The sequence below is a fragment of the Lutra lutra genome, chromosome 7, assembly GCF_902655055.1.
Source record: "Lutra lutra chromosome 7, mLutLut1.2, whole genome shotgun sequence".
In the NCBI taxonomy this organism is placed as follows: Eukaryota; Metazoa; Chordata; class Mammalia; order Carnivora; family Mustelidae; genus Lutra; species Lutra lutra.
This window is the reverse complement of record NC_062284.1, coordinates 1,257,017-1,398,463: the sequence shown is the minus strand read 5'-3', so window position 1 is coordinate 1,398,463 and position 141,447 is coordinate 1,257,017. Positions and strand designations below refer to the sequence as shown.

The window sequence follows — 141,447 nt, the reverse complement described above, 5'->3', positions numbered from 1 at the left end:
GGCTTGGGGACAGGACCCTGCCCAGAGTTGGGTTCTCATGAGAGAGGAGTGGCTCCAAACCCTGACGTTCTGGGAGCCGGGTCAGTCCCGGTCCGGTCATCCCAGAGGCCGGCTCCTGCCCCGGGGCATGGTCCACCTGTTTGAGGGGGGCGGTCCTAGGAACTCCTGGCAGAGCACTGGGGAATGCAGGGAAAGTCCCCTGAATGACACCAAGGGGAACGGTTGCCACGGACACTGGAGTAGACTCTCTGTGTCCACCGGCTGCCCCCTTGGTCATAAATAAGCACCTTGGGGACTTCGGAATCACAGGAAACACATGCCAAGGAGAGGGTCCTGGAGCTGGAGCTGGAGAAGTGTCCACAGGACATGTGTCGTTTGGTGGCCCCTGCCTACGTGGCGAGGAGGAATGCGTACAAGGGAAGGAGGAGTGTGATGGTGGCCGCCGGGCTGCCCCCGGCTCTCTGGCCAGGAGCAGGTCCTCCCATCCAGGGGACCTCCAGGGCTCGCCATGACGGTCGCACTGGACCCCGCTCAGCTGCTGGACACCAGCCCAGCTCACGCCAAGTCGACGCTCTCCACAAACCTTCCCGGATGCCGTGTTCAGGCTTCCGGTCACATTCTGGGTCCGATGTGACCGTTCACATTCTAGAAAACATATCATTGAATTTTGTATTTACTTTCTTAGCTTTGGGTTTTTAAAATGTATCGGTGGAATTCCACGGAGCCCCGCCTGGCGTCTTCAATCGATTTCCTTCCTCCCTGTGGCCGCGTCCCCTTTCTCGCTCCTGAAGATGAGTGCGTGCCCTTTTCTCTCTCTTCCTGGAATGAACGCACCAGGCGTTTGTCCAAGCTCAGACTATTCCAGAGAACTTTTTTTAGTGGTTTATTTTTAACTCTGCTGGTTTTCCGTTCTTAGGCGTTATCCATTTTTGCTCTTAATTTTACGGATCGCGTCTTCTGGATTTTCTCGCTGCTGCGAGTGACTCCGTGGGTCCACGTCACTGTATTTAGTTGTGCTCAGTCGTGAAAGGCACGCGTTTGCCCTGGAGGACAGGGGACAGCTGCCGCGCACCTCACCCCAGAACTCTCAGGAGACAGCATTCTCGTTAGAATGATTTTGTAAATATGCCGTAATGGCAGCTTAATTTTTTAATGAACTCAATTATTTTTTCTTCATGCGTTTTTTTAAAAACTCAAGTGGCTTGTGGCTGGTTCGTTTGCTTAATTTCTTGTGGTCAGAGAATCCAGCCCATAAAATTTCCACCTTTAAAAGCGCGCAGATGGTTTTCCTTGTAAATTTATATTAAGTCAATTTTCGTCAATGCCCGTGAGCGTGTGAAAATCATGTGCGTTCCCTGAAGGCAGTGAAAAGGTCTAACTCGGCTTCTCGGTCACACTCTTCAGATGTTCCGCGTCGTTCTACCGGCGCGGCTTTCAGTGATCGGACACATGTCCGTTCCTTCCCCACCAACAGTAAAGAATATTTACGGACGTTGCCCAAACGGTGTAAAAAATACATCGTGTTCTGATGTCCTTCCACCGCTACCCTACTCCTTTTCACTGAAATACTGTGGAATTTTAGCTACAAGTTATATTTTTAAAGCCTTTGTGTTTTCATAACTTCTCTTTCAGATTTTTTTTTAACGTTTGTGTTGTTTTATATCTGTCACGATTGTGCTGTAGATGATTGCCTTATTGGTCTTCTCCTCCTCCTGTCTCCCTCCCCTGAATCCCTCACTCTGATTCACTTCACGGTGGCTGAGATGACTTTCCAAGCAATCGTATTTTGCTTGAAGGGCTTGTGGTTGACCCGCATTCATCTCGGAGTTTCTGTACTTGTGGGATACACAAGTTTCCCTTCAATATTTCCAGGAAGCCTGGAAATGTGGGGGCATCTGAGTGGCACGGGATATGGACAGGCCCGGACCTCCTCCTCCTCCCAGGGGTCTGGGATGTCGTGGGCTGGCGTGGCGGGGTGGGGGACTCACAGTGTAAGGCACAGACCGGGCCACCGAGGGGCGGCTACCAGAGTCTGTTGTCACCCATGGGGACAAGCAGCGAGACCCCAGGCCCGGCTGGGACAGGGAATAAGGGGCATAGGAAGCCGAGGGGCCTCACCCTGGCCCAGCACACGTCAGGTGGCCTGGAGTCCACGTCCACGTTTGCACACGGGAACCACAGACAGAGCACGTGACGGGGAACACAGTGGTGGACCCGCAGAGGGTGCTCCACAAGCAACCTCAGTCCGGGCAGCCTCAGGTCCACACCTGGGGAGATCGGAGAAGAGAAGAGGAGAAGAGGCAGGCTCTGAGCCGGCCAGGCATCGGCGGAAGCCTCCAAGTGTGCTGTGTCGAAGGGAAGGACGGGGCCCGGGGAGGATCGCTCTTTCAGGGGCCCCGAGGACGCCCCCAAGGACCCACGTCCGTGGCTGCGTCTCACAGGCCCGGGTGTCGGGCTGGATGGGAGAGGGTCGTCAGGCTGCTCTGCCAGCAAACGGCACACCCAGGGCCAGAACCCACGTCCATGATCTCCAGAGTCGGGCTTGCTCCTGACGCTGCCGTGCCTTCCGGTACGGAGGGCGGTGTAGACGCTCCCTCCTCTTGTTGGAGCCCGTTCCTCCAGCACCCTTCCTGGCACCGTCCAGTGGGTGCCCTGCCTCCCGGAAGTGAAGGTGCTTGTTCAAGGTGTTTCCTCCCAGAGAGGGATTTTACGAGGACCAGAAGTTCACCAAGGTCACCTCCAAGAACAGATCCTCTTGCGTAAGGACAGGAAGCAGCCTTGCCGGGTCCCCCTTGCCGTGCCTCCTGGGGTCTCCACCGATGCTGCTGCTCCGACCTCAGGCTGCTGGTGCGCGGCGGTCCGCAGGCTGGGGGGAGCCGGGCTGTGGAGCACCAGGGCCCTGGCCTCGGCCTGACCTGTGGAGCACCTCCCCGCGTCTTTGCACCGTGTCCCCGCCCCCGTCCCCGGCTCTGCTGCCGCCTCGCCCCCGAGTCAGCGCCCCATTCGGGCTGTTGGATCCCTTTTAAGGAAACTTCTTTTCCTGCCGGTCTGCCACTGAGTCACTCCCCGTCTGCCGGCCAGACGGCGTGTTCTTGGCGTGCCCTTGGTTGGTTTGTCTCCGTTTCTCCGATCCTGGGGAAAGAAAGCAAACAGCCTGATGCCTTTCAGAGATGGGACGTGAGCGTCAACACTGGCTTCTCCTTGCCCGTGGACCCGGCGGCCGCAGACCGAGGTGGTTTGGAACCCAGAGGCGTGGGCTCCTCCGGTCCCGGAGGTTGGAAGTGGGGAGCAGTGCGGTGTTGGCAAGGCCCTTCCTTCTGGTGGCTGCAGGAGAGAGCTCGCTCTGGCCTCCGGGCCTCCGGACACCGTCGCTGCTCCCGTGGTCCCCTTCCCCCCCACCGAGCTGCGCCCCTGCCTGGCGCTCACAGCACCGCTGCTGCGGTTCCACACGGCCCTCGGCCCAAAAACCCAGGCACGCGGCCCCATCGCAAGATCTGTAACTCCGTCACCTTGAGAAGCTCCTTTTGCTCTGCACGATACCATCCTCAGGTTCCAAAGCTTCCCTGTGGGTTTCTTGCCCGGGGGGGGGGTCATTCTTCCCCTCCCCCAACCCCCTCTCTGGCCTCCAAAGTTCCTGTCTCTCCTCTGTACCACCAGCCCGGAGGCCAAAGTCCCATCTGAGTTGTCTAAATTAGGCACTGGTGACCTCTACATGTGTTCCATCCTGGGCAAAATCCCTCTCTGCCTGTGGAGACCGGGAAAAAGATGTTACCTGCTCGAAAAATACAGCAGAGGGACAGGCATAGCGTAACAGTTACGCACTTGCCCCTTCGAAGGAGGAAAACATGAAAGAAAGGGGTCGTCAGTCCCAAGCAATTCCAAAATTCCACCAGGAAAACTCCATCAGTTTCCAGGCCTGGGAACGGCCTGTGGCTCAAGGCTTCGCCCGCTGCGTCCACATCCACCCACCGCCCAGGCTGAGGCTGTTTCCTGAGAGTCGTCCGTCTGTGTTCCTGAAGGACGGGACATGTTCATGGTGACTATCCCCACCAGCCTGTTTTCTGTGTGCGGAGACACGGCGCAGAGACATGGTGGCGACGAGCCCCTCTCTTGGTGGACGGGTCGCCTCCACTGTTACCCGGACGGTGCTGCTCCCCCGCCGCTCTGCTCCGGGAAGCTCAGAGACACTTCCGCATCGCAAGACATCGCGTCCCAGCTGCGACAGTCCGTGAATGCCATCCCCTCCCTGCCTCTCCCCGGCCCTGGAAGGCGTCACGGTCTCAATCACCTCTGCTCACTGGCCAGCTGCTAATTGCGCTGATGAAGAGTGAGGCCACCAAGAGCGGTCCCACAGGACAGTGTGACGGGCATGAGTCTGAGACACTGCCCATCGTCTCCGTCCCGAGCAAACGCTGTCCACTTAACCCACGCGCCCTCTGGGGCAGGCATCGGGCGGTTTCACAACGGCTGTGCTGCTATTTATAGCTGCAGCCGACAAGGGTTCGGGACCCGCTCTGGCCTTTGTCCTGTGAGTGACTTCACCGTGTCCTCACAACCTGTTGTCCAGCCCCACAGTAACAAGCGGCACGCTTTTTCGGTCACCTCGTCTTCTTACTCGTGGTATCTGGAGGGCCACGGCCAAGCTCTGGTCCTCGTCTCAATATTCGCTGTGCGCCCATGAGGGATGGGCCAGCCCTAGCCCCAGAGTGGCCGTGCCCCCTGGTCAGACTTGGACCCTTCCCCCGGGGAGTCCCCACCGAGTTCATTGGTTGAAGCCCCGAGAGCCGGGGTGATCGTATTCAGAGAGAGGGCTGTTAGGAGGTCAGATGAGGTCATAGGGTCTTACTCTGCTGAGATTGGTGACCTTATACGAAGAAGAGGAGGGCGCGATCTCTCCCTCCTGGCGTGCTCGCACGCTGAGGCAAGGTCACGGTGAGAAGGGGACCGTGTGCACACCAGGAAGAGACCCTGTGCTGGGTGTTAACCCGGGACTTGTAGCCTCCAGAACTACGGGAGGCGGGCGGACATCCTGATGCCTCAGCCACCCCTCACAGCCTGGGACACACATAGGGACAGAAAAAAAGAAACCCGTCAGGTCGGAAAGCGGGGACCTGAGCACCGCCCCCAGCCCTGGGGTAGGACACACACCGACACCCAGGTCCTGCATCTGCGCACCCTTCTGGCCGGTTCTCCCCAAAGTCTGGTTCCCGGGCCCTGTGTGTGGACTCTGGCTTTGGGCGGGACTTCTCTCCGCAGGGATCGGATCGGCTACCCCTCAGCCCTAAAACTGCGCTCCAGGGAGTGTGCCGGGTTCCCTGAGGGTTGTTCACCAGCCAGCATCCCTGACTCGGAGGCAAGGTAGCCTCCAGCCTCCCCAGGAAGTGGCCGATGGGGCCCCCAGCTTGAGCAGACTCGTTGCCGCAGCAGGAGAGCTCTGAGATGCTGGGACACCCCCAGCCCCCACCGAGCAGGCCTCGGGAAGCCCGCCCCTCCCCAGGGACGGCAGCTAAGTCTGTGTCGCAGTCTCTCCTGGGTGTCGTGTCCTTGCTCTGCAGCAGAGCTGGACGGCCCTGTGCCTGCCGCTAATTAAGGTTAATGATAGCTCTCCATCTGGAGGGCGGAAAGGCGAATCTGTTTTTTTTGAGTCCACATCCTTGGCATTCCTCCCAGCCGGAAGGATCCAGAAAACACTGGCGGTCTTCTTCTGGGGCCCGTTCCAAGGTTCTAGAGCCCAATCCTGGCCCCAGACCAGACGGGGCAGTCAGGTGATAATTTCGCTGAGGTCTGACCTCCACCGGCTCTGCAGGAATCAGTAATAACTTAGGGCAGCCCCTGTGCCTGGGATTTCTGAGTCTGTGCCCATGAGGCCAGACTGAGTCCCACTGTGACAGTCTGGCACATTCGTCCTTCCCCGAGAGCCACCGACAACCAGGACACACCAGCGCCACGAGGCCCGTGTGGCCCAGGCTCGGCTCTGCCGTTGCTCTGAGATCCGGAGCAAACTCCTTCTCCCTCCTTCCAGTCTCTTTGTCTGCGAGGGGAATGTGTTTCCAAAGTATGGCTCACGGGACCCTTGGATCTGCATGGACGCCAGGAAGGAAACTACACGCCACACTCAGAATCACCTGCAGGAGTGGGTCTCCACTAGCAGGGCGCAGGGCGCTAACCCCTCACCCCAACACGTGCGTGTGTACGTACGGATATTTCAAAGTTCTTTTTATTTTATTTTAAGATGTATTTACTTATTTTAGAGAGTGGCCGTGAGCGGGAGGAGAGCGGGAGACAAGTTCTCGAGCAGACTGTGCTGAGCGGGGAGCCTGACTCACGGCTCCATCCCGGGACCCTGAGAAACCGCTCTGAGCCGAAACCACGAGTCAGATGCTTAACTGACTGAGCCCCCCAGGCGCCCCAGAGCTGGAACTTTTTTAAAGGATCCAATGGAAATTATGCAACTGGGAAGTATGATTTAAGTGGAAATTTGAATCGACAGATGAGCAGCTAATTGCACAGAGCGGAAGAGGAGATCACTGGGCGGGCAGCCGCTTCAGAGGAAAGCACTCAGATCACAGCATGGAAAGGAAAAAAATACAGAAATAAAGATTAACAGACGAATCAACTCAACCAGAAGGTCTGCGTGCATTTGGAGAGCCAGAAAGGGGAAAGGGAGAGAACGGGACAGGAGCGTGTTTGAAGAGGGGAAGAACCAAACATCTGCCAAACCTGATGGGACGGGAACGAGACCCAAGGAGGAAGACGCAGAGAACCGCACCCCACACCCAGGCTCCTCAGCGGGAGCGAAGACGATGAGGAAGTCTTCAGGGCAGTCCGAGAAAAAGGCCCATTTCCTTCAAAGAAGCCCACAGGTGAGGCCTCAGGGAATATTACTCCCACGAGCCCTTCCTTCCCAAAAGTCATGCTGGAGAACCTGTGAGCTCGCAGGAAACCCCAGTGGCTGGACCAGTGGGGACTGAATGTGTCCAACGGGAAAACCGAGGATAAAACAACAGACAGAGGCAATGGGCTCTCACCGCGGGAAAATGACGGAAGCGACGGAAATGAAGACTGGGGGGAAAGGCGGAAATTAGAGTGAGCTCCCTCGTTTCTTCACCTGGAATGGCTGGGGGCCAAAAGGTATCGAACGCTGACGATTCGAATTACAGAAACGTAAACGCATCTAAAAGAACGAAGAAACCCTCAGAGAGCTAATTCTAGTGACTAAAACTTGGTGGGGGAAGAGAGAGAACTAGAAGGAATCAGGGATAAAGAAATAATTACAAACAAAAGAAAATAAAAATCAGATGAACAAGTAAAATTAACAGATTTATCTCAACCCTCTGCTTCCAAGGCCAGAAAGGAGACCCCAAATCCAATAGAAAAATAGATAAAAGATGTAAACGGACCTTCTTCCTTCACGAAAAGGAAACACAAATGGATCTTGAGATGTTTAACTTCCTTCGCGAACAGAAATGAAACATGAACGTGCTCAGGCACACGCCCTTGCCAGGTCCCAGCAATGCCACTTGAGATCCGAGTGTCTCGCCGTCGGTGAGTTTCACTTTTCAGAAAGCTTTAAGCAGGTATTGCATCCTAACTACTGACATGTACCCCGAGAGGTCTCCAGTGACGCGTGCTAACACCTGCCTCTTTCTCTGACCGGCGTCCGAGACGTGAGGACGGAGAGACCAACCTGGTGAAATGAAATAAACACAGCAGAGCGTCAACAATGGTAGAGCTGGGGAGCGACTCTAGGTCTGTTCACTCTGTCGTTTTCTCAGATTCAGGAAAAAATATCTCTGGATCACCTTTTCCCCCGAAATTGGCAGAAACTGAAAAACTTGTGTTTTCAAGGTGGTAGGACAGTAGGCGATGCTGACGTAGGCACAGACTTGTGGAGAGAGTAATTCCGGTTGGAATTCAAACGGCGGTCCCTCAGGGAGGGCGGTTGTGCCCGACAGAATTTAGGTTGCGGTGTCATCAGACGTGTGCGGAGCGACACGAATTCCACCACCGCCTGATAAACGACAGAGGAGAAATCGCCTAAACGTCCAACCGACACGAGGACGGCAAAGTGTGCTGTGACACACCCAGGCAAGAGACGTGACATGGGTGCGAACAAGAAACAGGCAACCCTCGTCGTGTGGAGGGGCAGTCATCTCCAAAGTCAGGTATGTGCAAAGTAAGATGGGGGGTGCAGTTTCTGTGACAGACTCACAGTTGTGCAAATAACAGATAAAGATCTCTGTGCGCACGGAACAGACCTTCAGATCGGAAGGCGCTTGGACCCGGGGCTGTCTCCCCCCAGAGGAGCGGGGCTGGAGGAAGCTTCCACTGTTTCTCCTCGTGCTTTTTGAATTTTGAACTGTGTACAAGTATTATTTGTACAAAAATGTTAAATTTAGGCCTTGGGGCACCTGGGTGGCTCAGTGGGTTAAGCCTCTTCGGCTCAGGTCATGATCTCAGGGTCCTGGGATCGAGTCCTGCATCGGGCTCTCTGCTCAGCAAGGAGCCTGCTTCTCCCTCTCCTTCTGCCCTGCCCCTTGCTCCTGTTCTGTCTCTCAAAGAGATAAAAATCTTTAAAAAAAATTTTAGTCCTCAAAAAACTAAAAATAGAATAACAGGGACCCAGCCATTGGGCGGTGGATTGAAGCAGCTCTCACAGACGTATTTACACAGTCACAGTCACGGTGGCACCATCTACAACAGCCAGGGGTGGAGACCACCCACGTGTCCAGCCGAGGACGGACGGAGAGACCAAACGTGGCGCACACGTGCCCGGGAACACTACTCAGCCCGAACAGGAAGAGCTCCTGACATCGGCTACAACCTGGTCGGACCCAGGGGACACCACGCCCAGCAAAGTAAGCCGGTCACCGAGGGACAGATACACAGGATTCCACTTGTATGACGTCCCCAGAGGAGTCCAGTTCATAGAAGCGGGAAGGAGGTGGTGGGCCAGGACTCAACTATTGAATGGGGACCGAGTTTCAGTTTTGCAGGACCAAGAGCTCGGGGATGGATGCTGGGGACGGCTGCCCGGCAGTGTGGATGTCCTTAGGGCGGCTGACGCGGGCAGCAACAGGGACGGCGGCAAAGTTTATGTCATGCATATTTACAAAAATAAGACGCTATGGTTTGTAAAGGAAAGAAGGAAAGAATAAAGTGCCCGGGCCCTACCGCCATGCCTGGGGAGGAGCCCCGTTCTTCCTGCGCCCGGTCAAGGCTGGGGCTGCGTGTCTTGGGAAGTAACCGCCTCGGTCTTTCGTCTCGTTTCAGCGGCCTCCTGCACAGGTGCCTGCGCTCTGACTGGGAGGCTCTTAGCGACGGTGACATCCGGCCTCTCCCCTACCCTCCTGGAGCAGCCCGACCCAGAGTGGGAGCCCCCCCCCGGTGGCCCTTATGATGTGCTGACCACTCCCACCGGCAGGTCAGTGCCCCCTGGGGAGGGGTGGGAGAGATCTGAGTGAGGAGTATGCCAGGACCGGCCCACCCAAGGCTTGCCTCGATGTCCTCCTGAGGGCCCAGGCGGGGTGGGGGGCACGGAGCCCACCGGCCTCCCACCCGCGGAGGGAGAGGCCTGCGGAGCTGGTGATGCCTCACGCCCGTCTGGGCCTCAGTTGTCCCATTGATAAGATGGGCCCATGGTTACCCGGGGACTGGCCCCCGGGGCTGCCGTGAGGAGGAAAGGACAAACCAGATGCGAAGGGACAGATACAGCTCCAGTGCTGGGAAGATCCGGGGGCGGTGAGGACGGTCACGGGCGGGGGAGGGCGGCAGCGGCCCTCGTCCTGCTGCAGGAGGCTTCCCGCTCCGCGCAGAGCCCTTCCCCACCTGCCGGCCAGTGGCCACGCGGGCCACATTGCTGCCACCTCCCCACCCCCTCGGACGGGCCCCTGCCTCTGTCACCGCCCTCCGCGGGGAGGCGCAGGGGCGTCTGTGGGGTCACCACGTGGTCTTACGCCCGGGGCTGTGGGGCAAGGCCTTGCCAGACGGAGATGGGGTCCCCGCGGCTGCCCAAACCCGTCTTCCCCTCACACCTGTGCTTTCCAAACCCTCTGGACGGGGCTTAGCAGACGCCCCCGGGGAGGCCCCGAGGTCCCTGCGGTGGGGAGGGGATGCAGACCGTCCTTCCCTAACCGCAGTGTCTCCACAGCCCGTCCCTACCCGCCGCCCCCAGTCCGGCTTCTGCTGTCTCCCGGATCTACTCCTGACGGAATCTCGTTAGCGCTCTGCCGTCACCCGGGGGGCGGCTTGGCAGAGCTGAAAGCATCCTGATACCGTCCTTCCTGAGGCTCTGGGGCAGGTGGAGGCCAAGTGTGGGAGCTCCATCCCTAGGAGGCCCCCACCTGCACCCAGCCCCACCCCCGCTGGCACCCCTCCCTCACCTCCCCACCCCCCGTCCCCCCGAGGCACTGGCTGGGGGTCCCACCCGACTCAGGGCAGGGTCCCTCAGGAGGGCCTGGGCCCCACGCTGTCCCCCAGCGGCCTGTGTCCCCACCCCAGGCGGGGGTGTGGCCCTGCCTCCCCACGGCCTGGCTCTCTGCAGGGGTGGAAAATGGTACCAGTCAACCCCGAGCCGGAGGAGCCCGCCGCCACAGCCCCGACATGGAGGAGCCCACGCCCGAGCCCGTCTACGTGGATGTGGACAAGGGGCTGACCCTGGCCTGCTTCGTCTTCCTCTGCCTCTTCCTCGTGGTGATGATCATTCGCTGTGCCAAGGTCATCATGGACCCCTACAGCGCCATCCCCACCTCCACCTGGGAGGAGCAGCACCTGGACGACTGAGGTGCGGGCGGGGCGGGCGGGCGGGGCGGGGCCTCCGTTTCCCCGGGCCACGGGCCAGCCAGCCCGCGGAGATGCTCCCCCAACTCCGGGCATCACAGTCAGGGACCACGGGGTCTCCGCTGTGGGCTGGCCTGGAGATGAGAGCCCTGGGCCCGGAGTCAGGAGGCCAGTCCGCGCTGGGGAGTCTCTGTAGGATGATGGGGGGGTCCCCTTCCCCGGCTCCTGTGCACCTTCGGGGACTGGGTCCAGAGCAGACCCCCTCAATCACACAACAGTGCTCTCGCGCTGAGGACACCGTCTGCCCTTAAAATGCAAAGCAGCACAAGCACAGCCGCAGCTCCCAGCACAGACGTCCCGTCGACGGCGGACCGAAGGGGCCTCACCCAACCCTCGCAAAAGGCACAGGCCTGCTTCCCAGCTGCGTGTTTTAAGCTAAGACATAGAGAGGTCTGTCTTCCCCGTCATAAATGAAATGTGCATTTTGGGAATTTGGGAACATACAGAAAAGGAAGGAAAGGGAGAAAAGGACACAACCCCACCTCCTGGAAGCGGCCGTTTTGATACATCTCACCCAGGCTTTTCTTATGCGTCTCTTTTTAAAGGTCACCTTTGTACCATAGCGCGATGTGGCACCACTTGGTCGTAGGGCGAGGACGCTCTCCGGTCCCGTCACGTCCCGTCATCTCAGCGGGCAGGGAGGCTCCATCGGTGCCGCCCTTGGCCACAGGCTTCGGTCGGGTCTGTGACGTCCCCGCACACGACCTTCTTCCACGTGGTGCGGTCTCGGACGCACACGCTGCGGGGGGAGCCCTGGACCAGGGGCCCTGGGTCTCGTCCTCAGTCACCCAAAGTCGGTGTGACCATGAGCGAGTCCCACCCCCTGTGTCGGTCTCTGTCCCCTCACGTCACCACGGGGTGGGGGGGGGGAGGAGGAGAAGCCTTGCCCTCTTTGTTTTGTGCGAGGCTCCTGTGGCTGAAAGGACGAAAGGACAGGAGGGGGCTGGTGGGGGCAAGGGACAGGTTGCTGATAGTGACTGTTCTCCCTCCTCCCCCATCACCTCTGTCTGTGACCTTGAGCAAGAATACAGGTGCCCAGTGCAGGTCCCACGTCCCAGCTCCCCTGCATGCCGCTGTACTGCCCCAAATAACTCACTTGGCCTCTCTGAGCCCCAGCTCCCTCCTCCATAGCTCGAGGGAACCACGTCTACCTCACAAGGTTGTTAGGTTGTTGTGGGATGGAAGGAAGGAGACATCGGTGTCCTTCCTTGACTCCACCCCTTGGGAGAAGCCAGGGGTCTGAGCCCCTCCCCCTCCCAGCAGAGCCCAGAACCCCAGGACTTTCCTCAACCTCCCAGGACCCCTTCCCAGGCCAGCTCTCCCAGCCAGGACCCCTGGTCAGAGGGATACTCACAGCAACCTCTCCTAGCACCTGACCTCAAGGGATAGGGTGCCTGTCCCTTTACACCACTGTCATCAGTTGAACCACACACCATATGAAGTTACGCCAGAACCCCTCCCTCCGAGGCATGACCTGCCCTCCCCATCAGGAGAGACCTGCACCTGTGAAGAAGGGCCATGCTCCCTTCCTGCCCGGCGTCCCAGCCCTGGGTCCCACCCCAACCCGGGCACCGGGACAACAGGTTTCCAAAGCACTGTCACCACTCAGTGACCCTACAAGTGATCAAGGCCACAGCTGTTTAGGCACATTCCAGGCCCTGTGGGTCCAGCTGTCCCCCCCGCCCGCACATGCAAGCACACACCCACTTTGTGGGAGGCACAAAGGGGCCGCTGGCAAGGGCAGCGGACCGTGATGCACTGGACTCTGGAGGAAGGAAGGATCTAGAGCAAGGACCCTGGGCATCGCCTCAGGCCCAGCAGCAGCCTTGGCTCTGCAGCCTACCTCAGAGACCCCCAGTACTGCTGTGAAAACCCAGCGGTGTGGGTTACCGTGGGAATCAGTAGCAGCTCGAGGTCCGTTAGTGACAGATCCCAAGAACGGGAGGGGAGACCTCTCCTGGAGATACTCTGGGGTTCTCTGGAGGGAAGGACGTGCCCTAGGGTCACATTGGCAGTGGTGAGGAGTTCGCTGCAAATCCAGGATCCTGGGCCCCATCCCGACCTCCAGGGTCCCGGTCTCTGGGGACGGCGCCCAGGGAAGCTGCTGTGGAGAGCCACCAAGCGGTGGGTGAGTTTGAGAACCACGGCTCTGGGGGTCCCAGGCTCCCACTTCATTCTTTTCCACACTTAGATTTGCTGATATTTCTCTGGACTTTTTTTTTCTTTTTGGTGACAAGGGGAAATAACATTTCAGAAAAGATGAAAAATAAAAAAAATCACCCCCCCACCCGAGCCTCTAGCGGAACAGGGATTTCCACTGTGTACGCATGCGCTCCCTTCTAATCCTTGTCCAAATGCAAGAGATATTTTTTATAAACGTCATCGGTGACATCACTGAGCACCACAGTCCCTTCTGGCATCACGTCGTGTGCGTGCTTCTGGCACACCTGGCTGTTGGGCATCTGAGCGGCTACGGGATGTGCAGTTCTGCACACTCCCGTGATTAAGTACTCGGTGGCTTTCGTCCTCCCCATTGCACGTGCACCACGAGACCAAAGAAGGATGGAGACAGATGGGACGGATGCTGGGTGTGGGCTCAGACGGTGGGGAGGAGACACTTACACCCCAGCCCATCGGCCTAAGACACACGTAGCATCTGATCCTATGAAAGGGCGTGGGGAGCTTCTGTGGCAGCTCTCCAGGGCTCGGGATGGAGGGGTGGGCTTCTGCTCTAGTTCCTCGCTGGCCAGGTGTGGTGCGGGGCTGTGGATGGAGGGAGAAACTGTCCAGCAAAAGAAATGAACAGAATTTTTGAAGACTGGAAGCTGGCAGAGAAGAAGTGGAAGGATTCAGCGAGAATGGTCTGCAAGGTTGGCCACAGTCCAAGTCTTCAGGGAAAAGACGACCAGAAAGTCCCTGCTGCAGAGAAAGGACGGAGGACATTCCAGACGGTGGTGTCCGGTGGCCACTCCGGGCTGCCGTCCGCACTGTGCTCGGCTCAGCCCCCCGGCTCCCTCCAGACCCTCAGGAGAGTCAGCTCCCTGTCCCTTCTGCAGCGGTGGCATCTGGGGACAACAGCATCTGGGCGCCGGGCCGTGGGAGAGAATGCAGCCTGGAAAGGGACAGGTGGGCAGCCCACGCAGGCCGGCAGTCGAGGATGGCCCCCGAGAATGCCCCCCAGACAGGCCGATGGGAGAAACAGGACACGCGCCCCACCAGCCTGGAGTATCAATTCCCACCATCTCTTATTTTTTCCAACTAGTTGCTCAAATGTTGACTAAGGTTTTGTCGAACTGAAAAGGCCCAGGTCTCCCTCGCCCATGACACCGTCCCCGAACTCCAGGGGCCAGCTCCCGAGGATGCTTCCAAACGCCAGCCAGAGAGAACTCCATGGCCGCTGTGTCCACAGCTGGGGTTCCGCGTCCCACGGTCTCCTGTTGAAGAGTGGCCCGGCCACCTGGGAAGGCGGACGAGGTGCACGGACTCTGCACGGGCTTCTCCGGTCCTGTCTGCTGAGAGGCGCCCTCCCCGGGTCCCCACCAGCATTTCCAGCCATTCTGTCCAAAGGCAGGTTGTCCGCGTCCAATGGGGACGACGGCCCCCGCTTACCCCGGGCCTGCCCCCAGATCCTCGTGTCCTCAATGGCCCCTAGCCGAGGCCCTCCCTCCCTCCCTCCTGCGGAGCTTCTCTTCAGGACCCGAGTCGGTTAGCCTCCTAGCAGAACAGGGACGGTTCGCCCAAAGCGTTCTGTGCATTGAGGGCGTCCCCAAAGGGTACTGAGGGGCTGGGCAGGCTCAAGGGAAACAACACGACTTGGAAAAGTGGCCCACGGTGGGAGACGGCAGCCTCTCAGGACCCAGCAGGACCGTGGCAGGGGGAGAGGGCTCACCCACGGGGGCTGTGGCCACAGGGAGAGGACAGAACTCCCGCCCAGACCTCAGCCCAGCAGGGACCACGTTGGGTCCCCCATCAGACAAAACAACAGATCCCTGTAGTTGGGGGAGCCTCGGCAGAGTGGTTCAGCTGTCAGCATTCTGGGGCGAACCAGACGTAACCCGGACAAGCCGGCCCTGTTAGCACTCAGTACGCATCCGTGAACTTCGCCTGGATGAGAACAAGTGTATACGCACCCTGCACGGGGCAGACATCAAGGTCTGTCACTCAGCACGTGTCTAGTGGAGGGGGACTGTGCCGGTGCAGTCCCGCTCCCAGCTGGGCTGAGCCAGCTCCAGGTCAGTAAATGAACAATTCCTACACGGCACGGCCGCCAGCGCCCTCCCTTCTGTGGCTGGCCACCAGCCCAGCTCGATGACCACCACGTCGTTCCTCCCCACCCATGCCATATCCCCACCACCCTCCAGCATTCCTGTGGCTGCTGGACTACTTCCCCCTGGTGGAATGTCCCGTTCTTGGTGTTCTGTCTTCACTGGGCTGCCGGTTTCTACCACCCACAAAGAACACGAAGAGGGTTTCAAGGCCTCCCCTGCTCGGAGAGAACAGGAGCCCTGGGACAGTGTCACTCCAGCTATGGTCTCAGGATGGGTAACATCAGCGTCACCGGGGCTTGTGGGATGAGTCACAAGGGGCTCCCCAGGGAACCTCTGGTTTCCAGAACCAGTCCCCCCTGCTCCCCGCCCCCACTGCAAAGCAGCACCCCACTTCCCACTGTCCCTTGGGACAGATCAGTCTGACTGTGCAGTCATCCCCTCCTCTGCCCCCCGGGTCAGGAAGAGGAGACCCAGGGACCACACTGAGATCCCCCCGAGGCACGCCGGTCACAAATGAGCTCTGCAGCGGAAGGTCATGTTGCTGAGACACACGAGACGAATGAAACCCTGCACGTGCTGGGGATATGGGCGCGGCAAGTCCGCAGCCGGAACATGGAGCTCGCCTGCCTCCCTCCCTGACAGAAGGGGTCCCCGGGACATCAGCCCACCCCCAAGCGGCTGGCCGGTTCCCACAGCCCGTTCCTGGGGAATGGGGTCCCATCGGGGCCGTACGTGGGCCTCGCTCGTCGGCAGGTTGCAGGTCTAGAAATGACAGCAACAGAGGAGGCTTAGTGGGGGACAGCCCCGCTGCTGAGCCCCTAAATGGCCCCATCTGTCCGCTGCGGCCGCTGTGTTTACGCCACTGAGCGAGCACCAGGTGGGTGAGGGGAGGGCCCACCTCCGCGGCTGATTACTTAGAGTCTTCCCCAGTGTGGGTGTCTTCTGATGGGCACGCCGTTGGCACATGAGCGTCTCTGTTCAAGACCCGTCCAAAGACGTGCTTCCACATGCATCTCCCAGGACGGCCCTGAAGCCTCTCTTCCAGAACCTTCCACAGCTGGGCTCGTGGGTTCTCCTGCCAGGGTGGTTAGAAGGTCGCACCGTACCCCTGTCGGCCGCAGACCCTCCCTGCAGCACGTGGCCCCTCCTGGCCCGTGGGACCCCATCATCATGTGGCACTGACCTCTGGGAACCTCATCCCTCACCATTGTCCCCGACCCGAGCGAGAGCTGTCCCAGCACCCGCCCCCTCACTCATGGTTTCCTAATGTCTTTGTGATGGCATCGGCCTCAGGGCCCCCCGGAGAGGCTGGTTTTGGGGGTGACTGAACCAGGCAGTCACTCGGAATGGCCTCACTCCAACGTCCCACCTCCCTGAGCCTCAGACCCCTCGCTCGGCGCTGCTCCCGGGAAAGTGCAGACGTCATCCCAGACAGTCCTTTGTGTAGGCAAAGGATACCCGAGGGGGGCTTCGTTTAGGGACCGTTTCCAGAAGCGTAGACAGGCTTAAGAGAGCCAGCAAGGGACGGTGAATAACCCAGGTTCGATGGCGACCAGAAGCCACCACCAGCCCTTGCTTGGGGGTGGGGCAGGGGGCGCGGCCCTGCTGCCAGCAGGAGCTGTGAGCCTCGGCTAGGAGACGGCCTCCCTAAACGGCCTGGAAGGGAGGGGGTGAGGAGGCAAGGAGTCCGAGCTTCTCTCCCTTCCACATTCCACTCTCCGCCTGAGCCTCTGCCGCCGCCCCGTCTCAGCGAGCAGCCCGAGGCCGTGGGCCTGGGTGCTGTCATCCCCAGAGGTCAGCCCCTCGCCCGGGGGGCACAGCAGGGCAAGGAAGGATGGAGAAGAGATCTGGGGAGGCAAACAGAGCGTCACCGGCATCCGGCCCTTGGCGTTCTTCCCTGACAACAGATGTGAGGCTTGGCCCAGCCAAGGCACTGGTTTTCTAACTGAATATTTGGGAAAGAGGAGGGCAGCAGCCGTCCTCATTGCCCCCCTGCACTTCTCTTGTGCGGTTTTGTCCTCTCCCTGTCTCTCTCGCTCTCTCCAGCCGGCTGCCCCAAAGCCAGGGCACCGTGGCTGAGTGCTGCTGTACTGCTTTCTCCTAGAGACAGGGCTCTCCTTGCCTGACACACGTAGCCCAGAGGGACCACGGAACCGGGAACCCTGTAGCCCGACCACACAGGGAAGTGGCTGGTCACTACCCCCCGTTCATCCCGCCCGATCTGAGAAGCCAGCCCCGGCACGCAGCAGTTACCCGAGAAGGGGGCTCCCTCAGCAGGGCTGTGGGGACATCCCGGGACTGGTCAAGCTCTCCTCGGATCTGGGAGACGAGCCTGGCGTGGAGCTCACAGCCACGAAGCAGGGGGCTTGGTGAGACAGTGCCGCCCGCACTGAGGAGCGGGCTTGGCACACAAACTAGCGGTCAAGGGCAAAGTTCCGACCCCGTACCATCATCCGCCGGCCAGAGATTAGGGCACGTTCTGGAGCCCGTCTCAGCCCCCACTCGGATGTGTGGAAAGAACAAGTGTCTCCTTTGCACAAAAACATCAGACCACGTGGGGCTCGGGGGGGGCAGGGCGGCTGCCCTCGATCCGGGTCAGGGCGCCCGTCCCCAGGCGCATGCTCCAGGGGGCCCGGCACACAACAGACAGGTACGCGCACATTCACGTGAGGGTCACAGGGTCCCCTCTGTCCCTCGAGGGTCTGCCTGCACACCACATGCCCCCCCTTGAGTGACACCGGCCAGGCCCCAGGCGCAGCCTGTCCCCATCCCTGCACCCTGTCCAAAGAAATCGGCGTGAGTGCCGCGTGGCTCTGTGGAGGGTCACGGCCACCCTGGGAGGGGGGCCTGTCCCCGGGCGCAGGGAGGCGGGGCAGCCGTAGAGAGAAAGTGGGCAAAGGCGAGACGGTGGTCGGCTGCGTCAACACTCCCAGCACGAACGCAGCCGCGTCAGACCCACACAAGGGGCCTTTCCAGATGCGCCTGCGTCCTTTACCTGCTCTTTGTCCGACTCGTGCTTCCGGAGACACAGACTAGCCTCGTAGTTAGGACAGCGGCACTGGCAATCAGGACACATTTTACAACACTAATGGTACACGAAGAGTGTTACTAAGTATTCCCTGTGGCCACTAGACAAACACCGGACGTTAGGCTGGCAAATTGTGTTATTTTTACGGAAAGTATGTAAAAGGATTTAACGAAGTTTTTTAAAAATAAATTTAAACATTTCAGCTTGATTTAGATAACTTTGATATGCGATGTTAATGTTCTTCAATTATAATTTGTACCTTGCCTTTAATTCTAAGGGAGATTTTTAATCTTATCAAAAAAAAAACTGAAAAGTGCATATAAAATAAATTTAATTTTGCAACTTTTAACACTAGAGTTTTGTGAGACTGCTCACATTTTGTACACTTTGAGTATAATTCACTTTACTTCCTCATCGTGTCATCTGTCAGTAAAACCCGAGTTACGTCAAAAGCTTGGTTATGACAAAATAATTAGCTGTTCTAATGAAATTAAGGCAAGAACAATACATTGTAAATTTTAAAATTTTATTGAAAACTATTTTTAGAACTCACGAATTTGTAGGTCTCTCATGCTCTTTCCAAACTCTCCCCGCAGCTCTGCTCACGCGCAGTGACGGGACTGCTCCGTTTGACAGGAGACCGGACGGATGGTCCGAGGGCCGCGAGGGGTGGGTCGGGGTGGCCCAGAGGCGGGGATCAAGAGGACCCCCATCGTGATGGGCACGGGGGAGGTAGATCAGCGCTGGGTCTCTATGCTCTACACCCGAAACTGACAGAACCCCGTATGTTAATGACGCTTCAATTAAACTAAGAAAACCAAGCAAACTGCTATGCTTGATGTCATGCCAGCTTTCAATCCCACAAACACCACAGATGGTTTTGCAACTACTTCTGTGTCGTTACGAAAACATGGCCATGTCGAGGCAGGAGCACGGGATGACTTTTATTTCACACCTCTTAAATACGGAAGCGGAAGTGGGTCTCCGGTGTCTCCGGGTTGGGGCAGATGTGGGAATCAGACGTAACCTGCCCCTGTGATCTCCCAGATACTCGTCCGTTCGGTAAGCAGACAGATGCTGAGCTGCACAGGCCCTGTGCGAGCTCGTGGGGAAGCTTCCCCGAGCGGCTGCTCACTGTCCTCGGGAGCTCAGCCTCTGCAGAAGGCAGGCGTGGCTCGAATGATCAGACTACACCAGTCACAACACAAGACGCTCCATCCCGATCCCGCTGCAGGGACGGACCCTCTGCTCCAGCTGCTGGCTCAGTTTCGGAATAATCCTGGCCCCAGTCTTGGTCATTGAGAGCACGAGAAACCAAACCCAACAAACGGAACAGCAGACTCTGCCAGGAAGCCCTACCTGCTGCCACCTCCCCCAGGTCAGCGGCCCCTCTGAGCCCTTCCTGCCTCTCCCCCAGGCCTGGGGGTCCTGCCGAGGGGACAGGAAAAGGCAGATACAGGAGATAGAGTCATGCTTTGGAAGGCAACCCTGTCATGGTAATTTTTCCCTACGGCGTTAAAAATATGTGCTTCCAAACTAAAGAAAGAAAAATATAACCACTTTTGAGATCCATTTTGTGTCCGGAATCTTTGAGATAAAATCAATAAGGTACCTGAAATCCTAAAGCTCCCTTGTCCCCAAAAATCTGGTCTTGGCTCGAGGCTAGCCTCATCCTTGGACCAGCCCCCAGATCTGCCAACCCCATCCACAGGTTCAAAAAACCTCTAGTTCATGCCAGACCTTTGTTAAAGAAAGAAAATTTGGCCATCTGAGCGATACTGGATTGCCACTGAAATCAGCCAAGATTGGAGACTCTGGCCCAGGGCTCGGCTCTGTCAGAGTTAGCTGCGTGAGAGCAGGTCCGAGTGTGCGGACTCCCAACCTGCGGACTCCCAGCCTGCGGGCTCTAGAGACGCCAGCAGCCCCTCAGTATCCATTCTTCTCCTCCCCTTTAGCCACGGAGCTCGGGTTTTAACTGAAGAAACAATGCATTCAGCTCAAAGATCGCTTCCCCAGACTTCCTTGCAATGAGGTGTGGTCTCGTGACTAAGTTCTTGCCCAAGAAATCGGATGAGAAGTGTGATGTGGAACTTACCGCAGGGAGAGGGAGGCTGCTTAAACTGACCTAACTCAGCCAGAAGGGGGTGTCCTATCCGCCCCCCACCCCCACCCTCCGCCTCTTGATTTCCTTCCTCTGCCAGCCTGGAATGTGGGCACAGTAGCTGGAGCTCCAGCAGCCTCTGGTACCACGAGGCAGCCTTGAGGATGAAAACCACATGTTGAGGATAGGCGTTATGGGCTCTCCAGGACACTGTGTTGCCATAAAATCCAGACTTCCCGGCCCCAAATGCTTTCAAGGGAGAAACACCAGCCCTTCGATGTTCCTAGAAGCGACACGCACACTCCATCCTCCAGACATTGCTTGACTAGCCCCTCGGCCTGGAGCATTCTCTCTGCAGATAGCCATCCAGCTGGCTCCCTCCCTCCCTCTGGCTGCCTGGCAGGAAAGCACTGAGAACTTGAGACTTAAGCCTCCTCTGACCACCTGCTTATGATAACATCCACACCCCCCAGTGTCCCAGAGACTCACTGCTACCTCACACGCAGTCTGTCTTCCTTGTCCCTCTGCTTACAGTCTGTCTCCCTCCTACTGGAAGGCCCCCTACAAGGGCTGAGGGTGGGTGGTTCTGTGCTCTGCTGCATCTCTTGTGCCTAGAACAGTGCTCGACACAGAGGGGGCTCCCGACAAAGATTTCAGGAACGAATGGATGGCATGATCTGACGGACAGGCTCTGAACGCTCAGCCCCGCTCCCAGGCTCTGCTGTGAGGTCCGTCATCTCAAGAGAAGTCACCATGGACCAGGAACCCAGCTGGGTCTGGGGCTGCCTGTCTGCCATGGGTAGGGCTCACTCTCCAGATTCTCGTGGGCTCACAAGGAAAGCAAAGCGAGCCACCAGCCCCCTTTCTGGTCTCTCCGAGTTCGGGCATGTGTGTCCACAACCTGGGGGCTCTGCCCAAGGCTTATAATGTGCTGAGACAGCCACAGAGCCCGTGGACCAAGTCCTTACCTCATGTACCCTCATGAGTGAGCCCCCAAGGAATACTGGGTTTATGGGGTGCTGTGATGACTTTATGTGTTGACTTGGCTGGGCCATGATACCCACATGTTTGGTCCAATATTGGTCTAGATGTTGCTATGGAGGCGTTTTTCAGGTGAGATTAGCATTTGAGTGAGTGGACTTTTGAGTAAAACTTTCATAATGTGGGCGGGCCTCGTCTAATCAGTTGAAGGCCTTGTGAGAAAAAGGCCCGATCTCCCCAGAGGAGCAGGGAATTCTGCTCCACACCACCTTCCAAGCCTTCACTAGGTCTCCAGCCTCCTGGCCCACCCTGCAAACTGTGGATTTGTCAGCCTCCACAATCACATGAGCCACATCTCTGTACACATGGTATCCTTTCGTTTGTTTCTCCGAGGACCCTAACTAGTGCAGGCGCCGCTCTCTTCCGCGCTCCAGGGGACGTGTGATGGGAAGGACGCGGATGCGCATCATTCAAGAATGAGGAAACAGACGAGTAGTCTCTCAAGAGCCCTCTGGAGCAGATCAAGGGCACGAGTGATGCTCACACACCACGACAGCACAGGCACAGAGTGTGAAGGCCGAGCACACAGGCTTTATTTACCCCTGCACGAAGCACCAGCCCACAGCCCCACAGACGGCCGCGGACGCCCAGACAGGATGGGGAGCTCCTCACATCCAGCAACGCAGAGACGATCATGCAGGCGAGAGGGCGGGCAGCACTCTCCCGGCACACTGGCCAAAGCCGATGCGGTACCCGTTCCCCTGGCAGTGTCCTGGGACGGAGAAGGACAGGGTTAGCCACAAGGCTGCTGGGCTTGGGGGGAGCACAGCCCGAGCCCAGTCCACTGGGCCCAACGCAGGAATGACAAACACATATTTTCAACGGAAGAACCACTGTCCCCAGAAGCCGAGCAGAGTCACGGTGGGACCGAGAGGCACTCCAGGCACGCCCTGCCATCAGGGGCCCTCGGAAGCACAGGCTCCGCGGCTTTCCTGACGGGGGCCACCCCTCCCCCAAGGGGGCTTGGGTTCAAAGCCCAGGTCTGCGAATGCACCAGAGGCCACACTGCCTGAGTCCCACAGACGCCTGATGTTCAACCGACATGGGCTTCAGCCTCCGATCCCACTTCCACAGGATGAGGGAAAGGCGGGGGGAGGGAGGGGCATCTGGAGAGCGGGGAGGCCTGGCTAGATGGGAGTCAGAGGGCACGGTGTGTGCGGTTCCGAGAGGCCAGCGTGGAGGAGCCGGGAGCAGGAAGGAGGGAGCATCTGGGCTGGGATTTGAAGGGTGGGTAAGAGCTCACCACCGCGGGAACAATGTTGTACGGCACGGAGCCCCAGGCCGAGGGGCACGTGTGCTGCCTTGGTCCCACGAAGCCGCCGCGTGAGCCCCAGAGAGGCTGCCTACAGGGAGCCCTGACGAGCCGTGTTAAGGACTGAGCCTGATTCTGAGGCCACTGTGGCTCACGGAGGAATTTCCGGCAAGACAGGACAGCTACAGCTGTGTTTTAAAGAGAGCCCGGGGGCTGCCCCAGAGAGAAGGCGGATGGAAACACCCAGACTTAGGACGGTCAGGCCTCGGCCCAGGCCACTCAGCCTGCATCGTCTCCCCCCAGGCACTGCCTCCTGGAGGCCAGAGCAGGTGAGGGGGTGGCACCAGGGGATCCCTCAGGGGCTGGCTATGACCTTGAGTCACACAAACCCACCGCCAGACACCCCCACCTGCTGGAGAGAGGCTCCGAGTCTAGGGCTGTGCCTTCTGGTGCCTGGTTGGGATACGAGGAGACAAGGGTCCAGCACCCATGAGAAAACAGAAATATCAAAGCGACCAAGTCAGAACGGCAGCCTCTTCCAAGGGCCTTCCTCCTGGCGAGCCACAGGAACTGATGTCCATCCTCCTCCCTGACTCAGTCCATCACATGGCCCCTGCCCTGGTCCCACGAGGGCACCACCCACCTCCTGGACCCACGACTCCATCATCTCCCTTCCCCACCTGCCGTCCCCATGGGCAAGGCTGGCCACACCCTCCCCACCGCACACTGCATAGCAGGTGGCCGAGATGGGTTCTCCCCGCACAGTGCTGCTGACAGCTTGGGCCGGATGTCACCCACTAGTGAGGCTGGCTGTGCATGGCGGGACGCTCAGCGGCATCTCAGATTCCCACTCACGACAACCAAGGTTACTTGCGGACCTGCAGGATATCCCAAGGGCAGAGCTGTCCTGGCTGAGCCCACGGGTCTAGAGGACAAAAGGAGCCATACCCGGCCAGGGAGGGACCCTAGAGTGTCTCCAAGCCCCCAGGATGCTGCTTCCGGGTCTAGAGAGGAGAAGCTAGGACAGGTGTGTCCATGCAGGAGTAGAGGGACCTGAGAGGTCAGAGCCAGCTCCCCTGCCACCACCAACTCTGAGAGTGAAGGTGAAAGCGTACCCACCCCTTCTCTGGAATATGAGCCGAGCATCCCGACTTCCCCACCCCTCCCTGGACACTGAGCTGCGGCCCACTCACCGCTCCATCCCACCAACGGGGGTGCAAATCCATGGTGCAGCCCAATCCCCCAGGTTCCCAGAAGGCCGCTCCTGCCGGCACCTCCAGGCACACACTGTCCCCCCACAGGGGGACATGGGACCCGGGGGCATGGGACCAGCCTCAGGGAGCAGCGCCGGGCCTGAAACCAGGGGTTTCTCTGCCACCGGATCATCAGGAGGGCCCAACCGCATCACGGTACTGAACCAAACCAGAGGAAACGACTTCGGAAAGCAGATGGGGGAGGGTTGCGACCTTTGGTGGGGGGGCGACAGTGGTGGGCTTTGTGTCCCAAGGCCATTGGCTGCACACCGTGTGGCTCTGGTCCAAGTCTTTGACCGCCAGGGACCTCCAAGGGCTTCTCTGTAAACCAGAATAACAGCACCGCGGGAGCCCAGGTGGCGATGCGTGCGGGGAATACGTGGCTCCTGGCACGCGGCCCGCGCCCTGTAAACCACCACGCTGCTGTGTTCCTCGTGCAGCTCTGCGTCTGATGTCAAGATTGCCCCCAAGAGCGTCGGGCTCAGGATGGGGCTGATTCCACACATCACGTTCTCCTTTTCTATGTTCTTGGGGAAACGGTCCAAGGTAATAGATACCAGGGAAGAGTCTGTATCAACACCAGAAGAAAGGAGATCATGCGGAGGATGGGGCTGTGGGGGCCAGGAGACACAGGGGGAAGAACAGCGGGGCATGGTCCGTGGACGGGGGAGGACTCCCCGCCCAAAAATGGGCCACAAGGGAGCACGAGGATGGACACCGTCGGTGGGGCTCACGGGGGTTGGGGGAGCCGTGGAGCAAGAGTGGAGAGAAAACAGACGCACAGCCTGAGCTGCAGGACTGCAAGGGAGTGGTGTGGCTGCACCGAAGGGGGCTGAGACCCTCCCATAGCCACATGGGCCCCTGGCCTGGGCCACTGCCTGATGGCTAGGTGGGGCCCCGGGGCAGGGACAGGGAGCTGAAGCCCTTCCTCTCCCATCCCATCTCCCTCCCCACCCAGAACTCCAGAAAATGCTTCAGGCTTGGTGCTCTAGACACTAAAGGAGGGCCGAGGGCCTGCAATGGGTCCAGAAGCATCAAAGAAACCCTGGAGATAAGACTGGCCACAGACAGGACCATGGCCACAGAGAGGACCACGAGCACAGAGTGTCCATGGCCACAGAGAGGACCACGGCCACGGAGAGGACTGGAGCTGCACCCAGCTTCCCCCAAGCGTGATTCCAGCAAGCAACCCGCCTGCTGTCAACCTGAGCTCTTTGCTCTATAAACTGGGGCAACGAGTCCTGGGCCGGGGTTCCCGTGAGTGTAAGACGGAGTCCGGGTGGTGTGCGCGCTACGACAGGGTTGGCCCCGGCAGGTTCTCAGCAAACTCCGCAGAGCTGGAGTCAGGCCGTAACGGGGCTGTGGGGACAGTGAGGCCCGAGCTCTGCCTGCACCTTCTCTACCAGCTCCGCATCGCTTACTCAAGCAACAATGCACGACTCCCACTGTGCGTCCGCACACAGTCAGCCTGCAGAGACACGTGGGGCTGCCTCCGGCCCTGGCAGCGCCGTGCAATCGGCTGACTGATGACCCCGAAGAACTCGGGCGCTCGGCTCTGGAGCCCTGACCGCGCCCTCACACCACACTTTCTGCAGGCGTGAGTAAGTTAGGGTCCTGGATGCGGGGATGACCCCAGCGGGCCCCAAAGGCCATCGCGAGCGTGCCACTGAGGCAGCCACGGAAGAATCCAGGTGAGGACGGCGGGAGAGGCCGGAGGGATGTGGCCGCGGGGGGACACCAGGAGCCACCAGCAGGCGGTTGAGGGCGGAGCGGGTCCCTCCCCGACAGCCACTGGAAGGAGGGTGCCCTGCCGACCCTTGGGTTTCAGACTTCTGCCCCCCGGAACTGGGAGAGAGTGAATTTCTGTTGTTTTAAGCCAGCGGGTGTGCGGCAGTCTGTGACAGCAGCCCGAGGAAGGAATCCAGGCTGCTAGTCCAGCCGGGAGACACGCGCATACAATTAACCGGAATTCGGTGTCCTAAGGGCACGACCGGGGCTGAGCGAGATGGGAGCCCACAGGCACGCAGGTGTCCGATGGGGCTCCCCCAAGGGTGGGGCAGAATCAGAGGAGCAGCAGGTGCACACCGGAAGCAAGAGGCCCCAGGGAGCCAGGAGGTGGCCTGGAGCAGACGGGGAACGGGAGCACAGACCTGAGGCCGGTCTCCAGCGGCAGGACAGACACAGCGGCCGGACACACGCCGGCAGTCCCGGCATGGAGAGGTGGCTTGGGACGGGCAGCTGCACAGAGGGGGCGTGAGGCTTTGAAAGGCCGCTCAGCACCCTGTACCCACAGAATGGGGTCAAGGGGTGGCCCACAGAAGAGACAGCGGCCGAGGACAGGGCCAAGGAAGTAGGGCGACAATGTGACACTCAGGGTGTGAGCATGAGCACTGGGCGAGCCCACGGACCTACACGCGAGTGTTCTCAAACACGGGTCTGGAGAGACGCACGATGCTGGGAAGGAAAACAAGGGCTTTGGAGTCAGGGTCCCGACGAGAACTGCCCATGTGGGGACCTCAGTCCCAGCGCCTACTGGCAGTGAGGCCCCCGGCAAGCGATTAAACCCTGCCAGGGGCTCCCGAAGACCAGACCCTGCGTCTGTCTTACTCATGACTGGAATCCCAGAACGGGCCTCACAGCAGGTGTGCGAGAACGAAGGAACAGGGGTGCTCGGGGGGCTCAGTCATTCAATGTCTGCCTTTGGCCCAGGTCATGATCTCGGGGTCCTGGGATCCAGCCCCGCATGGGGCTCTCTGCTCAGCGGGGAGCCTGCTTCCCCCTCTGACCCTCCTCCCTCTCGTGATCTCTCTCTCCAACAGACACATGAAATCTTATAAAATGTACATAAATAAAGACGAGGCAGCAGAGTCCAGGAGGGTCAATGACCCAGTGAGGGTCACACCGCCAGTGAGATCCGGGGTGCACTTGGGACAGAGGGCGCTGCTGGCCATCGCGGGGCCTTCCCCTCGAGCGATAACATCCGGTGGACAGAGCGGCCTAGCTCAGCCCAGTCATAGGACACGGGGCCCCGGCACGGCACAGCCCAGAACCCCATGGGGGCCTGCCACTGCTCCCCAGTTCTGCTCAGGAGGAAGGGAGGCAGAGTGGGACTCCTGGGGTCTTTCTGGTCCCGGGATCTGAGGTTTAAAGTCCCCAGTGGCCAAGGCTGGGGGGAAGGTCACAAGAAGCAGACGTGGCCTGGGAAAGCCAGAGCGTGGATGAGATCGGACGGAGGGTTTCTGGGCCCGCCCGGAGTGCAGCGCGGCTCAAACAGGGCCCACAGGCAAGGGGGAGACGCACAGAGCTGTGAGGCTGGGCCGTCCTCACCTGTTATGATGACTTCGTCGCCGTCCAGCAGAAACTTCCTGGTGTGTCCATCCCCCAGCTCAATGGCCTTCGTCCCCCTCCACGACAGCTCCAGCAGGGACCCGAAGCTCTCCGGCTCCTTTGTCGCAGCAAGGAGAGGGGGAAGCCTCACATGTACTTACATCTCAGTGAGCGTGTCGGGGGCAGAGTGGACGCCTGGCAAAGCCAAGGGGCCCCGGGCAGGGACAGGGTGCTGGGCCCCTCAAAGACCCTGCCTCAGTGGGACCTCTGCCCCGTGCCCTGCTGGCATTGTTCGGAACTCAGGCAGTGCTGGAACAGGGTGCCCAGGCCTCTGCCCGCCCCAGGGGCTGCAGCGAGTGAACCCAGATGCTACCATGCCCGACGACCTCCCACAGGGAAGAGATTTCCCATCGACCCGCAGGCTGCGGTCAGGACCCGGCAGGAAGCGACAGGCACAGGCACCATCCCCTAAGGTTCTACGACTCTTCCACGGGTTCACGGTGGCACGGGGGGCCCAGGGCAATCGCAGAGGCGCCATCTCATCCTGGGAGGGTGCGCATGAGCCGGTGATAGCCAGACGCCACGGCCTTCCCCTGACTCCCCCCATGTGTCACTCTGTCCCCCAAGCAGAGGAGACAGTGTCTCTAGGTCTGCACCTGGCAAGGAAACCCCTCATGCAGCCCACCCTGGATGAAGCTGTAGAAGGAGGAGCTGTAAGTTGTGGCCCCGGGGTGGGGGGGAAGCCCCTTCCGCAGGACGTGCTCAGGGCCTCTGGTCTGTGTGCAGAGTAGGCTGTCTACACGGGCAGTGCCCAAGGCTCAGAGACTCACCGGCCCGCTGATGGTTCCAGAAGCCAGCAGGTCCCCGGGGCGCAGGTTGCAGCCGTTGACGGTGTGGTGGGCGAGCTGCTGGAGCATTGTCCAATACATGTGCTGTGGGCAGGGACATGGGGACAGGGAGGTGGGCAGGGACACGGGGACAGGGAGGAGGCTCACCCCAGCCTCCTGGTTGGAAGCTTGCACAGACACCCATGACAGACAGCCTCCCCGGGACTCTCTCCCGGTGCCCCAACCAGCTCGCCCCAGTCACTCACAACCACCACAAGCTGTCCTCCCGGGGTTCCCCCTCCCCTCGATCCTGGCTGTGCTCTGGCCTCAGCTCCCCTTGCTCCCTCAGGCATCCCCAGCCCGCCTTCTCCAAGAAGGCCGACCTTCTTCCTGCTCAGATGTTCAGTCTACAACCTGCCCATCTGCCTGCTGTGCTGTGAATACCCCGGGGTCCCGAGCTGGCATGCTTTCGGACCTCAACAAGCAGAGGCTTCTCTGCTTACCTCTGCCCCTACTGCGTGTCTACCCCGACTCCTGGTTCTGAAGCCCAGAGCCAGCAGGATGTCAGGCGGGCCCAGGAACGAAGGAACAAGAAGGGGGCTCCGCCTGGGGAAGGGGGCCAAGGACTACGGGGCCATCCAGATGCTCAGATGCAGTGCCCGCCCACAGCCACTGAGATCTGCCGCTCCTGGAACCACACGTCCAGATGCAGAAGAACTTAGAACGGGCTCTTGCCCCCTGATTTCTGAGCTGCCTAAGGAGCCCAGAACAATGTCCCGTTAGAAGAGAGACTAGAGGAGGCAGGACTCTGCTGCTCAGAGAATGCTCACGTGTTCGGGAAGCACATGGAAAGGTGTCCAGCTGTGTGACTCCCAGCGAGATGCAAACACCTTGCTCAGAGCTTGGAGCAGCTCGAGGGCCAAGGTGCAGGGCAGCCCCACCGGGCAGCACGAGCAGTGAACGGCCACCCGGAAGGGCAGGCTACGGGGGTCGTGCGGGCTGGCTCGAGCTCCTGGGGACCGCGTCTGAGTGTAGACACCTATGGGCTCTGCGAGCCAGAGGCAGCACTTCTGGACACACCCCACCGGAAAGTGCCCGCGCACACCCATTTCTGTACTGGATTGTTCCCAGGGAGTCTGTCCTCACCCCGGAGGAAAACAACACACGTGTCCACCAAGCATGGAGCGGAAAACTGGTGCTGGACTGTCTCCAGAGACAGAAAGTCTAGTGGACCTACAATAATGGACCACAGCAGATGGCAGCGCCACAAGGACTAGCCGCCCGGCCCAACCGCATGGCCACAACTCAGGAGCAAGGGAAGCCGGAGGGAAGAGAGCGTGCGCTGTACCCTCCGTTTCCATAAAACTGAACAAAAGACCGAGTTCACACACAGCCACACAAGTCTGGAGAAAGGTCCCCTTGCGGGGGGAGGGGGTGACGACGACATGACTGGAGGGGGCTAGCGGGGGGCAGTGGAGGGCCTGCAAATCTCCCATTCCCCAGCCCGGCTGCTGGCCATGCAGGGATGTTGACTCTGAATTTGTAGGTTTTCCTGCGTGTGTGTTCCACTTCGATGAGAAGCTCGGTTAAAGAAGATGTAAGTCTCTCAGATCAATCCGTTCCCCGCCAGAACAGAAGAAGCCCATAGACCCTTACACGAACATCAATCACTCCCCCAAGGAAATCACAGGTCATGTCCACATGGCCTGCATCTGGAGGGGTCTCTGTGGCCTCGTGGTCTCTTTGGAAAGTAATAGGGCCATAGAAGCTCCAGGCCCATGCACTGAGCCGTTACCGTATCCCAGCATAGAGGCAAGCCTCTGGTTCCTTCCCAGAAGGACGACCCCACCTCCCACCCTTCCAAGAAGCGGTCAGCCCAGCTTCAAAGCTCACCTTAAAATTGGACTTGCACACTGTGGCCGCTCGGCTCATTCCTTCTCCTGTTGGAAACACGAGCAGCGTCAAGGGGATATGACTCCTTGGATCGGGGAGGGGGACCACTTGCAAGGTAAGCGGTTCTGTGGCCTGTGAAACAGGCAGCTCACAGCACATCGGAGCAGGGACCTGCCCAGAGGCGAGCGCCGGGACACCGTGTGCAGGTCGGAGCCCGTCTGCCTCTCCACCAGACGGGCAGCGCCAGGCTCATGACGTACATCAGTAGGATTTATGAACCAGGCCGGGACCCCACGCCACTGCAGCTCTGTTCCTCAGCTGTGCTCATGCCTAGAAAACCCTTTTCCCCCTCAGAAACCTTGGCCCTGGCTTCCCCTCCGAGACTGCACAGAACAGGTGTGCTCTTTGGCCGAGGTCAGGTCAGGGTCCCCATGCCTGCCCCGGGCCACACCTGTCACCCAGATCCCAACTGGGGCTGAGAGAACAACACATTCAGGACTGGGGCGGGGACGGGGTCTTGGAAGCCATCCCTGCACTCAGTCCTCCCCCTCTAGATCTTTCTATGTCTCTGGACATTGCGCCTCCTTGATAATTATCCCTTTCCCCACTGGGCATTCCCCTGGATGTTTCTAGGCAGACAGATGAACCTAAAACAGAAATGGGCCCCGGAGAGGGTCGTTGGGTCAGAAGAGACCAGCCTAGATCCAAGGACACCGGGTTTTCCTCTCAGCCTGGCCAGTAGCCCCTGAAGTGACTTGGGGTGAGCCCTTTGTCCTCTCTGAGCCTCATCTTCCCACAGTGTAACATGAAAGGACAGATGGCACCCTGAGGCAGACAGACTCAGCCATGACCTGCAGAGGCAGAGCCCCAGAGCTGAGCAGAGGTGGGGTGGGGTGGGCGGGAGCCACGGCCTGCAGAGCCCCATTCCTGACACTAATGTTCTACGAAGAGCCTCCAGGGCACGCAAGCCCCACCTGCGAAGCTTTGGGAGCCAACCCAGGGTGGGGTATGGGGGAGACAGCAGGGCCAGGCTTTCCAACAGGCCCGGGATGGAGCTTGGTGCATGTGCGGAGGCTGGGCGGGTCCTGGCTGGCGGGTGGCGAGGGAACTCAGGCAGGGGCGGGAGGACCCGGACTCCGTGTGGTCTGGCAGCGACAGGCCGCTGATGCCCTGCGGGCCCCTGTGGTGTCCTCTGAGCACAGGGTATCCCACCCCTCTCCTCCTTTTGCAGGACCCCCGCAGCAGGTGCTGCCCTCTCCCTGCCCCGTCCCCGTCCCCCAGGGGCTCAGGAGCGATTGGGCAACGACACACGGCCACCTGAGCCGACCGAGGCCTCAGACACAACACCCGACTCCACGGCAGTACCTTTCAGGGAGACGGAGAGGCTGATGTCGAACGTGTAGGGCCGGTCGTGGCGCAGATACGGGAGGGGCTTGGGGTCCTATGAGGGCAGAGCACAGCACAGGGGCTGCTGAAAGATGGTGCCGGCCTGGGGGTCCCCACAGTGTACCAGCACCTGCTCCCCCAGCATGGGGCTGCCCAGTCCCCCAGGTTGGAGACCCCCCACAGCAGGGACCAGGGTGGTCTCACAGTCCAGGCTCAGGAAAGAAGCTGGGGGACCACCCACAGCTCAAGGCACAGGGGTCAGACCAGAACTGCCCCAGAAAGCCAGGGAGCAGGCCCTGTGGAGGCAGCCCCACGGCCAGGCCACGAAGTCCACACGGCCGCCCACTGCAGGTCCCCGGACACACAACGCACAAGTAATCTGGGGTGACTGTAACAGTTACGGGTTTCTTTTATGATTAACTTGCTGGCTAGTGACACAGGCAGGGATATAAAGCAAAGACAAACAAAAAACCCTTCCTTTTCCAAATACATTACTTGAGTTTAAAAACGGGACCTGCTTTAAAAGAAAACTTCAAATAAGTAACAGGCCCTGTGGAGACCGTGTTGGGAAGGGCCGGCTCCCAGGAAGGCGGACAGGAGATGCCACTGGGGGGGGGGGGGGGTGTGCTGCTTCATGAGGAACCAGCTCACAGGGGGACTCCAAGCTTTAAACATAACAGATGTGAGTGCGGGAGGGCAGTGTGGGTGCCGGTGCCCCAGGAGGGAGTTGCGGGGACAGCAGAGGGCTGAGAGCATCCAGGCCTCGGGGAGACATGGGAGGCAGGAGGACAGAGCGCCAGGGGGGGGGGCGGGGGGCTGCCAAGTGCCCAGGCGGGAGAGGTCACAAGGCGGGAGGCCTGGAAAGTGGGGCTGAGACCAGGACCCAGGCTGGCTCCAGGCTGCACTCTACAAGTTGGGCTCCAGGGGGCGCCACCACACAAAGAGGAATTTGGTGAAGTTGTGCAAGGTGGTGGCATGGGCAGGACCCCTTCTCTCCCTGCCAGCTGGCCTCCGAGGACTCCGAAGGGTGTTGAATTCTGTGTTTTCCCCCAAGAGCTGTGCGGGGAGCGGGGAAAGCACAGGCAGGTTGCTTGGTGCCAGGCCTGCCTGGGGTCACAGCAAGGGGTCCCCCAGCACGTGGGCACACGGGGGGCACTGAGCTTGGCTGCAGATGCCCACAGTGTGGACAGCTGGTGGGCAAGCAGCTGGCGAGGCAGAGGCCCCGCGGGTGCAGCTTCCCGCAGAGCCTACACCTACCTGCTCCGGGTTGGGCACGACGAACGGCATGAGGGCCTCCATGGGCACCACCCACGGGGAGATGGTGGTTCCAAAACTCTTTCCGAGGAACGGTCCAAGAGGGACATACTCCCACTTCTGAATGTCCCGAGCTGCAGAAGAAGGGCCGAGCAGGGCCTCGCCCCAAGGCTCTATCCTCCCTCCGAGGAGCACCGGACAGAGCCCCGACCCCGGCCAGGCTGCCCAGGACCACGGGAACCACGGGCAACAGCATTCAGGGCCAAGGACAGAGGTCCTTTGAGGTCACTGTGCCAGATTACAGCAAAGAGAAGGGGCAGGCAGGCATCCCTCCAGGAAGGGGCTGGAAGCTCATCCTTCCCCAGGGATGAGGGGGGTGGGAGGGAGGAGACACTTCCCGGGGACTCAGACACTCGACGCAGGGGTCAGGAGCCACTGCGACCACGAGCTGCTTTAGTCTGAAATCTCTGCTCAGCGACTAACTATAGTCTCTGAGCCCCAGCCCCTCCCTGTGAACGGGGGCACACGGGGTCCCAGCACCCAGTGGGGGTTGGGCACAGAGGTGCTAGGAAATGTCAGTTTTGTCCCCAGGTAGCTTCCAGGAACACCAGAGATCAGAGCAGGGCAGTAACTGGCCTGGGACTCAGAGCCGAGATGTCTGTGTGACACTCGAGCCACGCTCCCAACCTCTGGCCCGCACCAGACCCCGAAACCATCCACGGCTGCTGGGACACGGCCAGCACCCAGATTTCAGCCAGAGCAGGGCACGCGCAGGGAGACTGGCCTCAGGACGCGCACTCCCCAGTAATTACCACTCCAGTCGTTCATAAGGACCATTCCAAAAATGTGCTCATGGGCCCTGGAAATGGGGATTGGCTCTCCAAAGTTGTTCCCAGGGCCTACAAAGAAAGCCTGACGTGGGGGAGAAGTTGATCAGAGTGGGGGCACTGGCCTGGAGGGCGGAGTCAGGCATCTCCAACCGGGGCCAGGGACCAGGACTGCAACCGGGGTCCCAGGTAGGCTATGAACCCGTTGCATTTCTAAGTCACGAATGTGCGTGAGCGGACAGCGGGTCACCCTGGGAGAGTGGGGACCACCCACGGCCTTTACCGCCCTGGACCCTGTGACTGCCCCGCTCCCCCACCCCCAGCAAGCCCCAGGCGGCTGTGCCCCTTCCCCTGCACGTCTGCACCCACCCCACACGCTGCATTTCAGCTATGACGTGAAACGACATGCATTTCTGCATGACAGCCACGCCGGGCTTATGGGGGACAGAAATCTCGGGGTATGTCCTCGTGTCACAAAAAATCAGAAGCCTGCCTCCATAACGCAGCCAGGACGGCCAGAGAGGGCATCCCCTGCTGCCCCCAGCCCGCCACCCTCCCCCTCTGCGGAGGCGTCACCAACACGGTGCTGGGGAGCCAGCAGAAGCCCGAGACATCATCACAGGGAGAAATGGGGACAGAACGGCCTGCGACACTGGCAAAACCTGTCAGTTTGATTTGTTCTGTGACAGCGTTTAAACACGGCAAATCTTTCAATCAAGATTTAAAAATTTAAAAAACCAGGGGCACCGATTTCTGCAGAATCTTAGCACCACCAAGCGTGGGTCGTCCGTGCTCACCACCCCGCACCGTCTCCGCACACCGCTCGGCCTGCTGTCCACCCCCCGCAGGACCAAAACAGGCGCAGCAGCAGCCTGCAGGCCCCCTCAGACCCACCCACCCCCACCTCTCTGGCGCCACCAGGCTGGCCCACCTCCTCTCGGGGTCCGCAGGGCACCCTTGCCGCAGGAAGCAGAGGGCTGGCTGGGAAGGCCTTGCTATAGGGAAGTGCCCACGAATTCCTGCCTCTGGGTGGAACCCGTCGAGAATCACAGGGCACAACCTGAGGGACAGGGATCCAGCCTGTCTCCAGCCAGCCCTGGCTTCCCACAGCTCCACCGGGCGGCCCCACAACCCCTTCTCCTCCACCAGCCGTCTCAGACACTCACAGGTCCCCAGGACACCACCTGAAACCACAGGTGCCGACGGTGGGAAGGTGGGAATTCCCTGCCGCCCACCTGCCCGAGCGTGCCCCCACTGGGCTCCGCTCCTGCCCTCTCGCTGCCCACAGAGTCTTCCCGCCTGGTCCAGCTCCTCCCCTGTCACTGTCTTCATCCCCACGCCATGGGGACTTCCCAGAGTTCAGTGCCCCTGGTAGAGTGCACAGCCCTGCAGTGTTGGGGGTGCTCGGGGATGAATGCCAGCGTCCTGGGGCGGAGACAACGGTAGGTGCCGCTGTGCGGGACGCGACCCCCGGGGGGAGAGTGTGTGGAGGGTGCTCGGGGGCTCTCCGTGTTATTTCTTACAATGGAGTGTCATTCTACAAGTGTCTCAAATAGAAAGCTTAATTTAAAACCTGCAGGCCTGAAACAGCCACGGTCCTGACATTACGTGGGCCCGAGCTCCGCAGCCGGGTGGGTGGGGTGGCGGGGAGCTGGGTCAGGCAACCCCGTCGCACAGAGTCTGTCCATACAGAACACACACAGGCGGGACTGGCAGGTGCAGACGCCCGGCTGCTGCGGAAATACAGGGCCTGCCTCGGCCAATCACTCCCTAACCCTGTTCCCGGCGTGACTCTGTCTAAGGGCACCTTGTCCACCGTCCACTGGTGACTCAGGAACAGAACGCCCGAGCACCAGCTCCGCCCCGCCCAGCACTCCGATTCCCTCACTCGGGGCGTGTCCTCCCGAGAGCCCAGTGAGCTCCTGCCCGAGAGCCCTGCGAGCTCCGCGGGGACTGGGGGGACGTTGCCGTTCACCCCTTCGCAAGTTCACAAACACGGAGGCAGGGGAAGGAGCCCGGGCGGCCCTCCCGGGGAGCTGCTGCGGTGGGACACCCACACGGAGACCAAGGCCCGGCTTACCATCTCCAGCTCCAAGTCCAAGAGCCTACAGGCGCCGTAGACGGGCGGCTTAGCTGGAAGGGCGGCAGGAGAGAGAGGCTGTGGAGGGGGCCGGGCCCATGGAACCGGCTGCGTAGGCACACGGAGCGGGCACCAGTGAGGCCTGGGTGCTGGGGCCACTTACAGTCGTCGGAGCTCATCTGGCCCATGGGCCTGCGGATCGGGGTGCCGGACACCACGACGGAGGAGGCGCGGCCATGGTAGCCCACGGGAACGTGCAGCCTGACGGGGCGGGGGGGGACCGTTACACGCCGCAGAAGAGATTTCGACAGTTTCCAGAATCAGAAACAAAAAGGAGTGTACACGCATACACGTGGTTCCAAAACCCAAAGGCCATCCCAAGCGTCCATCCACGGGCCAAGGGATAAACAAAGTGTGGTCTACACACGCCGTGCACAGGGACCACCATGAGTACAAACACGGGAGGAGGGGCTGGCCCCCGCCCTGACTCAGGAGAGCCACGGTGACAGCCAGCTGCCCAGCTCGGAAAGGCTGGCACGAGTCTGCTTCGGACCATCGCGGAGAGTGGTGGTACCCAGAGCCGGGGAGGGGGCCCAGCGAGCTAGTGCTTCACGGGGACTCAGCTGTCCCAGATGAGAAAGTTCTAGAGTCAGCTGCAGCCTCCCAGAGCTGGAGAAGCAAGGGCACAGCCTGTCCCCTGAGGGCTCTGGAGGGAGCATAGCCGGGCCAGAACCTCAGCCTCAGGCCGGCCCCCAGAGCCCCGAGGGCTCCACGTCTGTCGTCAGAAGCCACTGGTTTAGCGCAGTCACGCGGCTGTCTAGGAAGCAGAACCAGGACCACAGGACAGAACCACGCGGACAGGGACATTCCGGGTGGGCTGCACGTGTAAACCTGTGCTAGGTAAGGCTCCAGGAGGTGCACAGAGCAAAGCAGACTATCTCCCAAGTCCTTGGGCTGGATAAAGCCTCGGGATGGCAGGAAAGCGAATGTCATTTAAAAAGATGACGGACATGTTCAACTTTACGAGAGTGTAAAGCTTCTGTGTGGGGAAAGACAGCAAAGTAAGAGGACGCCATGCCAGGAGGAAGTATTTACCCTGCTCCACAGTGAAGGGTCCGTGTCTATGACCTGCAGACGTTCCTCCAGACTAATGAGAGAGCAGTGACTGCACCGAGAAGCGGGCAGGGAGGCCAGAACGTGTGTGGAAGAGTATGGAAAACGGGCAAGAGTTTGGCCCCTGGGGGAAGGGAGTCAGAGGGTGGACGCCCCCACACCCTGTGTGGTAAAGGACACGTGCAGAGAGTGAGAAGGGCATAGCCGTGGACAACCTCACCTCCGACACTGGAGAGAAGCCCGTTCACTCTCACCTGCGGGCGGACACGGCCCAGCTGCCCCACTGGGCCTGGAGCCTGCACCGCAGAGCCCAGTCTGCCCCGGACTCGCCCGCCCTGCTCTGCGGCCTTGGCCTCGTTGCTGCACATCTCTGGGTCATTAACCTGCTGTCTCTGTCCCTCCTCCTCCCTCATCTCGATTCCGATGGACGTCCCCAGGGGACAACACAGCATCTGGCTCCATGTTCCCAGTGGCGCGTGGCCTTGACCTGGGAGTCAGGAGCCGCCCCTGGCCCTGTCTGTCCTCGGGCAAGCGCACCCTCCTCAGCCTGCTTTCGCCCCACGAAACGGGGCTAACGGTGGTCCCAGCCTCGGAGACCCCAGCAGCCCCCGTGCGGATCCCAGAAATGAACTCAGCTCATGCTGTGGGCTGACCACACTTTGGCAAAGAGCATGGGTGCACCTGAGAAAGTTCCAGGCACGGAGAAGGCTGGGGTGCGAGGCGTGCCCACAGAGCCGTAATCCACGGCTTATGAAGGAAGGAGCCGAGAAGGGCCACACATGCTCGGAGATGGACCTCCGGCCCCTGTTCTTTGGACGAAGGGGCCTGGAGGACAGAGGGGCGGTCCCTCTGAGATGGAACATGGTGGGTCCCAGGCATGGGGGTCCCCCACCCCACCCTGGTTTCTTGACCCTGGGAAAACGGGCTGGTGGAAGGGGAAAGGCCGGCTGTGCGCTGGGTGCACCCCGGGCCCCGACACACCAGTTAGGCATCAGCGCGTTCTCCTTGCCGCGGAACATGATCCCCACGTTGGTGGCGTGTTGCCGGGACGAGTAGAAGTCCGTGTAGTCACCTGCAGGGCAGACATGAGGGGTCCCCAGGGTGGCCGGCTGCCCGGCACAGGTAGGGTCGGTCTCAGAGACGGGACCACCAGGCGTCTCGGCCATGCCCGGTCCCGGAAGCACACCCCCAGCCGCGCAGTCCAAAGCCCGGCTCCAGATGCCGCACAAATGGGCCTCACTCATGGTTTGCTCTGAAGCACGAGGAACGAGGAGCTGAGACTGAAAGAGACCACGGACACCCTCCCCGTCCCGGGGCTTCCCGCCTCACCGCTCCCGGCCCAGGGCTCTGCTCCCCACGCCTCTGCTTGAGCTGCACCTGCTCCCTGCTTGTCTGGGCCCAAACCCTAGCAACACTGTGAGGACCTTTCCCCCACTCTTTCTGGCAGGATTGCTCCAGGAGGGAGAGGAGGGGGAGGAGGGAGAGAAGGAGGAGGGAAGGGAGGAGGAGAAGGACACAGGTTCTACGGCCCGGAGGTAGAGAAGGGGGTGCACTGCCTTCACAGTCTGACCCCAGAGGTAACAGCTGAGGGATTCTTGGGAAGAAGAAATCCGTAACCAAAAACAAGAAAGGTCACACCCAGGCCTCATGACTCCCGGGACAGGCGCGCGGTTCCAGAAGCCCCGCTAACAGGTGGGACAGGGTCGTGTGCGCGATGCCACTGAACGGTTCACTCCAACATCGCTCAGTTGGTAACTTATGTGTTACGGGTATTTTACCCCAATTCAAACACATTTCTATAAGACCACCTTAACTCAAAGCTCGTTTCTCCTTAACAAAAAATAAAGGCTACAAGAAACACAGGGAAAGAGTAAGCGTGATGCTGGGATGGACAGGAAGGCTCATGACAGCATGAGGCTGTCCCCGTGAAGCCTCTAGAAGAGGTGGCGCTAGAGAGACGGCGGGCGCCTGGGATGGGCGCAGGGCCGAGGGGCTGGTGTCTCAGGAGCCGGCGGGGGCCGGCTGCAGCTGTCCGGCAGGGACTCACACTCCCAGACTGTGCCCTGCGCACCGCGCCCCACAGAAGCTGTCTGGAGCAGCAACACAGGCGGCCACGGGAGAGCACTTGGAAGGAAGCGGCGGCTGTGGAGTGGGGGGAGGCGGGCGGCTTGACCCGAGCACTGTGCTCTGCTGCTTCAGCTGCTTTAACCCGCACACCCTAGGATGGGGTAAGGCCTGACGCACAGACCCGTCCTTCGGAAGGACATTCCCCACCAGGAAGGCCCCGGAGGCTGTGCGAGGACGCAGGCTGCAGAGACAAATGAGGCAGGCATAGCACAAGGCCTGCTGGGGCCCCGCAGTCCTGGGTTCCCGAAGCCCGGAACAGGGGCACCAGCACCCAGAGGGTGCAGGGCCTCCCTCTGCTTCAGCTAAGGGAGTCTGCACAAGGGCAACTCGCCGACTGAAACTTCCACCAGACCCCCTGCCGGGGGCTCCGACGGGGGTTCTCTAGGACCCTCTTTCCTCAAAGCCCGGACTCGGACTCACAGATGAGCTGGGAGCATATCCTGTGGCTTCGAGGACAGAGCAATTTGCTGTCAAGGGAGCCAGTGCTAACTGCAAAGTCCAGCAGCCGGCAACCCCCTCGAGGGCTCTGGCTTTCAGACCGGCCTGGGTCCGTGAAGGGCCAGGGGTAGAGCCCTGGACCTGGCCCCATTCCCACCCCCGCCAGGCAGCACTCCAGCCATCCTGGCCCACTGAGCGGCTCCCGGTGCAGGGACCCTACGTACCTATGGCGGCCGGCAGGTGCATCACAGCTGAAGCCTGGGCAGTGAACGCCCTGCAACACAGAATCAGGGCCTTCAAGGTCAAGTGCGAGAATCAGGGCCTTCAAGGTCAAGCCCAAAAATGGGGGGGGGGGGTCCCTGCTCTGGCCGTCCACTGCAGGCTCAGACCAAACCAGCCCGGGAATCCTGCTCTTGGTCTCTGGCGAGCTCCCCAGGCTGGCCTGGGTCTGAGCAGGCTGCCACAGGCCTCCCTGGGGAGGGCATGGGCCCGTGAGAGCCACGACGCCTCCTCTCTAGAAAACGAGCCAAATTACTCCTTCTCTGAGAGCCATGCACGGAACCGGAAGGTGCTGATGCAGGAGTGGGCCGGACCCAGCCGGGACCCTCCAGTCCAGGCACGTGGGGCCTCCCAGTGGGCCCAGAGCCCCACCGCCAGCATGCAGCGGTGGCTCACAATGGCCGTGACTGTCCCCTCCTCCCCTCCTCCCCACCTGCCCACATCACGTTCGCGTGCCCCTCACCGTCTCTGAAGCTCCGTGTCGTCTCGGAGCCTGGCGTGGCTGGTGGACAGCAGGTTCTGCAAGAATGCTCTCGCCTCCTTCCAGGCAGCCTGGCCCAGGCCCATGAAGCTGTTGAGGGTGGGCTGCACGGGGACAGAGAGGGCGGACGGCCCATGGGGGAGGCTGGGGAGAGGGGCTGGATGCCTTCGGGGTCCTCACACAGCCAGGACTTTCTATCTGGCCCCAGGGGAAAGTGTCCCCCGCCACCCCCGGTTTGCACACGATCGGCAAAGCCTGGGAGCCACAGTGCTGGGTGCTGCTGGGGCCCGCCGAAGGTGGCTGCCTTCCTGCCCCAGAAGCACACCCTCCACCTGCAGGGGCTCAGTCCCCACGCACCCAGCCCCCTACGCTGGGCAGTTCTCAGCCCTGGCGCCATGACAGCAGCAGCACCATGGTCTCGGGGCTCCGATACTAGTAGCCATGTGACATGGGCGAATCGTGGCTCATTTCCGATGAAAGCCCCACCAGGTACTGAGGATCCGAGTCCTGTGCCAGAAGGGTGGGAGACGTGTGTGGAGCTTTCCGCACATGGGACGTGCTCGATAAACACCGTCCTCCTTCCTGACCCATGGAAGAGATGGACGTCACAGCACCTGACCATTTCCATGGCCGTAAAGTCACGTCCATCCCACAGGGACATGGACTTCAGGCTGACTCCCAGCTGGTGCCATTTGTAACAAACGCAGCAGACATGCCGCGTCAGTGTCCTACCTGATCGAAGACATCCTGGTGTTTGGAGAGGACAGGCCCCGTGAAGAGGTGCTTAATGACACTGAGATCCAGGATCTGGTCACCAATGGCCACGCCGATCCTTGGCCTTGGCTGGAAGGGAGACGGTATGGTCAGCGCTGGGGAAGGCCTTGGCAGGCTTGATTCTTTACCCGAAAAATATGGCTAGTTAGGAGCCCGTGGGTCCCCCCTCTAGATGGCCCTCTAAGGAGAGGGACTGAGGAACTGGGTCCTTAGTGCCTGACCCCAACTCCCTTTGTCTCCCAGGGGACTGAACTGCCCCAGGGATCTCTGCCCGGGCAGAACGGGGGACCCTCTCTGCTTCCAGGACAAGGAAAAAATCTATGTTCACTGAATGGGAAATAAATCCAACATCCCTTGGAGAGGGGAAGGTGCAAGAGGCCTAGGCCAAGCCCCTTACAGAGGCAAGTCCCCAGAGAAGTTCCTCAGGTACTGCTTGAATGCCTCTGGTGATGAGGAGCTCACCAACTCACTGAGCAGCGGGATTATTTCCCGGGATTAAGTGAGGTCCTCCCTCAGGGTAATTTCTTTGCACAGCAGAGCAGAGTGTCCCAGGCACAGGGCTGAGGGCCAGGAGCTTGGATAAATGAGGCCTGCTCTGGCTCAAATGGGATGGAGCTCAGGTCATGAGGGGCCACAAAGCCAAGGTGCTGAGAACATGTGGGCCCCGACATAAAATCCCAGCTGCAGCTCGGACTCCTGGCCCTTGCTCCTGAGCTTTGCTGGTCAACAAGGAACAGAGACCCAACACCACCGAGCCCCCAGCTCTCCCAGGTGGCCAGCGTGGCCAGCTCTGCCATTCCAGCTCCAGAGAGCCTAGAGGTGGGATGACAGGCTGGCCTTCTCCCCACTGGCTGCTCATTTCAGCAGGATTCGGGGAGGTGGCCATCTCCTGGTACTTGTTGGGCCCTGGGACTGGGGCAGATGACAGCCACACCCTGACCCAGCTCTGCCTGGGGGGTCTGGCTACTCCTTCCCGGAGGCACTTCTGACTCCTTGGGCCCCAGCCTCCCCCTTCAGCAAATGGCAACGCACACGATGGATGAGCTCCTGGACCCCAGTGGCCGCCCTCCGTGGGGTGGGCACGGCAGACCCTGAAGCCATGTTCTGACCTTGGCCCCAGGCCCATTGAAGGTAGGAAGGAGTCAACGCCAGAGCAACCTCAGAGACATGGTGACAAGCACGGGGCTAGCTTCCCCAGCTGTAAGCTGAGCCCAGAGTGCCCTTGTGCGCCCAGCTGTGACCTGAGGACAAGGGTTTGTCTACTTTAAATGCCAGGGAAAGGGGCACCTGGCCAGCTTCGTCGGTAGAGCTTGTGACTCTTGATCTCGGGGTTGTGAGTTCGATACCTACGTTGGGTGTGGAGATTGCTTAAAAAGGAAATCTTTTTAAAAAATAAAAACTAAAAACAAAAAATGCAGAGAGTTGAACTCTTCAGTGCTGAATGGGAAGTGGCTCCTGGCCAGGATCCAGGACCCAAGTCCCCACCACTCTGTCACTCACCATCCTGTCCTTTGGGACGAGCCCCTAGTCCTCTCAGGGCCCAGGGTCCCCTGCCTAATGTGAGGGAGATAAATTGGGAAGAGATAGCCCATGGGTCTGACTATGAGAGAAAGCACGTGCATTGCATCCAGGTTCTCTCTGACAGATCGCGTTGAGAGGAAAGCTTTACCCCACACCCAGGCTGACGAAGACAGAAAAGCATGGGGTTATCTCGAGGCCACAGGGCCGACATCCATTCAGACAAAACAGTTATGAAGCTTCATCTCCACACCAGGAGGATACAAAGGTCACTCAAGCACCAAGGACAGGGGAAGGATGGGTGCCAACCATCCAGAAGCAAAGGCATGGGCTATAAGTTTGGCTGGGGGGCGGGCAGCAGGGAGCTCGATCAGGGAGGTGACACTGAGGCTGAGTCCTGAAGAGGGAGAGGGAATTAGACTCGCACAGGGTAGAAGGAAGAGTATTCCAGACAGAAGGGACAATACATGCTAAGGTCCCGAGGCAGCAAGATGCTCTTAGAATGTTCCAGAAACTGAATGGCAGCCAGTGTGCCTGGGGACAGCAGAGGGCCAGCAGGCAGAGGCAGGGCCAGACTACAGGGAGTCTAATCACTCGGCCATAGGCTGCAGACCACCACGGGCAGCGTCCCCATGGCCAAGGCCATCATTCCCACCTTCACAGACAAAGCCTCCTGCGTTCTACCAAAACCCAAGCACCCTGAGATGGCGGGAGGGTGTCTTGTGTCTTTGATTCCTGACCCCCTCCCAGAGTCTGGCCCAGAGTTGGGGTTCTCAGGTGTTCCCTGAATGAGAGAATGAATGAAGGAATGACAGGAGCCTTGGCGAGCAGACCAGTCTGGAGAGGCAGCCGCGACCCTGCAAAGTCCACCAAGGGCAGGACAGCCTCAGGCGGTCTGCCCCAGGAGGACGCCCTAAGCCTTCCAGAATGCCCGAGGGACAGTGTGCTTTTCAGAGGCCATGGGAAGGGGCTCTGTCTCCAGCCTCTTCAGTGGCTGTCCCTGCACATTCTAATTGGCCAACAGCAGGGGCTCAGGTCCAAAGGCCACCAGCCACCCTCCAAGGGGCATTCATTCCGGTCATCCCGGAGTCCTCCGGAGTCACCTGCCCTAGAGCTTGGAAAAAGTGTGGTTGGCTAACGTGGGTCAAGGGTTAACCTGCCTCATTGTATTCCTGTCCCTCCAGGGGACAGAGAGTTAACTTTCTGGGCCTTGCAATGTTTGCTCAGGCCTGGTCATTGTGAAACCACACATGGGCTCTTGTAGGCCAAGGCATTTGCTGCACACAGGCCCACAGAAGGCCCACCACTTGGGGTCAAAGGTCTGCACTGGGGGAAGGGGCAGACCGCCAGGAGCTTCACTTAGCAAATATTTCCTGAACACTGCTGGGAGCCAGCAGATTCTGGGCTTCTATGGCTTACAGAGCAAAACATACCGTGAATAAATTCAAGGGAATCTGCTGTCCCCCCGCAGGGACCTTCTTACAGATTTGGTGATAAACCCCTAGTTTTCAAAGATTTCTTTCTACCAATCAGACCACACTTACTAAGTGAAAGGTCCTTCTTCTGTCCATAGGGCTCCTTCTGATCAGCAAGGGAATGCCCGGGAATCCACCCTCAAGCTCAAAGAATTCTAGCTGGAGGGAGATTAACTTGACATCTTCTAGCTCAAGGCCAGCAAAGGGCTCATCGGTCTAAGCTACTAAAATTGCTGAGGACCTCAACATTTCCCCGATTCTAGTTTAAGGGTCTAACCTGTGAGATGAAGAGCGGCTATAACACAGTGTCTCAGGGGACAGGTAACAAACTGACATGACTCTGGAGGAAGCAGTAAGACCAGGGGCTTCGACTGCTCAGCAGCACTAATCGGACATTGGGGCACCTGGGGGTCCCAATCGGTAAAGCATCTACCTTCAGCTCATTGAGCCCCACACCAGGCTCCCTGATCAGCCGGGCCTCTGCTTCTCCCTCTCTCCCTGCTCCTCCCCCAGCTCCGTCTCCTGCTCATGCTCGCTGCTCGCTCTCTCCCTCTCAAAAAAAAGTTAAAATCTTAAAACAACCCTACAAAACAACAACCGCACTTGCTCTGCTAGCCTGGGAGAGACAGCGGCAGGTTGTCTCATTCCGCATTTAACCCCCGCACAAACACGCACAAACTGAGGCCCAGAGGTTCAACATCCAGAAAGCTACCAGGACCCACGTACGGACGCACAGACGCTGGGCGCCAGAGGCTCCTCCAGAGACCGCCCCAAAGCCTCCACCCGCCCCCTCTCACTCCCTCCTGCCCTCAATGACCTGGGGCAAGGGGCTGCCTCCGCGGGGCGCGTCCAGCAGGGAACCACGGCCCTTCCCCACCCCGTGACCTCGGGGCCCTCCGCGGGGCGCGTCCAGCAGGGAAACCACAGACCCGCGTCCTGCATGGTGGGCACTGGCCACAGGTTTCCGGGACTGGGGCGAGGGTCCCAGCGGAGGGGGCACCCTCCCGTCCCCGCCCGGAGGCCGAGTGCGGCAGCTCACGTTGCCTGGGGTGGAAAAGACGCCGTAGGGCAGGTTGTGGATGGGGAAGTCCGAATCCTCGGCCACCGCGACGAAGGACATGCTGGCCAGTAGTGAGCAGTGTCGCCGGCTGCACTCAGCTGGGTCAGGCGGGATCGCGCCCCAGGGGTTCTGCTAGCGACCCCCAGGCCCCGCCCCCGAGGCGCCTTCCCCCGGGGCTCCGCCCCCGCGGCCCCACAGCTCCACGACTCCCCTCGACCCCATAGCTCCACCCCCACCCCGCCCCCCGTGGCACCAAGGCTCCACCCCTGGCTCTCCTCCCTGGGCTTCACGACTCCACCCCCGGCCCCGCCCCGTACCTCCACCCCCTGGCCCCACCCCCCACCCCGCCCCCGCAGCTCCACGCTCCCCCCCCCCCCCCCCCCCCCCCCCCCCCCGCTCTACCCTCGTGGCTCCACTCTTCGCCCCCGAGGCTCGGCCCCGAGCCTCCTCCCCGAGCCCCCGCCACCCGCCCAGGCCCCGCTCCCGTCCCGAGCCCGGGGGCACCGCAGCTCTCCTCTGCGGAACGCTCCCGGGTCCTCGCGGCCCCGCACAGTCTTTCCCGCAGAGCCCCGGCCCCCGGGGACACGCGTCCAGCTGCGGACCCTAGGCCCCACCGACAGCAGCCCCCAACCTGGCACTGGAGGCTCCGCCCCGGGTGACCCCAGCCGGCACACCCCTCCTCCGCCTGGGCTCCGCGAAGTCCCGAAGTCCCGTGGGCGGCCCGGACTCGGTGAATGCCCCGCCCCGGGCTGGGACAGTCCCGCCGGCGACCCGCGGACCTGGCAGCTGCGACACTCCCGCTCCGGGCCGCAGGGACCGGCGTGCCTCTGGAAGGCTGAACCTAGTGCGAGTTAAGGCTAAAGTGTAACTCACCTGCTATTTCACGTTCTGACGCCAAAATGACGCCGACAGGCTGACCTTGGACAAGCCACTTAAGCGCCTTCTGCCACGCGGGCTTTGTCCTCCATAGGACAGTGTGGATGACCATGGCTCCTGCTCCTTCCAGCGGATCTGAGAAGTGGCGCTGGGGACACAGGACACAGGTGTTGTGTTGGAGAAAGGACGGGAGCGAGGGTCACAGACGACAGCAGAGTCACATCCCCACCCTCCGTCCAGGGCAGGCGGCCACAGCCAAGCGGAGGGGGATGGCAGGCGGGCCTCCGATGGAAATGCGGTGCTTAGCCCTGAGCAAGTTCAACTCTGTCCTCATCAGTTTGCTCTTCTGCACAACAGAGGGTGAGAATCGTGCCCACTCTGGGGCCCTGAGGGTGGTGCAGTAAGGCCTGGCGCGGAGTCCATCCCCAGTCAAGAATTTTGCCCTCCAGGGACGTCCAACCAGATTGTTAGCCACTCCTTTGTTCCTGAGTTTTGCTTTTCATTATGAAGAAGACAAGCAGAAGAGGAAAGAACACTACTATGAAAGCAAGGGGGTCATCATCACTGACTGAAAACACGTTTATAATATAAATGCAAATTTCCTAGAAGATAACAGAAGAAATAATAAAATTATTTTTAAAAGAGTTAAAATTTTTAAAAAATTAGAATTAGAAAAATATCGGTTGTACAATACTTACCAGTGCATAAAGTGGTATTTAAAACACTGGCTTTGGGTTGATTTGCCTTGGAATTTTTACATTAGTCAAAAGCCAATGAATTAATAGAAAAAGAGTCACACACCCCTGCATTCACGGCAGCATTGTTTACACTGGGCAAGACAAGCAACCAAGCCAAGTGCCCATCCACACATGAATGGATAAGGATGTGCTATACACACACACACACACACACACACACACACACACACACACACGGGAATATTACTCAGCCATAAAAAAGTAAAAAAGAACGAGACTGCCATTTATGAGCACGCAGATGGACCTTGAGGGTGTTCTGCTAAGTGAAGTAAGTCAGACAGAGACAGATACTATATGATTTCACGCCTATGGAATCTAAGAAACAAAACAGAACGAGAGCAGACCATGAACACAGAACAAACAGGTGGTGGTCAGAGGAGGGTGGGGGCAGGGAGGCAGAGAACACAGGTGAAGGGGATGAAGGGGTACAAACTTCCAGTTATAAAGGAAAAAAGTCGCAAGGATGAAAAGCGAAGCACAGGGGATATGGTCACTAATACTGCAATCACCATGGTGGCCGGCGGCGACCCCACTTACCTCGGTGAGCACGTGAGAATTATATAGGAATTATATAGAGCATAACGTATATGAATATACATATAGTAGTATGTATTATAGTACAATATATTTAGTAGATCATATATATGGTATATAGCTGTGCAATCACAGGTTTCACACCTGAAACTAACATAACATTGTATGTCAACTACACTGTAATTAAAAATGTTACATTTGAAGGCCTGGTGGTTACAGGTAATAACACTGTATCACATGCTTGAATGTTGCCAAGAGAGTAGAACTTAAATGTTCTCACCCTAACAAGGACCTGTAGCTATGTGCTGAGACGGAGATGGCAGCGAACACCGTGCTGGGAATCATTTCACAATTTATAAATGTATCAGCCAACACTTCCTAGCCCTTCGAGTGACACGGTGTCACGTGTCAATTGTATCTCAGTGGCGTTGGGGGGAGATGTGTGTGAATTAAGCGCTACACAGGCAGAGATGCCTGAAAATAAATTTGAAAACAAATTCAAGCCCAAATCCAAGAAATCGTTTTTGAGGAACATTTAAAGGTTGTAGGACCATCCCGAGGTGTGCAAGCAATTAGCCCTTTTCCTTCAAAAGCATTTTTGATGAGTAATAATGACAATCAGGTAGAAAGACCTATAAGAAAGAAGTTTGCCCATAAAGAAGTCCTCTTGTCCCGTCGCCGTCCCTGGATCAGCGTTGGTGATCTTCCCTGCCCACAGCCAGGCCTGCCTCCTGCCTCCCGCCGGGGCTGACTGGCTCTTTCAAGCATCTCTGCAGCAACTCTGCCTTTCAGCAAGGTCAGCCATGTAACCAGTTAGAAGAGGGTAAAATCCCCTGTGACTGATGTAAGTGAAGGACAGGGGGAGGCGGCAGAGGGAATGGAAGGGAGAGGAGGGGGAAGAGAGGAAGTGTGTTAGGGCAGATTCAAGGTGCCATCTAGAATCACTCAAGAGACACATATGAGAGGAGGCTGTGAGTGCCACAGGTGCTCCTGGCAGGATGACGTCCCATCGCATCCTAGCGCAGTGAGAAGTGACCAGGGACTGGTCCTCGGGGCTCCCAGGGGAATGACACAGTGTGCGTGCAGAGCAGGGGAGGCTGCCCTGTGTGGGCCTGAGGGAGGAGAGGCTGGAAGCCGGCAGGATTCCCCCAAGAGAAGGGCCCAAAGCCAGAAGCCCTGGTGTGACCAGAGCTGACCAGCTCTCACTCCATCAGGGGCTCCCTCTGGTCCAGCCTCCCAGCCCTCACCTGGGACCAGGGTCCGGTCTTCATTTTGGTTGAGTCTGCCCTGGGGAGGGAGAAAGGGCCGATCTGGCAGAGGAGGGGGTCTGACTTGCTCCAGGAGATTCCAGAAGGGGGAGAAGAAGAGCGCTCTAGCTGGGCTCGGAGGCCTGACCGAAGGTGTCCCCCCCCCCCCCCCCCCCCCCGCCGTGGGGCGGCACCTGATATCTGCCTGATTCCAGGTCCGCTGGGGCTGCGGGACCAGGGGCCGTTTGCATGCTCTGTGCTGGCCCTGGCCCTCTGCATATGGGCAGGAACGGTCTTTCTCCATCTGTGCGCGGTGTGGCCAACACCCAGATGGACACCCGGCCCAGAAGGGGAGCTCTGTGAGTGTCCAAGAAAGCACGAACTATGAAAGGGACGACGAAAGGCCGTGAATCCAGGACCCCAGCCGCACGGAGCCGGCAGGGGAAGGGGGCGCTGCTGGCTGTGGTGGGCAAGGCGTGGCCGGTGCACACGTGCGCTAACGAAGGCCTGGAGGATAGAGAAAACCAAAAACCTTTTTGGGGGAAGGGTGTGGGGCAGATGTGTGTGGGTACCGATAGAGCTGAAGTGGGAGGAAGATTTCAGAGCTTTAAAATAGACGCGCCAACCCACTAATTATGTATGGGGCCCGAAAACACCAAAGCTGTTCCCTATTTGGAAAAAAAACATGCAAAGTCACTTTGCAAACACGCTATATTTCTTCTCTTTCTCCCTTTTGGGGAGGGGGATGTGCTGAGCACCTACATGACAATTACAAAAAGAATTTTAAGGAAAAACGACGGCCTGCAACCCCCCCATCCTACGGTCCTCACTCGCTCTCCTCACTCATCCCAATGGCGTGTACGTGATTTTTCTGTCTTCATGAACTCTAAATAGAAGCGATTTCTCAGCCTTTCCCTATGTTTCTCCTGAACATTCTTCCATGTGGCCAAATCCGTTTCATTACTGCCGGTTTCAGCGGCTGAGGAAGGTGCATGCCTGGGACCGGCTTGGCATCAGAGCGGTGACGATCTGGTGCGCACGATGTTTCCCAACATGGCTGTCGGAGGGGGAGTCCCGGGGAGGACGGGGTGGACGCTCCCAGGCCAGGAAGCGGGCTGGGGGGCTCTGCACACAGGTGTGCCACTCCCTCCTTTGCAGGCGAAGTGGGAAGGGGCTTTCTGGAGAGGCCCCTGGAGGAGCAGCAGGTGGCAGTGATGGGCCAGGTGGCCTCTTTGCTGTCACTCACACCCAAGATACTGGAGTCCAGGGCCTGAGGTCCCCTAAACGGTGACCTCCTCTGGGAGAACAGAACGTCCCTCAGGTCTGCCTAGGACATATACCCGTCTGACGACAAAGTGCAGGGCCTCCACGCCCAACACAAGATGTCCACTCTAAGATGCGGGCAAGCAGCTCTCTGGCCCAGCAGGAAGGACAGAAGGCATGCGCCCTGCCCGCGCCGGGCCCTTCTGCAGCCCGGCTCTTCCTGGCCGCGGGCGCGGAGCCCAGTCACCCGCCCTCCCCGTGCCGCGGGGCAAGCCGCAGAGCGAGCCGCAGAGCTTCTCCCTCCTGACCATCAGTCCGTCTTCAGGCCACTCTGTCCCACGCACCAGCGTGTCCCTGTGTTGATGGAATGCCACCCGACAGCCATGTCGGCGCCACAGCTGGATCTGGAAGGGCCGCAGGCACCCTGCGGCGTGGTGCTCTGAGGGCCCGTTGCTGGCAAGCGGCCTGGCGAGGAGACCACGGGGCGGGCGGGGAGTCTGCCTCTCCTTTTACCGTCACCACAAGGAAGTGGGATTGCCCTCTGTGATTTCAGCAAGGTCCTCCGCACTGCTTTGTTTCGCTCTCTCACATGAATGCATAGTGAAGAACGTTCCCCTTCCAGACGTCTCTTTCCCCTCTGAATTTCTTGGGGCCTTTCTGCTGCGGTGACAGCTGCGGGTCCCCCTCCGCGCCCAGACGCAGAGGGATTTCGACACCTACCGGGCACTCCATAGCAACCGGCTTGGTGTGGAGCAGAGAATGCCTGGTGCCTCGCTCCCCAAATGTGGTTTTCCTTGGGTAACAAGAAGTGCTCACTGGAACACATCGCCCGTCAACACCTCTGCTCCTTCTAAGATTCCCCAGGAATGAAGCATCAAGGGGAGGCCTGTTCCTCTCTCATCTAAGGTTTCTGGACCAAAAGCTCTGCTCCCAGTCTGCCATCTGCCTCCCCTGCCTCTAATCCAAGCCCCTCAACCCCACACATCCCTTTGTGCTGGGCAGTCCGGGGACATCGTGAAATTTCCTACTATGTCTGGGCTCCCTTTTGAGGGGCGCGGCCGGCTTCCATGCTCTCCTGCATCCGTTCCTGGGGCTCCCACTTGCGTGTCCACAGAAACCAGGGCAGGCGCCCTGGACGCCATCACGGGGCTAGACCATCACCGTCTGGCGGAATGTCCTGCAAAGATGGTGTTCCAGCTCTGCGTGATCTCTGTCGGATCACACAAGAGCATCTGAAGGGTGATCAGGGACTGAGGAATCCAAGCCCTCATTTTACTGAGTTGCCTTTCCGTGTGAACTTCTGAACCAATTTTATCAGCATCCATAAAACAATGTGCTGAGATTGTGATCGGGGATCGTGCTGAATTTATAGACCAGGGTAGGCAGAACCTAGGAAACGGAGTCATCCTTCCATGAACATGGGATAGCTCTCCATTGATATAGATCTTGATTTCATTAATCTTATGATTTTATTAGATTTTTACCTAAGCATTTTGTGTTTTTGCCAGTGCTCATGTAAAACAGTGTGTTCGTTTCAAATTTGAATCGTTTGCGGTGGTCTTTATCAAGCCAACTGACTTTCTGTGTTAACCTTGTGCCCTACAATCTTGCTCTAAAAGCTTAGTCGTCTGGGGGTTTTTATGTTGGTCCTCTGGAATTCTCCTCAGTTGACAGCCATGTCATCTGTGAACAAAGATGGTTTTATTTTTTCCTTCCCAATCTGTACAATACCTTCTCTTTCTTTCTTCCTTTCTCTCTCTCTTTTTGGGTTTACTACCTTAGCCAGGAATTCCAGCACAGTGTGGAAAAGGAGTGGTAGTAACACAGGGCATCCTTGTCTTGGGGGAAAAACTCTAGTTTCTAATCACAAAATATGTTGTTAACTAGGTTTTTCATAGATGTTCCTCATGTAGTTGAAAAGGTTTCTCCAAATCCCTAGTTTCCTGAGGGGTTTGCTTTTCTAATCATGAGTGGGTGCTGAATGTGGCTAATGCTTCTCCTGCAGCTATCGAAATGAGCCTCCTCTCTTCATTAGTCTGTGGATGTGATCACATTCGTTGGTTTTCAGATGTCGTCAGCCCCTCATGTGAAATAAATCCCACTTGGTAGTGGGGCAGCATTCTTTTTATACATTGTTGGATTCAATTTGCCAATATTTTGTGGATCTTTGCAAATGTGTTCACAGGAGATGTTAGTCTATGGTTTTCTTGTAATGTCTTTGTGTGGTTTTGGTCATTAGGGGAATGCCGGCCTCAGAGAATGAGTCAGGCAACATTCCTTCTTTTCATTTCCTGGAGGAGATCGCAGAGAATTGATAATAATTCGTTCCTTAAGTGTTTGGTAGAACTGACCAGTCTGGGCCTGGTGCTTTCCTTTCTGTGAAGTCATTGTGGATTATGGTTTTTTTTTTTTATTCAGGCACGTTAGATTATCTTTCTCCTTGTGTGCATTTTGGTAGATTGTCTTTCAAGGAATTGGTCCATTTCATTTAAGTTACCATATTTGTGAAGAAAGGGAGTTCAGAATATTCCCTCACTCTTCCAATACCCGTGGGATAAGGAGTGGCTTCTTTTTTCTCCGGGAGCCACTGCTTGAGGCCACAGACATCTGTGGCCTTCTGGGAGGCTACCTCTACGGAGGTTTCCAGATGTTGCTGAGAAATCCATCTCGGGTCTGCATTCCTGACCTTCCGCTCTGCCGGCTCTCTGCACTGCACTTGATGCTGTGTTAACAGAAGAGGAGAAACAAGGACAGGAGGCCCGCCTTTGGAGAGATACAACGAACTACAGAAGTCCTTTCCTAAACTCTCAAGAGTACCTGTTTAGATGTTCTTAGACGACCTAGAAGAAAGGAGCTATGGAGCCTTTCTCACTTCAGCTTAAGCCATCTTCACAGCAGGAGAGCCAGGTCTCCTGAGACTTGAGCGTAAAGCAGAGGACTAATGCCAACATCGCGCTGCACAGCACGGAAGTCAGCATTCCCAGAAAACTAGGGGGAAGGACACTGTGCAAGGTCAGAGTACAGAAATCCCAAAAAAATTAGACATGAAGACCGAACTACAAGACAATCCGTGATGTATGGCTTTACTATCTGGGTGTGCAGTGAAGCTGGAATATCCGGGGTGAATGGATTTTTTGTGACAATTTTGTAAAAAAAAGAATACAAATTGAACACTGGGGCTGATTCAACAGCCCATTTCATACACAACCCTCAATTTCAAAATGTGAACGAATACTTTGGAGCTTGGGTACAGAAAATGGGACTAGTCATAATGTTTGGTTCATGACACTCTGCACTGGTTCACACGCTGTGTGCCTTCAGTGATGTCCCGCGTAAACTTCCCAAACGGACTTACTCTCTCGGGGCGCACCTGGAAGCTCTGTCGGCTAAGCATCCGACTCTTGATTTCGTCTCAGGGTCATGAGTTCAAGCCCCACACTGGGCTCCACACTGGGCACGGAGCCTACTTAAAACAAAGAAAAGGGGACTGACTTACTTTCAAGAGTTGGGGGGCTTGGCCACACGGTGCACCCCGTCTCCACCCTTGTAAGCGTGCCATCCTTAATTTTCTCTTCATCACTTCATCTAAACCACAGGTATAGGACTTGCAAGTCAGTCTGTCTTACTAGAATTTGTACAGGTGAGCGCGTTGTAGGTTTTGACTTTTTTGCTCGCTACACCTCTAAGGCTCTTACACCGTGCCTTCTGTCTTGTCGTGTCACTCGGGATCACGAGCTCTGATTAACTGTACGATAGTCTACTGTAAGATTATACTGCATCTTATTTACCCATATCCCTCGTGGGACTTGGGTGGTTCTGAGTTTTCACGTTCTGTAAACAGTGCCATGAAAATTCTTATTCGTGTCCCTTCTTATCTCTGTGCAAGTTTTCCTGGGGTTACAACATTCAGGACTGGGATTTCTAGATTATAGGATGTGTGAAAGTCCAACTTTAAAGGAATACCAGGGGCGCCTGGTTGGTTCCGTGAGAAGGGCAGTGACTCTTGGGCACAGAGATTACTTAATAAAAACGTCCAAAAAAGTTAAAAACACAAGGTAACGACAAATCTTCTAAAGAATTAACCCCCTGTGACTAATACCAGCAGCCTGCCAGAAGTTCTGCGGGATCCCTCCCACACCACATACCGCCAGATTTTTAAATTTTGCCAACTGAGTGGGTATAAAATGGTATCTCACCGTGGTATTGATTTGCATTGTAATTTCTCCCAATTTGTAACACACCTTTTCTTTCTCTGAAGATGCTTTAAATAATGTGTTAGTGCATAAAACACCTCATTTTTCTTTTAAAAATTGAAATAGCTGGTGCACAATGCTGTGTTAGTTCCAGGCATGCACCGTGTGACCGGACACTTACGCGCATTCAGAGTGCTCCCCACCACGACGAAGCGCCATGGCCGTCTGCCGTCAGAGCGACCACGGTGTGACTGTGCTTCCTGTGCTCTGCTTTTCACTGTACTTACTTGTAAGTGGAAGCTTGTACCTCTTTGTCCCGATCACCGACTTCCCCCATCTCCCCTCTGGAAGCCACCAGCTTGCTGTCTGTAGTTGATGTCTGTTTCTGTTTTATTTGTTCATTTTTTTTGTTCCAATGAGTAAAATCATACGGTATTTACCTTTCGCTTATTCCACTGAGCAAAATAACCTCTAGGTCCACCCGTGTTGTTGCAAACGGCAGCATTTCCTCCTTTTTTCTTATGACTAATATCCCACTGTGCACATATACACACCACATCTTCATCCGTTCATCTACCGATGGCCACTTAGGTTGCTTCTGTGTTACACTGTTACACTGTAGATAATGCTACAATGAACAATGATGCTGCTTTTCCCTTTTGGAATTAGCTTTCATTTTCCTTAAGTGAATACTCCGAAGTGTAACGGTTGAACCATATGGTATTCTCATCTCTAACTGAGGACCCTTCATACTGTTTCCCGCAGCGGCCGCACCAGTCTGTGTTCCCACCAGATGGGCATGAAGGGACCACATCCTCACCAACACCTGTGAGTTCTTGTGTTTATTTCAGCCATTCTGGCAGGTGGGAGGTGGTCTCTCGGGTGGTTTTGACCTGCATTTCCCTGATGAGTGATGCGCAGCATCTTTTACGTGTCTGGGAGCATCTGTAGGTCTTCTTCAGAAAAGTGTCTACTCAGGCCTTCTGCCCACTTTTGAAATCAAATTTTTTTGGTGTTGAATTCCCATTCAGAAGATTGCCTTTTCATTTTGTTGATAGTTTCCCTCACTGTGTGAAAGCTTTTTAGTTTGAAGTCCCAATTGTTTGTGTTTTTCTTGCCCTTGCTTTGTCAGAGTATAGTTTAAGATATTTTGGGACTCTTTGGGGGCTCCAGAGTTTAGGATCACTTACTCTGATTCTGTGAAAAATGCTATTGACATATCAACAGAGGTTGCATTAAATCTGCAGATTGCTTTGGGTAGGATGGACATTTTAGCAATATTATTTCTTCAAGTCCATGAGCTCGGAGTATCTTTCTACTCATTTGCATCACCTTCCATTTCTTCCACCAATGTCTTCTGAGTACAGGGCTTTCACCTGCTTGGTTTAATATTTTCCTAGGTATAGAATACTTCATTTTAATGCCTAATTTATCAGTAACACTTCCAGTTAATGCTTTGTGTCTTAAGTAGGACCCTATCTCAAGGTCAAAGTAGATCTTTACCTTCCCCCCCCCCAAGTTTGAAAATTTTGTGTCACATTTAAGCCACTAACTTCCTTGGGCATGAGAAAAAGAGTTAATTTTCACCCTTTCTCACACAGATAACCAATTGTTCCAGTTCTAATTATCAAATTAACTTTCCCCAATGTGACAAGCCACCTCTTACTCCAAAGTCCAGTCCACGTGTGCCTTTTCCGGGCCATCTGCTCTACCCCATTGGGAAATGCGAACACCCCTTAGCTAATACCAAGCTCTTAATTCACATGGCTTCATGTGATCGAGTCCCAGCATCTGCCCAGACAAGTGCCACCTCCCTGCCCTTTCTTTTCCAAAACACCCTAAGCCTTTGCTACCTTTTACCTTATACTTTGTAATTGCTTAAACGAGTTCCAGGAGAAAACCTGGTGGGATTTTGACTGGAATGCTTTTCATCTGTAGGTCTATCTGGGCACAGATGACATCTTCTATTGTCTTCCTAGCCATTAACATGCCTCTCTCCCCGTTTACTGAGGTATTAGTTATCGTCTCTTGATAACACTCTAGAATTTTTTTCTTAAAGAGCCCTTCAACATATATTGTTAATCTCCCAGGTGCCTGGGGTCAGTAACGCCGTGAAATGTGGCCTTCTGGTTTTCCAGTTATTACCACTGTAAGGAATGCACCTGGTTTCTCCGAGTTAATGGCATATCTAGCTGCGTGACCACACCCTTTATTTTTAGTACTCTGTCCAGCTTTGTTTGGATTTTCTCTAAGAACCAACACCTAACATGCAAATATTGAGTGTTTCCTCCTTTCTCCGTCTTAGGACTTTCTGTTTTGACTTACTCTATTGAACACAGGATCTCCAACTCAATTTCGAATGCAAGCAGGGGACAGCAGGCAACATTTTTTTCCGACTTTAAAGTGGAATGAATTTCCTCTTTTTGGAAGATGCTTGGTTTTCATTTGTTTGTTTGGTTTTGCATAGAAGCTATCAGCTTCCAGAAATTCCTCTGCAGTTCTCATTTATCAGGAGTTCTCATCATGAATCGGTGTTAAATTCTATTAAATACTTAACCTGAAGCTGCTGGGCTAGTGAGAACAGTTTTCTCTTTTTAATCTGTTCATGTAATAAATTAACAGATTACATTTAAATAGATTACATTATAGATTATCATGCTAAGCCATCATTACATACTAAGATAAAACAAGTAAAGTCATGGTATGGAACTTTGTACTGATTTTCACCTGTTTTATGTTTCATGTTAAAAAAAAAAAAAAAAAAAGACTGGCTGCCAGATAAGTTTGAAAACAACAGGACAAATGGTCTTTCTCATCTGCAATCCTCTAGCTGCCGTGTTTGAATTATGCCCTTTCAGTTTCTCTAATTCTACCAGAAAAAGCTCCTAGGTAGATGCTAACTCAGCGTGACAGGGTGTAGAACAGAGCTAGAGGATTCGGTATCTGTGTGACAAAAAGCGGTTCTTGGTGTTAAATGCTGACACCTTCAACTCGATGGAATCTAAGCTTACAATTCATTATCAGAAGACCAGTCACAGATTGATATGCGAACAGCAGCAGGACCTGCACAAAATTAACAGTAGAAAACAAAAGGACCAAAAGTCAAAATGAACTACCGGAAAGAACAGAGAAAAAGTAACACAAGGGAACGTTACGGTTTTCCATTTTATTTAATCAAAGACTGGTGGGTAAACATAAATACAGCACAATTACTTCAAATCATTCTCCACACCGCGTACACACAGACCGGTGAGCGTAATCCGAAAGAAACCCGCAGTCGGCAATGAAATGCACACAGCTTTTCCTTCCCTCGCTCAAAAAAATTAAAAACACACAAACTTAGAATCTCATCAGCACACACTCTCTTGTGACAAATGATTCAGACATAAATAGTGGGTGCAAAGAAACTATATGCTAACGTATGTAGAACTTTTGTTAATGAAAACCCAGAAGCAGCCGTAAGGATGAAGATACATTCCGTGACTGGTAACAGCCGGGCCCCAAGGGGCGCCGTCGGCAGGGATCGTGCTGCAGAGAAAAGCTATGAACACACACAATGGAAAATAAACTGCGAGATCAACGCATGCGTGTTTAATACTGGAAAAATCACGGCCCTCCAAAATTTCTCCACGTTTGTTATAAAAGCCCTCTGCACTCAACGAAAATTAAAATGATCTTAAAAGGATAATACTTGTAAAGTTTACTTAAGTCTTTTCAGCCACAGAAACTGCAATGGAAATAAATGTTCAGAGTCATTTTCAAAACAAAAACAAAAATCTATTCTTCGGGCGACATGCATGATTAAAAGGTCTATGCAAGTACGTTGCTCTACATTCCCAAGGACTAGGAAAAAAAACCTCAAGTCAATTTTTAGTTTGCAGATGGTCAAAGGCTTTTGTATTCCAGCAGGAGTTCAAATCTTCTGGATCTTTTCACCAACAACTACTGGATTTTCTTTTCTGATTTTCTCAGCAGCGTCAGCTTTGTAATTGTAAGAGCAATTGTGTACATCGGAGTAACGGTGTACACCACAGTAAACATTTCCACACCGGCATTCAAACCCTGAAAATGGATCAGTACACACAGGTGAGTTGCATGGAAGGTCTACGTGGTAAGCTCCTTAGCATATTAATGATAAAATCTATCATTTATTTAGGGCAGCCATCTAAAGAACCATTCCAGACAGTTTCAGGACTCACTGGCTGATAGCTTCCTTTCTTACTCCTTATCTACAAACAGAGTCTGTCCCACAGCAGAGCCTCGCCGCTTCTCTAAGCTCGGCCTCCTGACTGCGACGTGGCCACAGTTATACTCCCTGCCAAAATCAGGACTGCTACGTGGGATGGAAGATAGCTCTCAAATCACATTCTAAATGTGAAAATAAGCACACTGTCGGAAGGCAACCTTAAGAAAGGTGTAACGAGACTTCTGGCAGAACTGTTAAGGGAGAGCACAGCATCGACCCCGGCTTCCCCGGGCAGACTCCAGCGCAGAGGCCACCGGGCTGCTGCGGGCTGGGTAAGGGCAGGCTCTGGAGTCTGGCGCCTCCGCGCAAAGCCGCCTCCTAACGCAGGTGACTTGCTTAGCTTCTCTGAACCTCAGCTTCTGCAGCTGTAGTTCTGGAATAATAAGTTACTATACGGATTAAATGACGAATGTGTTAAGTGCTTAACATTTAGTAAACATGCAATAAATGCTATTTATTTTAGGGAAATGCCCAAAGAGTTGAAGCTAAAAGGGGAAAAGGGGAGGGGGGAGGAGAGAGAGAGAGAGAGAGAGAGTAGATAGTCCTTATCAAACCAGTCCTGCTTCCCAGAACTCAGATTGTAGGATAAGATGGAATCGTTGGAAACGGAGCGGAGGAATCAGTATGTCGCACGCTGACACCTGATGGGGGCATCCTCGACCACAGCCCACTCTTGCGTCAGGGATATCTCCTGTCACCTCACGCTAAGGAGTGGAAACTGAAGCCAACCGCGGCAGCAGGTGGACAGGCCAGACAGACGGGACTTACTGCGTCTCAGCCTCCCACCATGAAGTCAGAGCTCCCGAGATGTCCTCGGACCACACTGATACTAAATATGCATACTCTACAGCACTGACTCGCCCCGCTTGTGTTCTTTAAGTGAACGCATCTGCCAAAGTATGGGCCAGTCTTCAACACCATGGATACCAGACCGCTCTCTACAACCTGTTCCTTGGCCGGAGAAACCTTCTTGAGATCCTGAAACTCCCGTCTACTCTTCCCAGCTCCAAGGGCAAATTCCTGGGGAGTACTCAGCGCGACACCGGGCACAAGTAATAAGTGGGGACCCTCTCCGGCTGCACCCGCTCCCCGCGGGGGGCACAGCCCTCGCCAGCAGCCTCCCCTCTTCCCAGGCCGCATGCCACAGCCGCCCTCCCCGGCTCAGGCCCTTCAACGTGCCCCGTCCCCTCCTTTCTCCCACCCTTGGTTCAAGCTAGTCTCTCTGCCTCAAGTGGCCCTGCTTCCGCCTGCTGCAAGTCCTGCTCAGCTCTCAAGACCCGGCTGAACCACGTGGCCTCCACGCCACTCTCCGTGACGGGCCTCTCCTCCCCTTCCGCCACATGACTCGGGATAGTTGTCCCTGAACTGCCGAAGTGACCCACCGGCCGCACCCAACCTGCTTCGGCTGCCGAAGACCCAAACAACACTTCGAATAGGTTTTCTTCCTCTCTCCATGGCGATACCGTCCTCACGGCGGTGTTGCAGCCGCACCACGGTGCGGGGCTGACGCCTCCCAACGGCTGACGCGCAGGGCCCCCACGAGCGCCACCAGCGCCACCTCGAGCCGCTGTGCACTGAGAAAGCACCCCCCGCCACTGCCCTCGCTCCCCAACTCCGGCTCCGCCACGCAGGAGCCACGCAATTCAGGGCCCAGCACCGTGACCCGCCCTAGGGCTCGCAAATCCGGGGCTATGAATTTTTGAAAGAAAATCTATTCATTTTACTTTCAGGTATATAACTAAAAGCTACTTTATTTAAGAAAATTCAGAAGCTAGGGACGCCTGGGTGGCTCAGTTGGTTAAGCGGCTGCCTTCGGCTCAGGTCATGATCCCATCGTCCTGGGATCGAGTCCCACATCGGGCTCCTTGCTCAGCGGGGAGCCTGCTTCTCCCTCTGCCTCTGCCTACCACTCTGTCTGCCTGTGCTCATGCTCGCTCCCTCTCTCTCTCTTTCTAACAAATAAATAAATAAAATCTTAAAAAAAAAAGAAAAGAAAATTCAGAAGCTGAAGTGTATCCAGTATTAACCCTCATGGAACAAAAATGATCTCCACTGAAGCCAGGAACAGTAAGCCATGCGTTATTTTAACATACAACCTTAAGTGTAAACCAATGGATTTAGGCCCTTACCAGTAAGTCCCACTTTCTTCCTGCACATGAAGCAGCGATTCTTTTTTTGTTTTGGTTTTTCAAGAGACTTGCTTTGCTCTTCAGACGGCTGCTGTGCCGCATCTGATACTGAAGCTGACAAAAACAGGAAAGTGGTAAAATTTAATTATTCAGGAAGATTTTAATACTGGTGGCGGCTGTCCCCCTACCCACCCTCAGGGGTCTGTTACTGTGAGGATAGCTGAGGAATCTGTTAGCATGGAAAGATGCTTACACAGTTACAAGGTAGAATACACAATACTACACCCTTTTCATCCAATGTATGTACCTACGTTAGGTACCTGGGCACGCACACGTGCGCACGCGCACACACACACACACACACACACCCAGGAGATCTAGAATACATACTGGTATGTTAACAGGAACTCTAGAGATCTAGCGCTGTATTCCCTCTTTTTTCTAGTAATCATGTATCTGACCCCCACGCAAATACTAGCTGGGTATTCTAAGGGAGCGCATAAGAAAATGGCCACACGCCAACTTTGAAATATTGCTGGGGTCAGAACTATGTCGATTTCTCAGAGAACAAGGACAAAAAGAGCTGAAACCAAGATTAGGCGGAATACTATGTTTAAAATTCTCAGAATGTTTCACATAAAACCTTTAATATGTTAGGAAGATAATTTTATTACAATGTTTTAATTAGGATAATAAATCGACGCATGTTAGTAGCAAAGTCAAGGCCACCTGCACTGAGATCCAGTCAGATCGCCACGCCTGCATCTGAACCAATGTGAACCCTCCTGTCCCTGGATGCTGTCCCCGGAGTCAGAGTCTGTCACATGACCCAGCACACACACATGACACCTCGCTCTAAAGCAGCGACTACCACAGCCAAGCTGTCCCCCTCTCGGGGTTTCTCAGCGTCTGGTCCTGGAGGACTCCTGCTCAACCACTGCAGAGCCGGCCTCTGCCGGCCCCGTCTACAGCCCATCCGAAGCACACCAAGGCGTCTATCGCTGAGCTCCTGCCAACAGCCTTTCTGTGCGGAATGCTCTCCCACGCCCCTCCTGTCCCACTCTTTCCCTGGCTTACTCGCACTGGTCTTTCCTGTTCAAGCTCATAGCACCCACTCTTATTCCATCCTCCACCCACCAACTTAGAACAGGAACCTTCCCATGCGCCCCACTAGTAGTGTCCTCATGACAGTAACGGCCTCCTGGTCTTCACCCGGCTGAGCAGTGAGCTCCTCCAGGGCAGGCCGTGTCCTCTCCACTCCTGCTACAGCGCCTGTCCTAGCACCCCTGACCACAGGGCCGGCGCACCACAGAACCCACTCAGCTGCCCTCCTTCAGCGCTCACCCACTGTGGCTGGGTGTAGTCACGGGCCCCACGGAAGCCGGGTGGGATCTGACCTCCTGTGCAAATCTCCAGCACCCACCACCGTGAACTGTGCACAGCACATGCTCAAGCATTTGGTGGAATGGATTCCAACCTGCTTCTGTTAACTACATTACCTCCCATCATAGCAGAATATGACAGAGAAAACACCACAAACTACCAAGTAAATATGCACGAATGAACAACTCTGTATGACTCGTCACTCCACCTAGAAATTCTGCCAAGTTTTTTTTTTTTTTTAAGATTTTATTTATTTATTTCACAGACAGAGATCACAAGTAGGCAGAGAGAGGGGGAAGCAGGCTCCCTGTCAACAGAGAGCCCAATGCGGGGCTTGATCCCAGGACCCTGGGATCATGACCTGAGCTGAAGGCAGACGCTGTAACCCACTGAGCCACCCAGGCACCCCTCCACCTAGAAATTCTGAAACCAGATGGGAGTCCGCTGTGCTAATACAAACATTTTATAAACACTTTAAACAGATTATGGACACATAAAACCTTTTATTATTAATAAATAAATATCAGAATGTGAACTCCATGATGGTAGGGGCTGAATGTCTAGCTTACTTGGGTTATCCACAGCCCCTAGAACAGAGTCAAATAACATTCTGCTATGTGTAAGGAGTTCACACATAGTGTAACTTGCCATCAGAAAAGATTCTCTTAATTGTCTTCAAAATCTGTAAGCGTAACATCTAACTGTTCTCCCAAGAAACTGTGATGATCATATAAGCTTATATGAACAACAGCACTACTCCAAGAAAACTTTGTCTTAACTAAACCGGGTGAACTACTGAGGCACAAACTTTGGAATCTGGAAAGGGACAAGAGTGAAAATAAGTTTCCCTGCCACACACACACACACACACACACGCATGTGCGCACACTCCCGCGTACACAAGTCTCAGCCCTAATGGTCCACCCACAGCAGATGCGCAGCTGTAAAGTTAAGGACCCACAGGCAGCCCGAGAGCTTGAGAGCGAGGGCTATGAGCGAGGGCTAGCATCTGAGGCTGACCATCGTCCTCTAACGCTCCCATGAAACTAAGTCCGCTAACACTCCCATGAGACTAAGGTGACCTTCGCTTGCCTCAAACTACTGACTGCCAGCCTGAATTTAAACATTCACCAAATCAGTTCATGGGCAAGATGATCTAGAATTGTGTAAAGGCCTAGGATTCCCAGAAATTACCCATTTCCTTATATATGAGATTTAAGATCAAAGCATGCCTTCCAACTCTTAATTATGCAAAAGGAAACAATTCCATCTTTAAAGAGGCCATAAACATACTGAACCTGAAGCCAAAATAAGAAGCGTCCTCAGAACTAGGCAGTTTCTCACAGTGTGACAGGAGCACTGGATACAAGGTCAGCTGCTTGATAATGACTGAGAACAGGCAGCAGCCTACTTTCTATCCGCTGGTCCTCAAGGTCTGTTGGTTTGGAAGGCCTAGGCACGAAGGCTGGGAAGTAAACTTGATTTTCCATGGGAATCCCAAAGAGACAAAGTCTACTGGCCTGTAATTTTAAGATACTTCACAAACCCTTTGCTCTAGGCCCTGCTAAAAAAATACACAAATATAACAGGAAGCACATAAACTACTCAGCATTAACTCTGTCTGGAAGCATATTAATACACACGATGAATACTGACAGGCGACCCAGGAGGCACCGGTAGCAGACACGACCCCCATGTAACGTAGCGCGCATGTCTTTCTCACACAGCAGGACCAGTCCTCCCACAAGCCCCTCGGGGGTCAGACCAAGCTCAGTACTCAGGGCTTCTGCTCACCACTTAGACCCATTGCGGACACCGCCCAGCCCTCCAGCAGATTGGAGGGACACGCCCTCTTCCCACGACACAGGGAGGACACTCCTCCTCCTCTGCACGCCATTTATGCAACATGAGGGGTTGAACCCAATGATCGTTAAGTGATTCCTAGCTCAAAAATTCTTTACCAAATGAGAACACTTTAAATATTCAAGGGAAAGTAAGGCTTATAGTACAGCAGGGTCTAAAAACAGACCAAGCCATAAATTTAAAGTTATATTTTCCAGCCACTGTGTTAAAAAGTATAAAAGGGCAAAGTTAATACATATTACCATTTAAAATGTAATCAGTATTTAAAGTATTAATGAGGTATTTCTCATCTTTTTGACACTCTTGGAAACCTACGTATACGTTGCACGACTAGCGAACAGACACACACTGCACTAATTCCAGCCCAGCCACATGTGAATGCTCAAGGCTACCCCAGACCAGCGGCCAGCTTTCTGGACAAAGCAGCTCTGTGCAGGAGAGCACTGTCTATCAGCAGCTATCTGGGGCAAAGAAGTGTCACATTAAACTTCTTAAAACGCAACACTGTGTTATCTTAAAAAAACAAAAACAAAAACAAAAGCAGCCGGCCTCCACAAGGCTCTTTCCCCTGCCGATTAGAACCCAGTACCTCAGGAATCTTCCAGGACTTCCTTTAAACAACCTTCTCGGCTTCTGCTCCATCACAGCCTTGCTGAACCGGCCCCTCCAGCAAGTGCGGCTGCCCCCGAGAGCACCGTGTTCCCGCTGAGAGCCTGCAGACAGCCCTCTTCGCCGCACCTGCCTCCGGTATAAATGAACCACACGCCCTGTGGCCTCTGTGCCTGGCTTCTTCTCCTCTGCGTGTTTTCCAAGTTCAGCCCTGCTGTGGCAGGTATCAGAGCTTCGACTCCTTTCTGGCTGAGGAATGCTTCAGGGTATGGACAGCCCACATCTATCCAGTCACTGCCGTTGGCCATCCAGGTCGTTTCCATGCCTTGCTAACTATGAACAATGCTGCTGTGAACACTCCTACACACGTTTCTGCGAGGACACGTTTTCAGTCCCGCAGGAATTAGGAATGGAATTTCTGGGCCATAAGGGTACCTCTCGGACTTTCTGAATTCAACGTGTAACTGTCACACTGTTTACCAAAGTGGCCGTACCACTGCACGTCCCCAACAACCATGTATTAGGGTTCTCATTTCTCCATATCCTTCACACTTGACCATGGCATATCTGCATCTATTCAAATCCTCTGCCCTTTAAAAAACTGGCCTATTCTTGGATTATAACATTCTTTATATATTCCTATCAGATGTATGATTCGCAAATATTTTTTCTCATTCTGTGGACCTTTTCATGGTCTTGATGGTGTCCCTTAAAGCAAACAGGTTTCAACATGTCTGTTTTCCTCTGGTTGCTCCAGGTGCTGCACCTAAGGAAGCACTGCCTGAGCCAAGGTCATGAAGACTTACGCCTGTTTCATTTAAATGTTTTACAGTTTTGGCTCCTGTAGTCTAGTATTCTGGGGCAAACTTCCGTCTAAGGTGGGGTAGAGGTCCAGTGTAACTCTTCACCCTCTAGCATCATCTGCTGGAGCCTGCTCCTCCCCTACTGGATGCTGTCGGCGCATGTGTTGAAAACCAACTGCCCGCGGTTGCCGGATATTTCTGGATGCCGGGCCTGCCCTCAGTCGGCAGGCGCGTCCTAACGCCCGCACCCGCAGTCTCAGGTACTGGAGCCTGTGGGCAGCTTTGCAACTAGGAGCTGGTTAGTCTTCCTGCGGCTCCGGTCTGCTTTTCCCAGGACTGTTTGGTTCTTCTCACCCAGCCTTTAGAACCAGAAGAAATCTTTGAGTTTTAATCCAGACAGCTTTCTCAAACTAGTCTAACAGGACTGTTTCTCTTGGACTGTTCTGAGCCTTCAAGCTGCCTGCTCAACTCTGCGGAAAGTCAGCATCCCTGAGAGCTGGAGCTAGGAACACTCCCCGTGTCACCTCCGGCGGCAAGCCCCGCCCACCGCTCCGACCGGAGCTCAGCGCTCCAGGTGCGCGCACGGACCACGGGCCCACAGACCACGGGTGCACCGACCATGGGATCGGCGTCTCACCCCGCGCTACTGCTGGACGCTGCGCAAGCCCCAGGTCCCCGAAGCCTCCTGTAACCGCCACATCCCTGTGGCACTGTACGGACTAGCAGTATCCTTTGTGTGCCTAAAACTCACTTCACCTCCATCACTTCACTCACTTCCAGCACCCTATAAGCTGGATGTGGCTGTTACTTCTTCTCCTTTAAATTAATAAAAATACGGCTCAGAGAAGTAGGGGTGTCAACATATGAAAACAGAACCTCTGGGGCGCCTGGGTGGCTCAGTCAGTGAAGCGTCTGCTTCCCGCTCAGGTCATAACCCCAGGGCCCTGGGGTCGAGTCCTGTGCTGGGCTGCCTGCTCAGCGGGGAGGCTACTTCTCCCTCTCCTCCTCGCGCATGCTATCGCTCTCCCTCAAATAAATAAATAAAATCTTAAAAAAACAAAAGAGAGAGGGAGGGAGGAAGGGAGGGAGGAAGAAAGAAAAGAAAACCTCTGATCCAAATTCCATTTCTTTTTACTAAGATTCAGGATCTCAGGCACTGAGAGGTTAACCAAAGCGAAGTACAATGTGCAGTAAGGCAATCAAGTATGATGGTGTAAAGTGCACCAAACACTTTAAAAAAAAATTTTTTTTTTTAAAGATTGTATTTATTTGACAGACAGAGATCACAAGAGGCAGAGAGGCAGGCGGGGGTGGGGGGGTGGTGGGGGAGGGAACAAGCTCCCTGCTAAGCAGAAAACCTGATATGGGGCTCAATCCCAGGACCCTGGGACCATGACCTGAGCCGAAGGCAGAAGCTTTAAACCACTGAGCCATCCAGGCCCCCCTAAAAAATGTTTTTTTTTTTAAATGTTTATTTATTTGATAGAGATCACAAGGAGGCAGAGAGGCAGGCAGAGAGAGAGAGAGGAGGAAGCAGGCTCCCTGCAGAGAAAAGAGCCCGATGTGGGGCTTGATCCCAGGACCCTGGGATCATGACCCGAGCTGAAGGCAGAGGCTTTAACCCATTGAGCCACCCAGGTGCCCCTAAAAAATGTTTTTAAAACTAGCTTTTGTGAACTGAAAATCTGATATTCCTAAGTGAGACTATGTGAGGTGTTGCTACTTGTTAAATTAAAAAGAATAGTTACAAGAGAAACATGCTGTAATATGCTACATTCTCATTCAAAGAGGAGAAAAATTCTTCAGAGTCATGAGGACAAATGAAAGCAGCTCCAGCCCCCTGGTGGCAGCACAGCTTACTCAGAAGCAGAACACCTACAGAGACAGAAGCTGTTTCAAGGACACTCATCTCAAAGCTCCAAGAGAGACTGTTAGGAAATGCTGGTGGAGACGCATGGCTGCTACTCACGAGCCCTCTCCTTCGGGATGATCTTCCCATCTAAATCAGTTTCCCTGAGGGACGCGAATGGAGTAATACAGAAGAAAGTAGATACCTGACCAGTCACCAAACAGACGACCCTACCCTGGCAACGGCAGGATTGCACGTCCCAGTCTAGTGAGCACGACTGTTCAGGGAAAGAAGATTGGCCCACAGTCAGGTGCCTGGGTTCCAATTCCAGTGCAAAGGACCACAGCACTGGAGTCCAAGACTGCTTCTGTCGGTGTCTGTCCATTCATAAATAGATGGAAAAAATACCCTCTGCATTCATTTCTATCCAACAGGGAAATCACAAGTACATTTACGTTACGAGTGTACACACACACACACACACATTCACTCACCCCCCCCCAACCTCCCAGCTACTGAGAACTGGCTTTATGTCCCTTCACTTTTATGAAAAACCTACATTAGTACCTGTTTTTGCTAACAGAAAGATATCGGTCAAAGAGAATTCTCGCTTTTTTAATTGCTTCGTTACACCATTTTAGTTTAGAAAACGTTTCACCAAAATGCTCTACTTTTGGATAGAAAGGAAACCTGTATTTGTGTATATGTTTATAATAAAAGAAAACATTCTTAATTCAACAGCGTAAGCAAGGCCTTTTTAAAAACAAGGCTATTAAGACATTTTATGCACTGAAAATGAATCCTCTCAAATTCAGATGAAACTTATACTGTATTTTTCAAAGATTCTGCAATGCTAAAATAATGAATGCTAAGTTTTTAAGAGGGTTTTTAATTTTTAAGAGGTACTTGTAAGCTAATACTGGTTTAACTTTAAAAATCATTGAAATCAGGGCTGGGAGGCTCAGTGGGTTAATGCCTCTGACTTCCGCTCAGGTCATGATCTCAGGGTCCTGGGATTGAGCCCCGCATCAGGCTCTCTGCTCAGCAGGGAGCCTGCTTCCCCCCCCCCCCCGCCCCCGCCCGTCTCTCTGCCTACTTGTGATCTCTGTCAAATAAATAAATAAAAATCTTTTTTTAAAAAAAAGTCATTGAAACATACATGAAGAAAGGAGTCTGTAACTTTGAACACCCCTTAACGATTTCTCATAATACACCTTCAAGCCCACCTTCTGCACTCCTATCCTCAGCACTGGGCGCAGAACACTACCCTGCTCGCCATATACCACAAATGGTATAAAAGCACTTCACAGTCATGGGTGAGCAACCTCTCTTCATCTGTCAGACGTGTACAGTAGCTGCTACCATACACTTAAGTGGCACACATTTTGTTTACGACCAACATTCAAAGCTTTGTTCTACTGTGAGACATACCTTCATGATTAGCAGCCTGTTTTCCTTACTTAGCTCTCTTCCCAAACTGCTAAGCAACTCTTGCTTCTAGAAACTCTCCAACACGGGCACCTGTGGGCTGAAATTAACCAGGGCCCAGAAGCCATCCTCCTTGGTTGACTTGTCCTCCGCCCTGCCCCTCCTCACTTTAGCACCTCACTTCTCAACGTATCAAGGACTTCCAAATCGCAGACATAGTACTTGTCACACATCTGAATACACATTATTTACCAACAGCCTCCAGTGGAGCTAATTCTGAAATGTGATCCCGTCCAACTTGCCGTGTGCACATCCTGTCTGGCGACGCCACCTCAAGCCCCTGCCTAAAGCAGCCGGCCACCGCCGCCATCACAAAACCGAAAGCTTTACCGCCCTTCTCCTACTTCCCACACCCGAGGGATAACTAAATCCTAGGGAGTTTTCCATTTCTGCCCTTTCTAAAATTTTTGTTTAATGAAAAAATAAAAAATTCTCACTTATAATATTTACTAATTTACAATAATATGCTGTATGGAAGAGAATACTGATGTTGGCCAGACAGTGTATTTTCTTGCTATAGCAAAATCTACAAACAGGCAAATTATGCTAATCATCTCTTGGGCTTGAACACCGAGCACGGGGAACTAGCCAGCTCGGTCACAATCAAACCTCAGCAACCTTAGCTAAGATTACCAGATACATCTGTCGCTACCATGTGAAAACCATGTTCGAAGGAAGGTCTCCCTGGCCCGGGTATAAGCCACCGTCTGCACACAAGCATGGGTTATCCACTCACCTCCTCAATCTGTCCACCGCCTCTGCCCACAAGAAAGCCCTCCTAGATCGTTCTGACCCACATGATGGGGATGCAGAGCAGGGGCCAGAATAAGAGGTCCCATGCTGTGAGGGCGAGAAACTGAACCTGATGGCTGCCCTCGCAGCCCCACCTGGGGGGAGAGGGACGACGGCCAGCCAAGTCCGTCTCTGACAACCTGAGTCCAAAGACAAGAGAAGCCCCCTATGCTGCAGCCACAGGTGCTCGCAGAGAAGTAAGATTTAGGTTAAACTGGTAAAAGTAACAGTAGAAGAGAACAGTGTAATACCACTATTCAGTCACTCAGTTCTCCAACTAACACATTGACAATTTGCTACATTTACTTTGATGACACAATTACATATCAGCAGGAAGTGGCTCCCAACATTTCTGTCCATTAAATACTTGAAGATATGAAATATTCTGCTCATAAAGAAAATAAATTTAAAATATTTTTGAGGCAGGCAACTTAAAAGAATCTACGCTCCGAGGACAGCGCCTGGCCTGGAACCCCTGACCGCCAGTGAGCAACGGAAGTGAGTCGTGTGCAAACCTTGCAGCTCTTCTGTGTCAGGTACGGCTGTGTCCACAGATGTACTGTCCGCTTGGGAAGATGCTACAGATTCTGATAAAAGTGACTGATTTGATACAGGGCTAGAAAAGCAAAAACATGTAGATTTACAAAGTGGTCTGCACGCAGGAACAGTAACTAGAGGCCGGAACAAGCACAGGGTCAGCACATGTAAGCACGTGGTTACACGCGTGAGCACGGAGGAGCTGGCGACTTCCGCATTAAGCAGAGCGCCAGGAAACCAGAGACCAGTGTGCACCGAAGTTCCCGGCATCAGCAAGAGAAGCCACAGCGAGTGGTCTCTGTGCGCGGTCCACCCCGGGAACATCATCGCGCGGGGCCCGGCTTCCGAGCCCGGCTACCACGCTGGAAGGGATGCGCTGGCGGAGCAGGCCGGGCGTCTCCCGTCACCGACTGGGGAAAGGGCTGGAGCAGAAACGTCATCCTTGTTTCCCAACAGCAGGGACGAGTGAGGCAAGTATTTCTATGTTTTCAGGCTTCTACACGGCAGGACCTCACAGCCAGAGCGGAACGCGAGGGCAGAGCCCTCGCCAGGGAGCGCAGAGCCAGAATGGGCCTGAGCCACAGCACGGCCCCCGCGGGCACCGGCCCCCGCGCACACCGGCCCTGAACCGAGCCGGCGTCTCAAGTCAGGACTTCGGGGCGGGACATGTCAAGAGGAGAAATAAAGGAAAGGCTGTCTCAAAAGAAAGGGGAACTAAAAAGACACCTTCCCGGCTCCTTCCCAAAGTGAACACAGGAAGCCTCTCCGGACTCGTCAGTGGTGAGACAGACACAGAGCTGGGCCGGCTGACCTCCAGAGACTTGAGCCCCTCCTCCATGGCCCCCTCGAGACCCAGCACGCGCCTCCTCCGCCACCCGCCGCCCGCCCGCCGCTCGGAGCCCGCACCTTACCTTGGCTGCACGGACGCACACGCGGAGTCCAGCGGACACTGAGCGTTGGGGCCACCGCCGTCCGCACACTGGACGGGGAGAGGCTCCGAGAGGCTACTGACGGAGGCTGCTGCAACAGAACCACACCACGGTTAGGGACCCCGTGCTGCGGGCTTCCCCACGCCCAGTCTAAACCAAAGAACACCTATACGCGAGACAGAACGGACGAATCTTGTTTACGATACCTGTGATATGCTGCTTCGCTACTTTCATTTACAAATTTCCAGTAATTTTCCAGTGCAAGAAAACGTACTTGAAACCAAGAAAGCAAGCACATACGTACTGTAGGTACTAATAAAGTAAGCTCGTGCTTCCCAGGACGGCGGGCCGCCCACGCCCCGGAAGCCGCACGCATCTGCGCACACGCGGGCACAGAATATTTAAGACAAAATCCGGAGCAGGTAAGGCCAACCCAAGTTCAGAACTGAAATCTGTGCTCAGTACATTAGGTTATTCTTTTCCCTGTTCTTCATAAGGCAGAAAGGTAGATGGTGATTTAAATTAAAAAACAATTTATAGTCATTTTATTTTGGCCTTGAGAAAATTTGGAAAAATTGTGATTGAACGGTTCTAGCGTTTGGCTTGAACACGAAGTGACAATGTGAAAGACCACGTGCAGGATTTTACAGCGACTAAGCAACGGCCTTCACTGCTACGCCTCTGTGAAGCCCACACTCAGAATCCTCCCCATCCTTCCAGTACAACCACGGACACAAAAACCCACTTCCACAACCCCCGAAGAATCCGCGGACACAGAGCGCACCCAGAACTCAAGGGAGCCGGTGCGGAACACCCCTTTCTCTCAGTCGCACCGCGGCACCGCTCCTTCCTCCCAGGGTACAGTCTCTCTCAAGTCCGCTGTGGCCACCTGTAACCCACGCTTTCCTTCTACAACTATCTTGGCTTCAAAAGTCACCCAAGATAAAATAACCAAGGTCCTCGTGAGCACTCCCTCCCTTACCACTGACTCACCCGGTACCTACATACACTCGGAGCAGGCCTGTGTTTTCCTAAGAGAACAGAGTTGTCGGACAGCAAGTAAGGCTGTGGAATGGATTTGTTCTGGTTATTTCCAGTGGGCAAGGATACCACTGATCGTGAGGACACGTAAGGAGGGAGTTTGCGGACACGAATGTGATAGAATGTGATAGAAGCACAATGTGAGGGAAGGAAAAAGTATCCGGTGGATCGAGCCACCCAAATCTAGGTCAGTGATGAGTCCTGCTGGGTTTTGACAGAATTACTTACCAGGTGGGCTTATTCTACCATTACTACTATTCTGTCTTTGAAGATGTTCTTTGTAGCACACTGAACACAGGCCATTTGTGCGAGGGCTTCCATAAAATCCGCAGCCGGTGGAACAAAGCATGGGCGTCTGGCTGTGATTAGCCTCTTGAGCCATGTTCCTCTGTCGCACACCTGAAATTTACACAGAGTTAGTAAAGAACTCAGACACACTGCGGCCACACATTATCCACATTTGCTGTATGTGATTAAAAAGAAAACGTACATATACTCCTGCCCTAAATCATCCTATACACCTGTCTCAAGACCTAGAGCTAAAGTAGAGAGAAAAAATAATGACCAAAAGATAAACACAAGACGGTGTGTACTGGCTTAGACAATGTAACTGACTCTCGGGATAGGTCTGTTCAGAAGACTCCACCCCACCAGAATGTTAAGGAAGACCCTTTAAGGCTCGCTCAGTTTGGACTCCTAATAATAAATACGTTATATGTTTTGCTATGTGTTTTACTATTAATTACTAGGCATTAACACGTTTGCTCCAAGTTCACTGAGCATACTCGTATAATTTATTGTTGAAAGGCATTTTACGGAACACCAATGCTGGTGAAGACCGGAAGAAACGGGCAGAATGTGGGGGAAATGAGGAACTGGCCTAAACTTTCTGGCAAACAATTCAGCAATTCACTGTAAGAACCTTATAGAACTGCCTTCAGCACCAGTCACTCCCCATCAGGTCTTCAACAGAGCAGCCAGGGTAGAAGCAGAAAAAAGATCCACACACACAAAGGACGTGCGTCACAGCACTATTGATAATGTCAGTACATTTCAAATACTTGCTCAACATCAGGAGAGTGCATTTTTTCATTTTAGTAGACCTTTAGGCAGAGGAGAACGCTGGCAACGAATGAAAAGACACAACATGAAGTGGATGTATGATATGCTGTCAATTAGGACAAAACGAGAATCTACAACCCTCAAGAAGGACAGGAAAGAATGTATCCAAGGACGGCAAAGCTAATGGCACTTTCTGACTTGTACATTTTCCTAACTTTTAAAATCCTCTTAAATGAAGGTACAAGTTGTTTAATTGGGAACGAAATATTTACTTAAGATGAAAGAGTGGCCGTGACGCAGAGCGGCTGTCTGGAAACCGCACACGGCGGGCCCCAATCCCAGCAGACAGAAGGGCCCCGTGCGCCGCTTCTCCCGCCGAGTGAGGCATCCTTTGGCGTAACACAACAGAAGGTAACACCAGACTATTAAAAAAAAAAAAAAAACCCAACCCTCCCAGATGAAATGAAGGTCACTCCAATGGGGGTATGCATATTTAAAGACGAGTCCATGCAAAGACCGTAAGGGATAAGAACCACCAGAGGAGGGGCGCCTGGGTGGCTCAGTGGTTAAGCCTCTGCCTTCAGCTCAGGTCATGATCTCAGGGTCCTGGGATTGAGTCCCGCATCGGGCTCTCTGCTCTGCAGGGAACCTGCTTTCTCCTCTCTCTCTCTCTGCCTGCCTCTCCGCCCACTTGTGATCTCTCTCTGTCAAATAAGTAAAATCTTTAAAAAAAAAAAAAAAAAAGAACCACCAGAGGAGGACAAGGTTTTGCCCTGAGTTGCCCTGAGTCCATCAACAACGAGGGAAAGCGCCCGCGGTTATTGGACAGTTTTTCTTCACCTGAACTGACTGTGGGGGGGGGGGGCGGGCGGGGCGGTGTACTTAACACAAATTCCTGAACCAAGAACAAAAATGCATTTGACAGGATTACAAAACAAGGCAGCAGATTTGGCACTTGCCTTTAAAAAGAACTATCCTAAAACTACGGGGAATATTTGAACCTTTAGCCTGGGAATACAATCTGGGATTTGGACAAACCTCTTTCTTACTCCATGCTGGCAAATCGCCCCGGAACCCAATCTTCTCTGCTCTGCTCTCTGCATGGGCTGCCTCCCTAGTTCTATAAATGTACATGCCAAACGAAACAAAGTAGCAAAGATGGGATAGAAAACTAATGGGAAACATCCCGCAGGGATCTGTGGCCTCTGCTCCTGCGGGACAGTGTGTCTGGTGCTGGCTGTCAGGGTAAGTGCTCTGGGTCATGCGTGGAGCCAGTAAGTGATGGAGCTTGACTCAATCAGCCAGTCTGGCTCTAAGCTCCTGTTCTGCATCAGTGTTTCCCAAAGTGTGCTTCTGTGGACCCCCAGGGAGGTCAGAACTGTTTCCACACTAACTCGAATAGCTATTGGCCCCTTCTCACCGTGCTGCCATGTGCAGTAGTGGTTACATGCCAGGAGCCCTATCAAGTACCTGATCGGGAGAATGGCCCCAGTACTAGCTGTCTCCCACCGCATGACAGTCTCACCGCAACACAACCAGCTTTATTAAATCTGGAGCCTGAACACACATCTTGGTAGTGTTTTAGGTGACTCTGGAAGTCTGCAGAGAGCTCCTGCTACATACACAAGTGTGAAGACAGCAGGAGCAGACACTTGCCCAGCTGCTCAAGCTGCAGGCTGCCCCCGTCACTTTTTTCATGGCAGAGGTTTTTTTATTCCAAGGAACTGGAGAAGCCTGGTTATTTAGACTTCTGTACAGAGCAGACATTTTCTCAAAAACGAACAAAGTGAGCCTGTCACTTTAAGAAAAATAACAGTATTTATTGCCAAGGACCACATTCAAGCAAAATAAATAAATACATAAATAAAGCTTGACAAGTATCTCCAATTTTTAGAGTTTCTGGTAAGAACAGTAATGATATTAACGACATGTGAGTGGCTGGTACTGTCAGAAAACAAGTATTTGCCAGTGACCAGTGTATGACGGCACAAAACGATTCATCAACAAAGGATCCATTCAAAGTGAAAGGCCAGTGAATTTTAAAGTAATGGAACAAAAGTTTTACACACAGTTTGAGATTCTAGACTGCAACTAACCCTTAAGAGACAACAAACTGCCAAGTTTATCTGAAAAGGTTGTTACAACATTCCCTCTTCTTCTGCTGACCCATCTGCATGATGCCAGCTTTTCTTCTGTAACAGGGTAAATGCAGAGCCAACTACGAGAATCTCACTGTTTGCAAAATGTCTAACGATGCCACTTTTCTCACTAAACCTTTTCGATGGTAATGGCAGGGGTGAGGGAAGGGATGGTTATTTTTAATAAAATATTTTAAAAAATTGATATTTTGCAAATTTTCCTAGCTTTAATTTGTAATGGGATAAATATTACTAGATATAACACACAAATGAAAGTTCTTCAGGATCCCCAATAATTTCAGAGAATATGAAAGTCCAAAAATTTTGAAAATCCACTGCTGTAAATCATACATTCCCAATGTAGATGGTATCACTTCAAGGGGACAAACACCAATTCTTTGGGGGAAGGAGGCACACAAAATACCTCACTCTTCATGTAGAAACACAGATATATGGAATACATAAATAGAAATATGGTATATCTGCGGAATTAAAATTTCATAGAGGTAGAGACCAATTAGGAAAAAACTATTTTAAAAAGGCTTTTGTCAGGGAAGAAATTAAAAAAAGAGAGATTAAGAAACACTCGTTCTAAACCACCATTATGCTATGCTGCCTATTAAAGACACGACAGCGATACTGAGAAGGTGGGACTTGAAGGGACCTTCTTCAGTGGCACAGGTAAACTTTTCAGCATCTGGCTGGCAATCACAAGCACCCAGAAAAGGGAAATATTCTAGTTCTTTAAAAAAATAATCACAGATTAGAATACGACCACCAAGCTTTTATCCACAATACCTGCTTCTGAGCAATAAAATTAAAAAACATACAGCACTAGCAAGTTCCCCAAGCCACACAGCAGCAAATTAACAATGACTGTCATAAGCTGAGCTTTCTTATAAAAAAACAACCAACCATTATCTTAGCAGGTAAAAGCACAAAGAATTTCATAGGCTATTTAAAAAGAAAGAAAAAAGACAACCTTATTTATTCATCTTTAGGCCACAAAATGCACCTTCTTGTGAAGACACAAAAAAGAACCACCACCATAAAAGGGTACCTTAGTTTATCCCAATGTGCAGGGGCAAAGATGGAGGAGCTGTGGGAAAACCAAGTCCTGCCTGCCCACTGCTGCGCCTTCATGGCCGGGAAGGACTCTGCGGGCCATCAGTCTGGCACTCGGGAGGGAAGGAGGTAAGGACTCTGCGGGCCATCAGTCTGGCACTCGGGAGGGAAGGAGGGGAGGGAATGAGAAGGCAGAACAACTTCACTGCCACACTGTGGCATTATAAAGCTGCAAAGTCAAGGCAGTAAAGAATGAGATTATCAGGGGCGCCTGGGTGGCTCAGTGGGTTAAGCCGCTGCCTTCGGCTCAGGTCATGGTCTCAGGGTCCTGGGATCGAGCCCCGCATCGGGCTCTCTGCTCAGGAGGGAGTCTGCTTCCCTTCCTCTCTCTCTGCCTGCCTCTCTGCCTACTTGTGATCTCTGTCAAATAAAGAAAGAAAATCTTTAAAAAAAAAAAAAAAAAGAATGAGATTATCAGACAAACAGAAAAAAGTTCACTAGCATGGTGTAATTTAAAAAAACCAAATGTCTATGAATTGCAGAAAATTCAGAAAATGTGGTTTCTGACTCTATTTGTAATCAGGACAAGAGCCAATTATGTTCTCTGCCCTAAGATGGTACTGAGCAGTTACTCAGAGCTCACTGTGGGCCAAGAACCATTTCTCCTGGTTTATTTCTCTCTGGAGACCTGTGCTGTTGGTCTTGGTGCTACTGGTGTCCGTGTTTCAAAAATGAGGAACTGATATTCAAGGAGATTTAATAACTTGCCCAAGGTCACTTATCTGAGAAGCAGCTGGGTGTCTCCTTTATCTCCTAAAACACAAAGAGAATGACTTTCAGAGTCCATCCTGCCCCTACTGAAGCTACAGCACTGTGAGCATTCATGAATTCTTATTCTTTTCATTTAAAGAAAATTTAAATTTTCACTCACTTATTCGACCTCAAGATATTATGCAGCTTTAATTAGCTTAACCAAGCTCTTGAGAAAATTTGTTTTTCAAGTCTTTTTACCTAAGAAATTCTCACGGGCATAAGAAACTCAAGATCAAATATTTTAAGACTGCGAAGAAAATTCATGACCAATTATTAAAATTCTCACAAAGGAACAGCAGTGAGTAGATATAACACAGAATCCATTATTTTTTTTTAAAGATTTTATTTATTCATTTGACAGAGATCACAAGTAGGCAGAGAGGCAGGCAGAGAGAGAGGAAGGGAAGCAGGCTCCCCGCTGAGCAGAGAGCCCGATGTGGGACTCGATCCCAGGACCCTGAGATCATGACCCGAGCCCAAGGCAGTGGCTTAATCCACTGAGCCACCAGGGCGCCCCCACAGACTCCATTATTAACTGCAACTATGCCTCAGTTAAACTTCCTTTCCTGTTTTGTGCCCTAGAGTTCGAGTCGCTGGGTTCCCATCATTTGCACTTTGAAACGTCCCGTACTCTCTCCTCCGTTCCGTGTTCTGATGCTCAACACTCCACAGCCAGTCTTTTCTTTCTGTTCTGCTGCCTCTCCTCCCAACACACTTCTTTACATTCTCCTAAAGTGCCCCGTTCTCATACTACTGTTTTCGTTACTGTAGGATTGCTCCAGAAAGGAGCGCTAGACCTAGCCGGTGTGTCTTGGATATAATCTACCGCAAGCAACGCAGTTTCCCTAGAAAGTGAGCTGCGTGGGGTCAGGCTGGCATCCATCTGACCCCCAGCTCTGCCATGTTTCTCTCCTGTCACAGCCTGGACACTCTCCTACACTTGTCCAAGTCTCCACTCCCCAGGAGGGTGCGCGGAGCCCATGTAACCAGATGACGTCAGACAGCGTCTCTAGGAAGTCAGGAAGCACAGAGCCTGGCACATGGCAGAGCTCAGCAGTGCTCTTCCTCTGCGGCTCCTGAAGGCACGGTGCCCTCCGCGCCCGTCTGCTGGAAGCCGGCTCTAGCCCCACCACACTGCTCCTTTCTTGGTGAAGGCCCTCTGCTTCTTCAACGCCTACAACCATCTTGACCTCAGGATCTGTCCCAGTCCTACTTCTTCTGGGTCTGCTTCTGCCTGCCTCCATCCCCCTCCACTCTCTCCCTAAACCAGCACACGTCCTTCTGGGGCACTTCAGCAGGACATCACTCAAGTGCTCTCTAGCAGACGCTTCCTTTCCCCCGAACCCTAAGTTTCTTTTTCAACCCCTTTCCCTGTTACAAGATTTTACTTATTTGAGAGACAGAGCACGAGCAGGGTGAGAGGCAGAGGCAGAAGGAGACTCCCCGCTGAGCAGGGAGCCCGACACAGGGCTTGATCCCAGAACCCCAAGATCATGACCCAAGCTGAAGGCAGATGCTCAACCGACTGAGTCACTCAGGTGCCCCCAAACCCCCTTTATGCCTGATATGCCCTAGGTCCGCTTGTCTTCCCTGCTGTGGCTTGGGCCGGAGCCATCTAGCTCATGTGAGGGTCGTGTCGTTGGGGGGAACTATATATTCATTCTTTCCGAGCCAGTAACTAACTCCTCATTTCTAATAGATGAGGTTGCATGGCTCTCATCGGTTGCTTTCTGCCCAAGAATGTGTAAATCAAGGGTTGTCAAATTTTCCTGTGAATGACCAGACAGTAAATGTTTTGGGCTCCAGAGGCCGTACGGTCACTGTTAAATCCATTCAGCTCTGCTGTCCTGCAAAAGCCACCAAGCAGCACCGACACCAACGAGCAGGGCTGAATTTCAAAAACACTATGGTTACGGCCACAAGAATTTGCATTTCTTAGAATTTTCACATCATAAAATGTTACTCTTCTGATTTTTCCCCCAACCACTTAAAAATATGAAAACTATTCTTAGCTCTTGGGCTGAAAAAAAAAAACTAGGTGACAAGCCCGAAGTCAACTTGTCCATTAAATGAGCAGGTGACTTTAGGGCATCACCACGGACGAGGCAGGGGCCAGGCCGACACGGGACTCCGGCAGGGGCACTCCACCGTGCGGTTCTCGCATCCAAACTGAACGTAAACATTAAGTATTACTTGCTCTTGGTAAAGTCTCATCTCTTAACTAAGTACGAGTTTACCCGCCAGGAAGGGAAAGGACTGGGAAAGGCAGTGTCTCGCCCACACCTGCACCTCGCGCATGGTTTACACAGAGAGGTGCAGCGACGACGTGGAAAGCGGCAGAACCGCTCCTGGTACAAACCCGCCTCTGCCGAGCACGCGGTCTGCCACTCGCCGCGCTGTCTGAACCGTGACGCCACCCAGCTGCCCCGGGGAAGACACCCATACTCCTGAAGTGGGTAGTTCTGGTCTGCCTAGAACGTTCTTCCCTCAGCCCTTCAGGTAACAACCGCCCCCGTGGGGCAAGAACATGCCGTCTGTGTGGGGCACGCCTGGCGGCCCCTCTCCAGGGCCGGTCAGTCCTCTCTGGACTTTACTGGCGCTGCTGGGAAAGAGGCCGACAATGTACACTTTGGGGGCTGGGGCTATGCTCGTCACAAGGGAGAGTCTCCACACGATTAAAATAGGGTAAGCAAAGTCAAAATGGGAAGGGAGGGAGGAGCCGAGATCAAACAGGGACTGAACTCTGGCATCCACCTTGCTGAGGGCAGCTCCGCCTCTGAGACTTCTGGTTACGTAAGACAAATCCTGCTCTTGCCTTAGTTCCATCTGGGCTGCTGTCACTTGCAATTCAAAGTCCTTAGGAACGTTAGAATCCGGTAACCCTATAAAACCCCTCCAACTTCAGGGAGTATCAGAATCAGTGCATATCAAAATGAAGGTACTTCGTTAGTCCAAGTGAGATGTCCTCGACAGGGAAAAAAAAACAAACCCAAGAATTCCTAGTACTTATCATTCTTTTCACAGAGAAAAACATGTAAGTAGGGGAGGATGGGACAAGTGGGGAACGACATTAAGGAAGGCACTTGAAGTAATGAGCACTGGGCCTTATACACTACTGATGCGTCGCTGACCTCTGCCTCTGAAACGGACAATGCACCGTATGTTAGTTAATTGAATTAAAAAACAAACAAACCCTATATGAGTCCCGGATGCAAAGCTTAAACTTCCACTGTAACTGGCACCCGCGTAAGAACCAGACCACCACCAGGACTCTCCAAATGCATCCTCACACACTGTCCCAGGTACCCCCCTTTCTCCCAAGTCACTGTGCCGGCTCTGAAACCCCTCTTCCCGCTCTCCAACTTTTATAAACGGAACTGCACGGTGTATACACATCGTTTCTGAGCTCCCGCCGGGCGACCGTGTCTAACCACAGTCCCTCGTTCTTCCTGCTCGCTAGAGCACTTGTGCGCGTGAACCGCTCTCCGCTCTAATGTCAAGAGGGATCGAGGGCTTTCCGGTTCACGAGCACGACAAATACTGGTGAACACGACTGTGCGTCTTTTGCCTGACATACATACGCATTCCTGCTGACTACATACACACACACCAGGAGTGTCGGGTCACAGGACACACACACATCCCGGGTTTTTGAAGGTTTGTGTCCTGTCATTCCAACTTCTCGGACCTGTATCAGCACCTGTTTTCGTTGAGAAATTTGAAGATGACTTTGGCTTTTCTGAGAAAAGCCACGAAGTGGAAACAGCGCTCAGAGTTTACTCTGCAGCAAGCCGTCTCGGGTAGTGTGCACCCCCGTCGCGGGAGTGGTCCCCCGACCCCCTTCCCGCACCACTGCACGCAGCACCTCGGCATCCAGCCACCACGGCCTAGAACCGCGTCTGTGAGCACCCGTGCTTCGTCTTGGGTTACGGCGCGCACGCGTTAGCAGTGTGTCCTGCCGTACAAGAACCTAAGCGAGATGATTTTCTGGGTCTGGAAACGCTCCAAGAATCCTCCGCATGGATTAATGGAAAGGTGTCTTCAGAGCTGCCCATTCGGCTTCCAGAAGGTTGCGCGGGCTCGCTCTGCGTGTGGACGGTGGGGAGCCCGCATGTGTGTGCGCTGTCGGCCGGCACTGCACCTGTTTCCCGAAGTGGTCACACCCGTCCACACGCTGCTGACCACGGAGACGCAGTCCAGCTACTGCACACCTCACCAGAACGGGGCACAGTCTGCTGCGCTGGGCTGAATGGTGGCTCCGGACACGCCTACGGCCTCACCCCCGGAACCTGTGAACATCACCTAAGGGGGGCGCTTCCTTTGGATTTCCTTGGTGGCCTCAACTGCAAGGGGTGGAAGGAGTTCTGCGACAGACGCATGGAGAGGGGAGCGCAGAGCTGGAGAGAGGAGGCCATGAGCTAGGGAAGGCTGTAGCCGGCAGGATGTGGAAACGAGGACGGCCTCTCCGGGGGTGTGGCACTGCCAACACCCAAGCTTGGCCTCTGGGCCTCCAAAGCCGTGAGAGACTGACCACGCGCAGCTGCTAAGCCTCCCGTCTGAGGAAGCTTGTCCCGGCAGACCTGAGAACCAGCGTGTGCCCTTCCACTTGGGGTGTCCTCTTGGCCGTGCAGCGATGCCGCAGCTGTCTCGTGCTTCCCACTGTCAGGAAGGCGAAGGCCGCCGAGCACATCTGCCCCGCGTACTGGCGAGTGGGGTCCATCCTCCCGCGGAAGTGGCTCCTGCTGGACTGTTAACAGTCCTGAGAAGCTGTCCCGGACGCTCGGTGACTGGGTACGGCTGCGCCTACTCCACGCTCACCAACGTGTCCTCCACCTTCTCCATTTCGGTGCCTCACTTCCCCCGTGAAGCCTGCAATCCAGCTGGAGTAGGGGTTTCTGCCGGGCACGGGCCGAGATTCAGACGCGAGCGTTTCTGCACGTGGCTACCGAATTAGCCCACAACCATTCATTAAAGAGACCGCCCTTCCCAACTGCCCTGCACTGGTCTGCATACGGGGCACCACGCACGTCGGAGCCTCTCCCACACCCTCACCCCTCGTCCCCTCGACTTTTTGTCTAGGCTACTCTGAGCTACTCTAGATTTTGGATATCTGGCATTAGCTCAGGCTCAAATATCAGTTTTTTTCTTCAAGACTGTACTTCTTATTCTTGGCTCTTTGCGTTTCCTTACACATTTTAGATCTGGTTTGTCAATTTCTATAAAATAAAAAAAGAAAAAGACTTGACAGGATGGTGTTCGGTCTCCAGGTGTACAAACACGGCATATGCTTCAATTCATTTCGCTCCTTCAAGGTTCCAGTGCGTTGCAGTGTGCTACAGTGTCCGTGAAGAGGTCTCACGTATTGCGAGACATTCCTTGGTACGTGATTTGTGAAAATCAACTCTAAGTGGTTATCTTCTTAAAAAACCCTCATTTCTCCTTGTTTGCCGGCAGCCTTCAGGGTGGCCCCCCTCAGGCCTCCGCGGCCCCTCCCCACTGTATCCGTGTTGATCTGGCCGGTCCGCTGCAGGCTGCGCAAGTGCTGCCGTACCACTTCTGACCTAGTCATAAAGACACTGCGCCCCCGCCTGGCGCTCTCGCGCTCCAATCACCCACGGGGCAGGGGTGGGGGGCGGGCAGCTACCACGGCACAAGGAGAGGCCCAGCCGAGTCACCGAGGCCTCTGGCCAGGAGCTGCGTGAGTGAACGCGGGAGCCAGTCCTCCAGCCCCGCCGCGTCGTCAGAGGACTGCAACCTCACAGGGGACCCAGCGCCTGAGCGACACAGTTCCGCCTCCCCCTTGTTCCCGACACGAACTGTGTGAGATCTTCCGCCTGTTGTAAAGTCGTTAAAGTTTTGAGGCACTTTGTTCCGTGGCAACTAACAGCGTGAGGTGAACGTCGTCCCCCGCTTCTCTTCTTGCCCTCTGCAGCCGGTTTCCCGCACAGCGGCCTGTGTTCCCGTCGGGGTCGAGGCCCATCACACCGCCGGCCGCCTCAGAACCTGCCAGCTGCTTTCCCATGACCCAGAGCAGACGCCGAACTCCTCGCCATCATCGGCTCCCCCACGGCCTGACCACACACGCCACCAGCGACACCAGGGCTGCTCCCGCCTCGAGGACTTCGTACTTCTGACGTCCACCCCCCAGACATCCTTCCGAGCAGGTTCCCTCGCCTCCCTCAGGACTTTGTTCAAATGCCACCCTCTCCAGGAGGACTTCCCATCACCTATTACTCCCCATTGCTCTATTTAAAAATCGCCCCAGCGTCTCTCATGAGCCCTGCAGTTTATTTTTCTTCAACGCCCTCAATTTCAGTCTTAGCTTACTATTAAATCACACTTACTTCGTCTGTCCCCTACTAAGATGAAAACCTCAGTGACGACACGGAGTTTGTCCACTTCGCTCACTGCTGGAGTCACGTTTGGCACACGGCGGGCCCGCGGGTCTGTGCGACGCACGCACGGGCGAGGCGGCCTGCCGCCGTGCTAGCACAAAACCCAGAGTGCTCAAATATCTACCCCAAGGGAAGAAACGGAAATAAACCCTGTCTGACAAAAACTGAATTTGCTGTCTGGGAAGAGATCTAAGTCTGCCAGCGGGGGACTCTACATACGCGTGCGCCGTGTGTGTACCGAACCACGATCACCGGCATCGAGCTCCACGCCTGTGGATGTCTTCTCCAATTCAGTCGGCTCGGAGAGGGCTGCACTTAGCGATTTGGATACCGAATGGCGTAATTCTGTAATGAAACTTAAGCTGCCCTCGATTCTATGTTCTCAAACTGACTTAGATTCCACACCACATACCTTAAACAATCAAGACACAAGTATTATCTGCACAAAAACCAATCCATCTCTTTGCAAAAGACAGGGAGGGGACCCACTCAGTTTCCCACTGGGCTCCACATTCATGGGCTTTCATTAGCTTTTCTTCTCACAAAAACTAATACAGAATACGGTCTTTGTATATGCAAGAGCCACATGCAAAACCACTTTTCAAAATTCTCTCCCCTTTGACCTTGACGCTTGTAATTCAGTCAGCAGACTGTGCCTCTTGCTCTGGCCCAAAGCCTTTTCAGGACGCTCCTCCCCTAATGCAAATCTCCAACTCGGCTTCCAGTATCTGTAAATGAATCTCTCCCCCAGATTTCTTCTGCGTGATATGGCCAACCTCCACATTTCAATCTCCCCTCTTCCCCCTGAAGCTCTACAACTCCTTTTATGTAACTGGCTTTACTATTTCCTTTTATGAACATGACTCGTACACTACTTTCTGTACCAAACACTGCAGAATTTTACACATATCCACTCCCTGAGTCCTCAGAACTACTCTGTGAAGTGGGGGCTGTCACCATCCTCCTTCCCCAGATGAGAGAAGCGAGGCCTGGAAAGGTCAGGCCCACGGCTGCAGGCCACACAGCAGGTTAAGGGACGGAGCTGAGCCACCCCAGGCTGTCAGGCTGGAGCCCATGCTCTCTGTCAGAGGTTCCCAGGGCTTCTCTTCAGACCCCTGGGGACCCTGGAGGTCCTGTGGCGGTCCAGGTCAGACGTGGACTTGCTACTTGTCTGTGCTACAGTGCGGACAAGCCATGCAAGAGCGGCGGGGGCCACACAGCCGGAGCCTCCGCAGGACAGCAGGCGTCCCGGTGTCCTGCTCACCTCCACAGTCTTCATCCGCAGAGTCTCACAATAAGGAAACGCCACGTTCACTTGCGAGTCTTCTGGATGAAGCCATAAAACTACGGATGTTATTCAGTCTTATTACTGATGACACTTCCTCGTGTTCTCCGTCGCAGACACTCTGCACCGCAGAGCAAGGTCCTCCGCGTGCCTGTTTCCCTGCCACACGCCACCCTCCCAGTCCGCACACGGCCCAGCACTCCAGGTCTCATCTCGGGGCAAAGCCTTGTAAGGAAACACATCCACACCGATTCCAGGAAAAGAATGGACAGTGTCGTACAGGAATCAAGGCCGTTCTTTAATATGAACTGAAATACCAACGATGAGTGGATAACGTGGTCGGTAAGGACGGAGAGTAACGCGGAAAAGAAAAAACATATTAAATACACACGCCAATTGCTTAGCGCCTTCAGGGCTGTATCCCCAGCAGTGCCGATAAGAGGCTGCTAAACATTTTTCCTAAAGGGCCCAAGAGTAAATGACTCAGGCTGTACCCTGTGACAGTCTGTCACGACTACTCAGTCCCACGTCTGTAGTGAGAAGGCAGCTGCTGACATTATAAAAATGGATGGGCCTAGCTGGGTTTTAACAAAACTTTTGTTTACAAAAAGAGGTCGCCAGCAGGGCCTGTCTGGCTTGCGGGCCACGGTGGGCCAGTCCCAGTTCTAGATCAAACGCCAGGCACACAGGGAATTCTCAGATGCTGGATGAACAAGTGGATGATTTCCAGAATGCTTCAGGTGGAACATTATCAGGAAAGAGCAAAATTATCCAACACTGAGTCTGTTTTACTTCCTTTTGCCACAACTCTTCGGACAAGGCTGTCCTGCTTGATATGGTTATGGGGGCGCCTCCTGATCCTCCTGGTCAGCCAGAAGTTAGGAGCCGGCTCTGCTCTCAGGGATCAACAGATGCGTAAGGACAGGAATACTGCTGTGCGGCACCTGCACGGATGTCACAACGACATGCAAGACGACAAGGACAATGAGCCCCATCAGCTGCAAAGACACCACGCTAAGCAGCCGACCAGAAACACGTTGGTGCTCTCCTCTCATGGGGGCTTGGACAACACACAGATGCTCGAAATAACTGCAAGCCATCTCCCACGCTGATTCTCCGTCTCCCACTAGAACGCACTACGCGGGGGCGGGGGGGCGGGGGGGGATAACAAACACGGGGAGACAGGCCTAACGACAAGTCATCGCCAGACAGCAGCACCCGCACAAGGTGCCCGCCCTGGACCACGGCACAGTGGACGCGACGGAACGGACGATCTCAGAGCGGGCTCTGACTCTGCCGCCTTCAGTTCACGTCAGGAGTCCGGTTCCTCGTGTCAACGTTTGGTGATGACCCGTCGTTTTTAACTTGTAGGACTTGGGGACAGCACAAGAGACCATGACTGCAGAACACTTCGTGCCCCATGAAGTGTGACATAAACCTCCGACTCAGCGGCTCTGGCGAGGCCCCTGCGCGGTGCCGTGTGCTGGGGGCAGCGGCCGTCATCACGCCGAGACCCCACACTGGCCGCAGGTAGCGGCGGGCCGGCGCATGAGGGGCGCCCTCCCCACACACCGCGACCACCCACCAGCAGAGCCCCGAACACCCCTCGCCACCACCCGATCTGAGCCCAGGGGGCCGCACGACTTCCGGACGACAAGGGAGAGCACGCGGTTTCGGAGACTCCTCTCAGAGGCTCCTGAAAGGACACACGCTATTCCAGACAACTGCCAGCAAAGAAGTCACCGAGGGCTCGTCCTTAGTGTCCCGAGTGTGCGGTAACGGCAGGCCACGGTCTCACCAGGGCAGCGACTCCCCCGGGCCCAGGACAGAGGGAGGTGAGAGCGGCTCTGCGTGCGGACTTGCAGGCCACAGGGAATCCCGTCCCCTGGGATGGGAAGGAGGGCACCGCCAGCAGGTCATGAATGTCACCGCCATGGCTTGTGGACCTCCCGTTGCTCTGAAAAGGATTTCGGGCGACTTTAAACGTGCGTGCTGTATGACATGGGAAGCAAAATGGTCTGTTCAGGGAAAAATGGCAGGAGAAACAAGGAGCAGTCAGGTATGTTGTCAAGAAGCAAAACCCGTGCCCGTCAGAGCACACTGTGAGCGAGAAGCCGTCCGCCGGACCCCTCTGCTGAGCAGCTACTACAGAGAAGGCAGCCCGCGAACAGGTAAGATACCTGAAAGGAACAAATCCGGGCGATCCGCTCCAAGTCCCCGGGTCAAGCGCACAATGCCAGACGGTGAGCCAGTGGGGCGCGGGGTTGAGGGGCTGTCACCCACACTCTAGGGGCCACCAGGCCAGCTTGGAGGCGGCTCCCCCTCTGGCTTAAGATATGCGGCCTAGGTTTCCAGAGGTGGTCACTCCATCTTAAATTCTCCAAAGTTGTTCCCTAAATTAAAAAATCAGATCAGAAGGCTACACACTTCAGATGTGTACTCGTAAGCCCTCACTGAAGATGCCGGCTCTTGTCGCCACATGTGAGGCCCTGTGCTATGGCCTCACGTAAAGTATCTCCTTCAGTTCCCACTGTATCCATACGAGGGAGGTTATGGGATCACACCCGCAAGCCCTGCTTTTCAATCAGTTAAGGAAAATGAAGTTAGGCCAGTCACCGCCTCCCTGTGGATGCCCCCCTTTCATACACTCTGCACTGCGCACAGCTCCGAACTCCTGCTGTCCTGCTCATGCGACGGGAAACACCTCCGGATGAGCCAACTAGACCTGGCTGATCCCCTGACTCCACGAACCAACCCTACGTCAGCTGTGGGGATGGGGAAGAGGCAGAACACTGCAGCATAAAAAAGACACCAAGGCCATAAACTTCTCGCCATTCCATAAAGTTTTTCATTCTTTTAGACTGTCTTTAGTTAGAACAGGTATCTGTCGAACTGAGTTCTGCTCCCTGAGGAGAAGCTAGTGAACAGTGTGTGTCTGTACCACCCAGAACCGTGTTTCTACTTCCTGGAACATCCCGAGCTCCTGCACTATTTCTAGACATACAGAGTGATCATCAGGCTGAAATCCAGACTACTCTGAGCCGTCGGGAGGATCGTCCCACAGAGAGAAAAGTCCCCGACAAAACTGCCAGCCGGTCCTTCCCGAGACGCTTGAGACTCACGTACCACCACGCCACCGCCCTTCAAGGTGCTCCAAGATCACAAAGCACTGCACGGCCCCTACACATGAGACGGCTCGCTTCACCATGCCGCGGTCACTATGGACAGAACTCAACACTCCGAACACTGCTTGGCCCCCTCACTGCTCCTCTGTTTGTAAAAATGTTGTAAGGACTTTTATAAATTGCCTAAAAATCACTTTACCTAAAACCAGAGGAAATATACCTAACCTTCACCAAGATTTTTCAAGAAACATTTTTGCTTCCTTTCCTCTTCCTTTGTGGACTTAAGTCTGATGCAAGAGCCCATTTTTGTGCTCCAGACAAGTAAGAGTTTTGTGTCATTGAGAAATGTCACATTTAATGTAACTTCAGGACGTACGTTCAAATCCACGACCCAGAAAACACACTAGCACCTGCGGCTGCTGAGACTCGGAAGCGGGGCTGGCGCCACAGCCGGCCGGGACGAGAGCGCAGGCCAGAGGATTCCTATTCTGCCACCAGGGAAACAGCTCCTGCCAGACCGGCCTGAAAATACCGTACTTCATGGTCTCCAAACAGTCCTGAAGCCTTTAAAATGTACTCTCTGAGGATGACTATGCTACTTGGTGCTCCTCTTCTGGAAGAAGAAACCAAAGTTCAGTAGTAACAGTATTTTCCTAGTATTAATGACTCGCGCACTCAAGATCCCACACCAAACGAGAATGTCTGCCTTCCAGATTACAGGCACTAAGGCACAGAAAGGCTTTAAATCACTTGCCCCAAAAAACACGCCGTGACAAGGGCAGAGTTGGGACCCGACCCCACACGGCCTGAGTCCTCGCCGCGTCACATGGCCTTCCACAGCCCAGCAGCTCAAGGTTAAGGTGCACTGCAAAGGACAGCAGCACAAGTCAGGACGCAGTGACCCTGGACGACACTCGGTCACAGACGTGCAAGCAGATCAGTGACAGGGTAACAGGGCGGGGGCAGGGTGAGCAGGGCAGACGCGAGGCTCTAGGGGGCCGCGTGCATGTGCCACCAGCAGGCACTTCCTGGCCAGCAGGTTCACCCATTTCTTAGCACCGTCCTCTACCTGCGCGGCACCAGACGAACACAGCACGCGGAGGGCGGGGCTCAGAGACGTGCAAGGAGCACCAGAGTCCGGGGCCAATGACCACCGCACAACTTCCCTCCTCAACCCTCCACGGCTGCAGAAGCTTCTCTTCCCTGCTGTGTGTCCTTTCTGCCCGATCTCATCTTAAAAATCAACGCTTCATTAATAGGTTCTGCAGGCTCCTGCACCTCGAGTTTCACTTTTGGCACTATCTGGAGAGAGGGGAGGGAAGCGTGCCGGGGGTGCCGTGAACAGAACAGCAGCACCTGGTTCTGCCCGTGAGGCGCCACGTGGCTCCAGCTGGAGAGTTCACGCTCACACTGTAGGCCTTAGTCACCACGACACGAGTAGATTCTAAGAGCTTTTCTTTAGAGCTACTGAAGGCTCAGGAACGAGACAACCCCTGGATAGTCGCACACTGGAACCTTGACTTTTCCGCTGCTTTGAGAGGCGGCCACATACCCCTTATCTCGGCCCTGTGCCCCCTGACCACTTTGACGAGAACAACCACGCTCGGGGCGCACTCCCCACGGGCTTCCTGAATGCCTTCTCATTCACCGATCCTAAAGACTGTCAACCGTGACTTTCCTTCCACTAAAAAAGACATTTGTGATGTGAAAGACAAAGTAAATTCATCTTCATGAAAATGCCATTCATTCCATTCCATGTGTCCCTGAACAGTTAGTAAGATTTTGTCAAGTTTTATCTATATGACCATCACTTTGCTCACATCAATGTCTTGTATTTTAATCACCTCATCTATATGCACCATGTGTTCTAAGGGGAGAAGCCATTCAAGAGTCTTATTCCTAAATCCATGTAGGAAAATACACCCCAATACAAAACAAAAACAAACAAAAAAATAAAACAAAAATAAAAACACAACCAGGGGAGATGGGGGGGGGGGGAAATCAGCTCCCACCCTTGCTGGCCTCAAGTTGATTACTAAAGCAGTAACTTTTACTAAAAGAAAAAGAAAAGAATTTTTTTCTTCAACAGGTACTTAAGATTATCAAAGCAGTTTTAAAACACAAAAAGCTGGGAAGTTTCAAAGACGTCTTAACTGCATCTAGGGAACAGGAGTTTATTTATTTGTAAGTATATGCTTTCTCTGGTTCAAAAGAACTATTTAAAAATTATGAAATTTAACTGTAATTTAAATTATGAAATTATTCCCAAGAGCAATTTCCTACAGTATTATGTAACATCTTATTCCCAAAATACATTTTTATGGTTATCTGGTAAACATAGTAATATAAAATGGCTGAAACCAACTACAAAACAAACTGCAATCTTAAGAATTATAACTTTTTGCTTCACTGTAAGATTAGTAATGCAAATTCCAATGCTTAAAATAATTCTGGAAAAAAAAAAAAAGATGCATGGTCACTAATGGTCACAAATGATACTTAGCTACGGTTTTTCTCAAAAATATTTTATAAAAATCTACCACCCACTCCACCCTCCGTATCCTACCCACCAGAAAGAAACAGACCCTATGAAACGTGTCATCATGCTGACTTAAGTGTTTCTTCACTTAGATTTAACTACCCCCAGCGACCTGGGGCTGCGCGTTAAGTCTACTCACACAGTTGAGGTCGATGGGCAAACAGCTGTCCTGTATCTCGAGACACACATTAGCCTCCTGCCTTCCCTAGCCTCATAAGCAGATACTTAAAGTCTGAGTTTTATGCAAGAAAACATTGTAAAGCCTTCAGTGTTTTACCGCAGCAGACTTCAGATTCATTCCTGTAACACATTTAACATGAAACAGAGTTGAGACAGTTAAAATTGACTGTGTACATTTTAATTGTCTAAAATTTTAAGGAGTGCTTTCACTATTATAGCTACATAAAGAGGGCTGTTGAGATAAAATTAAGAAATAAAAACATTTCACTTGCTATTTGACACCAACGTAAAATACAGCAATATGTAACTTTACCAGAGATTCTTCTTCACCTGGCCCCAGGTGAGGTGAGCAAGAATTATTTTTTATATAGCCATTCATACCCCAAATAAGCAAAACTAGGTCTTTTTCCGCTTCTCTAAAGTTTAATTTATTTAGCATGAACAGCCAGAACTAAAGAATGACTGTTACGACCAGACAGTCAATGGGAATGACTTCAATGGCCCCAACAATATCCCTTGGGACCCTCCTGGGTAGGGAGAATGAGATCCTCGGTCCTGTTCCGACAGAAATAAAAGCCAGGTTTTCCGACATTTACTATGAACGTTGACAGCACACTTACCCACAGATTCACATTTCTATAGTACCATTAGTGCTACAGATTGATCAAGTGTCAGAAGGCTTGTCTGGAAAACAGAACTGCATCCGATCAGAATGTCCTGGGATACACAGGTAACTCTTCCCCTACATGTGTCACATGGGCCTCAAATTTCTACAAAAAGTTTTAGGAAATGCTTTAGCACTTTATAGAGTAAACTTACTATTTATAATAGCAACACGATTTAGAAATACCATGAGAAGTACATCCTAATTCTTAAATTTCACTAACTTTTAAAGTATTAGTTAACACTGAAATGAGCTACTGTACCTTTGTTTTGCTCTAAAAGAGGCATGTTTATATTCTCCTTATACTGTGCAAAGAAATGACTTAGGAATTCAAGCCTCATGAGAGCTGTAACTTGACAGAGTACCTTTCACGCGAGCTGAAGCATGTGTTCCAGACTGTCCCCCTGCTGCAGCAGAACTTAAGCTTCCTGAGGGAGCCTACTGTCAAACACAGCCGCTAACAAAGATGGAACAAATCTCAGGCTGTACCACCGGAGTCTGCTCTCTGCACAGTGACAGCGATAAATGTCTGATGGCTGAGCACAGTGCGGGAGGCCCCGTCCTGACAGTTTACACGCACGCTTACTCCTCATTCCACCTGAAGAGGTGGGCGCAGTGATTACCAACTCTGTACAGATTATGCAGCATGAGGAGTCTCGCGATGCTAGGAACTTGTTGAAAATCACAGAGCTAAGAGGCAGAGACAGGCCTTGCATCCAGACATACTGGTCTCCGAAGCCTGGGGCTTCAGGCATCAGCTAAGATCACAGCAACAGCAACAGCAGTCCCGCGTCCTGATGAGCCACACCGAGAGCCACACCGGGAACCGGACGTGGCCCCCACGGGAAGGGTGGCGCTAATGAATGAAGGCCACCGTGCAACCAACGGGCTGGCTACAAGTTCAGGAAGATCTTCTGTCACAAGACGGGACTGTGAGAAACCTGGAGAAAAGCCACAAAGGAACGCGTTCTGAAGGACCACTCAAGAGTGAAACGGAGCGAGCTTATCTCACGTGGTACAAAGCAGAGTCTGCAAGCCACGCGTGCAACTCTTGGAAGACGGGTTCCAGCTCACCACGAGACCCTCTCGGACGCGAAGGAACCCAACGGCCAGAGCAGACGCCCTCCAGAGCACAGAGCCTGCGCCATTCCGTACTTGAGCCTCAAGTGCCACTTCAATGACCAGCTCAAACCGACGGCCGCGGCCAGGTCAAACCCACTGCGGGCGCAGGCTTGACAGGGAGTCGTGTGCACCGAGTCTGCAAGCTACGTCCCCACACACTGCTTATTATGAAAGGAAAAATAATTATGCTTTAAGTGGAAGAAGCTAGCGGATACCACCTCAACCGAAAGATCAAAAGTCAGCATCACCGCTAACGGGACAGGTAGACGTGCTGCCGCCAACGCGACGCACGGAGGAGCACACGTCGCCAGTGACACAACCCTGCCAACGCCACGGCCCCTAAACCGAGTCACAAGGATACGCCGGACAAGCCCAGCTTGAGGGGACTCTGCCAGGAAATGGTCACTCTTCAAACAATGCCAAACGCTCCTGACTCAGGGAGAACAGAGAAGCATGATAACTAAACCCAGTAAGGGATTCTGGGCTGGATCCTGGACTGGAGAAAAATCAATGAAGGAAGAACATATCGGGAAAAATAGAGAAATCCAAAAGTGGACTGGAGTAGAGAATTCTATCAGATCAGTATTGAATTTCCTTTACTCGGTAACTGAACTACTGTTGAAAATCCAAGACTGGCCTTGTCAGAATATATAAATGTGACGTGGTAAAAGGACAGGATGCACACTACCTATGGTCACACAGTTCGGAAAAAATAATATGATAAAGAGTAAGAGTGAATGTGGCAAAGGGTTAACAGTGGTCAAATCTTGCCAAGGGGTATATGGGAATTATCTGTATTATCAATGTAACTTTCTATAAATGTGAAAATAAAACCTGAGAAAAATAAATATTTGAAGCTGATGTTCTAAAGATTCTGAATACCTATCAAGTGGGTCATTGTCCCAATCTGATCTCCATATACTCGAAGTCCAATCCGACAGCAATCCAAAGTCATCTGATGACCTAGGTGGTGACTTGTCATAGTGCTCGGGTTTAAAACATCCAATGCTGAGTGCTGCATGACACGTGCCGTTCCACTCTGATGACAGGTTTGACTCCATGGATCTGAGCCCTGTGCATGTCTGCCTCCTCCCGACCCTGCCGGCCTGCCGCGGCCTTCCCCAGACCACCGCACGGTGAGGGAAACAGACCTCTCCCACCGAGCGACTGCTCTTCAACGGGGAACACAGCAGAAGGGATGCCTCCTCGCTGAACACTGCACGATCAGTTAACTTCTGCTTACAAAGCAGAACCAATAGAGGAGATGAGCGACCAACAATGTGCAAGAAAACAGTAGAATAAATGTCCCTCCCCAAACAAAACTCAATAATGCCAATAAAACGCTGACAAAGCACACATTGACTACAGAGCACCTGGAAAGACAAGCTAACACGTTCATCACAGAGAAGCTAGCCAGCCCCCAAATGGGTAATATGCAAACACTGTAGTGGCGTGAAGCCATAAAATAAAGAGGAAGGAGAAAAGAAAACAGCGAGAGGGAACATGAGAAGTGAGAACGGCCCCACACGAGCACACTGCTAACACCCCGCTCGCCTTCCTCCCCGGTGTCCTGGCCTATTTCTCCCTCCACATTCCACTTCGGTTTAGTCCTCCTCTGTCCTCAAGCTCGCCTACTGCTGGGTCTTCGTGAGACTCACAGCTGTGGGAGCACGGCTGACTACCGTATGACAGTCCGCATCTTGTACCCATACTCCCTCCCCCCCTGCTTGTCAAGAGGCACAGAACAGCAGTCTCTCTGTTGGGAGAGATCATACAACAGTTTGCTTGGGAAAGGAGTGGAATGATAGCAGGCATCACTAGCTCACAGTCTAACAAAGAAGGCAGGAATTGGAGGGGTAGAAAACCTGCAAATTTAGAAAGTCAAGGCGGAGCAAAGATGACCTGGAAAGAAGGGATGAATTTTAGTCTCTCACAGTCAGTATACTTCCCATCAGGCCGAAGCGCCCCATGCACAGTATTTACTGTTCTTTAGCTAATTCCAGATCAGCTCTGTTACAGAGCTTGGCCTCCTCTGGGGCAGGCTCCCTAACAGAATAATCCCTGTAACCCAACAGCAAACACCACCTTGTTTAAAGAAGGCACGTAACAGGCCCTTACAGATGCCTAACGGCAAAACAGGCAAAGGTACTTTATCCCAAGCCCATCCCTGTGTTTGACACCATTTTCTCAGGCAGCACGTTCGGAAATCCTCTGTCCACCGATGTATGCACTAGCTTTCTAAACCTTCCTCTGATCTCAATTCAAACTCTAGCCTCTGAATGCTGCAGGTTGATGCCCTTTTAATAAAAGATTCAGAATAATCCACCTTGTGAAAGATGATAACTCAAACCTAAAATTTAAATCAATTTTGAAGCCCAAATTCCTAATTTAAGAAATATGGGATGTGAGGGGAACGTGGTGGCTCAATCCATTGAGCATCTGACTCCTGGTTTGGGCCTGGGTCATGATCTTGGGGTCACGAGTGCCAGTGTAAAGTCTGCTTGAGATTCTCCTTCTCTGCCCACTCCCAAATAAATAAATCTTAAAAAAAAAAAAAAAAGCAGCATGGAATGTGTCTGTGGACATTTGTATATATACATATGCATCTGGGGGGGCACGAAGCGAGTTTTCAGGCATCCCTTGATTCTAAACGGACTCTGAGCCACAGCGCCGAGGAGATTATAACATACATTTGTTAGCAAATATTACGCTTCATTAGTCATTAAGTCAGACCAACAGAGCCTGCAGCTGAATTTCCAGCAAACCCCATCATATATGTGTATATATATATATATATATATATGCATATATACATAAAATGTCATAAGCCTTTACCTGTAGCTTCTTATGTAGACCCTTCTGGGACCATACTACATAGCTCCCAACTCTCAGAGAGGAGGTGCTGTAGAAAGAAATAAAAAAGGCTCCAAAAAATAAAACTTAGTATGAGGTAGAGATACAAAGGGGTAGGGGACAGAAGTACTGTAAAATAGCCACGGTTCAACAAGCCCATCTAAAATTCAGCTTATTCTTCCAAGCAAGTTTTAAATCAGGAATACCATTTAAGAAGAGGTTTTATAGAGAAGATCAAAGGTAGTAGCTTTTTTCGGGGAAAGGGAGAAGATAAGGACTATAACAAAGGTATAAAGAATAAGAGAGTAACAGCTGACAATTCAGCTCTTTCTCTAGGACAAATTTTATCTTCTGGTCTGTATAAGGTTTTTCTGTCTTCCCTCCCAAAATTATGAGACAGAGACTGACATCTGAGTGAAGCCCCGACCACTAGGTTTCTACACGCATGTGCACACAAAGGCTTGCGCTCAAACGTTCACGGCGGCCTTATTTACGCCAGCAGGCGGTGGCAACGGTCCCGACAGCCGTGCAGTGGTGAGCGGACAAACTGTGACACACGCGCACCGTGGAACGCTACTGAGCAATGAGAAGAAGTGAAGCACCGACGAGCAGGCCCCGCAGCTGCGTCTCTAGGGCACTATGCTAAGTTCAAGAAAGACAGAGGACCACCTAGCGTGTGATCCACATCAGAGGAAATGCTAGAAACAGCCACCAGACAGAATGGAGACCCAGGAGCCAGGGGTGGGAGAGGAGGTTAACTCCAAAGGGACAGAAGGACACTCTCTGGGTAACAGAAATGCCCCACAACATGATCGTTACAGTGATGGTTCAAATACATTCATTTGTCATAACTAAAACTGCATGCTAAAAATTAGTAAATGTCACTGTATGCAAACATACATCAGTAGAGCTGATTTCATGAAAGAAGACAAAAGAAACAGCCGTTCTGATGTAAGACGTGAGTGAGTTATAGCTCTGTGGGGTACAAGATAAATATTACAAGTTGAAGTTACACCAAGAGGAGCCACATAACTGATGAGTTCAAGTTCCTGAAAGTATCTGTGTACTATTAAGTCATTATTTTATTTTTTAATATCTTGAAAAAACTTTCTAAATAATCATCCTCATTTAGATATAACAGAGAAACAAACTTTCCTTTTCTTACCTTCTCTCTCTACCCACTTCTTTTATCTTATCACTACCTTGAAAACGATTTGGTACCTTGAATAAGATCAACCTGGGCTGCTTTTCATTTATTTATTTTTATTTTAAAGTAAGCTCTGCACAGGGTGCCTGGCCGGCTCAGTTGGTTGAGCATCTGATTCTTGATCTCAGCTCAGGGCATGAGTTCATGCCCTGTGTTGGGCTCTACGCTGGGCATGGAGCCTACTTAAAAAAATAAAAATAAAAATAGAAAAATAAAGTAAGCTCTATGCCCAACAAGCGTGAACTCACCACCCTGAGATCGAGAGTCACATGCTCCACTGATGTTGCCGGCCAGGAACCCCTGGGATTGCTGTATAAATAACACACGTTATTATTTTACAACAAGCACAAAGGCATGAATAGGAGCTTGAATAAATTCACCATCAATTTTCAAAGCTGGGGGGAGGGAGCTTACAATTCTAACAAATTCTACTAAACATTAGTTCCTGGTCCTAGATTTTCAAGTACAACTGACATGAATTTACTGCATTTCAACAAAAGCTGCCTCCCACATAAAGCCAATACAGCTCACTCCTTTCATCAGGAATTGCTTCCGAATGTTTACTGATTCTTCAGAAAATACAGGGAAAGCAGTTTCCTCACACTGCCTTGCTCAGTCATTAAAGTTATGTTACAAAATAATTCATGTCCCTAAAGAGTTTTCTCAAATCAAAGCTTCCGTTTAAAAAAAAAAAAAAAAAGATTTTTCTCTTGAAAAAGATCAGTGACCAGTATTCAAATATAAAACCTAAAGATAAACTTATAGTTAACTAGGTAATTTGAGCCAAGAGACTTCTTCAGGAACTTAAAAGGAATTTAAAAGTATTTTTAAGAAAAATTATAATTCATTTCAAACATTTTAACTTGTTTACCACGAAGTTCAAATGCCCAAATTAATAGCTATTTTTTTAAAGATTTTTTTTAAATTTATTCATTTGACAGAGATCACAAGTAGGCAGAGAGGCAGGCAGAAAGAGAGGAGGAAGCAGGCTCCCCGCTGAGCAGACAGCCCGATGTGGGGCTCGAACCCAGGACCCTGAGATCATGACCTGAGGCGAAAGCAGAGGCTTTAACCCACTGAGCCACCCAGGCGCCCCAATAATAGCTATTTTTTGAGTAGCCTTTCAACTTAAACAATTTTTCTCCATTCTCTTAGTGTAATGGTCAGACCAGTATTACCAAGATACAACAGTCCCAGACATACACCTTCCGTGAACCCACCACCCATCTGCGGCTCTGCAGAGCTGTGGGGATGAAACAATGAAGACACGAACCCAAGCTCGGTGAGTTAGGTGGGCTGCTTTCTCCCATAATTCTCACCACTTACAAGTCTGAATAAATTTTTACTACCCATCTAATAAAAAATGTTGCTACTGAATAACTGATGTCTTATTGTATTTATTTTTAAAGTCTGTATTTATTTATTTGACAGAGAGTGAGCGAGCACAAGCAGGGAGAGCGGCAGTGGGAGAGGGAGGAGCAGGCTCCCCGCTGAGCAGGGACACCCCCCGCCTCGGGGGCTCGATCCCAGGACCCCGGGATCATGACCTGGGCCAAAGGCAGACAGACGCTTAACTGACTGAGCCACCAGGTGTCCCTGAATAACTGATGTTTTAAATACTATTTTTAGTTTATTATCTTGTTCACAGAGAATACAGGATGGAATTTTTTTTAACTTCCAGCAATCATGAAATCTTTTTTTCTACAAAGCCTTTCATTAATCCCAGTTAAAAATCATCGTGCACATAAATACTATCTCTTGCAAGTGGGGTAAACTATATGGAGAAAAGTAAACACAAAAGCAGCCCTGCCAAGAAACATGGCACACGTTAATACATAAGTTGCCTTCCCTCTCAAAGTTAAACCGTGTAATTAATGTGGCCCATAACAATCTGGTAACACGAAATGTCTTTCCACTTCATTTCTAACACCGGACACAGCTGCATTAAACAGGCATTCCAGGCCCTCAAATGTTCACACAACGCATCAACGTGTGACTTGCACTTATCCACACCGTAAGAACCAACCCCGAGCCTCTTACAGACCCATCAGAGGAAATTCAATCTCCAGGTAAAAACCGAATTCCCGATTTGAATTAGCAACTTTTTCTCCTTTGAGGCCATTAAACAGTCAGCAGATTAATCCACAGCAACCTACAAACAGCCCACCAGATGAGGAGTCTGTGTGTAAGCTCCTACCTTCTCCCCTTCTCTTCGGGACACCGACGGCGCCCAGGGCTCACTGTACACGAGCACGGCACGTACCAGTCTCTATCCCACATCATTAAAATACCCGCACGTATACCCGCACCACCTCTACTGCCAAAGGAAGTACCGGTGACTTGACTGACTTTCAGATCTTCCTCAACTAGGAACAAAAGGAGAACAAAAGCAGAGCGTATTAGCTTTAGAGCTACTTAGGAGTGATCGACCCCAGAACACGCGTCGACCGTGGTCTCCGCATCACGCAGAGATCGTCTTGATAACCGAAGCTCCTATGTTCGTGATACCGAGTTGGAAATGTTAGGCAGGCCTGAATCCGTCATCCCAAGGCCAGACCTTCCTGTTTCTGGTGTGGTCATAAAACACAAAATAAACTGCTCGCCACCAGAGTCTGAAGCCATTGAGCATTCAGCCAAGAACTGTTTCTACTTCATCAACGACGGGTCCTGTAACAGCTCCTTGGTCTAAAGTCTTAACTGACTCCAGCGCTGGCCTCAATACACCGCTAGGAAGTTAGAGTCCCCATGACCTGGCTTTTAAGTCAGCCCAAAGCAAAGACCCAAGGAGAGCAGGATTCAAAATTTCAAGAGAAAAGCAGGTTTGAAGAGTTCTCCTGAACTGATCTCCAAACACGATTTCCCTATAAAACCTTTCCATCCGTGCTTCTCAAATACACGGATGTCAGCATCAGAAAATACCACACAGAGGGTGGGAGGTTGGGGGCACCAGGTGGTGGGTATTGTAGAGGGCACGGATTGCATGGAGCACTGGGTGTGGTGCAAAAATAATGAATACTGTTATGCTGAAAAAAATAAAAAAATTAAAAAAAAAAAAAAAAAAAAAAAGAAAATACCACACGGAAAGCTGGGACCCATTTCTCAGCAGATGCTGACGAACAGACCAAGGGTACTGATGACCAATCAGCAACCCTCGGTGCTATTTTTCTCTAAAATATTTCACTCTTGATTCTCTTAAGAAATTAAGACAGCATTACAAAACATTAACATTAAAAATTTTACCTAAATGAAACTCATCTGGTGAAAACAATCAGACAAGAGGTGCTCATAACCATTTCCTTCAAAGACGTATTTAATTATTCCGAGAAAACTAAGTTACAGAAGAGTGAGGATGGCTTAGGGTTCAGGCACACACAGACCAGCGAATGACGGGCAGATTCCTCAGAGGTGCCGGTGCTGCTCCCCCTACCCTCCACGCAGCCTCTAGTTTCCCGTGCACCCCCTTACCTCACTGTTAAAAACCCCCAATCGCCCCCATAGGTTTACTATACACATTCTGCTGACGAAAAAGACAAGACCAGCGAAATCTTACTTTGGAATTATTTGCTTTGATGACTTTCTCTTCCTTTTACTTGCCAAACGGGGTCACGCCTGTTACAGAGACTTCTCCTCTGAAGAAAAACCTAGATTGTGTGATCCAACAAGACACAAGACGTTGCTGGAAAACATGTACCTCTGAGAGGCATGCAGGACAGGGGCAGACATGTCAGGCTACCTCAAATTTCTGCACTGCTTCCACATGCATAACCCTGTATTTTGGGGGGCCTAAAGAGCTGCTATTTCTGAAATATTCCTGAGACTTAGAAGGGCAATCAAAAATCTTCACAAACTGGGATGCCAGTTTCATGTGCTTGAACAGTGCCATGGCTCTGGGAACCGGATCTCCAAATCCCTGCACCTGTCACCTGCCTCTTCGCGCGAGGCTTTGGTCTCACAGCTCTAGCTAGGAGCTTGGAGCAAGTGTCTCCCAAAGAGGACTCTGGCCCCAACCCTTCTCCAGAGCTCTCTGTTCACTAACCGAACGCCGGACGTCTTACCGGCTCGGCCAGGAAAACCATCGCGGGGCACCCGTGGGGCAGGGTGGACAAAGAGAAGCTGGGAGCCACGTCAGAAGACCAGGACGGGCCACAAACAGAAGTGAGAGGGTCCGTGATAAGTGCCTTCCCTGTACTGTCCCCTCTAATCCTCACAAGATCCCTCCCAGGCAGGAGCTCTCACTCCTCCATTCCAGAGATGAGGAAACGGAGCCTGAGGGAGACTAGGGAAGCCGCTCGGGGCAAACTGCGAGCAAAGGAGCAGGAAAGGAAGGACTGCAACCCAGCAGCGAGTCGGGATCCAAATCCCAAGCACCTGCACGTGCCAAATCCCCAAGAAGAGAAGGGATGCAGACTCCGACAGGTAAACTGTGCTCTCTGGTCAATTCAAGAGGCATCTCCTGAGCACCGGAAAGTATGTGCCAGACACTGTGTGTGTGTGCGCACGCGTGCACGCGCGCACGCACACACACACACACACACACACACACTCTCACACACACCATTTTCTGGATTCAAATCCCTGCTTGACCCCTTATTAGCTTTGCAACCTGAGTAAGTTTGCAGCTTACACAGGTGAGTCAGGAAAGAGTGTGCGTGTGTTTATACATACACAAATGCGGACAGAAAGAAAAACAGACCGAAAAAGGAATATGATAAACAAATAGGACAAAGCATAAGGACTGAGAACCTGGGAAAAAGAAACAGGAGCTCCTTGTATGATTCATGCAACTTCTATGTTAAATTTGAAATTCAATCAAAACAAAAAGTTACAGAAAAACTCAGAGCAGTATCCAACCATAACCAACGCGACCTGCTCCAGGGGTGGCAACTGCTCGGGTTTACAAGCAGCGCGTACACGTGGCTGCCCCGGTCCAAGATTAGCAACGAAGAACGTGGTTGAAGCCGGACCTGCAGCTGGAAGGAAGGAAGGAACAAGAGACGGGGGGTTGATAAAGCTTCAGACTGAGTGGTGGGGAAAAAAGGAGAGCTGGAAGGGACAGGAGGCTCCAGCCAGAAGACCGACACTCGCATCCCATGTGTTGGGGGGAGGGGTCTGCAGTTGTCTGAGAAGTAGGAGTCCCCCCAGGGAGATACCGCTCCGGATCTTACAGACACTGACCGCACCAAGTGCTGGGGAGGGTGAAGAGAAAAAGAAGTCCTTGTGCACTGCTGCTGGGGACAAAATGATTGTGGGAGCTTAGGAAAACACTCTGCCATCTCCTACAGTTACCAATGATCGAGGAATTCCACTTCTGGGTGTCTACACAAGAGAAACAAAAACGGACGCCACCCAAAAGCTCACACATACGTGTTCACAGCAGCACCAGGATGAGCCTAAAGCTGCAAACAACCCACCATGCGGCCCTGGCAGGCGGGGGCAGTAACTGTGGTATATACATGGACACGATGAACGCGGACTGCCAACAAAACGGGACAAGTCAAGGCCATTTAATGGGGGACAGGGCAGTCTTTTCAAGCGCCAGCGGTAGGAAAACTGGATCTCCACATGCCAAGGAATGAAGTTTGACCCTTACTTTATACCACGTACAGAAATTAACTTAAGGTGGATCAAAGACCTAAGCACATAAACTAAAAAACTCCTATAAGAAAACATAGGGCTAAAGATTGGACACTGGATTTGGCAATCATTTCTTACATATGACACCAAAAGACAGGTAACAATAGATAATTTGGGTATTATCAAAATAAAAAATTTTATCCATCAAAGGACACAATCAACAGAGTAGAATGCCAGCCCACAGAGAGGGAGGAAAAACTATGTGCAAGTGCTACTACTGGGTAAGGAATTAATATGCAGAAAATATAAAGCACTCCTACAACCCAACAACAAAACATCCAGCCCAGTAACCGGCAAAGAACTTGGACAGACGCATCCCCAAAGAAGACACACCAATGTATGACCAATAAGCACACGAAAAGACACTCAACATCACTAATCATTAGAAAATACAAATCACAACCGCAATGAGGTACCACTCCATGCCACTTGGACAGCTGTCTTCAAAAAGACAAAGGAGGGGCACCTGGGGGGCTCAGTGGGTCATGATCAGGTCATGATCTTAGGGTCCTGGGATCGAGCCCCGAATTGGGCTCTCTGCTTATTTTAAAAAAAGAACCACCAAAAAGAGAGAACTTCAAATCGTGAAATTCAGAGACACCAAGCAGAATAGTAATTACTGAGCAGCAGGGGTGGGGAGTTGTGGTTTAACGGGCACAGAGCTTCGAGATGATGAGAAAAGTTCTAGAGACGGACAGCAGTGATGCCTGCCGATCCGCGTGCATCTCCTACCAATCCACTCTACACTTAAAAATAATTTTAATGGCATATATACATACACACACACACACACATATATTTTAAAGCTTTTATTTATCTATTTATTCATCAGAGAGAAAGAGCGCAAGCACAAGCAGGGGGCGTGGCAGGCAGAAGAGGCAGACCCCCCGCCGAGCAGAGAGCCTGCCGTGGGACTCGATCCCAGGACCCTGGAATCGTGATCTGAGCCGAAGGCAGCGGCTTAACCAAATGAGCCACCCAGGCGTCCGTAAATGGTATATTTTTATGTGTATTTTACAATAAAAAATAAATAAGAGATAAAAGAAAAAAAGAAAAATGGACCGAGCTAATGACAGATGTTGCAACAGGGACGCTGGTGACAGTCGGCAAACCCGGAGAGACCACATCAGAGTCCATGGTTCCACTCACACATGGAGAAAGAACAAATCTACAGGACACAGAACAGGTCCACTCTTGCCGAGGACCGGCGCTGGGCATGGGACGCGTTTACAAAGAGGCTTTAGGGATCTTTCCGGGCTAAAGGAAATGTTCTAAGTGGAGTCTGGTAGTAATTACACAACTTTGTGAATTTATTTAAAATTACTGAATTGAACACTTACTAAATGGGTGAATTTTACGGTATATAAATTAGAATCATTAAAAAAAAAACCACTACCATACTTTCTCGTGTGGATACAGATAAACTAGTGTTTACACAAACTAGCTCACCCTTTTGGTGAGAATATAGAGTGCTTCAACTGTTCTCTAGAACAAGTTTAAAAGACTAAACTATCGTCTTCGACCCAGAATTCCTCTTCTTTGAATCTACCCTAAGGACACCATCACGGCACACTGTTCTGACAATACAAAGATCAGTCCCCAAGTAAGAACGCGGGCTGCTGGAACGGACTCCGGAGCTTCCCGGGGCAGCACCGCACGGCCATCAGCCCCGATGCCCTCGCCCGCCGGCCTCTCGCAAGCAGCGCTCCGGCCGCAGGGCCCGTTTCCAACTGACACACAGCAGGCATTCGTATTTTAAGTGAATAAATAATTGCATGGAAAGATTTCACAAAATGAAACTGTGATTCCTCAAAAATTTAAAAATACATTTGCGTGTTCATAGGGAAAAAAGCCTAGAAAGATATAAACGGAAAAGACCCACTTTCACCTCTAGGTAGCTAGATTCTGAGTGAAAAAAAAATTTTTTTTTGGTCTATCCATTTTCTAAATTTCTAATAATCAACATGTATTACACGTCCACAGCTGAAAAACAATTTCAGCATTGGAGCTACCTCAAGCTACTAGTAAGGTGTAAGGCGTGGTCTTTGGAATGGGCTGCTCAAGTTCTGCGGTACATAAGTCAAGGGAGTTTTAAAAATGTACTTATTCAGCAAGAATTCAGCCCTTCCTGTGAGCCAGCCACTGTACTAGGCTCTGAGGAACAGATAACACAAACCGAAATCCCCACATTCACCGAAGTGGGAAGTCCGCTGCCAGATACTCAATAACCTGAGAATGACGTGGAGAAGACGACGAAAAGGAAAGGAACTACGGCAGAAAGATCACTGGTTTCTCAGGACGAGTAACGGTCTGCAAACAACAAAGGGAGCCAGAAAACGCAGGCCTCACGTCCCCTTGAACCTCTCGCTGCAGGGTACGGCGTCAGCGGCCGTCACCTGCGGGAACCACAGAGGGTGGTAACCTCTAGGATGCTGCGGTTTGGGGCAGGCCACGAAGAACCACTCTGGGAAGAGCTAAGGGCCTTGCCCACTCTAGAAAAGCGCTGCAGAGCACAAGCAGAGCGCGCTGCGCTTAGCACGGGAGCGAAACAGCCATGGTGGCAACCAACTGCTCCGAAGACTCCAGCAAGCTCAGCCCGTAGCTTAGGAGGTATTCCTAGGCTCAAGGAGGCAAGAGGGCCGTGATGTGGTCCTCAGGGGCTGGGCTAGCATCTCTCCTTCATCTCGGTGTCCCCAGAGTCTAATATAACGAGCCACGTCCACAGGCTAATAGTGTCAAAATCCCTCCATGGTTTTCTTCAAAGTTCAACATAGCTCAGTAACTCCTTCCCCAAAATACCTTTGCCTAACTTACTCATTTATTTCAAGGGCACTCTCAGCTGCTTTGCCAACTTGGCTTACTAACTCCAGTCAATTCTGACCTCTCTTTTAAATGCAAATTAGTAGTTCCATACGTATTTGATATCTCACATGCCACCCTTTTAGGCAATTACACCTGCTTTAAGCCCACATCTTCCCACATTTTTGCCAGTAATGCCTCAATCATGAGACAGATCTCATGATAAGTCTCACCTAATCTCCTGTCTTCTGAGCTGATTTCCAGTAAACCACCTGGGTACTCTTCTCATCTCCCCTGCCTGCGTTACTAACCAATGAGCACAAACACTAGGTATCTTAAATGGTCTAGGCTTGAACAGATTGAAAGAGAGGCAGAGTGACCTCAATTCTAACCGCAGTTGGTTCTCACCAGCTGTATAAACTTGAACCCCTACCGCCACCACTTTACTGCCAAAGCAAATACTCAGGCAAATATCCAGGATCAGACCACTCCCCAGATCAATGATCCAGCGGCTCTCCACCACTAAGAGAGAAGACGCTCCGCTGGCCTGCCTATCCAGCCTCCTCCTGCTGCCACTCTGCCTCCTAGGGGTCTCGAAGCCCTCAGCCTCTGCACGCTGCTCACCATCACCCTGCACACGCTCTGTTCTCCTGTCAAGGCCTACCCGATCCCACCCCTTTTATTCTCTCTGGTTAGCTTTTAGTATCTTCCTAACTTAGTCCAAGTCCTTCTTCCTCTATGGTCTTCTCTCATTCTCTGCGCCTGTCAGAACTTCATGTCTTCTTCCCTTGTATCACTAAATATTTTAATCCTGAGTCTGTTTCCCCAGGGTACCATAAATTCCTGCCATAGCACCTAGCAGGTGCTAAGGAAATCTGTGGACTATTTGTCAGTGTGGCTACCACCACCAACCGCTTGCAGGGCTAGAAGGTTAAAAATAACGAACATAAAAAGAACAGTGTTCGGTACACCACCATTTTTATCTGTACCATATCCACATCAGAAATTTCTGTATAAGAAAATTAAGGAAGGTAAAGATAGAGTGACTAATTAATAAATCTCTACAAAAAAAAAAAATTCTGATTTTGAGCTCACAGGAAATCAAAGAACCAGAGTACCTGAACTCAGAGGAAGAGGGGGAGAATGCACGGTCTCATCCTCACAAGGACCCTAGAGCGCTAGAACTCCACCAATTCCATCATCTGAAACTCACTGGGGTAAGGAGTACTCCGTCTTACCTCTCCCAGGAAGTTATCTGAAAGTGGCCTTGAGATAACAACCCTAAAGTTCAGGAAGATCAGGAAAATAACTCAGATTTACCATGGAGCTTCCCAAACAATCCTGGCAGTGTCCCCACCTTGAATATCTTTTCTTCTCCAAGCAAATCTGAATGGCAAGATCACGCATAGGTGTCAGACTTGAGAAATTAAACAGAGGCTCTGTCACCTCACCAGCTGTGTGACTTTTTAAGTGGCCTCTCTATGCGTCAGTATCATTATCTGTGAAACATAGACAGTAACACCCAGCTCATAATAACTGTTGTGAGGACTCGAAAAGTTAGTATGGGAACAAAGAGAAACTTCCTCAAGTTGACAGAGTATCTACAACCTTCCTATGGGTGGCATCATACTTGATGGTGAGAAACTTGAAGTTTCCCCACAAACATCAGGAACAGGCAAATATGTACCCTCTTTTCAACATGGTGCTGAAAGTACTAGCTAATGCAGTAAGGCAAGAAAAAGAAAAAGAAAGTATACAGATTACACAGGCGGAAGTTAAATGATCTTTGTTCACAGATGACATGACTGCTGTGCGGAAAATTTGAATCAACAACTACAAAAAACCCTCATGAAACTAAGTGGTTATAGCAAAGTTGCAGGATGTAAGGTTAATATATAAAAGTCAATTGCTATCTTATACATCAGCAGTAAATTTAAAAATTAAAAACACAATACCATTTACATTAGGATCCAAAAATGAAATACATAGGTGGTATAAATCTAACAAAACACGCATACAACCCATATGAAGAAAACTACAAAACTCTGATGAGCAGAATCAAAGAAGAACTAAATAAATGGAGAGATATTCCATGTTTATGGGTAGGAAAACTCAATATTGTCCAGATGCCAGTTCTTCCAAAATTAATCTACATATACAATGAAATCCCAGTCAAAATTCCAGCAAGGTATATTGTGGATATCAACAAACTGATCCCCAAGTTTATATGGAGAGGCAAAAGATCCAGAATTGCCAATAAATGCTGGAGGAGAACACAGTTGGAGGGCTGACACTGCCCAACTTCGATTTAGTATGAAGTTACAACAGTCAAGCCATATGGTATTGGGTAAAGAAAAACAAACAGATCATTAGAATAAAAGAGAACCCAGCAAAAGACCCATACAAATATAGCCAACATAGCCAAATGATCTTGAGCAAAAGCAAAGACAGTCTTCAACAAATGGTGCTGGAACAATCAGACACCTATATGCCAAAAAACGAATCTAGACACACACCTTACACCCTTCACAAAAATGAACACAAAATGTATCATGGACGTAAATGTAAAACACAAAACTACAGCCCTCCTAGAGGATAACAAGGAGAAAATCTCACTGACCTTGGGAATGGCAATTACTTTCTAGATGCAACACCAAGTGCAAGATCCATGGAAGAAGAGCTGACAAGCTGTGAGAGGCAATGTCAGGAGAAGGTGTAGACAAGCCATAGACTGTAAGAAAACATTTACAAACGACACATCTGATAAAGGACTGATCCCAAATATACAAAGAACTCTAAAACACTGGGCCAAAGACCTTACAGATACCACAGTAAAGATACAGAGATAGCTTCCACATCATACATCATCAGGGAAATACAAATGAAAACAATGAGACAGCACTACACATCTAGGAGAATGGCAGAAATCTGGACCACTGACAGCATGAAATGCTGGCAAAGATGTGGAGCAACAGGAACGCTCAAGCTTTACTTATAGGAATGCAAAATGATACACCCACTGTGGAAGACTTATATGGTGGATTCTTCAGTACCAACTACTTTACAATCCAGCATAACAGTCTTGTACGTAAGCAAAGGTAAACCTGGAGGTTTGCAGCAGCTTTATTCCGACTGATAGTAACTCTGAAGCAACCAAGATGTCTTTCAGGGTGGATGGATCAATGAACTATGACCCATCCCCACAATGGAGTATTAGTCCGTGCTAAAGAGAAAGGTGCTATCAAGCCATGAAAAGACACGGAGGAAACATAAACGCTTATTATTACTAAGTGAAAAAAAGGCAATCGGAAAACACTACATGCAGTGTGACTCCAACTGTGTGACATTGTAAAAAAGGCGAAACTATGGAGACCACAAAAAGATCAGTGTTGTCGGGGGCTGAGGAGGAGAGGATGGATGAACAGAAGGACTACAGAGGATTTTCACTGCAGTGAGATACTCTGTACAATACTATAATGATGAAACATTTCATGTTTGCCCAAACCTACAGAATCTACACTACCAAGAGTGAACGCCAGTGGATTCTGAGTGGCTATGACATGTCAACGGAGGCTCATCGCTGTAACAAGTGTACCATTCTGGTGGCGGATGTTGGTAATGGGGGAGGATATGCATGTGTGAAGACCCCGGGGGTACACAGGAAATTTCTGTAACTTTCTAGTAATGTTGCTGTGAACTGAAAGATCCTCCAAAAATATTACACCTTTTTTAAAAAGTTAACATGTCTGATACAGTGTTCATATGAGTTGTGATTACTGCGCTAGTCCTCCTCATACTGCTGTCACCACTTCTCTGCATAGAAGCCTCTGACACCTCACACAGCTCAGTCACACCATTCCCACAACCAGAGCACCCTCCGTGCCTCTTCAGCACCTCACGAATCCCAGGAAGCCGGAGCTTACTAGGTAAGTGGGAAATCACGTGGTACCCCCCAAACCAGGAAAACGTCTGTGGAAGCCAGCTAAGAGTCTCTGCTTTCATTACTCTCCACTTCACCATTTCAGGGTTACCCCTTTCCAGATGAAAAGAATAAAACTTTTGCTATCTAAAATTTAAAAAAAAAGAAAAAGAAAAAATAGAAGAAAAAAGAAAAGAAGGCTGTCACTGCTCTAGTCTCAAACATATCTAACTTTCAAGACTTGCTTCAGATTTTACTTTCTTAGAGTTTCCTGATTACCCTTGCTCACAGTAACCGTTCTCCCCGCTGAGTTTCTACCGCCATCATTTAAAACAAACCACAGTCCGGCACTCAGTAATCCGTAATACCGACCTTCAGGACACGGAATATTCATATCCCCCAATTTCTTCCAATAGTGCGGGGACTGGAAGGACGGGTCTTTCAGCACTTTGTCAAAGTCACCTGACTAGGTGACTGGGTCAGTCCAAGAAGGATTTGCTCTTTGAAACTATTATTTTAAGCAATTAATGAGACCTTTTCAGTGTAGGTTTTCATTTTAAATAATCTGTCAAGAATAATTTTTCCTACTAAAACTGATTCTATTTTATAAAGTTCTATAGCTACCGGGACTTGAAGAGAGATACACTATACACTTTTAAGCAATTACCTAAAAAATTAAGGAAAATTATTGTGTATTCTATTCATCAACACTGAGTTATACATTCTTTTCAAATCATATATTGTTTGATTACTGTAGTATATAACACAAAATTCATTAAATCAACTATTAGTTTGCATTTTTATTATTTAAGAAAATAGTAAAAGATTACTTTGGATAATATGGCAAATTAAAACTTTTGAGAGCAGGATGGAATTTCCTACCTCTAAAATACATGAATGGTAAAAACACCACAAAACAAAACCCACAAAAATTCCTGCTTTTTTAACAGACAACTATGAATTTTAATTAAAAGTGTATAATTACATTAGCTTCCAAGTCCAGTTATAGATTCATCCGTTTCCAAAACCAAATATTTACCTACATTTTTGGAAGTTCTATCCATGTGATCTTTTTAATACCACATCCTTTCCAAGCTATAGAGGAAAGCCTTTTTTTTTTTTTTAGTTGAATAAAGGTCATTTTGCCTTAAAACATGTTGGAAGGGGTGGTGGAGAGAGATGAAGAGAAATGAAGCGACATATTTGAAATGAAAGTGATTCCAAATCAACTATGTCTCCATTTACCTCAATATTCTTTCTACAAAAAAAATCTGCTGCAGTATTTAACCTGTTGTGATACTATAATGTCGGGTGCAGGAGAACACACTCAGCCCATCCTCCGCGGCTTACGTCCCCGGTGATCACAGGCACGAGCCTCCTACCCCGGCTGAGAAAATGCACACAGGGGCCTCCAGGAACAGCCACGTGAAGGCCGTTAGGATTTCAAAAGGCTCTGATAAAGCACGTCTGCACTTTGTCTAATCTTCCTCTCACATGCGCAGGTGTTAGCTTTTATTAAATGTGAAGAACGCAAGAGCTTTGAAATTCAAAACCAACGACGTATGGAAAACTCCCTCTATCTTTCCTACATCTCACCTTTGATCTTCTTCTATTCTGGACATGCTAAAGTGTCTCAGACATTTGGAGTGTTCCAAAAAACTGTCAAAAATGTTTTTTTGAGACCCTTAAAGCATTTTTAGACTCTGGCAACAAGTTTTGAGCACGCCCTAGAAGAAGCTGCACATGGTTGGTGAGAGGATGAAATGAAGTGGTGTGGGGGGAAAAGGCAGAGAAGCAAGGGCCAGCTTAGGAAGGCTCCAGGCTCAGCGGTCAGGAGGAAGGACTTCGGCCCAGCGCACCTGAGTTCAAAGCGTGTCACCGCTCACCGGCAACATCAGCCCTGCACAAATCACACTAGTCAGCCTTTCCAAAGCGTCCCACTTGTGAAGTGGAGGTAACAGTGCTTACCTATTCCGGCCGTAAGAGAACGCTTAGCACAGAATTAGCCAGTAGTGTTACTCATCCTAGGAAGCTGAGAGAGTTCAAGTGGCAACGAGGAACACTGAAGAACTGTAAGCAGAGAAAAACAGACACAACCTCGCAGTGAAGAGTGGATTGTAGAAAGCCAAAACTGGAAGGGAAGAGGAGCTGAGGCTGTTTTAGTAACCGAAATGAAAAGCCATGGACTCTAGATCCTATGGATTTAAAACAGACAGGAGGGGGAGACGGTGGGCTCAGGCCGTGGGGTGTGCGGCTCTTGACCTCAGGGTTCTGAGTCTGAGCCCTACGTTGAGTGCAGAGACTACTTAAAGGTAAAAACTTGGGCGTCCGGGTGGCCTAGTTGGTTAAGCAACTGCCTTCAGCTCAGGTCATGATCCCAGAGTTCCAGGACTAAGTCCCACATCGGGCTCCCTGCTCAGCTGGTACCGTGCTTCTCCCTCTCCTCCCTGCTCCTGCCCTCTCCCACTATCTCTGTCTCTCTCCAATAAATAAATAAACAAATATGTTCTTAAAAAGGTAAAATCTTTTAAAATAATTGAATAGAATCATTAGGAGGCGGAGGCTCACCGGGCACAAAGAAGGAGGAAGAACCAGAGCCGGGCCCGGCTTCTGCACATCTCCCACTTTCTGGGCCAGGAGGGAAGAAAGGATGGTAGGATACTGCTGGGAGGGTGAAAAAGGCAGTTAAAATTTAGCCTTGCTGAGCTTCACATAGGTATGGAAGAGAGACCTTTGTGAGCTAGATGGACACGGGTTTCAAGATTTCAAAGCAATCTGGATTTAAGATACAGACCTTAGAACCATTACTATGCACAGGCTGTTAACTGAAGATGTGGTGCTGGAGGACACCCAAGAAGGACAGCCTGAGAAGAACGTTAGGTCAGAATCCTACGAAATTTCAATACTTAATGATTATAAAGAGGAAACACTTGCAAAGCACAGACATCATAAAAAGAAGCCAGAGCAGTATCATTAAACTCATGGGAAGAGCTTCAAGAAGAAAAAAGTAGTCAACAGTGCTAAATTTCACTAAGAAATCAAGTACACACTCAACAAAAATCCGCTGGTGGGGGAACACGGTGTTTATTCTGGGGAAAAAATGTAAAAGTATAAAGAGAGATAGATGGATCTGCTCCTTTTTGCCAAAAAAAAAAAAAAGAAGAAGAAGAAGAAAGAAAGAAAAAGAAAAAAGTCTCAAGTTCATTTTTTTCTAATGACATCCAAACACGAAAAATCGGGTTGAAGTCAAACAGGTTCCCAGACATCAGTTAATAAATGAGCCAATTCCTAGAAGTTGTCAATAAAAAATACTTTCTAAAACATTTACCTCCTTTTTATAAAGAAGCCTCACACGAAGAACACTGCAAAGCCGTACAGCCCCTCCATTACACAGACCAGAGAGACCTGGTAAATACGAAGCGGCTAGTTCCAGGTTCTCTGGAGTAGCAACTGAACACCCATTCTAATTTTACCTGGTGTCATTAGACAAAAAAATCCCTGTATTCCCCTTGAAAGGAGACTAACAACAGACACTCTGAATGTATTTAATATTCCCTCTTAGATCACTTTTTTCCTAATTCTTAATGAATAAAATAGAGCTATCACTATTCTTAGGCCTCCCTATTAGCTCATTTAAAGCGTTTTCTTCTCCCACTAGAAAACTGGCTACTACTCTGAAACCTACACACGGAAATGTTGCTACTCCCTAGTGCTGTCAATCAGAGAGCGGTCCAGCCCCCACGGGGCGCCGGGCAGATGGGCAGGGGAGAGAGAGAGCCCCAGGGGAGCAGGGGGCCTTCAAATGTGACCCACAGCTAAACCTGCAAAGACTTTAGCTACTGAAGACTTTAGCTACAATCTTTATATTTACAATTATCTTCTTTTTTATTGTAGCAACAAGATCCATCTGTTAAGATTGAAAAAAAAATACATTTTCTCAAATTCAGAACAAAAGAAAGATTTGTCATATAAATATTTAAGCACCAACATAAAGTGTAAATATTCAAGTGAAACCCAAACAGTTTTTCTATCCATGAATGAAGAATTTACCTGTGTAAGTTCTGATACAGCCACAACATTTAAATGCATGGAAAATGTGTTTCAAGGTAACTATTTCACTAATTACAACAGATGAGTTTCAAGCCCTTCTCCTCCACTTCAAATACTAAGAAAAACCCAAGGGTCTAGAAAACTCAAACTTCACCTGTTGGCAAACAAAACAGACATTTTAAAACAGCGTTCCCCTGCAACAAACACAATGACCAACATTAGCTCTGCAAGTTGGGAGACACGACGTTATCAGTAATTGAAGAAAAACTTCACAGAAAATAAAGAGAACTGCAGCTGTGGTCAGCCCCTCTGCACAGTGAGAGCTTCCCCACCATTGATCACTGCCTCCCTTTTACCAATTAAACTAGTATTTCTGTCTTGAATTTTGCCTTAAAACAACTTTTCAAGTTTCTTCTGGAGCATCAGTTCCCAAGTTCATGAGCTGAGCAGGTACCACTGAGCCTACGCAACACGCTAGCTGTCAAGTGCACATGACCAGCCCTCGCCGCCAAACAGAGTGCTCGCAAAGACAAGAACAACACGGTCTACACTGCTGTGTGAGCGCTTGGTCATAGAAGACCCATGAAATACTGGAAAGGTGTTGATGTACCATTTTAAAATGTAGATCTACAAATACTAATTCTCCTTCTCTACCATATAAAAAGCCCCAGAGATGCACAGTGACAAAGGCTGTCCACACCTGTTCAGAGGCAGGTAACGTTAAGTGGTCCTACTGCAGCCCTTCTCTAAAAATGTTTCTGAAACCGTAATACTTCTCCCAATACGTGCTTACTAGAAGCAGTGCGTACCAGAAAACCTGGGCTAAACAGCAAGGCTGATGTGAAACAGGAAGCCCCGTACTTACTGACAGCATAATAATAAATAAAATAACCAACCAAGATGTAATCCCTCACTTAAGCAGGTAAAAATTTTTCCAATTTCCTTCAGCTGGTTTTTATGTCCAGAAAATGACTTTATATTCATCTACATCTTGGAAAATGGGACTTAGTTTAGGCAAAAACCAATCGGAGAGCTTCCGAGGCACACTTTAATAGCACATTGAAGGGGCTACCCCTTGGACAAATCTTGAAGCACATCCTGTTGGTGGCAATATGAACTGGTCTAACCTTCCTAAAAAGCAATTTGGCTACTGAAGTGTTCATATCCTTTCATCTAGGTCAGCCCACTGCAAGAATTTTTCCAGAAGAAGAAAAATCTGGGGAAAAGGAGGAAATATTTTTAAAGTACACACAGAAGTCTGTTTCACACAATGCTATTTACAAGAGTGAAAATGAGGAACAATGTAAATGTAATACAGGCAGAAGACTAGACCGATTAAGGTCCTGCTGACTTGGGAGAACTGTACAATTACAACTAAACCAGTTTTAACAGACGGCATAGTTTAGTGAAAGAAAAATCTAATATAAAAGCGCACTTATTTACAATTACGGGGAAAATACAAGAGTCTGGCGAGGTTAAGAAGAGGGAAAAGCACAAGAGCTCCGCACAGTGACTCTTCCTAAGTTCACCATTATTGCTGTCACCGCGGCGGCGTCTAAGCCCGGAGCAGAGAAGCAGGCACGGAAACCCCGCGGCCCAGCACACGCAGCGGCAGGCTCGAGGGCCGCGTAGGCTCGCGGCTGGCGACCCCGTGAGCTCCGAGAACCTTCCTCTGCGGATGAAAGCACAGCAGGGCGCGGACAGCGGTCTCCGGGGACGGGACGGGGCGCGGGGCCCACCGCGACGGTCTGGCGCGTCTGGCGCGTCGGGAGAGTCGGCGGACTCAGAGCAGGTCCTCGCGAAGTTTCCGGCCCACCCACAGCCCCGCACCCTGGCCCGCGGCAACTGCGGCGGACTCCCGGGCCCACGTCCGCAACGGACGGGTCTGAAGGCAGCAGCCAGGGCGTCCCCGTGTGCGGCTCGGAAGAAGTCAGGGAGCCCCTGGACCCCGGATGCCCGCTGGCCCGCCCCGAGCACGCCGCCGGTGAGGGGCGCTGGGGGAGCCCGGGGCACACTGCAGGGGAGCGGCTGGGGGAGCCCAGGGCGCACCGTCATGGGGGGGGGGGGCTGGGGTGAGCCCGGGACACACTGTAGTGGGGGGTACCGGGTTGAGTCCCCAGCACAGCAGTTGGGAGGCGGGGTCCTGGGGGGGGGGGGTTGTCGGAGTCGCGGGGAGGGCCCGGCAGCCCTGACCGCACTGGCGCCCCAGCCGCCCGCCCTCGCGTGGATTCAGCGACCCCCGAGCTCAGGGGCACGCCCCGTCCAGAGCCAGCGGCGAGGAGGCCGGGCCGGAGAAGCGCAGTGGGGCTCGCGCCGGAGACCCCAAGCTACAAAGTCAAGTTGATGCTCCCGACACCTATTTCCTGTCCAAACAGCCCTTTTGTTCTGCTTCCCTGCTCGCCGTTAGTGGTCGCTTTGCACAGAAAGAGCTCGGTGACAGAACCTGGCGCACACAGAAGCACAAAGGAGCAGAAGTGCAAGATAAAGGAGAATTAGGAGATCGGAACAAAAATCCTACCACCAAAACCTCCACAATTTTCTGTTTGCTTCCCCTCAGATTAACTTCACTTGAAGCTGTGCTCCGCGGCAACCAAGCTTGGCCGGCAAGCCCCGCCCCCTGCGCGCCTACTGGCCGCCGAGGACACGCGCCGCCCCGCGCCGGCGGCTGGCCGCTGCGGTTGGACGCCGCTGACGTCCGTCATTTTAAAGAACTTTTCCTGGCTAGCAGGTTCGGCGGCGGCGGCCGAAAGCCCCGGGGAAGCTGGTCTCTTAAAGCGACAGCAGGCGCGGTTTCGGTTTCCCAGGGCGGCGCGCCGGCTCGCTCTTTTGTCTGCGGGAGTGCGCGCAGCGAGGCCCCGGACCCCGGCCGGCCGGCCCCGCGCGCCAGCGGTCCCACACGGCGCTCCTCCCCGGTCCCTGCAGGCTCTGCACAGCCGGGAGGGCACCGGGGAGTGGGGGAGGACACACTGCTTCAGCAGAGTTCGCGCCTTCTCCGCGGGCGCCCCACGAAGTCCCGCCGACTGAACGGAAGCACGGCCTCCTCCGAGACGGAAAACCGGCGCCGTCTCCGCCACGGGGAACAGCCCCGGCACGCTCCTGCCCGCGCCTCCGAGGTCGCGGCTGCTCCGTCCCCAGCGTCGCCGCGGGGCGAACACCCGGGCCTCCGACTCCGACCCTCAGGCTCCGAGGGCACCCACGCCCCGGTCTGACGCGTCCGCCCCGGGGGCGCACAGCCACCACCGACCCCCGCCCGCCACCGAGGAAAGGCGCCGGCCGGCCGCGCGCCATCCGTGAGCCTCAGGAGGCCCTGCTCGTTCGTTCTCTCCTCTAATTGCGGCGGCGCTTCCTTAAGGCACGGTTTGGCGGCCTCCTCGGGCGTCCACTGATTTAGGGGGCGCGCGCACACGGGCGGGGAGACCCCTGGGACAACACTGGGCGACAGGAGCTGCCTCCCGCAGAGATCCGAGAGGCCCCCGCACGGGTGCTCTGGCTGCAAGCCGGCCGGGTGCGCCGCAGTCCACCGCGCTCCCTCGCGGCTGGCCGTCCAGTCCTCCGACGCCCACCACCTGCCCGCCGGGCGCGGAGCTCGCCCCGCACAGTCCAGCTGTCACCTCTACCAACATTTCAACCGGCTTACGGACACAAATCCGAAACGCAGTGCGCATGAACGTGGTTTCTTCTCAGAATACTTTCAATACGTTTACATAAAAATTTTTTAAATTGAATGTATAGTTTTCAAAGTTCAAAACCTTGCCAGCATTTTCCCGGAAAGAAAATCTGTATATTAGAACAACACGAAGCCAACAAACTTGTCTTGAACGCAAAGCGAAGTCTGTAGAGACTGAAATGCACGTCACGGCAAGTGGACACGAATACGGAGGAACAGCCGCGGCAGCCCAAGCGGCCGCGCATCTGCTCTGCGCTTCCAGAGGACACACGGAAACGCCCAGGCCAGTTCACAGAGGCCCGGCCCCAAGACGCTTTGCCCCAAGATGCCTTGCAAGGATTCGCGGCTCTGAAAGCCCAGCACTCCAGGAGTCAAGTTCGGGTTTTCTCCCCACTGTGAGGACACTCTCCCAAAACAACACTGGAAGCAGAAGAGGGACGGGGGCAAATAAAAAGAACACATAATTTGAGTTACAGCACAAAACTCGGGGGAAAGGGTTTAAGATGGCCAAAATTTGACGGGGCCATAGGAAAAGAGATGGCAAGCATTTATATATTAAAATTTGGCAAGCACAAAATTACTAGACAGGTACAGGAACCAAAAAACCTTTGCTCCGATATCAGTGTTTCACCTCAGAGTTAATTATTGGTATAAAACAGATCACATTACATACACTAAAATAACACCAGGCCCACTGTCAATCTGTAACAGAAATACAGATGTGGTTACACCAGATTGTTCACAGATCTCTAGGACCCGAATGAAAGAACTTCACGGGATAAATATCATTTTAGACGGCTCACAGGATAAAAAGGGGATTTTATTCTACTTCTAAATCAGTAGCAGAAGAAAACAGCAACAACAAATCAAAGGAAAGCAACGCCACAACCGAGATTATTTGAAAACAATATTGCTTCATAGGAACAGGAAGCCTGCAAAAGTTCCAAGGCTCCCTGATGGCACGGGACAACACCGCTTTTTGAACATCAAGTATCCAAAGGACATACTGTGTATTCTTGGAGGGGGACGAGCTCAGAAGCCTTCCCAAACCCATCAACTAACAATGAGGAAGATAACAAGCCAGAACAACTAACTAGGACTCATCTCACTTTAAAAAGACCCTCTACAAGTAATAAGTACCTAGACTATTAGGACTAACTTTTGTAGGTAGAGAACAGGGTGAAGGCGTCTTCCGAACTGTAAAGGACTGAGAACAGCTCACACTACTCTCCCAGAAATTAATCCTTGGCATCATCCCTGGGTACTAACAGGTGGGTTTATGCAGTAACCGATAAAAGGCCCAGCCTGACATTCAACGAAGCATGACCAGGTCACTAAAGATATGGTCCCCAAACCACTATCTAATGGAGAAAAAAAAATTTAGAAAAATATTTCCCTGAAAAATACACATGCTTACAAAAGTGAGGCATGTATTTGAGTCTGCAACTCCTGACCTATATCTGCCAATTCGTTAAGGGAGAACACCACAAGGGGAGTAGGGGAGCACTGGGGGCAAGAGTGAAGGGTAAGGGCCCATTCAGCAAAATTCTGAGCACAACGGAAACAAACAGATAAGAAAGCATAAACCAAGGGGAGGTACCTTTCTATAAGACAATCAGTTTAAGTCCACAGGGATAAACAAGGTCACCAACAAATATAGACTGAAAAGGAACACGAATCACAATATCGAGACTAAAGTATAAGGAGAAAGCATTCCCAATACTCAATTATTAAGACACAATAGCCATAAATTTTCCTGTGCCAAGTAACATACCCCGCCAATCTAAGTAAACTTCGAGACAGAGAGAGGTGATGGAAAACAGACTGGCAGACTCTAAGTTCCCTCCTCTCTCCTTAGCAGCCTAAGCTAGAAAGAAATAAAAGATGAAAAAATAAATGAAAAATGAAAAAATGATTTATTAAAAATAAATTAATTAATAAAATTAATTTTTTATATACCTATCAAAAGAAAATCTGCTTTTTTCAACAGTCATGGAAAATTTGTAAAAATCATAGTCACAGAAAATGAACAATTTTGAAAAGAACAAGCTGAACAGGTAACACCCTCTAACGACCACACAGTAATGTTCAAACTTAAGAGTTTACGAACCCACCAAAGGTTCAGAACGCCTACTGCATGCTGGGTACTGCTACCTGCTGTGGACATCATGGTGCACTGTCCTGCCCACTGTGGAGACTTAGGGTCAGACCACTGTTGTCCCACAGCAATGTCATGGGAACCATGGGTAATTTGCATGTTCTCGTGGCCACATCACAACGTTAAATAGTTAAATTAATTGCCGTAACATATTTTACTTAACACAAAACATATAAAGCAGCATTACTTCAATATGTAATCATTTTTAAATGGAGATTTTACTGTTTTGGTAGTCGAAATCCAGTCAGTTCATATTGTGCTTACAGGATCATTCAGACGGGATATTTCAACAGCCAGTGGCTGCTTAAATTTACGTCCCCGCTGTCCTGTACAACAACCACCAGCCACATGTGGCTACTGGGCAACTGGTATGTACGAGCATGACTGAGGAACTGCATTTTTTTTTTTAAAGATTTTTTATTTATTTATTTGACAGAGAGATCACAAGCAGGCAGAGAGGCAGGCAGAGAGAGAGGAGGAAGCAGGCTCCCTGCTGAGCAGAGAGCCCGATGCAGGGCTCGATCCCAGGACTCTGAGATCATGACGTGAGCCGAAGGCAGCGGCTTAACCCACTGAGCCACCCAGGCGCCCGAGGAACTGCATTTTTAATACGACTTAATTTTGATGGATTTAAATAGCCACAAATGAGTATCTGCCAGCTTGGAAGTAACAGCTCTAGTGGAAGAAACCCAGAAACAAATCACTGACGTGTAATGAACCGCAGCTATTACAAGTGTTTACACAAGGAATGTCCAATATAAGATGAGTAAGCATAGCCGACAGAGGGCCCACCTCTTTTGCCAGCATTAGGGACGGATTCTTCAAGGAAATCACAATTAAGCAAAAGGGCACAGCATATGCAAAGGTCTTGAATGGAGAAAAACTGGAAAATACAGTAGAAATAATGAAGGGAAGTACCAAGGGGTGAAATCGTCTTAAATTATTTGTAGGAGACTGATTTGGGTCACAGAATCCAAATAGGGTAGGAAGGCAGAGAAGTCGAAGCAGCTGGTTCTCCGGGAAATAATGTTAAGTCCCCGCAAGGAGTCTGGCTGGACCCACACTACTCAATGGATGAGCCCTGGTCACTCCACTCCGCTGGCAAATCCTAAATCAAGCCAAGCTCTTCTGGCCCGTTTGTGCTAGCAGTTCCCTTTGCTTGAAAAACTTCCCCCCGCTCTTTCTTGATCTTAGAACTCAAAAAACAGTTCCAAATTTTCCATAGGAGAAGCTTCAGGCTCAAAACTGTTTACAAGGCAATTTTCACAAAAAAAATTTTGCAAAAGAAATTCAGTGTGCCATGGTTTTGTTTGTTTTGAATGTTCTGACAGATCCAGGATTTGCTTAAAGAAACTCCCCAAACAAATCTTGGTTCCACCATGAAGCTTAAATGCTACATCCTCACAGAAACGTTCTCAGGACATCCAATTAGCAGGTTCCAATCTCTACTGGCACATCATATTTCTTTCCTTCTTAGCACTTGTCAACATTTGAAAACCCTTTGTTCTTCGGTTAGCTTTCCCAGAGACTCCGAACTCAGTGAAAGCAAAGGCCCTGTGTGTTCACCGAGGAGGCCTCAGCACTGGGCACAAAGTCCAGGCAGCAAGGAGCAACGGCAGCTATGAGGGACAAGTAAATAAATACAAATATTTTTACATGTCAACATTTAAGGAACACAGCTGAAACTACGTGCAAAAAAGAATCTAATGGCACTAAATATTTTTATTATACATAAAACATTAACTGGAGAAATAAGAATTTTTTAGGGGCACCTGGGTGGCTCAGCCATTAAGCATCTGCCTTGGGCTCAGGTCATGATCTTGGGGTCCTGGGATCGAGCCCCATATCAGGCTCCCTGCTTGGTGGAAAGCCTGCTTCTCCCTCTCCCACTCCTCCTGCTTGTGTTCCCTCTCTCGATGTGTCTCTCTCTATCAAATAAATAAATAAAATCTTTAAAAAAAAAAAAAAGTTTTTTAATTTAAAAATTCAAAAACACCGGACCCTAAAGAATTCAACTAAAAAACTTGAGAACAAAGCAACAGCCAAAAATTTAGGGAGGAAAAGGGAGGGAGAAATAGAGTAACAAAATGAAAACACATTATTACTCCCAATTACTAAAACAATGTGCACTAGTATCAAATCATGAATACTGAATAAAAGCTAAGAACCAAGTATAAAAATATATGTTTTTAGTATATAAGAAAGGCAGCTTTATTTCAAGGCACCAAGAATAAGATTTTTATTAATGGGGCTAAAACAACGGATTAATTATTAAGGAAAAGTAAAGGAAGTTATTTCACTTCATGTATGATGTCAAAACAAGTCCCAGAAGAACAGAAAGAGATAGATGTGAAAAACGAAAGCATAAAAGAACTAGAAAAAACAGTTATCTGGGCAAGGAGAACCCATTAAATATGAAAGTAAAGGAGGAGCCATAGAAAGGTGGTATTAACTTAAATTTCTTTTTTTTTTAATATTTTATTTATTTATTTGTCAGAGACAGAGGGAGAGAGAGCGAGCGAGCACAGGCAGACAGAGAGGCAGGGAGAGGCGGAGGGAGAAGCAGCCTCCCCGCCGAGCAAGGAGCCCAATGTGGGACTCGATCCCAGGACACTGGAATCATGACCTGAGCCGAAGGCAGCCGCTTAACCAACTGAGCCACCCAGGCGTCCCTAACTTAAATTTCTTAAAAGGTAAAAAACTCTTCCAAGTTTAAAAAAAAATAATAATACCCTAAGCAAGTAAAAGGCAAAGAGCCAGGGGAGATATCTGCGGGATGTGACAAAGGGCTGCTATCCTAAATATATAAAAAAATAAAAAGAGTACTGCAAATAGAGAACACCGACCCAAGTGAGCAAAAGACAAATTAGAAGATACAACCCCCATCTCTCCATTCATCATCATAATTAAGCTAAGAAATGTATAATCAGTCTTATGAAAAGGAAAGACAGTATTCAAGTGTTGGCAAAGATAGGGAGAAATGTGTATTGTCTCCTCACATTTTTTGTCAAACTTCATACGGATTTGGTCAACTTTGTTAGTTAAATTTTTTTTTTTAAGATTTTATTTATTTATTTGACAGAGAGAGATCACAAGCAGGCAGAGAGGCAGGCAGAGAGAGAGGAGGAAGCAGGCTCCCTGCCAAGCAGAGAGCCCGATGCGGGGCTCGATCCCAGGACCCTGAGATCATGACCCGAGCCTAAGGCAGCGGCTTAACCCACTGAGCCACCCAGGCGCCCCTGTTAGTTAAATTTTTTTAAAAAGATCTGACAATATTTATAAAAAGACAAAAAAAGTTCATGTGCTTTGACTCAGTTACTGTAAGACAGGCTGAATCCCAAAGAAATGAGAAATATGCAGAAAGACTTAGCTCTTCACCACACCCGAACAGTGACAAGAGGATGACAACAAGTGACACATGACAGGAAGGCGAAATGCTGTGCACCTTACAGAATCCTACGCACGTGGGTCTAACTTCTGCCCTCCAGCGAGAGATGATAACCCAATAAACCACTTTGCATGACAGGTTCCATACGGAAATGAAGCAGAGTCCCAGGGTCAGGGAACCTGGCCAGGGCATCTCTGAAGCCGTGACATCTGAGCAGACAGGCAGATGTGACAGGCAGAAAAGCACAACAACTCCACGGACGTAAGCGTGGCATGCTCAAGAATCCCAAAACCACCAGTAGAGCTGGAGGTGCTGAGTCAGGGGAAAGCCGGCAAGGCTGGACAGGCTAGAGCGGCTCCATCCACCCGATAGCCACGAGTCCCCTGTGGCTGGCTACTCGGCACCTCAGACAGGGCCAGTCCCGACGCACTGTCAGTGGACAACATATATTGGATTTTGAAGACAGTTTGAAAAAAGTTAAGCGTAATATCCCATTAATAATTTCCTATGCTAACTACTTATTGAAATAATAATATCTTGGGATAAAACATTATTTTTTTAAATTTTTATTGTTATTTATTATCAGAATAGAATATTATCCCTGGTTCCTCTCTTTTCTTTTTAATGTGGCTATAAGAAGGTTTTAAAGATTTATGTATTGGGGAGCTGGCGGGGAGGCGGTGGGGAGAGAGAACCGCAAGCAGACTTCCCGCTGAGAGTGGAGCGCTCCGCGGGGCTCAATCTGACAACTGTGACATCATGACCTGAGCCAAAGTCAAGAGTGAGACGCCGGACTGAGCCACCCAGGTGCCCCTGACTATCAGAAGATCTTCAGTCACTTATGTGGCTCCCATTACATTTCCACTGGACACTGCAGGTCTAGGGTAAAGCGGGCAGAGTAAGAAGCTCTCGTTTCATTTCACGTGTTGTGAAGTGACCGGAGGGTGCTGAGCCTCGAAGTCACCCACTGAACGGTTGCTCCCCTACAGGAACCGCGCAGACTGCCGGAGAGCGACAGCCGAGGCAGGGAGACGGGTTAGATGACTGCTCTTACCATCCGGGGTGCAGCAAGGTGTTGAGACGGATCATAATCGGGATAAGCTTTGAAGGCAGAGGCAACCCCGAATCGTTCAGAACCCCACCCCCAATTTCTTAGAATGTGCACAAACAGAAAGACTGGGGGTGTACCTGCCAAAACTTTCACAACGGTTATTTATTCTCTGTAACCTCCTATTCCTTGTAAAAGTGTGTGTGGGGACGGGACGACACACCAAAAACACACTGCCCTTAATACAAAACTGAGGCTTTTTTTAAAGCTTCTAAGCAGGATAATAAAACAGCCCGACCGAAACCAAGCAGCCTGCTCGATGTGCGTGCGAGCCACCCATGCTGGTGACAGCAACAACGCATCTGTACTCCTGCGCCTTCAGAACAAGGTGTTTGAAGCCGTCTATAAACTGCCAAGACTTACCACCGCTTCCCCAAATTAACGCTGCCCCGGCGAGGTCAGCGCCCGCTGCGGGCCTGGGCAGTAACGCGGCTCTAGGAGCACACCTGTCCCGCACTCCCAAGTCTGAGGCTGGGGAACTACAAAGCTCTCAGAAGCGTGCAGAGCATATCCTACAGCCCACCACACGTCCTCCTCCAGAAGTGTGCAGGTCACCCTCCATGTCACCGCACAAAGAGCACCTCCGTCCTAGTGCTCTTCCCTGAAGGCTCTGCCCGTCGATGCGGGCTTCCGGTGAGCAAAGTGTGCAGAGCTGTAAGGACGGATGGAGGGCGGGTTCTCTGACCGGTGCTCCTTAAGGAGGAAGAGAAGTTGGAGGGAACCCGCCAGCACACAGAGGGGCCGACGCACGACGCCGACTGCCCCTACCCACAACCCAGGGCTTTCTGCACTCACACTTACGTTGGCAACTAGCGCCCGACTGCTCCCGCCGTGACCTCCAAGGAACGAGTCATGCTACGCACACGCGGACGGGAATCCGGGTTGGTGCAGGCGCTCGCACACTGTGAACCAGCCGCGGTGGCCCGGACGCCCTGGACGCCCCACACCCTGTCGGGCGCGCTCGGCTCCGCGCAGGCGGGAGCCCTGGCAGGCCTGCGCCCGGGGCGGGAGCCCAGCAGCGCCCACGGGGCCCCGCTGCCGAGGGCTGTGAGCGCCCAGAGCATTAGTCACCGAGGGCGAACAGAGCGCGGGGCCGCCCCGAAGCCCCTGGCCCGGCCCGAGCGGACAGCACTCCTAGCCCGCAGTCCGAGCGCACGCACGTACGGGCGAACCCCTGTCTTCTCTCCGACGCGAGGCCGTGATAAACACGGGGCACCGGACGCACCGACGTGCCGGGCGAGGAGGCCGGAGCACGGAGGCGGGGAGGCCCCGGCGAGCGGACGCCGGCTGCGGGCTGGTGCCGCCCTCGCGGCGGGGCCGCCGTCCCGGCTCTTCTCGCCACCGGGTCTCCGACGCGCGTCCGCTCCCCTGCGCGTTCGCCCCCCGGACGCTCCCTGCCCCTCGGGCTCCCCCGCCGCCGCCGCCCGCGTGCACTGGAAGACGCGCAGGGAGCAGAGTGTAGAGGCGACCTGTTGCAGAAACGCGAAGGGCCCCTTTTGCAGGAAAAGAGCGTTTTTCCCCTGGAGCGCTGGCCCGTGCGTCGCAGGCAGGCAACGGGCCCCGGGCTAACCTCGCAGGCCGCCGCAGCTCTCTCGGGAAAGCGAACCCCGCCGAACCCTCGCTCCCGGCCCCAGCGCCAGACGCAGGGCGGGCGCCCACGGCCCCCAACTTCCAGCGCGCACCGAGTCCCGGGGAGCCCCCGCCCGGCACCCCCAACCGCCCACACCCCGGGAACGGTGGCTGCCGGGGACGGGGGTGGGGGCGCTGGGGACCCCGCCCCCCCACACCCCGAGAGGGGCGGCTGCCGCGGAGGGGGGTGGGGGCCTGCGGGACCCCCGCCCGCCCACACCCGCCGCCGGAACGCGCCGTGACAGGAGGGACCGCCCCACCGGGGCCGCGGGCGCAGCAGGTGGAGGCCGGCTCCCGCCACCCCACCCCCCCCGCCTGTCAACTGCTCGGAGTAGGGGCGGGGGTCCGCGAGCGCAGCCCCCGGCCCGCCCGGCCCCCCGCCCTGGCTTCCGTCCGCCCGCGGGGGAGCGCCGCGGCCGCGCCTCAGCGGGTGGGGGAAGGGAGCGGCTCCGGCCCCCGCGCCCCCCGGCCCCCGGCCCCCACCGCGCTGCTCACCTGGCGGCGGCCCTCCCCGCCCGCCGCGCTGCCCGCCGCCGCCGCCGCCGGTCGCCGCCGGAGAGTGGGGACAGGTGAGGCCGCCGAACCCCTGCTCGCTCCGGCCCGCCGCCGCCGCCGCCGGCCTCCGTCCGCTGTTTATTAAACTTTTCTGTTTGGTGGTTCGGCCTGTGACGCGGCCGCGGGCCCGAGCTCTGCGATTGGCCGGCGCCCGGCGCTGACGCGACGCCCCGCCCGCCGCCTAATTATTACCGGCCAGGAGGGGCCGCGGGGCGGTGCGCGGGCTGGGGGCGGGGCCGCGGGGCGGTGCGCGGGCTGGGGGCGGGGCCGCGGTGCGGTGCGCGGGCTGGGGGCGGGGCCGGGACCCGCGGCGCGCGGCGATTGGCCAGCGCCCCGTGCGGGGGGCGGGGCGGAGCGCTGGGAGCCGCTTCCCAAGCCTCGCTGCCGGGGTCACGCGGGCACAGGCGCGCGGGCCGGGGGCGCCTGAGGGCCTCATGTTGTGTGGCCGTGGGTGAGGGTTCCTGTGCTCCCTCGCGGGGCCCGGCGGGCTCCTGCCCCGGACTGCCGCGCCGGAAAGCGTGCGTTCCGCCCGTCGGCCTTGCCCGAGGGAGCTCCGAGCCGTCCGCACGTGCGACCCCGTGTCCCCAGCGGGCGAGCGCATGGTCCGAGCTCCAGGGGCGCCGCGCCACCCGGTCCGGAGTCCCGGCGTGCGGAGGGGAGCGCGCGCGCACGGTGCCACGCGCACGGGCGCACGATGCCCCGCGCCTTCCGGAGACCCGGGGCCGGCGGAGCGGTGCGGGCGGCGCCCCAGCGGGAGGCCGAGGTCGCACGCGGAGAGAGGGCGGGCCGGCAGGGAGGAGCCGGCCGGGTCTGGCCGGATTTAGATCTGACGTTTCATTCGCTGTGAATTGTTGCGTTCAGCTTGATGTTCGAAAAATACCGTGTCGGGGCCGTCTCATCTCGGCTGCCGAGCTCTTTGGTGCTTGGAGGGAACATTTCCCTGCCCTCCCCCCGCTGGGCCTGCTTTGGGGAGGGATTTCGGCGGGGCCGGCAGCACGAAGAGCGGGTCTTCTGCAGACAGATCTCGGGGTAAGAAGCGGCGAAGCGCGGCGGAGGTACCGGCCGCGGGGGGTCTTCAAGGAGGAGAGGCCTTGGGGTTTGGCAGCCGAGAGCGTAAGGCCTGGCCGTGCTGGGAACCGAGAGCAGCAGGTTCCCGCTGTCCTACAGAGGCAGGCAGGTGGGATCCGGGGTTTGAAGAAGTCCGATGTGTTGCGGGGTGACACATGTCTAGTGTGGAGGTGAGCCTGGCATCGGCAATAGGACGGGGACAGTCGTAAGCGGGAGCTTGAAGGAGGCGAAAGGTGCTGGAAGGGTGTTGTTAACAGTCATTCAGATTTGATTTTAAACACAGACCCGCAAGTGGTGAGTTAACCCAAGAGAAGGGGGTTTTTGCCCAGGAGTCTTATCTCTGATCGTGGAGACCAGGTAATACTGGAGACTTGAGAACGTTTCAGGACCAAGTATTCCAAGTCTTGAAAGCCAGATTGAGTACTTGGGTTGGCGGGAAATGGGAAGCCATTATAGAAGGGAAGGGAAGGAAACGGTGGATTATAACGATGCGGTGGGCTCTGCTGGTACCAGGAATAATCTCGCAGCCTGAGGTCCTCTCACCTATTCACTACCCTCTTTTCACTGGGTAGTAGAACTATTTGGAAAGATTTTAGGATTTGGGCCACGGCTAGCCTCCCTACTGAAACGCATTTCTGGCTCAGTAACAGTGAGCCATACCCACATTCTCCCTGGGTCTCAATTTTTTTCTATTAATTCAGGAAACGTTGGTGAGTAAAACAGAGAGGCCTGCCCTCATCGACGTCTCATTCTAATGGGCAAAACACGTAATAAGCATTTGTGTTGTGAGTTAGGAGACGGTGAGAGGTGTAGACAAGAAAACGTAGGCCGGGTGGAGGACGGGGTCAAGTTGCCGTGTTAAACACAGCGATCGGTATCGGCATGGCTGGGAAGGTGAGGTCTGAACAGTTGTGAGAGGCGAGGGTCTAGTCAGTCTGAGGACCTGGGACAAGAGCTTTCCAGCCTGAGATCCGTTGCGCAGGGGCTGGAGGCAGGCGGGCTATGTCCACAAGAGTTTGGGGGTGCGTACATTTCACTTCTCTTAGGTGGGTGCCTAGGACTGGAACTGCTGGGCCATGTGGGGCTTCTAGCTGTCACGGGAACTGCTAGACTGTTCTCCCAAAGGGGATGCCCTGTTTTACAGTCCTCCTCGCAGGGAGTGAGGGTTCCCGTCCTTCCAGCCTCTGGCGACCCCTGTGAAGGGCTGTCCTCTGATGAGAGCCGCCCTGGCGAGAAAGAAGTGGAAACTCCTGGCTGGGATTTGCATTTCCCTGAAGCACATCTTTTCTTGTGCTTATTGGCCCTTTGTGGGTCTTCTTTGGAAAAATGTCTGTGGAGAGCCTCTGCTCATTTTTAAATTGGGTCATTTGTCTTTTTAATTTGGGGCTGTAAGAACTCTTTCCTTATTCTGAGCACAAGTCTCCTATCGGATACATAATTGGCAAATGCTTTCTCTGACTTCTGGTCATCTCATCTCGCTTACTGATAGCATTTGAAGCCTAGAAGTTTTTAAGTTTGCCTTATCCTTTTCTTAAGTCCCCCCCTTCCCCAGCATCCAGTTAGTCACAAATTTAACCGATTCTGCCTTAGAAATATCTCTGAAATGTATCCCCCCAAAGGGACAAAGTTAGGATGCCTCTTTTATATGTCAGCACACGCTTTACCCTCCTTCTGCAGTAGAACTTACCCTGTGAGCCTGAAACTTAACCAATCTGTGTTTGCCTCCTCTCTGATCAGACCGGAAACTTGTTGTTCTGAACTTTGTTTTTGTTGTTTTCCTTATTGGAATGAGATGAGGGTTGTAAATCGATCCTTTCCCAAACCAACAACCAAGAACCCTGACGAATGTTCCCACCTCCCCTTCCGCCTGGTTTCGCTCGAGGCCTCCTTTATCAAACAGTAACGTTCTGTACACAGCAGATTTTATATCTGGGCTTTTCCACTTCCCCCTACTCTGCCTCAGCCATACGTCTGGTTTTAAGGAAGACCCATGGTGTGTGACCCCCATGACCTCAGGGGAAGTTTTGGTGTCCAGTGGAATCTGTCCCTCCATCTACCATTGCTCATTTTTTTTTCTGGACTTCACTGGGAATTCTGATCTGTTCATGTTACAGGTTAACTTTGGAATAATTTTGTCAGTTTCCTAGAGATATCCTGCCAGGATTTTAAGTGGGATTCCACATACCTAAAACAGTTTGGGGGAGCAGGGAGAGAAATGTGTGTCTTCACAGAATTTGGACGTCCCATCAAGAGGTCTGCTGGGGTTTTCCTTTTTCGTTTATTTAGCTTAAAAAAGGCACTCAAATATTTTGTTTCCTTAGTTTTATGTAACCGAGTAAAATATTAAAGAGGAATACACATAATCACAGTATTTCTCACTAATAATTCATTTAGGCATATTATGCTTTGTTGATACTGTAGATAAAATTTCATTTTTCTTATATTTTCAAACTGGTCATTGATAATATATTATAATCACTACTTAATTCTGTGTATCTGTTTTATACCTAACCATTTAACTGATCTTCTTAGTCTTTAAAAATTTTTCAGTTGATTGCTTTGTTTTTTATCAAAGTAGTGTTTTCCCTGTTCCTTTAAAATCTATATACTTTTTGGGGCGCCTGGATGGCTCAGTGGGTTAAAGCCTCTGCCTTCTGCAACGGGCTCTCTGCTCAGCGGGGAGCCTGCTTCCCGCCCCCCCCCCCCCCCCCCCCCCCGCCTGCCTCTCTGCCTACTTGTGATCTCTGTCTGTTAAATAAATAAAATCTTTTTAAAAATCTAAAAATTTTATGTCTTACTGCTTGCAACCAGAATTGTCCACACCAAATTAATTAATATTGACAATAGATGATACTATGAACTAATTTCCGACAAATGCTGATTTCTTTGGAATAAACACCATTTTTAAAAAATGATGCTAAGGAAGTAGTTTTGTGTCTTAGAAATGGCTGTTGAATTGTATGAATTTTCCCCATCTGTGAAGACCATTGCGCAGATCGTTTTCGTATTTGGTCTGTAGCTACAAAGTAGCAGATTGATAGGTTTACATATGCTGAGTTTTCCTTACACTTTCTATTTTCATCTTTATCTGGGTGATTTAGCCTAATCCATCCATGGTATCAAATTTGTTTCCATTTAATGGTTCTGAACTCCTGTCCTACCCAGGGTAAATGTTCTTCTCCTATATGCTCTCCCCTTCTGCTCTAGCTCCAGGAGACTTTCTCCCGCCAAAGGATACTTACCCTAGAGTGAGGGATACTTACCCTAGAGAGAGAAAATGGGGAAAAGCAGAACGTGCAGCGGACGAGCAGAGGACCTGCCAGGTGTCTGGCTATCAGCGTCCCATCATCCATGGCAGTCCGGTCTTACCCATGCGTGCTCTCTTCTCTCCCCCTGTGCAACAGGAAGGGATGCCATTCAGACATCCTCCGGCAGCAGCAGCCCAGGGGTAGGGGACGGAAGCACCCATCCCTCCTCTCCTCCCCAGGGCCAGGGTCCACCTGCTGTGAGATGATCAGGTACAGGAACGCCCTGCACCCCTGGGCAATCCTGAAGGCCAGCCTGCTTGACCTGCACCCCTGGGCAATCCTGAAGGCCAGCCTGCTTGACGGCCTGAAGGCCTGCCAGTCCTCTCCATGACGCTCACGATCTCCTAAATCCTAAACACACATTTCCGTGTGGGAGCTGGGCTGTCCAGCAGGATTCTTGGTAGCTTTCTCAGTCTCTGCATGACTCATGGGTCCGCTCAGGTGTTTTGCTCCCTGTTTCATTGATTTTGATCAGTTTTGCTTATTGGAAATCGTCTATTGCATGGGGATCTGTGAGCGTGTGGGTGTCCACCTGCCCCCCAAGTCCCACTGCCTCCCCACACTAGGACGCGACCTTGCCTGCCGAGACTCAGATCGCAAACCGCAGTCCTGAGGGCCATGGTGGGGCTGTGGACAGCCCGCAGTCGCTGATGCTGCTTTGTGGGCCTGACGGAGGCCGCAGACTCTCTCCTCGGAAAACTGCACTGACCGTATGTCAGGTGTCAGGTTTTCGGTCCAGGGGAGAAAATTCCCTTACCTTCTCCACCCTGTCTGTGGCCCACGGACCTGTGTCCAGGAACTCCACAGTCAGAAGGACACAGATGGCCAGTGGCCTTCTGTGATTAGTGTGTAGAGCCTTCTCTAGCACGCTGACATCTTGAGACAAGCATGTATTACTCTCAAGTCGGGGAGGGTTGGGACCCATGGGGGCAGAGACAAAGAAGAGTCAGTCAGAACCACTGGCCGTGCCCACACTCACACTGCCCAGGGCCAGCTGCTGGACGTCTTCCCTGCTGCCCTGGCTGGCAAGGCCCTTCTTATCAGAGGACGCAGTGTTTATCCACTTTACTACATTCTTTATGAGGCCATCCTGATTATTCAGCGCTCAACTTACCCGACTTTCTTTGTTATGACTTAATACAACTGGGCTATTTTCCTGGCCTCAGTTATAGTGCTCAGTTTTAATTCATAAATTGGTTCCTGGATTTATACATCCGTCTTGTGTCCTTGGCTAATGTGAGTCTGCCTGTGAGAAATGAACCTGATGACAAAGGTAGCCTTTGCAGCTGCAAGGTGGTTACCACTTCAGGATGGGGAGTGCTGCTCCCGTGAAGCCTCAGGGGACACCCCACTGGCCTCATCCAGGCAGGAGGTCCTAACGACACTGTGACAGCCGAGATGGCCACTGTCTGCACCTAGCACTCTCCTAAACCCACCCCTGTATCCCTTTTCTTCATTCTACTGGTCATTGCTAGGCTAGGCTCCTAACTAGAGTTCAAAGGGTCATCTGTTTTTATTATCATTTTTAAAACATACGTTCTTGTATTTATCATTTCTACTCTTTTTTTATAGCTTCCAATTGATTTAAATACTTTTCGTTAATTACTGTTTTCCAAATAGTCTCATGAGGACATTTCCCCCCTTCTCCTGAAACCATCCAGTGGATATCTGTCTTCTTGTCATCTGTCTGATACCGAAGCTTTGAGGACAGTGAACTCACCTCCGAGCTTTTCCTGTGCAGGTCCCACACTGATTTCCATATTGGCTTTGTCTCTCTTCCGCAAGGCTCCTTTCGTTTGTATTTTCAGAATTTTACTACTTTTTTTTTTTTAAGATTTTATGTATTTATTTAAGAGAAAGTGAGAGAGAGAGCACCAGCAAGGAGGAGAGGAAGAAGCAGGCTCCCTGCTGAACGGGGAGCCCAACACAGGACACGATCCCAGGGCCCTGGGATCATGACCTGAGCCGAAGGCAGAGGCTTCACTGACGGAGCCTCCCAGGAGCCCCTCAGAATTTACTTTAAGCCCATCTCAGGCTGAGGAGCTGTGCGGAAGAGGACACGTGATAGTCAAATGTGACGTGGTACCCAGGGTGGGCTTGGGGAACAGATGGAGGGCATGAGCTGAGGAAAACCGAACCAGGCACGAGCCGCAGATAGGGGTAACGTGTGTGTCGGTGTTTGGTTCACTGATTGGGACACGTGGACCGTAAGATGTCACGGCGGGTGGGGGGGACATGGGTGTGCAGCATGTAGGACCTCTCCGTACTGTCTTCGTGCCTTCTCTATAAATCTAAAATGAAATTTTCATTGAAAAACCAAACCTCCCTAGCCCCTGAGACACCCATCAGAACCTGTCTGCAAAGGGCTCCTGTGTGGCAGTGACAGGCTTTGGCTGGGCCCAGGGCCAAGAGACCTCACTCCCGGCCACTTAGTGAGGAGGACGCTGGGTGCCCACCCACTGCCAGGAGGTGGGTGCTGGGTGGACCCTGTTTTCCCAGGTTTACGCCCCAAGAGGCTGCCCCATGGGGACGGCTGCCACGGGCATCCTCGTCCTTCGGCCTCCAGTTGTGGTTGTTCATGGGAAATGGGAAGGAGGTCGAGGGAGAAGAAACCTGGGGCAGGGGTCCTTCTTCTGGGTCACAGAGGGAAGCGATCTTTTCTGTCAAAGGCCCGGCTCCATCACTGTGGCCTCTCGCTTTCAGCTCCTTGCCCCAGGTCTGCGAACAGCATCCCCTCCTGCTCTTATCAGCCTGAAGCACAACCCTCACTCAGCACCACGGGCGTCGGGCGTATCGGGAGCACCTGGCAAGCCCCCAGGCCCTGGGTACAGCACGGATAGGTGCTCGCCCTCGATAAGTGTTCATCAGATCAGTGAACCAGCCAGTGAATCACAGACTAGCACAGTTACCAGAGACCCTTGGCACGTGGGACCCAACAGCCCCGTGGTTAAAACGCAGGGAGGTGGGCGCGCCGGGTTCGACTGACGGCTCTTTGACTTAACCGGACGCGCGATCTGGGACTAGCTGTGCAAGTTGTCCAGGCTTCCATTCCTTCTCTTGAAAGTGGAGATCGGGGTGCCGGGGGGCTCTGTCAGTGAAGCATCATGACCTCAGGGTCCTGGGTCATGACCTCGGGGTCCTGGGATCGAGTCCCTCATCGGGCTCCCTGCTCAGTGGGGAGCCTGCTTCTCCCTCTCCCTCTGCTACTCCCCTGCCTCTGCTCTTCCTCTCTCTGGCAAATATATACATAAAATCTTAAAAAACAAGTAAAGCGGAGATCACCCTATTTTCTTCATTAAGTTGATTACATGAAAAACAGTTTAAGCAGAGTGCTTTAGCACAGTGTGTGGCACAAAGATAAGCAAGCGCTCAGTGAACAGTAGTTCTGCGTGCTGTCTCACCCAGCCGTGGCCGAGGTCCCATGGTCTTGTGCAACGGGCCAACCAGGAAGGACAATGGACCAGCTCAGCGTACTTGGCAAGCGGAGCAGTGAACACGTCCTGCCCTGCGAGTGCACCGAGGAGCCCTAAGTAAAACAACAAGGAGACACCACGTCTTGCCTCCAAAATGAGAAAATTGCTTTAGTAATGATTAAATTTCCTAAGTATCGGAAAGGACACAGTGAATCGGGGACTCGCAGTCACTCAGTTTGGGGCTCAAAAGTACCGGGTAGCAGTCGCTTTTTGTTTTTGTTTTGTAAGATTTTATTTCAGAGAGAGCCTAGGGTCTGAGGGAGAGAGAATCCTAAGCAGACTCCCTGCTGAGCCCCACACGGGGCTCGATTCTGTGACCTTGAGATCACGACTTGAGCCGAAACCAAAAGTTGGACGCTCACCCCGGCGGAGGCATCCACACGCCCCTGCAATAGTTTCAGATTTAAAATGGACCTACTTCTGCCCCAGTAACTGTATTTAGTAGTCGCGATCATAGAAATACAGAAAAATGTCTGACTAAAGAAGTTTACGAGACTGTTGCTTATAATCATGACAGACGGGCAGCCACCTGGTTAGGCAGATAGGCAGATGATAGACACAGAGAAATAGGTAGAAAGCCACCTAAAGAGTCATCAATAGGAAAAAACCTAACTAAATTAGGATCTAGCCATTCTGTGGATTGCTGCATGGCTGCTGAGTCCAATCAGGTCCGTCTCCAGGGTTGTGGCATACTGGGGTTCAGGTTGTGCACTGCACAAGGGAGCCACAGCTAAAGGTGCTTCATTGACCTCTTAGACACAGCCTGAGAAATGAGAGCTTGTGGGTCGTCCTGTAAGTGAGCACTGGTACGCGCGCCTGAGTGGCTCAGTGGACTGGGCTTCTGTGTCTTGGTTTCAGCTCAAGTCATGATCTCTGATTAAGTCATGAGACTGAGACCCACATCAAGCTCTGTGCTCGCATGGAGTCTTGTCCCTCTCCCTCTGCTCTTCTCCCTGCTTGCACTGGTGTTCTCTCTCTCTCTCTTTCTAAAAGAAAATCCTTAAAAAAAAATCAGTGAGGGGTGCCTGGGTGGGTCAGTGGGTTAAGCATCTACCTTCAGTTCGGGTCATGATCTCAGAGTCCTGGGATCGAGCCCTGCATCGGGCTCCCTGCTCAGCAGGAATCTGCTTCTCCTTCTGCCTCTGCTGCTCCCCCTGCCAGTGCTCTCTGTCAAATAAGTGAGCAAGTCTTTACAGAAGATGCACTGAATGAGTGCTGTCACACACGGCCATGCGCACACTCCGTGGTGCACACGTGTGTGTGTGTGTGTACTTAAAGCTGGGCTCACGTATACCCTAGGAGCCTCCTCTTTTGTTCACCTACTGCCCCAGTTCCTGCCCAACCATGAATCTAAACCAGACTGCCCTTCTGGGGATGGAGCAGGCCCTCTGGGGGCGTAAGCCCCTGGCCTCTGGGGAGTTTGGGGTGTATGGGGGGAGAGTGTGGCTGCTTCCCGCCATGCACCGGAACGCGCCCTGGTGGAGTGGATGGAACCGGGCAGAACGCGCTAGCACCGATACCGTATTTGAGGCAGGAGCTCCTTCCTAAAAATCTGCGGGAGGGTAAAGGCACTGGCCAGGCCGGCAGGGGCCCCGCTGGTGTGTGCGCGTGCGGTGAAAGCAAGCGGCGGGAGGTGAGGCCCAGCGCGGCTGCAGTTAGGTACACGTATGTGCGTGCAGGTGGGGGTGCCACTGCCGGCTGGGGGAGCTGGGAAAGCAGATTCTGAGACAGTGCTCTGTTCTCTTCGTTGTATTTTAAACACTTTGCAGCATGAATGTGCACACATAACTGCTTGCGTAGTTAGAAAGGTAAGTTAAAATCAGGAATGACAGGGCGGCTGGGTGGCTCAGTCAGTTGGGTCACCGACTCTTGGTGTCGGCTCAGGTCATACCTCAGGGTCCCGAGATCCAGCCCCGCGTCCAGCTCCGCACTCGGGGTTGTCTGCGTCTTCCTCTCCCTCTGCCCTTCCCCCTGCTGGCTCGTGCTCTCTCTCTCAAATAAATAAATCTTCTTTAAAAAATTCAGGAATGATGACAACAAAGAAATGCCAGTTTGAGTTTCCACAGCTGGGGCCACTCCCCAGGTTACGGCAGTTTACAGAGTCTGCAAGCCCCTCTACAAAGTTCCGTGAAGAAGACAGAAGAGAAAGTTCTGTGACTATGAACACGTGTCAGGAATACATTCAATGAAAAAGGCGCGTCTCAGAACAGCAGTCTCTTAATGTCACATCTGTGTTAAAAATACAGACACGTATCCGTTTACATACAATAAATGCCTGAAAAGATAGATACCAAACGATAACATAGTGTTTATCATCTCTGAGGGGTATGAGAAAGCTTACTTTGCAGTGTTCAAGTTTTTCATAATGAATAATTATTAATTTTGTATTAAAAACTAAATTGTATATAAACAGAGATAAGTTATGTGTGTTCATAGTACATGTGTATCTACACGCCTAGGAATATCGATGGGAATGTCGTAGACCACACATTTAGTAGTTGTCTCTGAGTCGAGGGATTAGGGATAATTATTACTAGTGCCTTTTTTTTAATGTATTTTTCCTATTTTCAGCAATGACTTTATATTTTAAAATGTGAAAAGAACTTTTTTAAAAACCAGAACGTTAAACAAAGAAAAGCCTAATAAAAGTCTGTAGTATGATCATTGGTTGGTGAAAGTAAGGGAAAACTTTATACACGAAAAAAAAATCTGGGGAAAACTGGAATTTCGTGGAAACTGGATGTGAAATATTTTTCTTCCTCTTCTGAATTTTCCATGTTTAGGGGCGCCTGGGTGGCTCAGTTGGTTGGGTGACTGCTTTCTGCTCAGGTCATGATCCTGGAGTCCTGGGATCAAGTCCCGCATCAGGCTCCCAGCTCCATGGGGAGTCTGCTTCTCCCTCTGACGTCCTCCCCTTTCGTGCTCTCTCTCTCAAATAAATAAAATCTTTAAAAAAATGAATTTTCCTTGTTTACTATGATGAATGAGTGTTGTTCTGGTGCTAGAAGAAAGTATAATCATTTCAAAGTTCTTTAAAGCTGTATTCATTTATTTTAAAGAGAGAGACAGCTCCTGCTAGCCAGGGAGGGAGGGTCTGAGGGAGAAAAAGCTGATTCCCTGCTGAGTGTGGAGCCCAACGCTGGCTCGATCGGTGACCCAGACATCATGACCTGAGCTGAAACCCAGAGTCGATGCCCATCGGTGACTGAGCCACACAGACGCCCCTCTGTGTTCTTCGTAGCACAGCCATGCTCAAAGACAGTCCTTTTGCAGTCCCGCAAGGATTTTCGCCTCAGGAAGGATTTGGCACTCAGGAAGTGCCAGCAGGGGCCAGCCGCCCCTCCCCCTCCCGAGCTGGGACCCAGGACTCCTCCCCACCTCCCTCTGAGCCACATGGGCAGAGCACAGGTCCCTCCCCTTGGGAAGGCCCCCTTGCGGCCTCAGGGGTTGGCTGTCCTATTCTGTTTGGTGCTAGGGTGACCCAGGTCAGACTCCCTGAGGTGATGAAGCAGGATGACAGTCGTCCTGTTGTCCCAGTCAGCCAGGGACTTCCCTGGCTTTGACACCTAAAGTCCTGCCTCCTGGGAAGTCCTGCAGACCCAGAAGGACTGGGCAGCTGGTTACTGTACAGTGCGCTGTGACTCCAAGGACACCAAGCTGGGAAGTGCGAGATGCCACCCCCTGCCTCCGACTCCCGGGCCAGTGAGTCAGCTCAGCTGTCTGGGCCCCAGTGTGCCTGCTCTGACACTACCTGAAAAGGTCATTTTTGGGGACAAAGGACAACAGCATCTGTGGAATTATGTTCTACACCGAGGCTGTGTCTGCACAGGGGTCAGAATGGTCAGGGCAGACTCTCCCCTAGGAGGGTCCACTGGGCTCACGGAGGGATGCCCCAGCATTCCCATCACAGTGGCTCTCTGTTCTGCGCCTTGTACCCCTATGAGTGCCCACCTTGAGAGAGGCATGGAGATGACTTCTGCAAAATTACTCACGGGCCAAGCCAACACACCTGCTCGGAGAGCATGGGACTCTGGGCTGCTTTAGTGCAGGGTGCTACAAACTTTCTAGAAAAACCCAGGATGGTTGATTTGACCTGTCCACTTGGCTGGCTGTGGAGCTCAGATACTTGGTCAAACATTACTCTGCAGAGGTGTTTCTGCATGAGAGTAACATTTATATTGCTTTGACTATTTGGATTGAGACCTTTAAATGCTTTGAGTAAAGTAAATTGCCCTCAGCAATGTGGGTGGGCCGCATCTAATCAGTTGAAGGCCTGAATAGAGCAAAGGCCAATCCCCCCACCCACCCACCCAAGCAGGAAGGAGCTCTGCAGCAGAGGGCCTTTGGATCTGACCTGCGACACGGGTTCTCCCCAGTCTCCAGCCTGCCAGCCCGCTCTGCAGATTGAGCTTCATGGGCCTCCGTAATCACACAAGCCCATTCCTTCAACAAGTACCTTTGTCTCTTGCACACACCCACACCCACACCTTACTGGCCCTGTTTCTCTGGAGAACCCAGATAGAAAACATTTTAGACTCTGTGGGTCATACAGTCTCTGTCACATGTCCCCGTCCATCTCCTGGTGGCTCAGAAGCAGCCACAGACAGTTGGTAAAGGCATCTCACCCTGGGCACTATGGACACTTTACTGGATACTTCTCGGTTGTGGGGACCGTCCTGGGCACCATAGGAGGCTTAGCAGCCTCCCTGGCCTCCCCCTTCTAGAGGCCACTAGCAGCCCTTGATTGTGACAACCCAGCCCGTCCCCGGGGCTCAGGGAGGAGAGCATACCACCGCCCCCACTGAGCTCCACTGTGTACGTGAACAGGCCTGGCTGCATTCCAGAGAAACTAGTTACGAAATACGTGGTGAGCTGGACTTGGCCCGCGGGCTGTAGTATGCCAACCCTTCTCAGGGGCGTGGGGACAGCCTTCGCTGGTGGGAACCCAGAGCTTTGCAGAAGAGGATGCGTGGCTAGAGAGTGAGGGGTTGCAGCTGGAGACCTGTCACGTCCAGGGCTCTCCACACAGCCAAGTCCAGGCCGCGGAGCCTGGCCGTGCCTCAGGTCGGGGTCGTCGGACAGGTGGGACGCTCCGGTCTGGACGTTGCCCTCGCTATGCTGAGGGGCAGGCCGGACAGCAGCTGCTGCTCTGCGTGCATCCCCACTGGGCTGCAGGGGCGCAGAAGACGGGGCGTGAGGAGGCTGCTCCCCCACCCCCCCGGTCCCTGGGCCGCTCTTGGGGCTGCCTCCTCTCCCGCCATTCCCACAGCCGTCCATCGGCACGGAGCTGCTTCTGAACCTCTGTGGACCACCTCCAGTTGGCTGCCCAAGCAGACGAGTCTGGTCCACAGGGAAAGTAACCATTTCTCGGGCTCGTTGGCCTGCTGTCTCCTCCCTGACGGAGTGGAAGTGGACAGGCCAGGCACAGGAGGAAAGGGGAGGCGGCAGCAGGCCCCTGTGGGGGGACCACCCTAGGGGACCACCAAGGCTGCCACAGAAGGGTTCGCAGCTATGTGCTAGGCACATTACACTCCCTCGAAGCTCTGGTTGGCAGGAACTCCATGGTCATTTAAGTCCCCAGAGGAAGATGTTCCGGTCATGCTCCAGGTTAAGGGGAGGGGGCACTGCACTCCATCCAGCTGGGTCTGTGGGGCGGGCGGCTTAAAGCCACTCTGGTGGGAGCCAACCTTCCCAGGGCCCCGGCAGGGGGACTCCAGTGCAGGGGCGGGTAACCGTGCACCCCGCATGGGGCGGGTCACCTAGAGCACAGGGCTCCCTCCAGGATCCTGCCCCCCCCCCGCCCCCGTCCCCGCCGAGTCCCACCCCAGCACTGGGAGTCGGGTGTGGAGAGTGTCTTCCCTGGGCAGTCCTGATGACACACCTCTACCTGACGCCTCTTTCCGGGCTCCCCACCCTGCCCTGCAAGCTCTCCCCTGCTCCTTAAGGCAGATCACGGCACCATCCCCGAGGTCCCCCTGTGCCCCGCCCACAGCATGGCAAACAGTCCCTTCCTAAACAAATCTTCCTCCTGTTAGCCTAGGTTGAGTGAGCCCGCTGTTGGGGCCCTGCTGGGTATCGTTGGGAGTGACTGTCACCCCAACCCTAGTGACGCCTGCTAAGCTCACCGGCTCACGAGAACGTGGCATGACAAGGGGTTCATTTCCTTCTAGGAGATGAACATGGGGGCAAACGTCCTAGGTAGGCAGGCCTGACCCAGCCAGACCCTGGAAAGGGAGTGAACATCCCATCAGAGCCAATTTCAGCAAAGGCTAACGGCCCAGGCATATGCAGAAGGCATGCAGCCCGAGTGGGAGGCCAGGCTCAGTGACCCAGAGGTTCCTTTCAGCTCTGAGGCTGGGAGTCTGCAAACAGCCCTCTCTGGGGCTCCAAGGCACGGGGCACACAGGTGGCTCACGTGCTGATTGGGAAGGAGAAGGGGAAAGATCGGCACTTGTCTAGGTGCTTATGACCCTGGAGGGACAGCTGGGTGCAGATGGTGACAGCACCCCTGGGAGCAGCCACTCAGAGGTCAGGAGAGTCAGTGTACAGGTGTTCCAGAGAAGACAGGGGGTGAAACAGGGTCCTCGGCCACCGGACTTTGGACAGCAGGCCACTGGGCCACCGAGACGCTGGATGTCTGCCTGGAGGTAGATGCCCAGCCCCAGGCCACAGGCATCTGGCGGCAACAAGGCAAGGTCCCCTCAGCGTGAGGGCAGCCTGCTGCTGTCAGATACGGGCCGAGGGGCCTGGGCAGCTCGAAGAGCCCCACGGGGTGGGACGATCAGAGAGGGCTGGGTTCCAGTGCCCAGCAGGTCCCTGGGAGGGATCGGGGGTCCTGTGTCCAAATGACAGCAGACGAGACTAGAGAAGGGAGGCGTGTAGCCTGTGTCGGGGCTCACTCCACACCCCGCCAAGTGGGGAGACCATATGGCTGCTCACTCCCTGCTCCCGGCTCTGCATCCCCATGAAGCCTGGCACTGGCTGCTCAGGGTGGGGTGACACCTGGGAGCAGCGGGGTCTCTACCTCCTGCGGGAGCTCAGGCTGCACTTCCTGCCTCCGTGAGGCCTGACTCAGCAGGCTGGGGTGGCTGAGCGGCAAGGAGCAGGTGTGGCGGCCTGGATGCAGGGAGCTGAGGCGGGCAGGCTGCCAATCCTAGAGAAACAGGTGCTGACCCCAGGATCTTCCCGTGCCTCGGTAAACCCCTCTCCCTCGGTCAGCCCCGACCAAGCCCCACTGCTGCCCACGAGTGCCTGTGGACCCGGCCAGTACAGCAGAGGGCTCGGACCGCAGGTGACCGACCAGCCATCCTGGGTTACCCACAGCAGAACTGGTCCTGGGCTCACTGGAGCCATTAGTCACTCTGGGAAGAGTGAGGAGGTCCAGGATTGAGGACCTGGGGCAGCTGGGCGTGAGAAGTGGCCAGGTACTGAGAGAGGCCATGTGCCCCGTGAGTCACTGCTGGCCCAACGGCCAAGCCCCCAGGCCGGATCCCTGGAGTCTGAACGCCACGGGCTCTGTCTTTGCTCCCAGCTGCTCCGAAGGACCACACAGCTGGCTGTTCGGGAAACAAGTAGTAATTAGCAGCATCTCTGACCCAAATTCCTCCAAGTCTGGTTCCTTAGTCACTCTTGCACATGAGGAAGTGGAGTCAGAAAAACACTGGGCTGGAGTAATCTGTGATTCTGCTCTGGGAGTCTGATCCCAAATCCCCTGGGGGCTTTGTTCTCCTCTCCTCCCGGATCACGCGCGTCCTGCCACCAGATTCTCCTGCGGAACCCGGTGTCCGGTGACTGCATCCAGCCCGCCAGGCACTCCGTGAGTGTTTATGGGGTCACTGCACAGAGACACAGCGCACCCGTTGCAGAAACTAGGAGCCGGAGGGCAGAAGGCAACGGAGCAGCTGATCGTTCTGAAGGATGCGGAGTCAAAACCAGAGGAGAACAGACCCGGTACGGAGTCTGGTTTCAGGCGAGCAAACAGGAAGCACTCAGAGGGCAGCTCGCCGGCTTCCGTGGGCCTTCCCGGTAACGTCCTGCTTGCCGAGGGGCCTCCCCACCAGCTGGTCTGACCGCCGGGTCCCGCGCTTATACACTTGCCGGCCATTCACACCCCCCATGCACATTGGGTGCACCCCAGTCAGGGAGCCCCGGGCTCCCGCAGGCAGTGGTGGGGCCCCAGCAGGGCGCAGAGGAAAGTAGAAGGGAGCTCCCCACGCCAGGGGTGCTTGTGTCCCGGGGAAACTCAGTGCACACGGGCACACACACGCATGTACATGCTCACACAGAGCCATGATGCAGGAAAGAGGCCGTGAAGGGTCAGGTTGTGGTGTGACCTGACAGGTGTAAGCCCGAAGCTTTGACAGCCAGGGTGTCGTCCATGTGCCCTGGGCCTGCCCTGTGGCTCTTCCTTGAGGCCCTCGCGCCTGTGTCCTTGCTCACCTCCACTAGCTCTGGCCCGGCTTCCGACATGACTCAAATGCCAGGGGCATGTGTGCGCCCGGCCTGTTCTCCTCCCTTCTGTGCCAATGCGGGCCGCTGACTCAATGTTTTCCTCACCCCCAACTCCACCCTCTCCTGCCCCGCTGGCTCTGATGCTTGGTGTTTGCCTGCTGTGCCTACCACCCATTCAGTGTTTATATGCTGTGCTCCGTGTGCGGGCGGCAGGCTGGGTGCCGGGCTGTACTGGTAAACAAGACAAGGAGTAAGACAAGAAGGAGCCGATTGCACACAGCGCGCTGCGTGCCGGGCTAGGCATAAGCCCCTGTGGCCATGGTGGGGAGGAGGGGCGGTGGAGGGGCGAACCCGGAGGCTGCAGCCACATTTCTTGGTCATAGATTGTGCCGTGAATTCTAGCTTCATGTCCATCTGGCCCCATCACCCAGCTTTCCTCTTCCTCATTTATTCCTTGACTCATGCGCAAACCATCGAAACACCTGTTAGAGGCCAGATGCTCTGCCAGGTCCCGGGAATGCAGCAATGAGGAAGACAGGTTCCTGTGCAACACTGGACTTCTAGGATCCCAAATGGGGCCTGCTCCTCCCGGCTCCACTGCTCCCCCTGCC

General features: G+C 52.8%; 4 protein-coding genes across 10 annotated transcripts in view; 2 read left to right on the top strand and 2 right to left on the bottom strand.

Annotated features, from left to right (window-relative positions):
• The window catches only part of FAH (fumarylacetoacetate hydrolase), a 46,363-nt gene extending 1,549 nt beyond the window's left edge, over positions 1–44,814 (bottom strand). Inside the window, exons 1-14 of one of the 3 annotated variants that reach the window (XM_047737112.1) lie at positions 44,621–44,809; positions 40,547–40,657; positions 39,797–39,918; positions 39,279–39,328; positions 37,471–37,561; positions 35,540–35,637; positions 35,377–35,429; positions 33,282–33,381; positions 32,473–32,603; positions 31,195–31,270; positions 29,830–29,876; positions 27,940–28,041; positions 27,110–27,227; positions 21,789–21,989 (exon numbers count right to left, since the gene is read on the bottom strand). In XM_047737112.1, coding sequence (XP_047593068.1) covers positions 21,910–21,989; positions 27,110–27,227; positions 27,940–28,041; positions 29,830–29,876; positions 31,195–31,270; positions 32,473–32,603; positions 33,282–33,381; positions 35,377–35,429; positions 35,540–35,637; positions 37,471–37,561; positions 39,279–39,328; positions 39,797–39,918; positions 40,547–40,657; positions 44,621–44,701 — 1,260 coding nt within the window. In that variant the 5' untranslated portion in view covers positions 44,702–44,809 and the 3' untranslated portion in view covers positions 21,789–21,909. Of the gene's footprint in view, positions 1–21,788; positions 21,990–24,748; positions 26,237–27,109; positions 27,228–27,939; positions 28,042–29,829; positions 29,877–31,194; positions 31,271–32,472; positions 32,604–33,281; positions 33,382–35,376; positions 35,430–35,539; positions 35,638–37,470; positions 37,562–39,278; positions 39,329–39,796; positions 39,919–40,546; positions 40,658–44,620 lie in introns of those variants that run through there. The other 2 variants (XM_047737110.1, XM_047737111.1) reach the window with 2 other exon arrangements.
• CTXND1 (cortexin domain containing 1) lies at positions 8,893–11,127 on the top strand. The gene is made up of 2 exons (XM_047737113.1): positions 8,893–9,424; positions 10,544–11,127. Exon 2 carries the CDS (start codon positions 10,603–10,605, stop codon positions 10,780–10,782), a length of 180 nt encoding a protein of 59 aa, XP_047593069.1. The 5' UTR covers positions 8,893–9,424; positions 10,544–10,602; the 3' UTR covers positions 10,783–11,127.
• Positions 44,815–56,659: 11,845 nt separating the features above from the next.
• On the bottom strand, positions 56,660–124,627 carry ZFAND6 (zinc finger AN1-type containing 6). Of its 5 annotated transcripts, none has more exons than XM_047735630.1 (7): positions 124,477–124,607; positions 89,743–89,903; positions 71,410–71,580; positions 70,123–70,231; positions 69,190–69,290; positions 59,888–60,001; positions 56,660–57,574 (listed from the first exon to the last, which is right to left on the bottom strand). In XM_047735630.1, the coding sequence occupies exons 3-7, from the start codon at positions 71,561–71,563 to the stop codon at positions 57,426–57,428; spliced, it is 627 nt and encodes a 208-aa protein (XP_047591586.1). In that variant the 5' UTR covers positions 71,564–71,580; positions 89,743–89,903; positions 124,477–124,607; the 3' UTR covers positions 56,660–57,425. The 5 variants fall into 5 exon arrangements, with proteins under 5 accessions (XP_047591586.1, XP_047591588.1, XP_047591585.1 ...); XM_047735632.1 differs by lacking the exon at positions 124,477–124,607 and adding an exon at positions 114,550–114,615 and having other exon boundaries at positions 70,123–70,228; XM_047735629.1 differs by lacking the exon at positions 124,477–124,607 and adding an exon at positions 114,550–114,606.
• LOC125103800 (translation initiation factor IF-2-like) lies at positions 123,182–125,360 on the top strand. Its single transcript, XM_047735651.1, has 4 exons — positions 123,182–123,307; positions 123,344–123,810; positions 123,899–124,550; positions 124,993–125,360. Exons 1-4 carry the CDS (start codon positions 123,205–123,207, stop codon positions 125,358–125,360), a joined length of 1,590 nt encoding a protein of 529 aa, XP_047591607.1. The 5' UTR covers positions 123,182–123,204.
• Positions 125,361–141,447: the final 16,087 nt, after the last annotated feature.

Bases quoted from the DNA above. Each gene is read 5' to 3' on its own strand.
- CTXND1 (XM_047737113.1), top strand. From the start codon at position 10,603: ATGGAGGAGCCCACGCCCGAGCCCGTCTACGTGGATGTGGACAAGGGG.
- ZFAND6 (XM_047735633.1), bottom strand. From the start codon at position 71,563: ATGGCTCAAGAGGCTAATCACAGCCAGACGCCCATGCTTTGTTCCACC. The intron at 70,232-71,409 runs GTAAGTAATTCT...GTTCTGTTGCAG, and splicing joins TGGTAGAATAAGCCCACCTG to CAGCCTCCGTCAGTAGCCTC. The intron at 57,575-59,887 runs GTAAGGGCCTAA...ATCCATTTTCAG, and splicing joins GAAGAAAGTGGGACTTACTG to GGTTTGAATGCCGGTGTGGA.
- LOC125103800 (XM_047735651.1), top strand. From the start codon at position 123,205: ATGCTACGCACACGCGGACGGGAATCCGGGTTGGTGCAGGCGCTCGCA. The intron at 123,811-123,898 runs GTAGAGGCGACC...CGTGCGTCGCAG, and splicing joins AGACGCGCAGGGAGCAGAGT to GCAGGCAACGGGCCCCGGGC. The intron at 124,551-124,992 runs GTGAGGCCGCCG...GCCGTGGGTGAG, and splicing joins CCGCCGGAGAGTGGGGACAG to GGTTCCTGTGCTCCCTCGCG.